The sequence below is a fragment of the Hypanus sabinus genome, chromosome 10 (genome assembly GCF_030144855.1).
Source record: "Hypanus sabinus isolate sHypSab1 chromosome 10, sHypSab1.hap1, whole genome shotgun sequence".
Lineage (NCBI taxonomy): Eukaryota > Metazoa > Chordata > Chondrichthyes > Myliobatiformes > Dasyatidae > Hypanus > Hypanus sabinus.
Genome location: NC_082715.1, coordinates 126,073,140 through 126,188,169, shown reverse-complemented (window position 1 = coordinate 126,188,169; position 115,030 = coordinate 126,073,140). Strand labels below are relative to the sequence as shown.

At 40.5% G+C, this 115,030-nt stretch overlaps 2 protein-coding genes across 4 annotated transcripts; both read right to left on the bottom strand.

Moving 5' to 3' along the window:
• Nucleotides 1–25,692: 25,692 nt before the first annotated feature.
• On the bottom strand, nt 25,693–100,997 carry nphp1 (nephronophthisis 1). Of its 3 annotated transcripts, XM_059982900.1 has the most exons (20): nt 100,865–100,997; nt 96,223–96,281; nt 92,877–92,937; nt 87,590–87,735; nt 85,243–85,429; nt 83,532–83,633; nt 82,220–82,392; nt 79,276–79,324; nt 71,394–71,478; nt 71,037–71,131; nt 69,532–69,660; nt 68,694–68,768; nt 64,107–64,217; nt 62,690–62,772; nt 57,835–57,911; nt 57,663–57,756; nt 53,552–53,664; nt 50,787–50,860; nt 31,965–32,009; nt 25,693–28,687 (listed from the first exon to the last, which is right to left on the bottom strand). In XM_059982900.1, the coding sequence occupies exons 1-20, from the start codon at nt 100,928–100,930 to the stop codon at nt 28,403–28,405; spliced, it is 2,109 nt and encodes a 702-aa protein (XP_059838883.1). In that variant the 5' UTR covers nt 100,931–100,997; the 3' UTR covers nt 25,693–28,402. The 3 variants fall into 3 exon arrangements, with proteins under 3 accessions (XP_059838883.1, XP_059838884.1, XP_059838885.1); XM_059982902.1 differs by lacking the exons at nt 25,693–28,687; nt 31,965–32,009 and adding an exon at nt 48,750–49,046; XM_059982901.1 differs by lacking the exons at nt 57,663–57,756; nt 57,835–57,911.
• Nucleotides 100,998–109,898: 8,901 nt separating this feature from the next.
• LOC132401083 (mitoregulin-like) lies at nt 109,899–112,722 on the bottom strand. The gene is made up of 2 exons (XM_059982896.1): nt 112,509–112,722; nt 109,899–110,502 (listed from the first exon to the last, which is right to left on the bottom strand). Exon 1 carries the CDS (start codon nt 112,684–112,686, stop codon nt 112,516–112,518), a length of 171 nt encoding a protein of 56 aa, XP_059838879.1. The 5' UTR covers nt 112,687–112,722; the 3' UTR covers nt 109,899–110,502; nt 112,509–112,515.
• Nucleotides 112,723–115,030: the final 2,308 nt, after the last annotated feature.

The following is a 115,030-nucleotide window of genomic DNA, read 5'->3' as shown; positions in this document are numbered from 1 at the left end:
CTGTTAAAGTTCTTCAAGGAAGTAGCAAGCAGGATGGACAAAGGAGAGGCAGTGGGTGTCATTTTCAGAAAGCATTTCATAAGGTGCCACACATGAAGCTGCTTGATAAGAGAAGATCCTATGGCATTACAGGAAGGATACTGGCATGGATAGAGGAATGGCTGACAGCCCAGAGGCGGTGAATGGGAATAAAAGGGGCCTTTTCTGGTAGCCTGCCAGTGACTAGTGGTGTTCCTCAGGGGTCAGTACTGGGACCGCTGCTTTTCACAATGTTTGTCAATGATTTGGATAGTGGAGTTGATGGCTTTGTGGCAAAGGTTGTGATGATACAAAAATAAATGCAGGGTTGGAGGTGTCAAGGAAGCAATGCAATTGCAGCAGGACTTAGACAAATTGGAAGAATGGGCAAAAAAGTGGCAGGTGGAATACTGTGTTGGTAGTGTGTTTTGGTAAAAGGAACATTAGATCAGATTAGTATCTAAATGGGGAGAAGGTTTAAACATCAGAGATCCAGACAGACTTAAGAGTCCTTGTGTAAGACTCCCAGAAGATTAATTTACAGGTTGAGTTTGTGGTAAAGAAGACAAATGCAATGCTGGCATTTATTTTGAGGGGAATAGAATATAAATATAATGCTGAGTCTCTAATAAGGCATAATCAGGTGGCACTTGGAATATTGTCAACAGTTCTGGGCCCCATATCTCAGAAAGGATTTGTTGTCATTGGAAAAGGTCCAGAGGAGGTTCAAGAGGATTATTCTGGGAATGAAGAGGTTAACATCTGAGGAGCGTTTGGCAGCTTTGGGCCTGTACTTACTGGAATTTAGATGAATGCATAAGGATCTAACTGAAACCTACTGAATGTTGAAAGGACTAGATTGGGAGGATGTGGAGAGTATGTTTCCTGTGGTGGGGGTATCCAGAACTGGAGGGCACAGCCTCAAAATTGAGGGGTGACCTTTTAAAACAGAGGTGAGGAGGAATTTTTGTTTTCGTCAGAGTAGAGAAATTCTCTGTGAATCTTAAATGTGCTTAAGAATGTTGTTTGAATATAAACATGTATCACTGAAAATCAATTAACTGTGCTTAAACTACTTTGTTAGGAGGAAGTATCTTCTCATTGGTAGGGAGAGGGGCCCCACTGCTCAAATAGCAGATACTGGCAGCTGGCCATGAAGGATAAACAGGGAAATGAACTAACCTTTGAAGATTGGGTAGTTACAGAATAACCTCACTTTAGTGAAGGTACTGGGGCTATTTAAGTCGGATAGGGCTTAAGGTCTTCGTTTGAGTTTAGAACTTCATGGTCATAATGCCATACCATCACACACTCATCCTTTTTTGCTCCAAAGAGAAAAGCTATAGCTCATTCAACCTTTCCTCATAAGACATGCTCTCCAGTACAGCCAGCATTGAGGCAAATCTCTACACCCTCTCTAAACCTTCCCCATCCTTTCATGAAGCAACCAGAATTAACTCAATAGTTCAAGTGTGGTCTAACCAGACTTTTATAGAGCTGCAAAGTAGCCTACAGCTCATTAACTTAATTTCCCCAATCAATGAAGAACAACACACCATATTCCTTCCTAACCACCCCATCACCTTCTACAGCAGCCTTGAGCGATGTATGGACTTGAACCCTAGGTTCTTGTACTGTTCTTTCACAATGCTAAGAATCCTACCATTATCCCTGTACTGTATTCTGCTTTCAAACTCGACCTCCTAAAGTGAATCACTTCAAACTTTTTTGAGTTGAATTCCATTTGCCACTCCTCAACCCAGCTCTGGATCCTATGAATGTCCCGTTGTAATTGATGACAACATTCTACACTATCTACAACACCACCAGCCCTTTTGTGATCTGCAAAATACAAACACACTCATCCACTTTCTCATGTAAGCCATTTACAACATCACAAAAACAGGGGTCCCAGATGAGATCCCTGTGAAACACCACTAGTCACAGACTCCAGGCAGAACACATTCCATTTATTACCACCCTCTGCCTTCTGTGGGCAAGCCAATTCTAAATCCAAGCAGTCCAGTTTCCCTGGATCCTATGCCTCCTGATTTTGTGGATGAACCTTGTCAAATGCCTTACAAAAGTCCATACACACCTATACATCACATCCACTGCTCTACTTTGTTTTGGCATTTCCTCAAAGAAGTCTATGAGGTTCATGAGGTACGAGCTACCCACACAAGGCCATGCTGATTATCCCTAATCAAACTATTCTTCTGCGAATGTTCATAAATCCTGACTCTAAGAAGTCCCTCCATTTGTTTACCCACCACTGATGTAAGACTGGCTGATCTATTATTTCCCAAGATTACCCGTTACCTTTCTTGAACAAAGCAATCACATGTACCACCCTCCAATCTTCTGACACCACTCCTGTGGCCAATGAAGACACACAGATAATTGCCAAAGGCACAGAAATCTCCTCCCTCGCTTTCCATAGTAATTTGGGCCATATTCCATCTGGACTTGGAGATGTAACTATCCCAATGTTTTTCAAAAGTTCCAGCACACTCTTCTTCTTAACCTTGATGTGTTCCAGTGTATTAGTTTGTTCAACACTGACCTCTGTTACGAACCCCGTAACTGGGTTACTTACCAGCAAAGATAGAGACGTCCGTTGAAGTCTGATGATACTATTTAAACAGCATTTATTAGCAAAAATACACAAAAATAATATCAATGCAAATATACAGATAATATATGTAATCAATACTAAACCTAAAAGTGTGGGTATAATAATAATCAGTAAGAAATAAGCTCTGTTGTTGTCTAGGGGATAATGAATTGTCCGAGGGAAATATAAAGTTCGTTGCAGTTCACACAAGCTGGTTGTCACTGTGTTGCAATTGTTGGAGAGAGAGAGAGAGATACAGAAAAACTTGCCGACTTTCCTTTATGATTTCGATCAGTCAGGTGTCTCGTTGTCGTGGCCTTTCAAGTGTGTCCTCTCCTTTAGCTAAACCATTCTTCTGTGATGAGCCCATCACCCAGGCAAGGGAGGATGCACACGAGCTCCCACCAGCTTTCATTATAAAACGCTGTCACTGGATTTCTAGCGTTTCTCCTGGTGCGTCTAAAGGGGTGTTCCCCAGACCCGTCTTTTATCCTCACTCATGGGGTCTCAGATGTCAATTCGGTTGGGATGATGCAATCCCTCAACCAGACCACTCTGGTTGTCCCCTGAGGGGTTTCAATGAATAGTACAGTACTCAATACACAATTCCTTCTCCAAGAGACAATAGCAGTACTCAGAGGTTCCGTTCCACTTTTGTTAGGAGGCATTCCCCCTACCTTGTGTATTCTGCATTGTCTATGGCAACTGCCTTTGCTGTGATCCTGCGTCTCACTCTCTCTCATTTCCTGGGTCTCAGACCCGAAATAATAGCGATCTTGCGATTCTCAAAAAGGAGGGGGCGACTTTGTACCCTTTGGCCCCTCAGATTTGCTCCACATTCGTAACACGTCAGATTCGTGAAGTTCCCTCTCACCAGTGAATACCAAAGAAAAGTATTCATTAAGGACCTCCCCTACCTCCTCTGATTTTCTCTTTTATGCTTGCGCAGTCCTACCTTCACACTGCTCATTCTCCTGTTCTTCACATACATTTAGAGTATTTTGGGTTTTCCTTAATCATACTTGTCAAGATCTTCTTGTGTCCCTTTCTAACCTTCTTTAACTCATTCCTGGCTACCTTATAACTATCAAAACCGTAACCCTGTTTGACCTTTGCTTCCTAAACACAGACTATGCTTTCTTCTATCTCTTCTCTTGTCCACCATGGTCCCTTCACCCTACCATCCGTTCCCTGCCTCAGTAGGAAAAATCTATCCAGAACCCCATGCAAGTGCTCCCTAAACAACCTCCACATCTCTGTCTTACATTTTCCTGAGAACATCAGTTCCCAATTCACTCTCCCAAGTTCCTAATAGCCCTCCCCCAATTAGATACTTTCCCATATAGTCTGCTCCTATCCCTGTCCAAGTCTGTGGTAAAGGTCAGGGAATCGTTAGTGGCTCTGAAATGCTCACTCACTGAGAGATCTGACACCTGACAAAGTTCATTACCTAGTACTAGATCCAACAAGGCCCTTCCTCTAGTCAGTCTGTCCCCATATTGTGTCAGGAATCCTTCCTGGATTTACCTAACAAATTCTTTCCCACCTAACCCTCTCGCACTAAGGAAGTGCCAATTAATATCAGAGAAGTTGAAGTCACCCATAGCAACAACCCTGCTCTTTTTGCAGTTTTCCAAAATCTGTCTACTGATCTGCTCCTCCATGTCCCTGTAACTGGGGGGGGGGCTATAGAATGCTCCCAAAAGAGTGAGTGATTGTTCCCTTTCTGTTTCTGACTACTGTTATGTTTTGTAACTCCAGAATTAATCGAAAGAAAAACACAGGGGCCTGGGATAACTTGCCTACTTCATTTTATCTTTGCGAGGCACTCACATATGATAACATACGTCATTCACATACTTCTTACATATAACCCATAATGAATTATGTAAACAACAAAGAATGCTTAATCAAATAATATTACTCAAATATTACTGAAATTGTTAAATACATTACGCACCTTCCTGCTTGGCTATAAACTCCAGCTCAATATAGAATGCATCTCAACTCAAATATAGAACATATTGCTCTCTAGTCATCTTGCAAACATAGTATTGTAGCGGTGTGCTACATGCAGCGCTAAAATTACGACACGGAGTCGGTAACTGCAGTCGAAGGAAAAAACTTTATTCGAAATCTTCAGCCTCACTTTTGAGCCTCCCTCAACCTGCCCCCCATGGCGCAGAGGCTCCAAAGCTCTGTGCTTGCAAACCCCCGTAGGCTATCTAATTGTGAGTCGGTTCGGATGTGCCAGGAAATGGGTCGCCACATAACCCCCCCCCCAAGAACCGGCGATACACCCCCCAATGTCCACAGTCTGGGCCAGAACCTGCTTGGGAGGTCGGCCTCTGCGCCGAGGTGCCGGAAACTCGGCCGGTTGCGCCAGGTCCACATGGGCCGGTTTGAGGCGGTCCACCGTGAAAACCTCCTCTTTCCCCCCAACGTCCAGCACGAACGTGGACCCGTTGTTCCATAAACGGCCCCTCGTATGGCCGCTGCAGCGGTTGCCGATGCCCACCCCTTCGTACAAACACAAACTTACAGTTCTGTAGGTCTTTGGGTATGCAGGTTGGGTGCCGCCCATGCTGTGAAGTGGGTATGGGGGCCAGGTTACCGAGCTTCTCGCGTAGTCTGCCCAGGACTGCTGCGGGATCTTCCTCTTGCCCCCTTGGGGCTGGTAGGAACTCCCCGGGGACGACCAGGGGCGCGCCGTATACCAACTCGGCCGACGAGGCGTGCAGGTCGTCCTTGGGTGCTGTGCGGATGCCGAGTAGGACCCAGGGAAGCTCGTCCGCCCAGTTGGCTCCTCCCAGGCGGGCCATGAGGGCTGACTTCAGGTGACGGTGGAAACGCTCCACTAGCCCTTTCGACTGTGGGTGGTAGGCAGTGGTGTGGTGCAGCTGAGTCCCCAAAAGGCTGGCCATAGCTGACCACAGGCTGGAGGTGAACTGGGCGCCTCTGTCGGAGGTAATGTGGGCCGGTACACCAAAGCGAGATATCCAGGTGGCGATCAGGGCTCGGGCGCAAGATTCGGAGGTGGTGTCGGTGAGCGGGACTGCCTCTGGCCATCTTGTGAACCGGTCCACGATAGTCAGGAGGTAACGCGCTCCGCGCGACACTGGCAGGGGGCCCACGATATCCACATGAATGTGGTCGAAACGCCGGTGGGCGGGATGGAACTGCTGCGGTGGGGCTTTGGTGTGCCGCTGCACCTTGGCCGTCTGGCAGTGCATGCACGTTTTGGCCCATTCACTGACACGCAGCGCTAAAATTACGACACGGAGTCGGTAACTGCAGTCGAAGGAAAAAACCTTATTCGAAATCTTCAGCCTCACTTTTAAGCCTCCCTCAACCTGCCCCCCATGGCGCAGAGGCTCCAAAGCTCTGTGCTCGCAAACCCCCGTAGGCTATCTAATTGTGAGTCGGTTCGGATGTGCCAGGAAATGGGTCGCCACAGTATAATATATTGTACAACATCCACAGCATTGTAAGTTTTTAATTGTCCCATTCAGGCCTTCAGATTTAATTGCTGTGGAGAACTTTTTACTCTTGTGGGATAACATCTCTCCTGAGAAGGGCGGGGTGGGTAACAGGATCTCTCTGCTTGGCAGGTGAGATTTGTGGCTGTGAAATAATCTCAAGTTCTGGAGCCTCTGTTGTAGTGGTTATAGCTGAATCTGGAAATGCAGGAAGTGGTTCTGACTGTTCTGGACACCGTTCTTCTCTAACAATTGACTCTGCTCTCCTCAACTGACTGATGTGGCGTCTCCAGATGACATGAGATGCAGTCTTCACTGTGTAGGAGAGTGCTCTAGTTCTGTCCTAAACTTTCTATGTACTCACCCCTTGCCAGGACTGCTTGTCCAAGAGTGAAACACCAAACCTCTTTATTTGTCGCAGCTGTTTGTCCTGCATTCTCCTCCTGCAATTGGGTTTGAGGAGGTCCAAGTGTAAGGGCAAGGAACAACCCAGGAACAGTATAACTGGTGAGTTGTCAATTGTGGAGTGCGCTGCACTGCGATCATCAAGGAGGAAATTGGCGAGCTTCCGATTCAGTGTTTGGGTAGTGTGTTCTGCTGACATTGCTTGCCGTGCGTTCTTTAGCCTACAGACAAAACCTATCCAGCAAGTCATTGTAGCTGGGTGACACAGTGCTGATGTAGTGCCAGGGGTGATTGATAAGTTCGTGGCCTAAGGTAGAAGGAGTCAATTTTAGAAAACCTAGCACATTTATTTTTCAACATAGTCCCCTCCTACATTTACACAGTTAGTCCAGCGGTTGTGGAGTGTATGGATCTTGGACCTCCAGAAAGTGTCCACAGATGGCTGATTGATAAGTTTGTAGCCTAAGGTAAAAGGAGATGAGTTATTAACTTCAAACTTTCTGCATAATTACTCAAAGAGTTGAACTGCATGTGCGTGTAATGAGAGCTGTATAACTCATCTCCTTCTACCTCAGGCCACGAAGATTAATCCCAACAAGTACAAGATGAGACAATTTGTGTAGCAAAAACTAATACAAGTCACGAGAAGCAGGAGATTTGTAAAAAGCAGAGCTTCTTGGGATTTTTTGCTCAGTTTCAAATGGATCAGGTAATTAGACAATTGACAAGGGCCAATAAAAAGAATTTAGGATTAAGCAGAGCGGCCAATTGCCAGAACGGACAGGGTTAGCGTGGGAAACTGAGGCTTTGGCTCAAGAGGCTTCAGCAAGAAGAGGGGGAGGCTAGGCTGCGGTTTCCATCAATTTTTAAAATTTTTTATTGCATAGGTAGAGCAACAAGAATGGATCCCAAGACAGATTAGTGTGCTCCTCTTCCATGATGTGGGAAGTTTCGGAGTCAATATTTAATCATTTGATTAAAACTTAAAACATTGATATGTTTTAAAAAGTATGATTGACACTAACATCAATGTAAAAACCATCTGTAAACACACAACTTTCAATAACATATCAGGAAAACAAACCAAGATCTGTGATCCTTTTATTAATGAATCATACTTTTTAAGCTCACAAGCTCAGGTAACATCAGAAGATCTGAGATGCTGGTTAGTAATACTGTCCCTGAATAAATAATTGAACCTGGTGGAGGCTCAACATTACTAGTCTCTGGTGATGCCATGGTACTTGATACCATAACAGCTCCCCCACCACCAACCCCCCACCACCAAGCCCCCCCCCCCACCTCACCCTCAAAAACTTGTAATAAACCTTCATGCTTTGCTATCACTGACAAGGCAGCAACCATGGCCCTGAAAAACAAGCGCAGACCTGCACATGGAACTTGCTGGCGTAGTATCAGTGGGAGGAAAGGAACTGTCAATGTGTCAGATTTAAATCCCAAAGTACTGATGTGGGCTTTCAACACAAAATGGCAACAATTCTTTCCTCTCATAGAAGCTGCTCAACCCACTGAGTCCCTCAAACAGATTGCTTGTTGCTCCTCCTTCCAGCAGCTGTAGTTCCCTTGAGTTTTCATTTAACCAGGACACTCCTCATCTGACTTTTTCACTTGAAAAACTGGTTTTGCTGTTTAATACCTCGCGCTTCCAAAAATGTCACTACTTTGCATTCATTTACTTGTTCCCTCAGTGACTAAATGTAAAATTAAACTTTAAAAACAAGTTCTTTGAAGCTGAATAGCAAAAAGCCAACTCTAACTGCAGGATCGTAAGAACTATCCACTGGTGCACATGGAAAAAGCCAGCTGCACTTAGGCAACTGGTCTGGGCTAATACTGTATTAGTGCACCACCCCATGCATGGCTGCAGTGCTAATGGTTTTTAATAAATGTAACAGAATACTCAAGTGGCAACATGGAGATACGTCTCTACCAAAGGAGGTATAAGGCTCTCCTTCCCTCTGCTAGCCCACAGATCACCCTTGGACAAGGTGTAGGACCTGCTTACCCACACGTCCTCCCCCCACCGCCCCCACCGAATCAGGATCAAGTGAAGCCATGGGAGTCGGTGGTGAACGGTCGTATGACCAGCTGGTGCCTATCATAAGTCCTGGTTATGTGACCACTGATGCCAGGCAGACAAACTCTGAAGAGTACTGATAATGGCTGGGTCACTTGTCTTGTAAAGACACTGTCCAGAAGAAGGCAATGGCAAACCACTTCCGTAGAGAAATTTTCTAAAAACAATCCTGCTCTAAAGATCATGATTGCCCAGGTCACACAGTACAGGGCATAATGATGATGACAATGATGATTAGGATACTACTTAATATTTTGACTATGAATGTAAGACTGAAAAGACATTGCATAGTTTATTCTTGTAAATATTTTTATTATGAGTACAGTTTATTTTAACACAAGGAAGCCAGTCTATATTCCTGTGGTTCTGTCCTTATCCTGCATCTGCGTGTTAATTGCAATGTGAAGTCTTAGACTGACTTGTTCCCAACCTGTTCACACCCAAATATTTACACCACCATAAGCATGCTTAGCAGCCAGGGACCAGTTTGACGGAAACAAGCGAATGATGCTTAACATTCTGGCATGCGATTTCTACATGTACGTGACACTGCACCCTCATTCTGAAGCTTCAAACTGATACCAGATATAACGCTAAGTTAAATTAATCCCCTTCTGCCTGTACATGATCCAAGTCCCTCCATTCCTTGCATGTGCATGTGCCTCCTAAACCTATTTCCACCCCTCCCTCTGGTAGTCCATTCCAGGCATCTACAATTATCTGTGTTAAAAAAAAACTTGCTCTGCATATCCCCTTTAAATTTCCCCTCTCTCACCTTAAATTCAGATCCTTTATACTTGACACTTCTATACTGAGGAAATATGTTCTGACTGTCTAGCCCATACTGCTAAACCTCTTCTGTGCTCTCCCAAGCCTTCATATCCTTCCTGTAATGGAGCAACCAGAACTGCAGAAAACACTCTTAAGTGTATTCTAACCAGTTTCAGGTTGCTGCAACAAGACTTCCTTCCTCTTATACTCAATGAAGACAAGCATGCCATATACTGTCTTTATCACACTACTTACTTGTGTGGCCACTTTTAGTGAACGATGTACTTGGACCCTGAGAAATCTCTGACCGTCAGTGGGCTGCCATTAACTGTACACTTTCCCCTTACATTGGACCTTGCTCACACTTGTTCAGATTAATCTCCATATAGAGGCAGACTTTAATTAATTGATGTGCCTCCTTCTAAGAATGTACAGTTCGTCATTAAAAGTGCTAGAAGTATAGATGCAGCATCAGTGGAAGTCTCATGTTGACAGGTTTTTTGTGTAACTGGAAAAGCTTGGAGACAAGGATGTGCCAGGGAGAGTTGACAAAGAAAAGAGAACAAAAGGTTAGGTCTGTGTGAGGAATGGAAGGCAGAGTATTGAATGATAAAAAGGAAGAGTGCAAGGAAAAAGGAAATGTAATGGGATAAGCAAAATGACTAGAGAAAATACCAATGTCTCTGGCTGCACCAGCTACTCATAAAAAATAGAGCATTTGTTACAATCTGCATGTTGAGTTTAATGGTTAGCCCCAAAGGATATAAACTATCTAATTGGTTAGAGATCTGAAATAAACACAATTGCTGGAAGTAAGCAATGCATTAGGTAGTATCTGGAATAAATTAAACTGTGTGCAGCCTTCTGGCAAATTGTTTTTAGTCTGCAGAATGCTGTAGTCAAACCTCACCATGCCTACTATTCTCTGAGATACAAAAGAAACAATTGAACAAGGACCAGGGGCTTTAGCACTAGGGGCCTAAGCTATGAGTCAAAAATGAACAATATACCTCAGACTAGTAAAAGGATGTTATCTGAGAAGCAAAAGTAATAAGATGGAAAAGGCAAAACTAGAATATTAATTAAACTGTGGGTTAGGATAAAAACATATTTAAACTAATGAGAAGTACACGTTTGAGGACTCTTTTTTTACATAATATGGCTCTACAGATGGAAGAAACTCTCATACAGAGCTACTGAGATGATAAACACTAATAAACTTGAGAAAAGAGTTGAAATAAAAAAAGCGAAAACAGAAAAAAGCTGGAAAGCGAGTTGGACAGTATTTGTGAGAAGAAATTCAGAATTACAAATCTAGGTCAAAGAATATCAGACCACGGAAAGAGAGATTAGTTAAGTTTGGCAAGACTTTCTTCAAGATGAGCAGCAGGGAGTTTAGAGTCACAGAGTTGTACGGCATAGAATTAGACCTCTCGATCTATCAAGTCTATAGCAACCACCATGCTTACTGATACTAATCCCATTTACCCACATTAATTCCATACCCTTCATACCTTGGTCATTCAAGTACCTTCTAAGTGGTTATTTATCTACTTATGACTCTTACAAGTTTATATACCTATCATGAAACCTCTTTATTCCAGGGAAAACAGGCATGGTCTTATTCAATATCTCTTAATAATTCATGCCTTCCATTTGAGTCTTTACTGCACCCTTTCTAGCTTAATCACATCCTTCCTGTAGTGAGGTGACCAAAATGGAACACAATGCTCCAAGTGTTACCTAACCAACATTTTGTACAATACTCCAAATACAGCTTAGTCAATGTTTTGACCCAAGAATTGATATGAAGAATCAAAAATTTGAAAGCAAAAGACATTAAAAATAATTTAAGAATTGGTATGCAAAAAGGAATGGATTGGAAAACCTGGGCCCTTTACGAGCAGCGAAAGCTGAAATAATTATGGAGAGTAATGAAAAGATAGATCGAGCTGATGGCAAGTCAGTGGATTCACTGAGAACATATCAACTAGCTGCAGTGTAGAAGTCAATGTGTTCTAGATTTCCATAGTTGCACACGTCAGGATAGAAGTATGGAATGTGCTGGAGCCCAGTAGAACACATCCACTCTCCTATTCTGCTCTTCAAGGTATGTTCTGGGATTGGCAGTGATGCTTTACTCCCAGATGAGCTCAATTCCTTTTATGAATATTTTGAAAGGGGGAATAAAACAACACCTGTGCAAATCTTGGCAGCATCTGACAACCCTGTGATCTATACCTCGGAGGACAACTAAAGAACATCCATCAAGAAGATTAATCCTTGCAAGGCTTCAGGCCCTGTAGAGCACTGAAAACCTATGTTGACAAACTGGCTGGAGTGTTCAAGGACATCTTCAACCACCCAGAGCTGCAGCTGAAGATTCTCACCTAATTTAAAAGGGTACCAATAAATACAGGTGCCCAAAAAGAGCAGGATGAGCTGCCACAACAACTATCACCTCGTAGCATTCACATCTACGATGATGAAGTGCATTAAGAGTTTGGTCATGGCTACAATTAACTCCTGCCTGGACAAGGACCGAGACTCACTGCAATTTTCCCATCACCACAACATGTCTGCTGAAGATACATCTCATTGGCTTTCCACTCAGCTTTGGGGTACCTAGATAACAGCAAAATATATGTCATTTACCAATTACTGCTCAGTGTTCAACATCATCACCCCCTGACTACTAATCAACAATCTTCAAAATCTGGACATCTGTACCTCCCTTTGCAACTGGGTACTGCAGTCAATGCTAATCAGTAATAAAACTCCCTTTTTGCTGACAACAAACACATTTGCACCTCAAGGGTGGGTGCTTAGCCCACTGTACTACTTCTATACTCATGATTTGTGTACCAGACAAAAGAGATAACTGTGGACTTGAAAGCACAGGTAGAGCATTCTTCATTGCATATCAAAGGTTCTGCTGTGTGTGTTATTATGTGTGCATAATAAAGAACTTCACTTCTCAGTGGGCAACAGGGGTGGTTCACCTGGAATTGGAACCGGAACCTTTGAAGGTGAGCTTGTCGCACGTGCCTTGTCGAACGGTGTTCTGTAATAAATGTTCTTAGCGTAAACCCATGCCCTTTGTCTTCACTAGGAACAAACATAACAATGTGTCAGAAGTCGATGTGAGGCCTAAACACAGAGAGTAAATGAATACCATGTTCGACTGAGAAAGAAACACTAGGCTCTGATGGAGAGAAGCTGCCAGCCAGAGGACATATGGTATCCAGAAGTTCACTGGATTCACCAAGAAATTCAGGTGACAGGCCAAGAATCTCCATCATGGATAAACTCAGTCCTCCCACTCCTATCCAGTTTAGCAGCAATCTAACTGATAATCGGAAACATTTCAAACAGCATTTCAATACATATTTAGCAGCAGGCAGAGCAGGAGGGACTGATGAAAAATTGAAACCATCTATTTTTCTGTATGTAATTAATGAAGATGCTTTGGACATCTGTAACAACTTCCAAATTGATGGAACAGCTAGTAATTGTTATGTCATGCACCGCACTGCTGCTTCGAAATAATGAATTTTGCTGCATATGTCAGTGATAATAAACCTGATTTTGATTCTGTTCTAAGGTCTGCATCTGAAACTTCAGGTTCATGATAGTCATGGCTGATACATTTTGTTTGGCCAATTGGGGGAGGAGGAAAACAGGGTTAATTAAGGGAAGAGAAATAAAATTGTAAATTCAGCTATGGTTTTGTTTACAATAATAGAAAATGAAAGAAACACTCAGCAGGTAAGAGAGCATTTGTGAAAATTTAAACTACTAACATTTTAAGTCTGGGACATAAGCCTTCAAACAAGAGTTATTTTGTTTTCATCCATGTGTACACAGGAGTGGATTGCACCAATATGTGTACAATAAATGGCATTGTATCATTCAGCTTGATGCACACTTCCTACAAGTGCTGTTCCAACAAACACTTGAAGCATAGCTTTCTGTGAGCAATTATCACCACATGAGGCAATACACAAATAACATGATTTAAAAAATAACCCTATCATCGCAGGGATATTTTACAAAACGGACACAATAAATCCTCCATGAATTATGGGAAGACTATCATGAGAACTCAATCAGCTATGAACCAAGGTCATTGTGTAGATCTACTTGTGGAGACCATTGTTAGCAAGAGTATTATAATAATTCCAGTCACTTGATGAATCGTAAGTCTTCAAAAAAGAGATACGTTTTCATCCAAGTGTGTAGTAATCCCATTGAAACAGAAAATTCTTCCTAAGGAAGATAATTTTCCTGACTGGGAGAGAAGAGATTCAGAGGTTTGTAAATCTTTGGTATTCTCTACTCTTAGATGATCAGAGAGAGAAAAAATATATATATTTCCAAGGTACTTTAGTGGTCACAAAATTTTCCAAGCCATGGTTTTCCTACCACTTCCTCTTGGAAGAGATTGGAATAGAGTGCATGTTTCCCCAGTCTAGTGTCAGGCTTGTGAATGATGTGGCCTGCCCATTGTAGTGAATTGAGCACAACTAGTGCCCTAGTGCTGGAAATGTTAGTCTGGGAGAAGATACTGACATTGGTTTGCTTATCCTACACACGCCTCTGCAGAATGTTTGTTGAGATAGCATTAGTGGTATTTTTCCACTGCAAGCCACCTGACTGGGAAATTAGCAACCTGAACTTATCACCAAACCATATAGCAAAATATCAGGGCAGATGATCTAAAGGCATGTCTTGTAACTAGTTGAGGTGGAGAAGCAAGGATGTTAGGACATAGAATTCCAAATGCTAGGGCTTTGAACTGTTGAAACCACTGATGGTGGAGTCATCAAATCCACTAATGACATGTATACCTGGGAATATCTAGGAAGGTGATGTGGCTTCCAGTTTAAGATGGTGCTGGTGAAGCTGAATACTTACTTGTCAGTACCAATCAAAACAAACAAGTAACTAAATACTTTATTTATCACACTTTTTCAGGTAAACAATCACTGCAATCAATAGCCTGTAACTTCCCCTTTCAGAGTTGAACTTTTGAAATGCCTATACAACCTGGCATTTTTGCCGTGTGAACTGAAGTCTCGAAGGTGCAGGATGATGGCAGCATGGTGTGTACAGGCTGAATCAAGGCACTGGGGCCTGGATCTGGGAGTGAGGAATGAGTTAATGTTTGGCCATTGCTAGAGTGAACTTGGAGGTGATTTGATGCAGCAGATTCAAGGAGAGGCCAATTCGAAGCAGTGGGGCCCAGGCACTGGCCTCCAAGCAAGAAATGATCTGAACAATTTAAGTGCTGGGCCAAGTTGAAAATGTCAGGGTTTCAGAGCCAAAGGCAAGTGACAGGCCAGCTCAGCTCAGCTCGATGCTTTATGAGGTTTACTCATCTCTGCGCTGAACTGAGGGTACAGCCTGCAAATAATGAGCTACTGGATCAGCTGCAGTGACAACTGGCTTTGTGGCTGTGAATTCCAGTTGTCAGCTCAATTTTATTTTCTGCACATCAGGTGTCTGATGATCTTCTTATATTTAAATGGGTTCTATTGGGTTTCTTTGTTTTGTGGCTGCCTGTAAGGAAATTAATCTCAAGGTTGTACAGTGGCATGCAAAAATTTGGGCACCCTGGTCAAAATTGCTGTTACTGTTAATAGTTAAGTGTGTAGAAGATGAACTGATCTCCAAAAGTCATAAAGTTAAAGATGAAACATTCTTTTCAACATTTTAAGCAAGATTAGTGTACTATTTTTGCTTTGTACAATTTTAGAGTGAAAAAAAGGAAAGGAGCACCATGCAAAAGTTCGGGCACCCCAAGAGATTTGAACTCTCAGATAACTTATACCAAGGTCCCAGACCTTTAATAGCTTGTTAGGGCTATGGCTTGTTCACAATTATCGTTAGTAAAGGCCAGGTGATGCAAATTTCAAAGCTTTATAAATACCCTGACTCCTCAAACCTTGTCATAGCAATCAGCAGCCATGGGCTCCTCTAAGAAGCTGCCTAGCACTCTGAAAATTAAAATAAATGATGACCACAAAGCAGGAGAAGGCTATAAGAAGATAGCAAAGCGTTTTCAGGTAGCTGTTTCCTCGGTTTGAAATGTAATTTTAAAATGGCAGTTAGTAGGAATGGTGGAGGTCAAGTTGAGGTCTGGAAGACCAAGAAAACTTTTTGAGAGAACTGCTCTTGGATTGCTGGAAAGGCAAATCAAAACCCCCATTTGACTGCAAAAGCCATTCAGGAAGATTTAGCAGACTCTGGAGTGGTGGTGCACTGTTCTACTGTGCAGTGATACCTGCACAAATATGACCTTTATGGAAGAGTCATCAGAAGAAAACCTTCCCTGCATCCTCACCACAAAACTCAGCGTCAGAAGTTTGCAAAGTAACATCTGAACAAGCCTGAAGCATTTTGGAAACAAGTCCTGTGGACTGATGAAGTTAAAATAGAATATTTTGGCTGCAATAAGCAAAGGTATGTTTGGAGAAAAAAGGTGCAGAATTTCATGAGAAGTACACCTCTCCAACTGTTAAGCACGGGGGTGGATCGATCATGCTTTGGGCTTGTGTTGCAGCCAGTGGCACGGGGAACATTTCACTGGTAGAGGGAAGAATGAATTCAATTAAATACCAGCAAATTCTGGAAGCAAACATCACACCATCTGTAAAAAAAAAAATAGCTGAAGATGAAAAGAGGCTGACTTCTACAACAGGATAATGAGCCTAAACACACCTCAAAATCCACACTGGACTACCTCAAGAGGTGCAAGCTGAAGGTTTTGCCATGGCCCTCACAGTCCCCTGACCTAAACATCATTGAAAATCTGTGGATAGACCTCAAAAGAGCAGTGCATGCAAGATGGCCCAAGAATCTCACAGAACTAGAAGCCTTTTGCAAGGAAGAATAGGCAAAAATCCCCCAAACAAGAATTGAAAGACTGAGCTCGCTACCGAAAGTGTTTACAGGCTGTGATACTTGCCAAAGGGGGTGTTACTAAGTACTGACTATGCAGGGTGCCCAAACTTTTGTTTCGGGCCCTTTTCCTTTTTTGTTATTTTGAAACTGTAAAAGATGGAAATAAAAAAGTAATCTTGCTTAAAATATTAAAGAAATGCATCATCTTGACCTGATTTCCAAAAAGCATAAAGTTAATCTTTTACTCACTTTTAATCTTTTAATCTTTACTCGCACAGTAACAGAAATTTTGACCGGGGTGCCCAAACTCTTGCATGCCACTGTAAATAGTATACGGAGTTAGTTAATAAATGTACATTGAAATCTTGAACAAGATTACAGATCTAGGAAAGAAATTTCCAAAATAGATTATTTAGATTTCAAGTTGCAGGAACAGGTTGAAAGATGGAAGTAAGGTAGAAGACATACAATTTATTTACAAGTCAAGTTACTTGTATCAAATTTAGCTTCAATTTTAGGTAAAATATTGTTTGCAGATAGAATAAGGAAGTCTACACTCTGTAACTCAAATTGTGGTCCATCAAATGAGTGTTACACTTTCCTGTTTTTACTTTTTCTAAAAATGTTGATGAATGGGTGTGTGAAAATCCTTTCATTAAATTTGAACACAACCCTTAAAAAATAACAATAGCTTGCATTTAAGTAGCAATTTTAGCTTTAAAGGAGAACTTATGGGGAACTTTGTCAACAAACTGGATCTCATAAATTGTAAATTTGATCTTCTGAGAGTTTAGCAGCCAGTGTAGGTCAGAAACCTATGCAAACATAACACACTGCCAAAAAACAGAAAAGTAGATCAACCCTAGGGTACACAGGGATCTTGTTCCTCAGCTAGTTCAGATTCTTGTACTTCCAGCTTGGGAAAACATTTTTTTATGTCCTAGTTGACAAAGTATTCAATTAAAAAAATATTCAGTGATGTTATGTTTCATAAGCCCATCACCCCTGCCGGGGCATAGGCAACTAACAGCAGCTCACCAGCGTCCTCTGAGATTGATCAGTCCATTGGTTTCCGCTTTCACCACTCAACTTCATGCATTTTCTAGGCGAAGATCCTTCCTCTCCCAGGAATTAAGTCTTTGGAGCTTCTGTTGGTGTTTCTGTAGCAGTGATTTTATGGGATGGGGCTGCTAGCCCCATGCCAACACCCTCTCCTTTTGCAGCTGGGCTTGGGACTGCCCTTGGTGGAATTAAAGTTACGTTTGCTTGCTGATAATATACAGTATATGGCAAACAAATCAGTCAGCTTAGTTATTGGAGCAAAAATATACCATTCTGTATATTAACCGCAGGTGAGTGATTTAATCTCATTTCAGCTTGGAATTCCTTTTGAATGGAATGGTTATTTCTTTTGTGAGAGAGTACAGAACTAGGGATTAATTTTAAAATAAGGGATTCCCCACTTGAGACAAGGATGAGGCATTTGGCTTCCCCAGAGGTTATGAGTATTTGGAACTTTCTCAAAGAGTCAACATCAACCATCAAACACACATTTACACTAATCCTCCACTATTTCCACTTTATTTCCAATACATCACCTCCCCTCAGATTTTACCATTCACCTGCACATTTAGAGCTAATTTACAGTGTCCAATAAACCTATAACCTCCAAGTTTTTGGATTGCAAGAGGAAACCAGAGCATCCAGAAGAAATCCCCAAAATCATGGAGAATATGTTCAACATCACAGAGGTGGCTTTAGGGATGAGGACTGAACCCAAGTATAAAGCAACAACTCCACCATTTGCACCACCGTGCCACTCAGAATTGATAGGGAGTACCTGGTCCCTCCATAGAAGGGTCAATAAACAAAGAGCATGGATTTCAGAAGACTAGGGTTAGAATTTCTTGAAGAATATGTTTGAGCTGAAATGAACTTGAGAGGGCAATGGAAGCAGATTCAACAATAATTTTCTTAAGGGATTTTAATTCATAATGGCAGACAAATAAAAACTACAAGCCTGTGGGGAAGATGAAGAAAAATTGAACCACGAGTAGGTCAAGTGCTCTCTCCAGCCTGATTCACCATTCAGTAAGCTCCCATGACTGATCTGCTTGGTGGCCTAGACATTACTGATCCCACAACCACTCAAAATATCATATTAATATATCCTTACAACAGTAAAGGAGGCATTTTAGCCCATCAAGTCTGTGCCAGATCTCAGAATGATCCCATCAATCTAGTTCCCTAAATTATTTCCCAATAATCTATTCTCTCTCACTTCCCATCAACTCCCTTCTATTTCTTTTACCACCCACCTACACTAAGGGTAATTTACAATGGATAATTAACTGACTAGTGAGCATCTCTTTGAGATATAGGAGGAAATCTCAGTACTGGGTGATGGGAGGGATTAGGACAGTGGATGAATTGTGTGCAGTCTTTACGCAAGGAACACCAGAGGTCAGGATCAAACCAGGATGATGGGGCTAAAATAGCAGTACTACATGCTACCTGTAATTCTTATATCTACTTATCTCAGCTTTGAACAAGATACTGAGATTAATTGGGATTAATTTCTGTATGAGAAATTTATTTAGCTGAAAACTCTATATGAAGGAACCAGCACAAGACTTGTAGCTAAAAAAGTATTCCTATGCTAAAAGATTCTACATCAAAATCCTCATTTGATATTATAAATCTGGGGAGTAAATATTCAAAAGTATAAATGAATTAACATTACACTCAAATGAGCAAGAATCTAGAGCACCCTTATTGTGTCTGTGATTGTGAGTTAAATTTAGTTTAAGCAACAAATCTGAGTTTGTTTCAAGATCTAAGAAACCTCCAGCAACAAATGTCTTTGTTTAATCCAGCTGTATAGAGGAACAACATTTAGATTCACTAAGGCTTCTATTACTAGGAAGATCTATATGTGGTAAAAGCACAGAAGATCCCATTCAGTTTGTATCAGCTATCTGAGAGAGCAATGCAGCAACCCCAGTCTCTGGAAAGCCTGAAGATGTTATTTTCTTTCTGTCACTTCCTCGTGACAGAATCTGCTACCTGCCTTCTGGATGCTAAGCAGTTGCTTCACATTTCAAGAGGGGCAAAACAAGGTCAAGTCAATAAAAGATTGCAATAAAATGTTCCATCATGATTTAAGAAAACAAAAAAAATCATCTGAATAATGACTCCGAATGGAATTATAAATACACAAGTTCCTTCCTTCTTGACATTGCCTTCTTGCTGTAGCACTTTCACACTTTTGATATCTCATCTAAGCTAGGGCAATAAATGTGGCTCCAGTGTGTGTGGGGCACGAAGTATTTTCAAGTGTTGGAGATACAATGGTGCTAATAATTGAATAGATTAACTGAACAAGTATAACAGAACAGAAGACTGAAGGTAAAACATTGTGTCCCAGAGAATGGATGGGATAATCTCAGCATTTTTATGCTTAAATTAGGCCGAGAAATGTTAAATAAAATTGATTTTTTAAAGTTTCTGAGCCAATATAAATGCTGCTTTTTCTTGGGGATGCAAAGAATAGTCTTCACTGTGTGAAAATTCTTTCCTAACTTTTTCAGAATGTGTCCCGCAAACAGTTCCATGTCATATAGATAGTCTCAATTTTTTCTATATATAGTTATTTCTTGACAACAGCCCCAAGGCATCAGTGGTGCCTGCACTAGCTAGTTTCTTTCAATAGCTCTTTCATAAGGATCAGCAGCAATAAAATAACACAGGTGGCTTGTTTTTCTTGTATCACTGAGTTTGAGTTCAACAACCAAATTTAAACCTGTTGAGATTACTTTAACTATGCAAGACATTCCAAACAGCTCACTATAGCTTGACACTCCCACACGTAAACATCATCTCACCTGCCCACTGTACTGCATCTTCAACATTCATCTGTTGTGGAGGAGTAGAGAGAGAGAGAAAAAAGGAGGGAGACAGAGACAAACATGTGGAATGTGCTGAATTAATTTAAAATATTTCCTGACCATATGTGCTTTCTCACTTGCACAATTCTCATCATTGATCATTCTGATAGCCCTGACATAATTTGCATTTTCTTTCCCATGCCCTACTAGAAATAACTTATCTTAATGCATCTTAATGTACTTATCATGCCCTTTGATGTTCTACAGATATTGCTAAACCAATAGGAAATTTTGACAGTTTGCTTTCAAGAAAATTTGACATGGTGTTAACTGTGAACCAGCAGTTAGCACTCAAGCTTCTGAATAGCAAATCTCTGGACTCAAGCCTTTCAGCTTGTGCTCAAAATCTAGGCTGACACTTCAGTATAGTACTGAAGCTCAGTCTCACCAGTATGGCCATTGCCTCGAGCATATCATTGCCATCACATTGCCTATAACTTTCCCCTCAGAACACTTGCTCTCTGAAGCAGAATTTCTTAATGAAATAGGCTTAGAAGACTGCTGGGTATGTGGATGCAAGGTTGGGGATGAGTAATCCTGCCTAACAACATGCATGAAATGTCTAGAAGTATTAAAAAGATCAGCACTAACATTGTGCTTGGATTTGTGGAAAGCCTGAAACAGATCCCTTGCAGCATAGAAACAGCAGCAAATTTTGTTTCAGCATTTGCAGACCCAACCATGATGCAATAATTAATCATGGTGAGCTTCCAATAAAGTAATATCAGTTAATATGGGGCTGCTTTCTGGAAAGCAAATCCGCCTTTCTTCAATCTAAGCCCAGTGTTGAAAGAGGCATTGAGGAATCAGGGCATTTCAGCAATTCATCCTCCAAGGTTGCAGAGGTGCCACTCTCCAGACCAGTGACAGTGGCTCCACAGGGCCAAGTCCATCTAAGGATGACAGAATGCCTGATCTCAGCACTACCATTACACTGGTGCATTATTCAACCAGCTCAGGATGGAGGAGCAACACTTTATATTCCACCTGGGTAGCGTCCAACCTGATGACATGAACATCAATATCTCCAATTTTGGCCTCCCCACTTCACCATTCCCGTTTCTCCCTCTCACCTTTATCTCCTTACTTGCCTATCATCTACCTCTGGTGCTCCTCCCTTTCCCTTTCTTCCTTGGTCTTTTACCCTCTCCTGTCAGATTCCTCCTCCACTCCTTTATCTCTTTCAGCAATCAATTTCCAGTTCTTTACTTCACCCCTCCCCCCTCCCAGATCTACCTAACACAACTACCACCTTGTACTTCTTCCTCCCCTATACCCACCTTCTTACTCGATTTTTCCTCTTTCCTTCCAGTCCTGATGAAGGGTCTCAGCATGAAACATCTCTTTTCCATAGATGCTGCCTTGTCTGCTGTTCTTCCAACATTTCATGGTTATAACACAGACTTCTATTATTTGTGGTGATATGAAGGTGGCTTAAAGTCATTCCGTCTGGATATAGGCCTCCTTAAGGCTGCCCTTCTGAATCATTTGCAAACTTTTTCATGGCAAGCATGCAGCTGGTGCTCTCCTACCCAATTCTCCTTCAGTTTGCCTGGAGTCACTGCTGGGAAACTGAGAGGCAGCAGATCTGGTGAATATGAGCAGTAGACAGATAAATGAGTGATACACAAGAATGTATTTTCAATTATTTGGTTTCATAGTTTGATTAGATGTATTATGTAATTTGGAATCACAACATTCAGATTTTGCATTTAAGTGGACACTGTAATGTTGAGGAAAGATTCTGTAATGAAGAATACTTGCATTTTATTCACTCACAGAAGACAGACATAATTGGCAAAGCCCAATTCCAAATTCTCCTTGAGAAGGTAATAACAAGCCATCTGCTTTTAGAAAATGAGGTTGCAAGAGGTTTTGTTCCACTGCACTTGTTCTTCCAAGTGGTGAATGCCAAAAACCTGGCAGGTGCTAATGGAAAAGTTTCACCGAGTCTCTGCACTGCATTTTAAAGATGGCGCATGCAGCAGGTTGAGATTGTATGGTGGTGGGAGGAAACGTTCAGAGTGCTCGTTGAGCTGCCAATGGATTGTGCTTCTTTGTCCTGAATGATGTTGAACTTCTTGAGCATTGTTAGCGGTGAGCTTATTCAGGCAAGTGGAGAATATTCTATCACACTATAGATAAGATCAAGATGATGAAAAGCTCTGTGGAGTCAGAATTTGTCCCTCACTATAAACAATACCTCTCAAGTGTTTCAGCACAAAACATCAACTCTTTGTTTTCCTCTGATTCCGCTGCTTGACCTCTAACCTCTTGTGTGTGTTACTCAAATTTTCCAGCATCTGCAGAATCTCTTGTTTATGATGTGGTACTCTGTGCTTCTTTATCTGACCAATGCTTGGGGTCAGATAAAACAAGGACAAAGTTTGCTCCAACATGGCAACTGTAATATCCTGGGTTGAGCTGCTGCAAATTTGAGATTATATGCAAATTCTGAATCCCTGTGTTGACCAAGTTCTTCCAGTTGGTAACTTGTTTGCACATGACCAGCACAGAATGATCAAAACTTCTTGATGCTCTGGTATTGGTCCATGGTGTTTGTGGAGACCTTTGTGAGGTGGGTGCTATACATCAGCAATGCCCTGTATACTACTTGCTCCCTTCAACCAAGGAGATGAATTTCGCTTATTAAGATGAACATTGCAGGGTGGAAGGCTTCATTTTTTATTTTATTTTCATCTCTTTCACATGTTGCCCTAGATGCCCATCCCTTATCTCCCTGTCTTACTTGATGCCTGGTAAATTACTCCAAATCCTGCAGCAAAAATAACTGTCGAGCTCCAAGGGCAGCACACGTATTTGCTTTCACCTGCAGCTTGGTATCTACTCAAATCAGTTAGGGATGTCAATAAATGCTGACTACTCTATGCATGAATGAACAAAGCTCATGTATTGTATATGCCACTGATGCACCATCAATAACTCACACTGAGACGTAAGGCGAGATATCGGCTTTTATTGACTGGAAGAAGGAACCAGGAGTGAGTGTCCATCATACAATGTCCTGGAGACTGAGGCCGAGCGTCAGGCCTCAGATCGCCTTTATACAGGGGCCTGTGGGAGGAGCCACAGGAGCATTCAGCAGGGGGCGTGTCCAGACAGGCACATAGTTCACCACATTCACCCCCCCTTTGTTTGAAAGAGTCCCCATGTGGCGAAGTTTCTTACAAGTCAAGTCTATCAGGTGGTCGAATCTGTCGCTGCGATCTATGTAGCACCGGCTGTGATCGCATGGATGCCGACTACATTGGTGATTGCACAGGGGACGGAGGTTGCGCTTGTTCCTGCCCACTAGGCGCTGGTGATCCCACGCATGTGCGAGGCGCCTGGTATAAATGCGTACGAAACGCCCGGTATACAAGTGTCGTGAGGAGTCTGTGTAGGGCCTGGTGAGCACGGTGTCACCTCTGGTGCAGGGTTCATAGTTACAGGAGAGCCTTCAGGGTAGTGGTCTGCTGCACCTGCGGGTGCCAGGTCGCGGATGGAGACCGTGTCCTCCCGCCCATCAGGTAAGACCACGTAAGCATACTGGGGGTTCGCATGTAGGAGGTAAACCCTCTCTACCAGCGGGGAGTATTTATTGCTCCTCACATGTTTCCGGAGCAGCACTGGCCCCAGGGACGTCAGCCAAACTGGTAGGGTGGTCCCAGTGACAGACTTCCTGGGAAAAGAGAATAGGCGTTCGTGAGGGGTGGCATTGGTGGACGTACATAACAGAGAGCGGATAGAGCGCAGTGCCTCAGGGAGGACCTCCTGCCATGGAGAGACCGGCAACCCTTTTGACTTAAGGGCTAAAAGTGTGGCCTTCCACACTGTGGCATTCTCCCGCTCCACCTGGCCATTACCCCGGGGATTATAACTCGTGGACCGACTGGTAGCAATGCCCCTAGCTAGCAAGTAAAGGAGGACCCTCTATTGCTGTGGATATAGCAGGGATACCCGAACAGAGTGAAGAGCTCGTGGAATCGCGACTGGCAGCGGCGTTGGCGAATTCGCTCCCAGGAGCCGGCGGTGACGGGGTCTGAGGTGTCCACGGAACCGGCGGGGAATCGCGCGACTGGACAGCGTAGTGCAGCGCAGCTTCCAGAGCGTTGGCCTTCTCCATCGCCGAGCTTAAGGTAAGGTCGGCATTTTCCAGCAGCCGCTGGCGCATGTACACTGACCTCAGTCCCGTCACAAAAGCGTCTCGCACCAACAGCTCCGCATGCTGTTCTGCCGTGAGCGTCTTGCAGTCACAAGCTCGGACGAGTGTCTGTAGTGCTCGGAGAAACTCAGCGCACGATTCGCCAGGCCGCTGTTGCCGGGTAGCTAAACGATGTCTTGCGTAGGCGGTGTTCACCGGCCGCAGGTACTGTCTTTTGAGGGCGTCCAGTGCCCCATCGTAGGTCGGCAGGTCCCGGATAATGGAGTAAACTTTGGGGGTGACCCTCGAGAGTAGAATTCTGTGCATAACGGCGGGTTCAGTTGCACGAACCTCCTCCAAGTACGATTGGAAGCATGCAAGCCAGTGTTCAAAAGCGAGAGCTGCGTCAGGGTCTTGAGGGTCCAAATCCAACCGATCCGGACGCAAAACGGTTTCCATGTTTTAAAACTTCCAGTCAATAAAATTGATGCACCATCAATAACTCACACTGAGACGTAAGGCGAGATATCGGCTTTTATTGACTGGAAGAAGGAACCAGGAGTGAGTGTCCATCATACAATGTCCTGGAGGGGGCATTCAGCAGGGGGCGTGTCCAGACAGGCACATAGTTCACCACAGCCACACCCTGTACACATGCCCCACACTCCAGGTTAAATGCCTCTAAGTAGGCATTTCCTTCAGAATGCCACAGTTTAAGTTAGAGGATTGGTGCATCCAGACAGACTTCCATGTTTACTTTGTTAAAACTGACTCACATAGGTTTAAAATCCTTAATTTCTGGATAGAGTAAAGCAAAAGAAAACATCCAGTATATAATAGGGAACTCCTTCTAAAAAATGGAACAAAATATATCCCATCATCTTGCTCATATATCCAATGTGCAGTTTGAGTGTCTTACATATCTTGAGCTGAAGTCTGCTATCTTATTTTAATTATCATGGTAATGAGAAAACTGAGGACACTAAAAGCTGGTTTAAGATAGAGTGTGTCCAGCAGAAATTGCATGGTGGATCATGTGACAGCTTTGCTGTAATTGAATTGCCTTTGTGTGTCATTATCCCAACACAATTAAGCAAATAAGGCACACTACAGAAGATTTCACTGGTTCACTCATTGGGTTAATTTCACTCAATGAATCTAAATTTCTTTAGTTTTGGTGTTTCCAAAACTGAGCGCCTTTTTCATCGAGCTCAAAAATTAAATCACAGATATTAATAAGGTACAAAAATTGGAATACTGCACATAATGCTCCACAAAAAATAAAATAAAGTTTGAACAAAATGATGAAAAGATTAGACATCAGACTGTATTATTTTGCTGAGAGACTGGAGTGAAAAACTGGAAAAGGATTAGTTAATTACACTGATAAAATACAACTTGCAGATTCATAGACAAATAATAGTCCACTTTCCACTTCGGGTTTCCAAGCTAAAAAATGTTCTTCCTAGCTATGCAGTACTATGTCACTATACACTATATTAACTCAAATCATTACACAGTTCCTTTGTTTTAAGGATACAAATCATATTTTCTGCCAAATAAGTTAACTTTAATTATAATAATTTTATAACAATCCTTAAAAGACCAGCCCTCACTGATCTAAGTATAGAAAGTATCTTCATAATATGGTTAAAAAAATCAACTGTACAAATATACACTTTTAAGATGAAGTGATTGAAATAATAACTACCATAATTTTTGCACACCCAGTCAATGTAAACTATGGCAGCAAAATTATCTTTTGTGTAAATATAAACACAAGAGTTCTAAAGGCCTCTCTAAACCAAGAAGTATTATCTGAATTTTGTAATAAGATTTCTCCGTACGGTACTGCTCAGTCATACAACATAACTAACTGTATTATTGTGTGCGGTTACAAACCTAAGCCCACGTACAGCAGTAGACTGGCTCCAGTTTTACACAAGCAATCCAATGGCAGTGTAGTTAAATATGCAAAAAAAAACTGCTGTTTTGCCTACATCTACTACAATAGAAGTTCACTGCACACTTCACCCCTGATCAAAACAGTGGGATCTCATTGACTATGTCACTGTCTGATCTAGAGACCGCCATGACGTGAATACACGGACCACAATTGGCACACAGATGACTGCTGGGTGGATCATTGCCTGAGGAGGGTTCATAAGAAATAGACCAAGCCAAGGCTAAAACACAAGACACTGCTTGATACAGCCACCCAACAGCACCTTCAGGCCTTGTTTGGTGAAATCCTCCAACAAGAATATCCAGAGGATATCAAAGAATATCAGGGTGAGCTTAAATCCACAACCCTCGATAGTTGCAAAAACATTATTGGGTCCAGAAAGTATCAGGATTGGTTTGATCATAACAACATGGAAACAGAACAACTTATCTCCAAGAAAAGCCTTTTGTGCCCGCCAGAATGACATCAACAGCAAAGCCAAAAGAAAAGCTTACTCCAGAGCCAAGGCAAATGTCCAGCTGAGGGTGAGGGAGCTAACGATTTCTTGGTGGACTGAGAAAGCCCTGGAAATCCAGTGACTGGCAATCTCTGGTAACCCCAGAGACTTCTTCAGTACCACCAAACTGTCTATGGTCTAAGTAACTTCGGATTAAACCCCCTGTGCTCAGAAGATGGGAAGAATTGCTAAAGGATCAGAAGGATATCGATAATCAATGGAAAAAGCTTCAAGATCTTCTTAACAGCAACAGCACTGCTAACCAGGGGTTACTAACCAAATCCCCTAGAGGCCTGTGAGAGAAGATAGGGGGGGGGGGGGGGGGAGGGGGGAACCTCCCTGTATGAATTACATCCATGATTCCATTAGCAGCCTGAAAAGCCACAAAGCCACTGGTCCTGATGAGATCCCAGCAGAGATCCTTATGAAAGGTGGACCACCAATCCTGCACCACCAACATGCTTTGCTCCTGAAGATCTGGGAAAATGAACAACTGTCCTCAGAGCTCAGGGATTCTATAACAGTGACCATATCCAATCATGGTATTTACAGAGGCATCTCCTTCCTTCAATAACAGGCAAAATGCTTGCATGTATCCTTGTCAACCAACTCCTTCAGCTATTTGGTTTCTGAATCACAATTAGTTTCTCCCCATCTAGAGATACCACAGGTATGATCTTCATAGCACACCAATTACAGGGAAGATGCTGAGCACAAAGGCAACCCTTGTACGTGGCTTTCATATATATATGGCAAAGCCATAGACTGCCAAGTGCTCTGGTGTATACTAACAAGACGTGGCTGACCTGACAAGTACTTACAAATACTGAGGCTATAGCAGGATGACATGTCAGCCACAACTCTCAGCAACTGTGGTGCTGAATCGAAATCCTTCACTTTCAAAACAGTAGTCAGTCAGGGCTGTATCACTGCATCCACCTTACTTGCCATCATTATTGCTGACATCCCTCACCTCAATGGCCAAGACCTACCTCAGTGAAAAGTTTTGGGAAGGTTTATGGCCAAATATCCTGCTAACAATGAACACTGAGCGGCAATGGAAGGTCAGAGAGATCATTCAAAACATAAATCAATAGAATTCTGGATATTACAGAAATCAATGAATATAGGAACAGTGCAGAAAATGGTATTGAAGTAGATCAGGTATGATTTTGAAGAATAGCAAAATAGGTTTTAAGAGCAAATTGTCTAATCCTGCCCATTTCTTATATGAAATGTTCCACTAATAGCTATTGCAGCAGAAGCTTCAAGATAATTTAAAATGAAATGAATCAGGATTTGAAAAGTACAAAAGGATACAGGAAAAATGACCATCATACAGTACCTGCTGAAATACCAACACAGATCTGAGAGGGGGGAAAAACTCTACAAAACTTTGACAACTTACAATCATGCATTAAGGCACTATCAGTAAGCTTACAAGAATAATCTAACAGAACAATCTTTGGTTATTTTCAGTCCCTTTCTCCCAAACAATTATTGAATGTTTTTATGACCACCTTTAAATAATACTATTCTCATTTTATAGTTGGCCTCATGGCTCTGTCGATGAAGTAGATTTTTGAGTCACTCCCAAGAAATCATAGCTTATTTCTGAAATATCAAAAACATGATAGGTATGCTCTGGAGAAAGTAGACTGTAAAGTGAGCCATTTTTCTCTTGGGTTTGCTGTAAAAAGTTAGCAATGTCCTTCCACCGGCTAACTTCAACTTCCTCGTCAGCCCATTTGTTTGCTGGGAGAGTTGAAGAACGAAGAAGCGGGTATACACTATCATGATACACTTGGACAAATAAATTCCTCATAAATTCTTCATCTCTCTGTAAAGAACAGAAATAAAGAGTGAGCTACTTTGGCTATGATAAGGAATTTTTAACATTCATTTAAACAACAATTTTTTGACAACTTAGTTATCAAAGTATGTAAAGTATTAAAAGCATTTTAAAATCCTATCCCAATTTTACCACATCCTGTAGCAAGTGTGACTTTGTTCAAAACAAACCTTTAACTGCTTTATCTTGTTAATACAAAATAAACAAATTGTTAGCATCTAATACTGATGAGTTTGGGGAACATATGAAAATAATCTAAGTAAACAGTAAGATTGCACTTATCCTTTCCTGTCTGCACACTTTTCTAGTTCTTAGCACCACATTGGCGGCAGTGCTACACTAGTGATATGTCAACGGAGTTTATATCTTTTCTTTAAAGCTAAAAAATGTACCTGTGGGGGAAATAGATTCACAGCAGCAGACAAGTTTAAACAGGATAGCATATTTTAATACTAAAATGGATTTTGTGCACTTAAACATCTATGGAATGTATTGTAGCACCGATGTTATCATATCAAAAAATGAGAAACAATAGTTAGATACGTGATTTAGAGGTTGCCTCCCTGTTAACAATTTGCACATTGTGGAGCCAAACCAGTTTTAGAAACTTATAGTAATTGTAAACAGCATATCCTTTTATGATAAATGTCTCTTAATTCTTACCAAAGAAGTAAATTACAAAACATACAAAATGTCATCAGAACAATGTGCTCAAAGCTTCTTTATTGAAGTACAACAACCTCACTGTCTGCTTGAGGTCTCTGACCAGTGACCACTCAAAGTGAGGAAGCAGTATTCAGGCTGTTATTGAGAACTTTGGGGTCATGCATTCTGAATATTATGAAGTTCTACTTAAGTGAGAGAAGGAACATGCCATCTTGCAAACTACACATCCACTTGTCCATTGGCCACTGCCCACATGATAGTGAAAGATTCTGCAGATCCTACAATGGCCTCATCAGCCACTTCAGAACCCCCTAAAGTGGAGCAAAAGGAAATTATCCTTTACTCAAGGGAGTGTCTAGGAAGACCTATGTAGTACTATTTTAGTATAGCATAGAGTTGAGGTGACTGAACCAAAGAGAGCTGAGAAAAATATTTATTTCAAGTCTGGAAGGGTGGTTGACAAAAAAAGTGTAATTGTATTTAGAATTAGTATTTACTATGTTGGTGGGCTTTCCTATAAGGCTGTGGTCAGTGTCCTGCACAGTGGAAGTTGTCACTATGTCTTCAATCCGGAGCAATTTGGTTTGCATTGTATAATTGTTTAATCAATAATAAATACAGTTTGCTAAGAACATGGCTTATGGCATAATCTAGGCACACAAACCCAAAATGTAATAATCGCTATTTTGTCACTGGAAATGCATTGGGAGATTATTGGCAGGCTTTGCTCCAACTAACAGAAAAATCACAATAAAACTCCAGTTGCTGGAACACTGAAATAAGATCAATCAGCAGATCAAATAGCATCTGTAGAGAGACACAGAGTTAACATTTCAGGTCAATGTCTCTTCAACAATTCTGCAGTGATTACATCTTGAGAAATTATACATGCAGCATTCTATCCAGTATGGACCAACCCTGATATCTTATTTGAATCAATCAGTAGAAGTGCCGCATTGTAGTACGGCAAAATGACTTCTAGCACCCATAGACCAAATGCCAGTTTTTCAGACACCTCTTCAAATCTCTCTCTCTGGATTCTGATCTCTTGGTAAAATGTCTTTAGCCACATTCCTAAGTTGAGCTTGCAGCCTAATTGGCTATTGTATATTAAGTTTGAAGATTGAGAAAGATGTGGAAAGATACTGAGCATCGACTTAGAAGTTACTAGGAAAAAGGACTCATCTAATTGCTGAGCAAGCTGACATAGAATCAATAGGCTGAATGACCTACCTCTCAGTTGTAAGGAAAATATGTAAAAAATGAAAATACGGTCCCACCACTGACTGTCATGCCGTTGTACCCCAGTCACTGATTCATAGCCTTTCAGTCACTGATCCTCCATCCACAGCCTTCTGCTTCATAGCCCCTTAACCATGTAACACCAGCTTCCACTTTCTCAGCAAAACCCACAGTTGGAACTGTCCAGGTATACCCACTGCTTCAGCTTGCTCTTCCCCCACTGACTCCAATTCTTGTTGCCTTGTCACCATTATTTTGTTCCTGGGACAGCCTTTTGTACTTAATTCCAAACATCTATGTTGGACTTCTTTGGCCTCAACCAGCTCACCTTCACCTCTGGCATGCAATTTCTCAACACGTCCACTCCACAGATGGATAGTCAGAGAGTCCAAACTATTTCCACTCCATCAACTATCAGGCTGAAACTGTTCTTACGTGGAGTATCAGCTCTACTCAACTTGTTCCAGATCAAAGGAATGGAAACTTGGATGAGTATACTTTGAATCTGTAGCTTCATTGGATATATGGAGCTTCCTTGGTTTTCAGTCCAACTCAGCCCTTCACCCTCAACTCCTTTTCTTATATATTTATGATTGTATTGGGGCTGTTTCCTCTGCTCATAAACAACTGAAAAATTATTACCTTCACTGCAAATTTTTAGACTGCTCTTACTTTCAAAGGGTCCCTTTTTTCTGTATTTTTCTGTCTCCATCTCAGAGGACATGTTCGTGACCATTATCCATTAGAAGCACAAAGATTCCCACTATTAACTTGATAATAATTCTTCTCACCCGACATCCTACAGGGATTCCTTCCCATTCTGCCTCTTCTGGATGTTTACACATTCTCACTTTGGTTGAAGGTTTCAGTCACTGCTCTGACTTAAATTTCACAGCTTGCATATCCCCTTTTGTTTGTTTTCTCTCCTTTATTAACCTACTAACCAGCAAATATTGAGATTAGCTGGGAAATATAGGCATCACTCTACAGATGTTCCATTTATCCTATTGATTGTCTCTACAACAGTGAAAACTAATTTGATTTCCTCAGCAGGGAACTGATTTTGGACCAGCAGATCCAAAACAATGGTTAGAGAAAAATAACCATTTTGTGTTTTCAAAAGTACAGTTCTTTCAGAATCTATAGACAAATTTGTTTTATTGTCTTTTCAGTTATTTTGGTACATCTTCCTTTTGAATGCTATTATTGAATAATTTTATACTTCTACAAAACAATCCAACAGGAACTAGCAATCTTTCAAGAGCCTGTTATTCTCTTTAAATTAACAGTACCGTTCAATATCATTAACTTACAAGCAAATCAGACTAAAATAAATAAAACTAAACATAAAACTTACCTTCTCAGATCGTTTCACAGTTAATTCCTTCTCAGACCACACACTCTGTCAAATGGAAAACATCAGTATCAGTGAGAGGGATTTCTATTCCCAGTTACACAGATAATACCTCAATTTAAAATACAAGTTAGAGTCAAGATGTTTGAGGCAGCGTGGTAGCGTAGAAGTTAGCACAACCAGTGACCCGGGTTCAATTCCCACCACTGCCTGTAAGGAGTTTGTACATTCTGCTTGTGATCATGTGGGTTTCCTCAGAGTGCTGTAGTTTCCTCCCACAGTCCAAAGGCGAACTGGTTGGAAGATTAATTGGTCATTATAAATTTTCCCATGGTCAGGCTAGGCCTGGGGAATGCAGGGCAGTGCAGTTCGAAGGAGTGGAAGGGCCTATTCTGCACTGCACGTCAATCAATCAATAAACGATGTTCAAATTTTGAAATGTAGCTTGGAATATATATAATTATTTTGTCTCATCTCTTAATCTGCATAGTTCCACTGAGTTACTTCAGGTGTTTCTCAAGCTGAGCTTCTAGCTAAAATGAATCAGAATCTACAGTGCACATAGCTTGATAAAGACAAGCAATCAGTGCTGGCAACATGACTCACAGGTCAAAGTTACAACAAAGGATGCCAAAGCAGTTTAGAAGACAGCAAACAAATAGATAGGTTTTAAGCCAATGGCATCTTAGACTCTTTATGTTTGAACAATGCCCAAATAAAATCCAAACAAAACTGAGCCTTTGATCTGAAGGCACTCACACCATTAATACATCACAACACTGACACAGCCCTATACACCTGCATTTCTGTAATATTTTTCACCTCCCTTGTAGGATGTCCCAAACTGGTTTTCAGTCAATGAAGTAGTTTGAAGGAGAATTACTAGTGCAATTTAGCAAGCAAAGCAAATTTTTTAAAAATACAGTTTCTTTAATCCTTGATGTACAGCATACATGTTCAGGTCTGAATAGTTCCTTTGGCCTCAACACAGTCTGCTACTGTTTTATTTTGTTGCTCACTAAAATGCCCCGGCCGTAAGTTTGCCAACAATTCCAGGATATACCAGATCAGTCCCAACTCTTAAAAGCATACCAAAAGTGCTACCTGGCACAGGCAAGTGGTAGGCAGCGCATCATCTCATTCAATCATCTCACCCCAAAGGCTCGAGATGTAGTTGTACGAATGAGCAAGTGTGTTACTATACTGTAAGCTCTTAACTTTCATGGGGCACACATTCAAGAATAGAATATGAATCCTGTACAGTCAAGTTAATATGGTTTACATTATCTACATGTATAAAGTTAAATGACAATAATGTAAATAGAAACTGAGACGTTTCTTCGAACCAGGATGTAAAGCACATTAGTACATGTAATACACGATAACTTATGAAGATAAGGGTAAAATTTACAGATGAATCATACATATATAACAAAGTAAAGTGCATAAACATTAAATATCACAGGTTACAGAACAGAGTAACTAGTGACATTTCAAATACAATGGGGCCAGGAGTTCAGAAGCCTAATGGCCTGGGAGAAGAAACTGCTTTCTCATTCTAACTGTTCTTGTTTTTAATGTATCGTAGTCTCCTGCCTGACTGTATAAAGTCAAAGAGGATGCTGGATGGATGGGTGGGATCCTTAATAATACTAAGGGCCCCACATATGCATCACTTCTGATGAATGTTCCCAATGGATGGTAGGGAGACCCCTATGATCCTCTCAGCTGCTCTCACAGTCTTTGTAAGAACTTCTAGTCCGATGCTTGGCTGCTCCCGTACCAGATGGAGATGCAACTTGTCAGGACACTCTCAACGGTGCTCCTGTAAAGCACAGTTAAGATTGGGGGTGGGGGAGGTGGTGGGAGAGCCTTGCTTGCCTAATGCTTCTTAGGAATTGGAGGCATTGCTGTGCCTTCTTGTTCAGGGAAGTGATCTTAAGGGACTAGGTGTGGTCATCTGTGATATAAACTCCCAGGAACTTGGTGCACTTAACTCTCTCTACGGAGCCATGTATTCACAGATGGGGATGGTTCATCTGCACCTTCCTGAAGTCCATAATGATCTCCTTTGTCTTCTCCATATTCAGGCTTAGGTTGTTCTTCTCACACCAATCCACCAGCCGCTCCACTTCCTCTCTATACTCTGTCTTATCATTGTTCCTGATAAGGCCAATCACTATTCTGTCATCCACAAACTTTATGACACAGTTTGAGCTGGATCCTGCGACACAGTCATACATCATTAGTGTAAAAAGCATCAGGCTGAGCACACAGCCTTAGGGAACACCAGTGCTCAGCATAATTGGACGAGAAACATTGCTGCTCACACGGACTGACTGTGGCCTTACTGTTAAGACCAGTATCCAATTGCAGAGGGTGTTATTGAGACCCAGCAAGGACAGTTTCCCCCATCAGTTTCTGAGATAAGATGGTGTTGAATGGCGAACAAGTCTATTAACAACAGTCTGGCATCTAAGACCCTATTTTCCAGGTGGGACAGAAGAGAGTGGTGGGCAGAGGCTACTGCATTGTCAGTGATCGACTTGAGTAGTAAGCCAACAGGGAAATGTCCAATGTAGCCAGAAGAAAGGCTTTAATGTGCTCCATGACCAGCCGCTCAAGGTATTTCATAATGGTTAATGTTAATGCCACCGGACAATAGTCATTTAGGCAGCTTACTGTTGCCTTCTTTGGATCCATAAGGACTCCTTGAAACATTATGTTGGTAATCTAACCATGAAAAGGGCCACATTAGACCTTGTGTTGTGAAATGAGCCTGGCTAGGTGATCAGAGATTCAATAGGAAAGCATTTGGAGAACAGTAACGGTAACTCCTTAAGTTTTCTGATAGTTATGGATAAGGATAAGCCTGGAGCTTGGGGGAAGAGTGCTAAATTGCAGAAAAGCTAATCACAACAGTATTAGGCAGGAGCTGGGGTGAATAGGTTGGGAACAGCTATTACTAGATAAGACCATATCTGACTGGTTGGAGTGTTTTAAAGGCCAGGCGGTCAGAAATTAAGACTAACGTGTTCCCATGAGGAAATCAGACAAGGATGGCAAGGTTCAGGATGATGACAGATTTTGTAAATTTAATCAACAAGTAAACTGAAGCATATGCAAGGTCTAGGAAGCCCTTGAGGATTATGAAGGAATCGGGGGGAAAAAACTTAAATAGGGAATTAGGGGACTAAAATAGGCCATGAAATAAATGCTCTTGCCGAGTAGCATTATGACGAATCCCAAAGAATTTCATACATACATTAAAAACAAGAGGGTAACTAAAGAGAGAATAACTAGGGGAGCATAAAATCAATTTTAAAGCGAAATAGGGAATTTATGCCTGGAGCCAGAGGAAGTAGACAAGTTACTAAATGAAAAAATCAATGTTCACCAAGGAGAAGGACATGAGGGATAGTGAGATCAGAGAGGGGTATGTTGATGTCCTAGGGATGTTGATATCAAGAAGGAGATAATTCTACTATCATAAAGAACATTGAAGATGGTTAAGCTCTTAGTGCTTGATGAAGTCTATTCTAGGTTCTTAAAGGGGCAAGAGAGGAGATTTCTGGTGTCTTGACAAAGATTCTTGTATCCCTCTTTGGATACAGTCAATTTCCCAGAGGACTGAAGATTAGCCAATGATGTTCCTATGATAAAAGAGATAAAATAGTTCAGAGAACTATATCAGTAGTGGGAAAATCATTGGAGAAAATTCTTAGAGATCAACTTCACACACATCTGGAAAAGCATGGATTTGCACAGAGCAGATATCTTTTGAATTTTTTTTATGGAGGTGATAAAGAAGTTTGTGGAAGGTAGGTCAGTTGAAATTGTCCATATGAACTTTAATAAAGCATTTTACAAGGCCCCTCATGGTAGGCTGAACTAGAAGATTAAGACACATAGAATTCATGGAGCCTTAATAGATTAGCTTGGCCATTGAAGGCAGGGGCTAGCAATGGAAGACTGTTACTCTGACTGAAGGTCTGTGTAGAATTATGAATAATGAGGAAAGTTGTCAAAGGATATACTAAGATACAGATCTGTTAGAAACATAGACAGAGAATTGGTAGATGAAGTTTAATTCAAACAAGTGTGAAGTATTGCACCTTTGGAGGTCAAACATAAGTGAAAAGTTTACAGTAAATGGCAAGAGCCTTCAGAACATTGATATACAATGGGATTTTGTGGTTCAAGTTTATAGCTCCCTGAAAGTTGTTACCAATGTAGACAACATGTTAAAGCAGTCATATAGTATTCTTGCCTTTAATGGTTGGGCCATTAAGTATAAATGTTGGGAAGTCATGTTACAGCTGTGTAAAACCTTGGTTGGGCCACATGTGGAACATTAAATGCAGTTTGGGTCGCCACATTACAGGAAGGATGTGAAGACTTTGGAAAAGGTGCAGAAGAGATTCATCAGGGTGTTGCTTGGGATAGAGATTGTTAATTATATGGAAAGATTGGACCACCTTGGTCTTTTTTCTCCAGAGTTTCAGAGGCTGAGGGGTGACCGGATAGAAGTATACAATTTATGAGAGGCACAGACAGGGTAGAGCCAGGGAAATTTTCCCAAGATGGATAGGTCAATTACTAGAGGACATAGCTTTAAGGGAGGGGGAGGAAGAGTTTAAATGAGATTTACGAGACAAGTTTTTTTTTCCCATGAGTGGGGACGGTGCCTGGAAGCCACTGCCAGGAAAGTTGATGGAAAGATACAATAGCAACCTATAAGAGACACGTAGGCAGGTATGTAATTAAGATGAACAGGCAGAGAATGGACGGAGGTGGACTATTTGCAGGCAAATAGAATTGGTTTAAATTGGCATGATCAGCACAGATGTTGCTGAAGAGTGTGTTCTTGTGCTGTATTATTCTAGTAGTCTAATAATTACTATGTCAGTTTGCCTCAGTTCGATGTGAATTTCCAAGTATTAGTGGATAGGGTCACATTTGTAGTACCGTGTGCTCTTCTGGTCACCACATTACAAAAAAGACGTGGAGGTTCTGGAGAGGATGCAAAAAGATTCACATAGTTTTCTTTGGAACTTTGGAGGCTGAGGGGTAACCTGATAGAAATAATGTTAAGTTATGAGAGACATAGATTGGGTAGATAATCAGAGAACATCCTTGGACTGTGTTGGTAGTTGATGCAAATAACACATTTCACTGGATGCTTCAATGTACATGTATGAAATAAATTGAATTTTATCTCTTACTGTAACTCATGTGCAGGCAGATGGGATTAGTTTAAGTTGGCATCATGATCAGCACAAATGAAGAGCCTGTTCCATTTGTACTCTAGTATGTCCAATGTTTGTGTTGCATTTGCTTCCTAAATGTTGTTCGCTGCTTCAGTGGTAGTCACTTAGCTATCAGCTGTCAAATGCCATTTATAGATTTGTTGATGACACAGCATTGTTGACAGAATTTGAGATGGTGACGAGAAGGTGTATAAGAGTGAGATCAGCAGGTTGAGTGATGACATAGCAACAACCTTGCACTCAACATCAGCAAGACCAAAGAACAGATGGTGGATTTCAGAAAGGGTAAGGCGAGGGAACGTACATCAGTCATAAAGAAATAAGAAGTGGAAAGAGTGAGCAATTTCAAGTTCTTGGGTGTCAACATCTCTGAGGATCTATCCAGGGCCCAACATATTGATAAAGTTACAAAGAAGGCATGACCATGGCTATATTTCATTTGGAGTCTGAGGAGATTTGGTATGTCACCAAAGACAATTGCACATTTCTACAGGTATACTGCGGAGAGCATTCTAACTGGCTGCATCACCATATTGTACGGGCAGGCTACTGTGCAGGATTGAAAGAACCTGCAGAAAGCTGTGAATTCAGTCAGCTTCAGCATGGGCACTAGCATCCATAACATCCACGACATCTTCAAGAAGCGATAACTCAAATGGGAAGCATCCATTATTAAGGACCCCCATCAAGCAGGATATGCCCTTTTTTCAATGCTACCATCAGAAAGGAGGTACAGGAATCCTATCTAAATGTGCATTGTGCAATTTATAGTAATTTGCAATAAATAGTATGTCACTATAACATAGAAATAGTGTCAGCATGAATTAATCAGTCTGATGGCCTGGTAGAAGAAACTGTCCTGGAGCCTGTTGGTCCTGGCTTATAAGCTGCAGTACCATTTTCCTGGATGGTGGCAGCTGGAACAGTTTGTGGTTGGGGTGACTTGGGTCCCCAATGATCCTTCAGGCCCTTCTTATACACCCATCTTTGTAAGTGTCCTGAATAGTGTGAGGTTCACATCTACAGACATGCTGGGCTGTCCGCACCACTCTCTGCAGAGTCCTGTGTTTGAGGAAGGTACAGTTCCCATAACAGGCAGTGATGCAGCCGTTCAGGATGCTCTCAATTGCGCCCCTCTAAAAGGTTCTTGGGATTTGGGGGCCCATTCCAAACTTCAACCCCCTGAGGTGAAACAGGCGCTGTTGTACTTTCTTCACCATGCAAACGGTATGTACAGACCACATGAGATCCTCGGTGATGTGAATGCCAAGGAACTTAAAGCTGTTCACCCTCTCGACCCCAAATCCTCAGAGATGTCAATAGGGGTTAGCCTATCTACATTCCTACTTAGTCCACAACCAGATCCTTTGTTTTTGCAACATTGAAGGAGAGGTTGTTTTAATACCACTGTGCCAGGCTGATGGCTTCTTCTATGTAGGCTGCCTCGTTATTATCTGAGATTAGACGCCCGAAGACACACACTCAATGATTTAGGAACAGCTTCTTCTTCTCTGCCATCAGATATTTGAATGGCGATTGAACCCATGCACACTACCTCGCTACTTTTCTAATTTAACTAAATATATATTTACTGTAATTCACAGTTGTGATTATGTATTGCATTGTACTGCTGCCACAAAAACAACACATTTCATAACATATGCTAGTGATATTAAACCTGACTTGGATTCTTCTGATTCTGGTAAGAAACAGCAGAAACCAGTCAAACTCTTCCCTGTTAGGATGCAGTAAATCAAAAGCATACTCTGGTTGCTTTGATATAGTGAACTTTACAAGTCATTCATTGAACTGCCATTATTGATAGAAATGCCAGGTAAAAGATCATTTAGAGTGGAGTAACTACATAACATTCCAGAAAATGATGGATCATTAATTAATCTGAGATTAATTTAAGAGATTGCTCTAAATGAAATTTTTTGATTACATGCATTTGTCTCTCAAAGGCATCTGGACAATTTATTTTGCCTAATTGCAAGGGTACACTGTAGATATCCCTTTTTAAAATAGCCTGTTTATTTAATCTTAAGAAGAAAGAGAACCATAGGTAAACAACATAGATTAGTTAAAGTGCATGGTTTTCATTTTCTACATCAGGCCCTTCAGCTCATCTAGTCCATGCTCAAACCATTTAAACTGCTACTCCAATTGACCTCAACTGGGACCGTAGCTCTCCATATCCCTACTATCCATGTACCTATCCAAACTCCTCTTAAAAGTTTGAAATGAGCTCGCATGGACCACTTGTGCTGGCAGCTCATTCCACATTCTCACGAGCCTCTGAGTGAAGAAGTTTTCCCTCATATTCCCTTGAAACTTCTCAGCCTTCATCCTTAACCCATGACCCTTTGATTGTAGTCCCAGCCAACCTCAGTGGAAAAAGCCTGCCTGCATTTATCCTATCTATAACCCTCATAATTTTGTATACCTCTATCAACTCTCCTCTCAGTCTTCTACATTCTAAAGAATTACAGTCCTAACCTATTCTATCTTCCCTTATAGCTCAGCTCCTCCAGACCCAGCAATATCCTTGTAAACACTCTCTGCACTCTTTCAACCTTGTTTACATCTTTCCTGTAGATAGGTGATCAAAACTGCACACAATTAAACCTCACCAACATCTTACACAACTTCAACATAACATTCCACCTCCTGTACACAATACATTGATTTATGAAGAACAATGTGCTAAGTTTTCTTTATGACCCGATCTACCTGTGATGCCACTTACAACAAATTATGGACCTGTATACCCAGATCCCTCTGTTCTACCACACCCCTCAGTGCCCTACCACTCACTGTATAGGTGATGATAAAGGTGTCAAGTTAAGAGGAACAGGCAGGAAATTCTGTGGATGCGAAAGAGACACAAAAAGGCTAAGTTGTCTCCCAGGTGTCAGGGTCAGGGACACCTCAGATCAGGTCCAAAGCATTCTAAAAGGGGAGGTGAGCAGCCAGAAAGTGTGGTACATATTGATACCAACAACATAGGGAGGTAAACGGCTGGGGTCCTGAAAGAATATAGTGAGCTAGGTAGAAAGCTAAAAAGCAAAAATCTCTGGATTGTTGCCTATTCCATGTTCCAGTGAGTGTAAGAATAGGATAATTTGGCAGATGAGTAACTTAACTGAGGAACTGGTGCAGGGGGAAGAGTTTCAGATTTCTGGATCATTGGAATCTCTTCTGAAGAATGTATCACCTGTACAAAAAGGACAGGGTATACGTGAACCTCAGGGTGACCAATACCCTCGCGGGTGGATTTGTTAGAACTGCTGGGTAGGGGGGGGGTGTTTAATACTAGTTTGGCAGGGGGGTGGGAACCAAAATAATAGATAGAAGATGGAGCAGTTAGTATCTAGGCAGATGTAGCTTGTAGAAAATTTGTGAGGAAGGATAAGCAGTTAATAGGGCAAAATTTTAGTAGGTGGGATGGGCTGAAGTGTGTCTATTTTAATGCAATTATTAGGAACAAGGATGATGAATTTAGAGCATGAGTCAGTACATGGAACTATGATATTGTGGCCATTATGGAGACTTGGCTGTCACAAGGGCAGGAATAGCTACTAGATGTTCTGGCGTTCAGATGTTTCAAAAGGGAACACGGAGGGAGGTGAAAGAGGTGGGAAACTGTCATTGCTAATTAAGATAGTGTCTCATCTGCAGAAATGGAGGACATTGTGGAGGGATTATCTACTGGGTCAGTGGGGGTGGAAATCAAGATACTGGAAGGGAACAAACACATACTGGGAGTAGTCAATAGAATGCCCAATAACAATAGAGACACTGAGGAACAGATCAGGAGGCAGGTTTTAGAAAGATGCAAAAATAACAGATAACGTAACAAATAATATTGATTGGCACCTCCTTAGTGCAAAAAGCTTGCGTGGGGCCGAATTTGTTAGTTGTATTCCAAAAGGATTTCTGACATTATGTAAACAGACCAACTAGAGAAGCCATATTGCATTTGTGTGAGGTAATGAAACAGGTCAGAAGTCAGATCTCTCAGATAGAGAGCATTTCAGTGACTGTGACCACAACTCCCTGACCTTTACTATAGCCTTAAAGAAGAATAGGAGCAGACAGTAAGAGAAAGTATTTAATTAAGGAATGCAAATTATAATTCTATTAGACAGAAACTCAGGAGCATAAATTGGGAACAGACATATTCGGGAAAATGCACACAGAAAAGTGGAGGTTGTTGAGGGAGCACTTCCTGGGGTTTCTGGATAGGTTTGTTCCATTGAGGCAAGGAAAAGATGGAGAGTGAAGAAACCATGGTTTACTAGAGATGTGGTACACCTAGTCAAGAGGAAGGAAGAAACTTATTTAGGGTTTGGGAAGCAAGGATCAGACAGGGCTCTAGAGGTACAGAGTACCCAGGAAGCAGAGCTAGAAGGGAGCAATGGAAGACTATGGCGAGTAGAATTAAGGAAAACCCCAAGCTGTTCTACACATATTTGAAGGGCAGGAGGATGGCCAGAGTGAGGGTAGGACCTACCAGGGTTAGTAGCCATATCCCTAGAGTCAGTGCAGGTAGGGGAAATCCTTAATGAATACTTCACTTCAGTATTACCAGTGAGAAGACCTTGATGATTGTGAGGACAGTGTAAAATAAGCTGCTGTGCTGAAACATTGTAGTTAGGAACGTTTGAAAAATATTAAGATAGATAAGTCCCTGGGGCTGGACAGGATGTACCCAGGTTCCTATGAGAAGTGAAGGATGAGAGTACTTAGCCCTAGCTGATGATCTTTGCATCCTCACTGGCCACAGGGAGTAATACCAGATGATTACAGGGTGGCAAATTACATTCCCTTTTTAAGAAAAGGGAATAGCAAAAACCCAAGGAATTCTAAACCAACAAGTGTTACATCAGCAGTGGGCAAATTATTAGAGAGGATTCTTAGAGGCAGGATTTGTGAGTATCTGGTTAAACATAGTCTGATTAGTGATAGTCAGCATGGCTTTGTGACAGGCAGGTCATGCCTCACGAACCTGACTGAATTCTTTGAGGATGTGACAAAGCACATTGATAAAGGTAAAGAACTGGATGTAGTGTAAATAGATTTTAGTAAGATATTTGATAAGGCTCACTATGGTAGGCTTATTCAGAAAGTCAAGAAGCGTAGGATCCAAGGAAACCTGGATACAGAATTGATTCCTCTACAGAAGGCAGAGGGTGGTAGTAGATGAAGTATATTCTGCCTGGAGATCAGTGTACCAATGGTGCTCTGCATGGATCTGTATTGGCCCATATGGTCCTGACGAAGGGTCTCGGCCCAAAACATCAACAGCACTTCTCCCTATAGATGCTGCCTAGCCTGCTGTGTTCTACCAGCGTTTTGTGTGTGTTGGTGCTACCCCTGTTCTTTGTGATTACTATGAATGGCTTGCATAACGAAGAGGAAGAGTGGGTTAGTAGGTTTACAGATGACACAAAGCTTGATGGATTTGTGGATAGTGTGGAGGGTTGTTGTAGTTGCAATGGGAATTGACAGGGTGCAGAGCCAGCCTGAGAAGTGGCAAATGCAGTTCAACCTGGAAAAGAGTGAGGTGATTCATTGTAGAAGGTCAAATTTGAAGGCATGATACAGGGTTAATGCAAAGATTGTCAGCATTGTGGAGTAATAGAGGGATCTTGGGGCCCTCTCAAAGATCTCTCAAAGATGCCGCACAAGTTGATAGGTGTGTTGGCTTTTATTAGTTGGGGACTGAGTTTAAGAGCCTCAAGATAACTTTACAGTTCTATAAAGCCTTGAACACACTTGGAATATTGTGTTCAATTCTGATCGCCTTATTATAGGAAGGATTTGGAAGCTTTGGAGAGGGTGTAGTGGAGATTTACCAGGATGCTGCTGAACTATAAAGCAGAAAGGTATGAGACGTGAATTAGCTAAGATAGACTGGCAAATGACACTTAAAGGGTTGACGGTGGATATGCAATGGCAAGCATTTAAAGATCGCATGGATGAACTACAACAATTGTTCATCCCAGTTTGGCAAAAGAATAAACCAGGGAAGGTAGTGCAACCATGGCTGACAAGAGAAATTAGGGATAGTATCAAGTCCAAAGAAGAAACATATAAATTAGCCAGAAAAAGCGGCACACCTGAGGACTGGGAGAAATTCAGAGTCCAGCAGAGGAGGACAAAGGGCTTAATTAGGAAAGGGAAAAAAGATTATGAGAGAAAACTGGCAGGGAACATAAAAACTGACTGTAAAAGCTATTATAGATATGTGAAAAGAAAAAGATTAGTCAAGACAAATGTAGGTCCCTTACAGTCAGAAACAGGTGAATTGATCATAGGGAACAAGACATGGCAGACCAATTGAATAACTACTTTGGTTCTGTCTTCACTAAGGAGGACATAAATAATCTTTCGGAAATAGTAGGGGACCGAGGGTCTAGTGAGATGGAGGAACTGAGGGAAATACATGTTAGTAGGGAAGTGGTGTTAGGTAAATTGAAGTGATTAAAGGCAGATAAATCCCCAGGGCCAGATGGTCTGCATCCCAGAGTGCTTAAGGAAGTAGCCCAAGAAATAGTGGATGCATTAGTGATAATTTTTCAAAACTCCTTAGATCCTGGATTAGTTCCTGAGGATTGGAGGGTGGCTAATGTAACCCCACTTTTTTAAAACTAGGAGAGGGAGAGAAAAACTAGGGAATTATAGACCGGTTAGTCTGACATCAGTGGTGGGGAAAATGCTAGAGTCAGTTATCAAAGGTGTGATAACAGCACATTTGGAAAGCGGTGAAATCATTGGACAAAGTTAGCATGGATTTGTGAAAGGAAAATCATGTCTGATGAATCTTATAGAATTATAGAACCTTATAGAATTTTTTGAATTAGTAGAGTGGATAGGGGAGAGCCAGTGGATGTGGTATATTTAGATTTTCAAAAGGCTTTTGACAAGGTCCCACACAGGAGATTAGTGTGCAAACTTTAAAGCACACAGTATTGGGGGTATGGTATTGATGTGGATAGAGAATTGGTTGGCAGACAGGAAGCAAAGAGTGGGAGTAAACAGGACCTTCAGAATGGCAGGTAGTGACTAGTGGGGTACCGCAAGGCTCAGTGTTGGGACCCCAGTTGTTTACAATATATATTAATGATTTAGATGAGGGAATTAAATGCAGCATCTCCAAGTTTGCGGATGACACGAAGCTGGGCGGCAGTGTTAACTGTGAGGAGGATGCTAAGAGGATGCAGGGTGACTTGGATAGGTTAGGTGAGTGGGCAAATTCATGGCAGATGCAATTTAATGTGGATAAATGTGAAGTTATCCACTTTGGTTGCAAGAACAGGAAAACAGATTATTATCTGAATGGTGGCCGATTAGGAAAAGGGGAGGCGCAACGAGACCTGGGTGTCATTGTACACCAGTCATTGAAGGTGGGCATGCAGGTACAGCAGGCGGTGAAAAAGGTAAATGGTATGTTGGCATTCATAGCAAAAGGATTTGAGTACAGGAGCAGGGAGGTTCTACTGCAGTTGTACAAGGCCTTGGTGAGATCACACCTAGAATATTGTGTGCAGTTTTGGTCCCCTAATCTGAGGAAAGACATTCTTGCCATAGAGGGAGTACAGAGAAGGTTCACCAGATTGATTCCTGGGATGGCAGGACTTTCATATGAAGAAAGACTAGATCGACTAGGCTTATACTCACTGGAATTTAGAAGATTGAGAGGGGATCTTATTGAAACGTATAAAATTCTAAAGGGATTGGACAGGCTAGATCGGGAGTCGGCAACCTGCGGCTCCCGAGCCATTTGTGGCTCTTTCACCTCTGTGCTGCGGCTCCCTGTGGCTTTGGGAAATAATTGGTCAGTATTTAAGTAAAATGTATTTTATGTTAGTTTGTTAGCTTTTGAAATGTAATTATGGTGATCTTGTACAACCTAAGTGTAGCGACACATTTCCTGCCACATCCGAAACGGCTCACAATTAGCCAGCATTCCGGCTAAGGGAGATAGCCTACGGGGGTTTGTGAGTACGAGTCTTTTGCAGCATCTGCGTCCATGGGGGCTGGGTTGAGGGAGGCTTAAAAGCAAGGCTGTTTAGTTCGAATAAAGCTATCTTTGACTGCAGTTTACTGACACCGCTACAACGTGTTTTTTATCGCTGGCTGTCCAGACGGAAGGTGCTGAAACGCTTTGTCGCGTGTCTGGAAGAAGTGAAAACTTTCCTGGGCAGCAAAGGGCTCACCTTTCCTGAGCTGGAACAGCCAGAGTGGCTGGAAAAGCTACACTTCATGGTAGACATGACAGCGCACCTGAACACGCTGAACACAGCTCTTCAGGGGAAAGGACGTACAGCCCTGCACATGTTGGAGGATGTTTTGGCATTCGAGCGCAAGTTGACAGTGCTTGCCAGAGATTTACAGAAAGGCACTTTGTCTCACTTCCCCAATTTGAGAGAGTTCAAACAAGGTCACGACATGATAATTTCGGAGTATTTACATTCTGCAATCATCGCAATGCAAACATCGTTTGGGAAACGCTTCTGTGAGTTCAGAGAGGAAAAAAACACATTATCCTTCCCGGTCACTCCCTTAAGCATCGATCCATTCCTACTGAATACGACTGCATTAGCAGGTGTGAGTCAACCTGATCTTGAGATGGAACTGGCCGACATAGCCGACAAAGACATATGGGTGTCCAAGTTTAGACGCTTGACAGCAGACCTTGAAGATGTTGCCCGTCAGAAGGCCGTTCTTGCTCAGAAACACAAATGGAGTGATATTGAAAACCTCACAGATGACAGCTTGCGATCCTGTGTAAAGATGAAGGTGACATCATACAGCCCTGATGTGCAGACGCTGTGCGCTGAGGTCCAGGAGCAGAAATCCCATTAACCAAGTATGATAAATATTTTAATTGCCTATTATTTTACTTATATTCATATTTTTTCATTGTTCAGTGAAATAGTCCTTTCATTTTTCAGGATGACAGCTGGCTGACGTTATTTTTGGTTTGCTGCTGGCGGAAAATTTAAGTTCGGCGTTTTTCATAAATACAAGAAGGACTCAAATAGACATTGAATATTTTACTTAAAAGTAACTTTCAACCCAACGTCTTTTTTTCGGAGTTCAAAATGTTTTTGTTGCATGCAGAAATGTAATTTCGTTTTCTCTGCAGGAGTTCATCAATTTCATAAATGCAACACATTATAGTTTGTTTATACATAGCATAAAGGCAAAAAAAAACGTTGTATGCAGTGTTATTTCATTTTAAATGTCAAACGGGTTTTGCGGCTCCCAGTGTTTTCTTTTCTGTGGGAAACGGGTCCAAGTGGCTCTTTCAGTGGTAAAGGTTGCTGACCCCTGGGCTAGATGCAGGAAGATTGGTTCTGATGTTGGGGAAGTCCAGAATGAAGGGTCACAGTTTAAAGATAAAGGGGAAGCCTTTTAGGACCGAGATGAGGAAGAACTTCTTCACACAGAGAGTGGTGAATCTGTGGAATTCTGTGCCACAGGAAACAGTTGAGGCCGGTTCATTAGCTATATTTAAGAGGAAGCTAGATATGGCCCTTGTGGCTAAAGGGATCGGGGGTATGGAGAGAAAGCAGGTACAGGGTTCTGAGTTGGATGATCAGCCATGATCATACTGAATGGCAGTGAAGGCTCAAAGAGCTGAATGGCCTACTCCTGCACCTATTTTCTATGTTTCTATCTTACAAAGATAGGATGAGCGAGCTAAGGCTTTCTCTTTGGAGAGAAGGAGAATAAAAAGTGACAATAGAAGTGTACAAAATGATGAGGCATAAATTGAATGGCTAGCTAAAGACTTTTTCCCCAGAGTGGAAATGGCTACAACAAGGGGGATAATTTTAATTTGAATGGAAACATATAAGAGGACATCAGAGGTCATTCTTTACACAGAAAGTGGTGGGTGCTTGAATGCCTTGCCAGGGGCTGTGGTAGAGGTAGATACATTAGGGGCATTTAAGAAATTCTTACATAGACACAGGGTTAATTAAAAAAAATGGTGGGTTATATAGGACAGAAGGATTACCTACATCTTAGCAAACATGAGGAAATCTGCAGATGCTGGAAATTCAAACAACACACACAAAATGCAGGTGGAATACAGCAGGCCAGGCAGCAGTCAAAAGGCCTGAACTGTGCTGTAATATTCTATTATCTATGAAAAGGGTCGTTGGCACTTCTCTTGGGATAGAAGTTTGAATACAAAGAGGAGAAACACAGTATGATATTACGTCTCTAGAGTCAGCAGCAAACCAGAAACCTATAGATGCAAAATTATTCTGTACCTGGGAGATATCTGTGGCTAGCATAAAGCAATGGATTACCAGAATAAGCAACATCAATTCATTGGTGATTGGTAGGAACTGGAGAGGGAAATTCTCCAACAGCTGAGTGACCAGATTAGAGTTGTCCAAAAGGACAGGGTTTGCTCTTAGGTCAAGAGGACCACAGGTGTATAATTAACTAATGATTTCTGGGTCTGAAGGAGGAGCCAGTGGAAGCACTGGACCCTGTGTTCAGGATTAGGTGGCAACCTTGTGAGCAAAAGTTGAGTTCCAAATTTCAGAGCAGCCATGCTGGATGTCAGATTATGTGTGTGAATTTTATTGATTGAGATGTTCTCAGCATCAAAGAAGTTTAAACTTCTCAATGTCAATGTGAACAGTCTGTTCTGATCAGACTACTAAATTATGAATCAACTGAGTGGGAGAAAGCGAAGTAAAAAAATGGGCATAATACTCACATACAGCTGTATATTCATTCCTTTTACAAAGCAGCAACTAGAGAGCATATCTAGTAGAGATTAATGAATTGAGAAAAGGAAGTATTTGCTGAATTTATGGTATGACTTCAGGCACTATGCAAACTTCACAAGAGATCAATTGACATTGAAGTGAACTCCTTCAAGTAAATAAATAATGTCTCCATTGAATGTCTCAAAGGGAATGCTTGATAATTCCCCAGTAAAAATGCACTTCCTAAATAAAAAAAAGAGTACTACTAATATATTTAACACATTCCCAAGCACTAGAGAAATGTATCATCAGGAAAAAATTCACAAAGTATTAGATGGAAACAAGCATCAGGAGTGGCTTCCCACAGTGGTAAATATTCATGACAAAAGCAAACTGAATTCTTATACAGATGTGAGTAAAAGATAACATTTTTGTCAAATTCCTTCTGTGACAGGAAACCAGTGAAGTAGGGAATGAAGTAGTGCTGATTACTTGAAGTATTTATTCCCTTGAAATAAAAAACGTTTTTAATTCCACCCACCACCCCATTATCAATGGGATTTTTCTTTAAATGAACAATTCAAAGGAGAGAAATAAATATAGCTGGACTTTTGTTTAGACTCAAAGTAAACAGAACTAGAACCTCAGTATCTTATTCAGGTTTATTGTCACTGACATAGGTTGTGAATTTTTTTTGTTTTCTGGCATTAGTACGGTGCAAGCATAATAAATTACTAAAAGTTAATTTTTAAAATTAACAAATAAATAGTGCAAAAGAGAAATAAAGAGGTAGTGTTCATGAACTTTTCAGAAATCTAATAGCATAGGAGAAGAAACTGATGCTGAAATGTTGAATGAGAGTCTTCAGGCTTCTGTACTTTATCCCTGTGGTAGAGGGCATGTCCCAGATGGTGAAGGTTCTCAATAATGAATGCCACCTCCTTTTGAAGATGTCCTCAATGGTGGGGAGGCTGTGACCGTGATGGAGCTGGCTTTCAGTACCCTGGCAGATACATCATCAGAACTTGACGCCTTGCCAGGTTCACCCTTGAATGATGTTCTGACATCAGCCTCTGAAACATTGATCAGAGTCATCACATACTGTGGATATTCACACAAAAGTTGTTATATTCTCCCTTTCAAAGCATGCTTAAAAGGCGTTCAGCAAAGTTGCATTTTTACTCTCACAATAGTCCTCTGTAGATTCTACACAGACTTCTTGTGGGGTTCTGGCTCACCAATCTTAAATTTCACAGATCTAGCCCTCACCAGAATGTGAATCTCCTAATTTATCCATGGCTTCCGGTTCGGATACATTCAGTATGTTCTTGAAGGCACACGCTCGTCCACGCAGATCACAATGAAATGGGTGGCAACAGTGGCATTTTCATTCAGATCCGAAGATGAATCACTGAATATGATGCAGTCTACCAATTCAAAGTAGTCTTGTAGGCGCTCTTCTGCCTTCTGTGACCATACATATCATCATCAGTGGTGCTGCAATCCTCAATCTTAGCCTATATGCTGGGAACAGAAGTACAGCCAGGTGACTGGACTCGCCAAAATGTAGGTATGGGATGGCATGGTAAGCATTCTTGATGGCAATGTAAAAGTGATCAAGTAAGGTGGCTCCTCTGGTATCAATGATGTGGTAGTTGAAGTCCTCCACGATGATCAAGAAGGCATTAGCGTGTGCTGTATTTTGGCTGCTGATCATGGTACTCAGCTCCTCCAGTACCTCTCTGATATTGGCGAGAGCTGGAATGTACACTATAACCAAGATGATGGTGGAGCACTCCCTTGGCAGATAGAACGGACTACACTTGCCAGATATTCCAGGTTGGGGAAGAAGGACTGAGACAGGACTGCCAAATCTGTGCATCATGATGATGTAATCACGAAGCAAACACTTCCACCACTGCCTTTGTCTGACACCGCTGTCTGATCCATGCAGCAGAAGGTGAAACCCTTGGCATTTCCTTAATCTGCAATGATGATCTATTTTGTTTCGGCAACAACTTTAGAAAGGGCCATGATAACTACTAATGATCAAAAGGGTCTTCGACCTGAAATGTCAGTTGCTTCTCCCCCACTCCCCTCCAACAGATGAAACCTGAGCATTTTACAGCATTTTCATTTGCTTGTGCACTAAGTGGAAGTCCCTGGGGTCATCAAAATGCAAAACACCACTGGTCTGTTTCTATCCTAATTCTCAAGAGCCTATATAAAAAGGGATGCACTTGAATTTAAAAATAAGTTCAAATATAACTTAATACCTTGCATTTCCAATGCACTACTAATGTATTTAACACATTCCCAAGCATAGGGAAATGGATCACCAGGCTACAGTAAAGCTATGATAGATCAGTACCATTACAGCCTTGGTATTGCTGGACTGGTAGGATTGCCAGACTGTTGGATATTAGTCTGACTAATACACCAACACACTTTTAATTCTCTTTTTGAGGAAACAATTTGTACATGGTTAACTTTGCTCTAAACAATGGAAAGACCTCCTAAACAGAGACACTGCAGGTAGGAACAGTTGAATGCATTGAAACCCTAACAGAAGCCCAGTAAAATTTGCTGACAGAAGAACTATGAACTCTGTAATGGTGAAAATAAACTCCTTGGAAGTCGATGAGGACAAGGATAATGCTGGAACATAGTTTAGGGAACCTATGTAAACTGGAGCATGAAACAATAGGGAATAAGCTGGTCTTGAAGTAACAAAAGAATGAATAAATATTCAACTGGTAGCTTGGTAATTTTTTGCCAATAAAAATTGTGCAAAATCTCAACAGAAGACTTACCCTTAAAGCATCTACAATATCAGTTTGCTCCACAAGTTCTGAAAACGTTGCCAACACTGGGTTACAGATGAGGTCTATAATGCAAATAAACAATAAAAATCAATGTCAATATGTGCATTTTATTCTAACATTTCTTTAAATTACACTTTAATCTTAATTTTTTAAAAAAACCATTTAACACCTTTTCATTCCACAATCATAGGCAAAGCATTAAGTAGCGCTAGCTTACATTTTTAAACTGATAGCACCTATGGCATTCGTGACAGCCTGAGGTGGTACGCGACCACAATAATTGAGGGGTTTTCTCAGCCAACCAGGCTCCTCCCTTTCCAGTTGCAGAATAACCCTGTACTTTGGTAACATTTCACATCTCCTTGTGCAATGCAAATTTAGACAAAGATTAGACAAACTGTCCAAAAATTAGACAAGCTGTCTCAAAATCAGACTTTTGATCTACTGATGAAAGTCACATCATTGATGCAGTTACTGAGATAATCAAAACAAATTTATTAAAAAAGCAGTTGGGAGCTATTATTGTGAAGGGAGTATGCATTACATAAAAACTTACTGGGATAATATTCGGTTACACTACTACTAACCCTAGTACAGCAGAGAAAACCTGTACAGTTAATATTATGAACAGTTTCAGTAAATAAAACATTCCTGTGGTTAGCACTTCATGATGGGAGCTGAATGAAGTGGGTTCATTCATGTAAAATTGTTAGCAAGAGAGTGAGCAATATGGTCAAAAGGGAGCATAGTAGTGTACTGGTTAACACAGCATTATGACAGTTCGGGGAATTCCAGAGTTGGGAGTTCAATTCCGGCACCATTCCTTAAGGAGAATCAGAAGGTCCTTCTCATGGAATACACAGGATTTCCCCCAGATGCTCCTGTTTCCACCCACAGTCCAAAGGCGTACCAGTGAATTAGTCAATGTAAATTGTCCAGCGATTAGGTTAGGGTTAATCAGATATGTAGGGCTGCTAACGCGGTGTGGCTCAAAAGGCCAGAAGGACCTAATCACGCAGTTTCGCTAAATAAAATAACATTTCTTTCCATGCAGAACAATTAAGACAAAAGTCATTACATTATTTTAAAAAGAGACATAGGAATATTTGATAACACAGAGTGGGCTCTGAGATCGGTTTTAGATTCCTGTTTAAAGCACTTTTTATAATACTGTTTACATTGTAAATTCATGCTGGTATTTATGTATTTAGGCACATTTTATTCCATATCGGCACTTTAACCTCTAACTTTGTTTTATACATATAATTCTTTATTCTTTATAATTGTCTACCTAATAAAGTATCTACTGAGTGCATGCTTGTAGTCTTCTGCTGCTGTAGCCTATCCACTTCAAGGTTTGACATGTTATACGTTCAGATATGCTCCTGTTTACTCGAGTTACTGTCGCCTTACTACTCTCATTAATAAGGCATTTTCGCTCACAAACTGCTGTTCATTGGATTTTTTTTTGTTTTTCACAACATTCTCTGTAATCTCTAGAGCAGGGGTTCCCTACCTGTCACAGTCAAAGTCACTTAGATTAAGGACGCCATGGTAGTGTAGTGGTTAACGTGAAGCTATTACAGCTCAGGATGTCGGAATTCAATCCCGGCATCCTCTTTAAGGAGTTTCTATGTCTTCCCCATGGAATGTGTGTGCTTCCTACAGATGCTCCAGTTTCGTCCCACAGTCCAAAAGACGTAAGTTAGTTGGCCATGGTAAACTGTCCCATGATTAGGCTAGGGTTAAAATAGGTAGGTTGCCAGCAGCACAACTCAAAGGGCTGGAAGGGCCTTTTCTACACTGTATCTCTAAATAAAATACCATCAAACACATTTCTTCCCCATTGTGATGTTTGGGCTGAGCAATAACTGAATCTCTTAACCATGTTGGCATGTTTTATGCCTTGAGTTGCTGCCACATGGTGTACCTAGCAAAGTGGCCATCGAGTGTGTATGGCACACAAGTTGATCCTTGATTCTGTTATAAAGATCTATGAAAAAAGCTTGTAGAACAACAATAATAATAATAATCCATTGACACCATTACAGTTCTATGATAGCATATTAGTTTGTTTTAAACATTGTTGTAATTTTGCCACAGATTCTATCCATTGATAAGCTGTGTTTCACCCTGGCATGTCAAATTTCTGAAACAACAGTATGTGGCAGAACTAGTTCTCCCTCAGTAAATTATACGGCAAACAGTGATAAAATACCAACCTAGTGATCCGATAGTGTTAAGAAAACTTCCTGATCATGAACACCAATTACATCTTCTGTATTATCTCTTACTACCACCCAACCCTTCCTCTCAATTGCTCAGGTGTCAGCTTTCTTCCATTAGTTTACTAAATAGCTATGATTTAGAAGTTTACCTCAGGGATGAATGAGGGCAAGATTAAGCACAACTATCCTTTGTTTACAGAGACACATTTCAGGTGAAGGAGCACTGGGAAATAACCAACAGCAGGGAATCAGGACAATTCTCCATGTCCCTAATGCACAGCCACTTGAGCCCATTGTCACACTCATAGTTCTCTATGGGTGAGATTAGCTAACAGCACCAACCAGTGGTTTATCCTAGCATGATACCATTTCAGCCACTCACTCACTGCATAGATTCAATCAGCATCACTGAATCTAACATAAAGTGCTTTTAGAAATACATTTAAGTCCAAGCAAGTCCTAGTCTACTAACACAGTATCTTTCAGAATTGGATATAATGGAGGCTTTTGCCTTAGCATTCTCACCAGCACTTTGCATATTAATTCTGTCTTTAAGAAGTGCTTCTGCAAGTAATTGTCGATAAAAGGCCAATAAGTGGACGTAGCACTTGGGACCAACCAGTGTTTCTGGAAGCAAGCTGCAAATAAAGGAAGCAATTATTTAATTGGAGCCAGCCACCAAGAACAGAATTTTAATTGTCATGCCATAGCTGTAGGCTAAAGACCTTTACAGCTGCACAATTCAAACAGAAAATCCTTTTTTTTAGGAGAGGTGATAGAAGCAAATACAATAGCAATGTTTAAGTAGCATTCAGACAGGCACATGAAGAGGCAGGGAATTGATGGAAAAGTATCTCATACTAGCAGACATGTAGTTTAAAACTGGTATCTTGGTCAGCACAAACATTATGCTAAAGGCTAGGAGATGTGATATTATGTTGAAGTTGTATAAGACATTGGTGAGGTCTAATTTGGAGTATTGTCTACAGTTTTGGTCACCTACCCTCAGGAAAGATGTAAATAAGGTTGAAAGAGTGCAGAGAAAATTTACAAGGATCTTGCCAGGTCTGGAAGATCTGAGTTATAAGAAAAAATGAAATAGGTTAGGACTTTATTTCTTGGAACATAGAAGACTGAGAGGACATTTGATAGAGATATACAAAATTATTTGAGGTATAGATAAGGTAAATGCAAGCAGACTTTTTCCATTGAGGTTGGGTGAGACTACAACCAGAGGTCTTGGGTAAGGGTGTAATGTGAGAAGTTTAAGGAGAACTTGAAAGGAAACTTCTTCACTCAGAGGATCATGAAAATGAATGAACTGCCAGGACAAGTAGTACATGCAAGCTCGATTTCAATGTTTCAAAGAAGCTTGGATAGTAGGGCTATAGTCCCAGTGCAGGTTGATTGGTGTAGGCAGCTTAAATGGTTTGGCACAGACTAGATGGGCCAAAAGGCCTGTTTCTGTGCTGTGCTGTTCCTATGACTCTATGAGGGCCTGTTCTTGTGCCATTCTGTTCCATGTTCTAAACTGCTAGAAACGCTCAGTAGCTCAGGCATCATCTGTGGAAAGACAAACAAACTTAACATTTCAAGTTGAATTGTTTACATGACACTTCTGTTCCGAAAGGTTTTCAGCCTGAAAATGTTAACTCCGTATATTCTTTTGTCATGTCTGCATCTTCCCAGCTCTGGATTAAATCCTATTTGCCATTTTTGTGACAACTGACTAAAAGAGCTAGATTATCCTAAAATATATAGCTTTCCTCCTCGATATCAATCAGACAAACAGACAGACAGACATACTTTATTGATCCCGAGGGAAATTGGGTTTCGTTACAGTTGCACCAAGAATAGTGTAGAAATATAGCAATATAAAACCATAAATAATTAAATAATAAGTAATTTATGCCAAGTGGAAGTAAGTCCAGGACCAGCCTACTGGCTCAGGGTGTCTTGACGCTCCAAGGGAGGAGTTGTAAAGTTTGATGGCCACAGGTAGGAATGACTTCCTATGACACTCAGTGTTGCATCTCGGTGGAATGAGTCTCTGGCTGAATGTACTCCTGTGCCTAACCAGTACATTATGGAGTGGATGGGAGACATTGTCCAAGATGGCATGCAACTTGGACAGCATCCTCTTTTCAGACACCACTGTCAGAGAGTCCAGTTCCACCCCCACAACATCACTGGCCTTACGAATGAGTTTGTTGATTCTGTTGGTGTCTGCTACCCTCAGCCTGCTGCCCTCGCACACAACAAAATCAAGCAGCTGAATTTTACTTGCCCTACATATTTCTTTATTATTGTCTCTAAGTCTCAATCACTTAATATATACAAGAGGCAAGGAACCAATTATGGGGATTTGGAGAATCATATTGCTGACATCTTTCCTGTCACAATATACTCTGTGAATGATTACCCTTTGACCCCTACTACTAGATTAATTTTTACCATACTTTTTTTGGGCTCATAATTTTTTGATCAGCTTGGTATGTGGGGCCTAATCAAAACCCATGCTGAAATCTATGCAGACTGCATCAAACATGCTGCTCTCATCAATCCTCCTCGTTACCGATTATTTTTAGGATGCAGCCTTCCCTTAACAAATCCATATGGATTGCCCTGATGAATGAATCTTTAAAAATTAAGATTTTTAGGTCCCTTAGAAGCGATTACAATAACTTTCACACAAACAACATTATGCTAACTTGCCAGTAATTTCATCCTTGTCATTGAATATAGACCCAATCTTCTTAATGCAACCATTTCATCCCAGGAATCAACCAAGAGATGCTTCCCTTTAACTGCCTCAAATGCAAATACTGAATATCCTCCTTTTACTAAAGAGACAAACTATATGCAACATTCCACAGATAGTTACATCATGTTGTCAATTGCAGCAAGTCTATTTCCCTCTTGTATTCCATTCCTTGCAACTTTCCATTTGCCTTCTTAATTACTAGCTGTATCTCATTACTCCTGTGAATCATGTATGAGGACATCCAGAACACCCATGCCACAGTATTTTCTGTTTTACTACACTTCCTACTAGAATGGATAAAGTCACGTTATATTTCATCTACTAAATTTTTGTGTACTCTGTTTATTTACATTCCTATGTAAACTATTTGTGTCCTCCCGCAACACTTCATTTCTTCATGCTTACATTCACGAAGGTTGTAGATAGTTGAGGTCCTAACACTAATCACTGTTGCAGATCTGTTAAGGATCTATTCATCCCAACTCAGTATTTTCTGTTAGAAAACCATTCTTTATCCATTCCAAGATATCACCCACCACCTGATGAGCATTTACCATGTGCCATAACGTTTTATATTTCATTTAATGAAAATCCCTTTAAAATACTCAAATACACTAGATCTACTGATTCCACTTCATTTATCCTGCTGACTATATTTTCAAACAACAGCAAGAGGATTAAGTGGAAATATAAGAGACTGCAGATGCTGTAATGTAGCCTGGCTGGGACCAAAGACAAGACCACAATACTAAACTAGAAGCCTTGCATTTTTATACAAGTTTGTTAAGCATAAATCCCTGACAGAAAACTATTCTGATTTTGTAAATTACAAAGACAGCAGAGAAACAGAATCTTCTGCTCACCAAGTCAACCTAAATCATCAAGCATTCATTTACTCTAATCCTACATTAATCTCATTTTATTTATTTACCCTACATTCTTATCAACTCCCTAGATTCTACCACTCACCTCCAAACTTGGGTCAATTTACAGTGGCAGTTAACCAACCAACTTGCAAATCTTTGGGATACGGGAGAAAACTAAAATAGAAATCCATGCAATCACAGGGAGAACATGCAAACTCCACAGACAGCAATGAGGTCAGGAACATGCCAGTGTCGACAGTGGATTCGAACTCCTTCCCCAGTAATGAATGCTGGGCTAAGTAGTTCATAGATTTCCTGTCTTCTTCCATGAATAGAGCTGATACATTTGTAGGCTTCCAATCTGCATTGGAACTTTCTATAATCTAGGAAGTTTTACAAGATCACAATGTATACTTCTTTTAGTTACCTAGCTACTTTAGCTACTTCTTTTAGTTACCTAGAATGCAGGCCTTGAAGAACTTGATAGTCTTCATTCTAATTAGACTCATAACTTAGCAATGTTAATAATTGTTCTAAGCTCCTCTCTTTTGTGCCTTTATTTCCAAATATTATTGGGATACTTTTTAGTATCTTCTACTATGAAGACAGATCAAAGCCTGTATCCTGATTATTAATTCCCCAGTCTCACCTTCTACTGTTGCCTTGGTTCCTCACTTCCTTTTTTTTTAAAAAACACTTTCAGTATTTCTTAAAATTCTGACCTTTATACTCAATTAAAATAGAGCTAATTATTCACAGCAAATAGCATTGCTCATTAGTGCACCTTGCTCTGGCCATGTACATCTGGTGTAGTAAATATACTTACTATGCCTGGCCAGATAAGGATGTCTTGCGTAGGGATTATGGGTTACGGGTAAAAGGCAGGAGAATGGGGTTAAAATAAATCAGCCACAATTGAAAGGCAAAACAGACCTGATGGCATAATTATGCTCCCATAGCTTATGGTTTCATGAAACACGAAATGTCAGAGTTTAGAAATACCTACTTCAGGCTATGTCTCATTTGACCAGATGGTGCCTTCAGCTTCACTAGGAGTTTAGGTTGCTTCCTGGATGCAATAATCTGTTCAAAAAAGTTAGCTAAAATATCAAGTAAAACAAGATTAGGACATAGGTGAAGGAATCATAAATATCTGTGTATAAATAGATATACCCTACCTCTTCTAGAGAGCACTGGATCCACTTCCAAGCCTTTTTCATAAGGTGTTCCACCATTTAATACAATTTCATAGGTCCTATATTTCATTTTTTTTTAAATGGAACAATACATATATAAATATTTTGGGGACACAAAAAAATACAATTCTAGCTATTAAACTTGTAAAAATATTATTTACCAGAACACAAGATATTCATACACTGTATCTTATAAACCAAGATACTCTGTGGTAAAACAGATAAGAATTGAACAAAAAAAAAAGCAGAAATGATTAACTTTTTGGCTTTGGTATTGCTTTTGGTTTATTATTGTCACATATAGTGAAAAGCATGCCTTACATATTGTTCAAATCATTGAACAATGCAGTGAGATAGAACAGATCAATCAACAATGGAAACTAAATCATCAAAGATAGAGAAAGTGCAAGTAAACAATGAAGTGCATGATCATAATGAGGTAGATAGTCAGGTCAAAAGTCAATCTTATACAACAGATCCATTTGAGAGACTGATAACAGTGGAATAGAAGCTGCCCTTAAGCCTGGTGGTGCATGCTTTCAGGCTTTTGTATCTTCTGCCTGATGGAAGTGAGGAGAAAAAGAGAATGTCAGGGTGGATGGAGTCTCAGATGATGATAGCTATTTACTGAGACACTGAGATTATTGCAGGAAATTATTGAGGGACTAGTAGGAAAGTGAATAACTCACATTCAAGTCTGCTCCATCATTCCATCATGTCTTTGTCACCCTGACTAACCAAGAACCTATCAACCTCTGCTTTAATATATATGCAATGACTTGGCCTCCACAGCCACCTGTGGCAATAAATTCCAGATTCACCACCCTCCGGTTAAAGAAATTCCTTCTCATCTCTGTTCTAAATGGACATCCCTCTATCCTGAGGATCCCTCTCAACATCCATTCTGTCTAGACCTTTCAATATTCATAGATTTCAATAAGATTCTGCACCCCACCCCCACCATTCTTCTAAACTCTAGCGAGCACAAGCCCAGAGCCATCAACTGTTCCTTTTCATTCCCAGAATCATTCTCATGAACATCCTCTGGACCCTCTCCAATGCCAGCACATATTCTCTCAGATAAAAGGCTCACAATACTCCAAGTGTGGTCTGACCAATGCCTTATAAAGCCTCAGCATCATATCCTTGCTCTTATATTCTAGTCCTCTTGAAATGAACACTAACAATGCATTTGTCTTACCACTGACTCAACCTGCAAGTTAATTTTAGGGAATCCTGCAGCACAGGGACTCCCAAGATCCTTTGTATCTCAGTTTTTTGTATTTTCTCCCCACTTAGAAAATAGTCTACACTGTAGTGTTCTCGCTCGGGTGTAAGAGAACGCCAAACTAAACACCGAGGTAAACCACAGTCAATGAAAACAGGATCACAGTAAGATTAATCATTTACTGTTCACTCTTCCTCATTAACGTATGGTGAAAACTGTTGATAAAACAATACAACACAAGATTTGTACAGTATTTGTTTCCTTCTTGATATCACATTTACATCGTAAATACTTGCAAAAGTAAAACTACAACAACTACATTACATTAAAGTGCAGCATATAGTCAGAATCTACCTACGCCATTGACTGCTTTAAATACACTTCAACACAAACTATCCGCAATTCTTTAACTAATGAAAACATAAACCTTATCAACCGTCATTACTTTTAACAAAATCAGCATTAACATTTTAATTCAACATATCGATTATCTTATGAACTTACGGCGTTGCTTCACTATGTTTCTAGTGCGTAGAAAGACAACTTTTCTCGCGCTGATCCTGCACATGTGAGCCCCCTCCTTCCCGTTTCTCCAAACCGGTATTTTCCCACAAGACGCGGTGAAACCGGGAGTGACGTCATCGCATGCCACAATGTATCACAGACAACGAATTTACTTTAAACAATCCTAACTTTAACTAAAAAATACTAACAAACGACTTACTAAAGCGAAAATATTATAAACTAAATAAATGCCATAAAGGCAACACATACACCTTTATTCCTCCTATCAAATTGCATGACATACACTTCCCTATATTCTATCTGCCACTCCTTTGCACATTCTCCAAATATGTCCCAAGTCCTTCTGCAGACCTCTTGCTTCCTCAACACTACCTACCTCTCCACCTTTTTGTATCATCAGCAAATTTGGCCACAAAGCCACCAATTCTGTCATCCAAATCATTGACAGATAATGTAAAATGAAGCAATCTCAGTACCAACCCCTGTGTAACACTACTAGTCACTGGCAGCCAACCAGAATAGACTCCCTTTATTTCGATTCTTTGCCTCCTGCCAATCTTCTATCCATACTAGGATCTTTCCTGTAATTCTATGGGTTCTTAGCTTGTTAAGGAGCCCTATGTGTGGCACCTTGCCAAATTGTTCTAATACCTCTTAAGGTAATTTGCTATCAGACTTTGTTTCATAATAGTCCCATGATGTTCCTTTGTGTAGTTCACTGCATCACAGACACTAAATATACACAAACTGCTTTAGTTGTTATTTTAGCCTACATATCTTTCTGCCTCTTGGATCAGCACAACCTCTATGCCACATCTCAACTCAAAGAGGATAGAAATCTCTTTATTCCTCCTAAATCCTTACCCTAGCACCCCATGCCAAGATAGCTTAACTCTCCAAAACAGCACTAGTTAACTTGACAGTGAGGTCATTCCTCCCGGTCCTGTTCAAGAACAACCTGCCTGACTTTGATAGGTTCTACCTTCCCTAGAACTGGTCCCATTGCTGCAAGAACCTTTCCAATCACACATCTTCTACCTTCCTATTTTTGTATTCAATAGCAATATACCATTAAAAATAATCTGCAATAGTTTTGATGTCCTCTTCCTTCAGGACCTCAAATCTTTCTCCATCAGTTGGCGTGCAGCTGACCCAGTATTTCATTGCCCATTCCTAGTTGCCCTTGAGAAAGTGATGATGAGATGCCTCCTTGAACTACTGAAGTCCTTAAGGTGTGGCTATGCTGTCAGAGAAAATTAACACCCTCTGCCTGTTCACCACCTTCACCCCCAGAACATCCTGGACCCTTTCACAAGGGACAGAACATAGCATTATGGAATCATGCTTGAGACCACAGACTAACTGCTGCTCACCTAACCACAGAATCCACTAATGCTATCCTCTCTCCTCCTTCCCTAACACTAATTGTTTCAAGCCCTCTAGTGTGCTAAAGTCCCCACAGAAATCTTTTTCCACACTTGTATTGAGAACAGCACACTTGATAGAGTAAGATGTCCTTCGGGGTCTCCTGAACTATCTGCAAGCTCTTTTGTGTCTGTCAGATGGTGACTTGGTATCAGTTTTACCATTTAGTAAAACATTTTATCCATTAAGCCTTCAGTTTGGGAGATGAAAGTAAGTGTTATCAGTAGTTGCTCCAAATCCAAAATCCTGAATTTCAGATCCTAGAGTTCTTGCAATCAGACAGAACAGAAACAGGCCCTCATTACCAAGTCTACTCATTACCATGCTGAGGGTAGCAGACACCAACAGAATCAACAAACTCATTTGTAAGGCCAGTGATGTTGTGGGGGTGGAGCTGGACTCTCTGACAGTGGTGTCTGTAAAGAGGATGCTGCCCATGTTGCATGCCATCTTGGACAATGACTCCCATCCACTCCATAATGTACTGGTTAGGCACAGGAGTACATTCAGCCAGAGACTAATTCCACCGAGATGTAACACTGAGTGTCATAGGAAGTCATTCCTGCCTGTGACCATCAAACTTTACAACTCCTCCCTCTGAGTGTCAGACACCCTGACCCAATAGGCTGGTCCTGGACTTATTTCCACTAGGCATGATTAATTTATTATTAATTATCTATGGTTTTATATTGCTATATTTCTTCACTATTCTTGGTTGGTGCGGCTGTAACGAAACCCAATTTCCCTTGGGATTAATAAAGCATGTCTGTCTGTCTGTCTATGCCAAGCTTTATGTATTCACTTACACTAATCCAACACCAATTCCACTTGCATTCTACCACAAGATAACTACCACTCACCTACACACTAGAGGAAAGTTCACCAGGGTCAAATGAACAACCAATCCCACAACTTTGGGAGGAATGCAGATCACCTAAAGAAAGCCCATAAAGTCATAGGGCAAATGTGCAGTCTCCACACTGACACACCAGAGGTCAGTACTGAACTATGATCACTGGATCTGTAAAGCAATGGCTCAACTAACAGTATTACTTCCCCCTTTGGTGGTTATTCAACAGCTTCCACGTGCCATAGGATATGTTCTTCACAGGTTTGTGGTGTCCTGCTATTACTACAGCTATTAAGTTATCTCACTTAGCAGAAATACAAAAGCACACAGCTGCCACTCAGATACCAGGCAGGCAACAACTTGCCTTCCAGTTTGATAAATCTTTAGCTTTTTCTTAAATGATGATGTTAATCGTGCTCTCTTACTCCAGCTCTTCATTCTCGTGGTTTTCTCTTTTGTCTCAAGCTAATTCTTACTGTTCAAATCCCTTACTGTACTAAATTCCCTGTTCACCAGCCTCTCTAATTTGGTAATCTGCAATTTATGTAGTAACTGTACTTGGAGAATTGGACTTTATTTGGCTGTGCAGCTTAGTAACAGTGAAATCTAGTAGCAGTGTTCATTGGCAGTGTGTTGAATTAGGAGGAAATAAGACAGCTTTCATATCTTGGAAGCATGGGGCTCATGTATGTGAAATGTTGTTAAGGAACAGCAGAATATTGTTAAGGAACCAAAACTGTAACAATTACGCACAAGATTGCTACTTGCTTTCAGTTTTCTGAGTTGATACTTAACAAAACTTCTTTTACCTGTGAGGAACAGCAGTGCCATCAGCCGTAAAGAGTGGCAAAAAAGCCCAGCCACAGCTTAATTCCCCTTGATGACCAGTTGACTAGAAATGTAAAAAGATTTCAAAAGAATGAGAGAAATTTTCATGTTAATTTAGCTTATGTATTCAGGTGTGATCATAGTAAGTAATTGTTACACTGTACTTTATAAACCCAAAGAAACGAAGGGAAGTAGAGGCCCAGTGAATCCAAAAGGGAAACAAGTAACTCCTGTTATTTCAACTGAGAGGAAGGACAGGCATACTTTAAGTATGGATAGACAGTTGGGGACCAGCTGTGCCCAAGGGGGCATGAGCAGAGCTTGGTGAGTAGGATTAAGGAAACCCCAAGGTGAAGAACAGAAGGATGACTACAGTGAAGGTAAGACTCATCAAGGATCCAAGAGGAAACATGCTGGAAGTGAGAGGAGGTAGGGAAGGTCCCTTATAAATACTTTGCCTCAGTATTTATCAGAGATACCTTGACATTTGTGGGGACAGCATAAAGCTGGCTGATATGCCAGAACGTATCAATTTTGAGAAAGAGGATGTGCTGGAACTTCTTAAAACATTAAGATAGTTAAGACCCCAGGGCTGGATGGGATACATCTTATGTTACTACTGGAAGCGAGGGAAAATATTGCTGCACCTTTGGAGATGACTTTTGCCTCCTCACTGGATGCATATAGTGTGTTGACCTTCATTAGTCTAGAGATTGAGTTCAAGAGCTGTGAAATAATGTTGCAGCTCTATAAATCCCTAATTTAAATATTGTTAAAATATTAAAAACCATGGTTGCCTCATTATAGGCAAGATTTGGAAGCTTCAGAGAGGGCGCAGAGCAAATTTACCAGGATGCTGCCTGGAATAGAGAGCAAGTCTTACAAGGATAGACTGAGCAAGCTGGTGTTTTTCTCTTTGAAGTGAAGGAGGATGAGAGGTGACTTGTTAGCGGTATACAAGATAAGTTAGTGGACAGCCAGTGACCTTTCCCCATGGCAGAAAAGGCTAATGCAAGGGTCATAATTTTATGGTGACTGAAGGAAAACACAGGGATGTCAGAAATAAGTTTTTTTTTATTCAGAGAGAGGTAGATGCAGGGGTGGTGGTAGAGGTGGTACATTAGGAACACTATTAGATAGGTAGGTGGGTGAAAATAAAATGGAGGGTAGGGTTAGATTGATCTTAGATAGGGTATAAGGTTGGCACAACAGCTTGGGCCAAAGGGCCTGTACTGTTCCATTTATCTGATGTAATATTCCATTTATCTAGATCAGTCATTTAGCAGATATCTACTGCATTTTATAATACATATCTAAATGAGTAAATATTTATTTTTACTTTGTAAAGTAATTGCTTTGGAGTTGCAATTATTTGTAAATTGTAATTAGACAACTTACAATATAAATATAGGAAATGCCCACTTCAAATAGAATACCAATATCAGGAGACTGTGAATTTGACCTCACAAAACATTCACCATCCAACAGGCTGGGAAGTATACCTGTAACCTGTAACATCACAGAAAAAAAATATCCATTAAACTCTTCTGGTGCAATGAGTATGAATCAAAAATACCTGTGGAAGAACAAAAGATATCAAATGTAGTGACCTGCTTTTACAGTCAGCTTTAAACAAGATAAGCTTTATAGTCCAAAGATAAGACTTTATAATCAGAGACAAGCATGGTTGTCTATCACTGCACTTGCTTTGGAAATATAACCAAGTTTTAACTTCATAGTGAATATAGCACAAGAAAGAATCTGAATATGTTTAATGCATTTCATATTCAAAAGCCTGCAGGGAGAACCACAGGCAAATTGTTAAAAACAGGTGACATAACTCGAAATGAAGGCTTGAAACACAGACTGTAATTTTATGTGAGATTATTACTTCTCATCATCAACAATACAATGTAATATTCTAATTATTCCCATGAAAAACATCAAAGAACATGGCCCTTGTGAAAATTTTGCATAAGGGAACGTTTACAAATGCTGTATAATTTTTTCATCCTTCAGGACATGGATATCTACATATTATTCACAAATTATGTAGAATTTGCATTCAAGAATGCAAGTTGCATATTCATCAATTACAATGAACATCCCAACATCAGTTGTGAATACTTTTATCCCTGTTCTGCAGCACATTCGTGAAGGTGACAGAAAACATACAGTAAACCTAATGGTTTCTATAAACACTACTGAGATCTATACTGAAAGGTATTGCAAATATCAAATATTGACTGGGTTTTTCATCTTAGAACAATGACAAAAGAAACAATTTATGGGTTTTGTTTCTTGATTTGAAGTACTGAGTTGGCTTCAGTGAAAAGCAGCAACTGGTACACCATCACCGTAATTCATTTCCACTATTTGCATTCTATTATTAAAAGTATTTTGTTGTAATATCAAATAACCACATAACACTAAACCTAAACAAGTGGGATAACCACACATACCAGATCACCAATCCCCATCAGGAAAAATTGTGTCAAAAGTTTTGTTTTTAATTATCAGAAGCTAAATCACTATTTGAGACAACTGGTGTACCTAGGTTTTTGGTGGCGAAGTTAGGCAATGAAATGCAATCACATTCACAAATTCAGTTGGTGATTTGTCTGTGATATTCTACAGGTAACTTGAAAGACATATTTAAGAGACAAATAGAAATTGTCGGAATGGTGAACATGCATGGGATATTGTGAATCAGAACATAGTGGATCATATGGCTGACTGTACTTGGGGAGGAAAAACAAGCTTCTGATATATGAAAGATTTTAGTAATTTACAGGCAATTTCCTTCCCACATGTTTTTTCACACATTTCCATAAGACAGTCAAAACATTTCTTTGAACAAATTTTGGTCACATTTTAAGATCACCTTCCCTGATTCAGGATTCAATTTTTATTTGATCATATTCTAGTGTAATGCCTTGGAACAGCAACCTTAAGATGCTGGCAATACTTTACTTTGAAGCTCTTTTCTAAATTAAGCCAATAAAGAAAAATCAGTAAATAATGAATAACGTTGCAAAACTTCTGGGAACATTACCCAATTATACTTATTCTGTTATCTATTGCAATAATTGATTTAAATGATTTACATGATAGCTTTTAGAAATTAGGCTCCATGCTGCAACGCTGTTAACAATTGAGAAATCAAGCTGAGCGAAAATTTATTCAATACAAAATATCTGTTACTGGATCTGAATACTGGAAAAGTAAGAATTGTCAATTATGTAGCATATCAAAAATTTAAACCATATCACAGAATGAAACATTTCAAGAAAGTACTGACAGCTGAAAATGCTGATCTTTTGGCACTACTTAATGCCAACAAACTTTGCCCCCAAATACCTTGAGCATCCACAACATGAGAAATGTCAGCCTGAAGATGCACTTCAAAATACACAAACACAAAGCAGGTGCTGAAACAAACCCAGAAAAATTGGAAATACTCCATTAAGTAGTTCCTGTGCATATCATTAGAACCAGGAAGATTCACCCTGTTATCCTCTCCACAGTAACTGCCTACAACAGCATCTTCACCAATTCCTCTTTTTACTAACATCATTTAGTATAGCTGTAGTGCAGAACAGCTCCTAACCTTCATTATGCCACAAATGATGGAATTTTCACAAGCTAAACAGCAAAAATTATTTCAGGAAGTTCAGAAAGTAAATGATTCCTTAGCGAGCTATTTCCTCATATTTGCTGAAATCAATTTTACAGAGAAACAATACATAAATATGTCATTTCATCCACATACTAGTGTTTGTCCTCTACATATTGTAATCCTAACATCTTATGTCTAACTTTATCTGTTATTATTTATTTACTTAGAGGTACAGCGTGGAATAGACTCATTCTGCCCTTCAAGCTGCGCTGCCAGCAACTCATGATGTGACCCTGCCCCAATCATGGGAAAAGTTACAATGACCAATTAACCTACTAACCAGTACGTCTTTGGACCATGGGAGGAAACCAAAGCATCTGGAGCAAACACACATGTTCACAGTGAGGATGTACTCCTTACAGAGAACACTAGAATTAAACTCCAAACTCTGATGCCCTGAGCTATAACAGCATCACGCTAGCCACTACCATGGTGCTTAGTTGTTTATCAATCTTTGTTTATTTATAATTCTCATAAATTCTATTGCAATTTCTTATTTTCCTGTAAATGCCTGCACAAAAATGAATCTCAAGATAGTATATGGTGACACATATGGTTGCAAGAAAAAGTTTGTAAATTCTTTACAACTACCTAGTGTTCTGCATTAACTACTCATAAAATTTGGTCTGATCTTCATCTAACTCACAATAATTGAAAAACTCAATCTGCAAACAAGTAACAAACAATTGTACTTTTTATGTCTTTATTGAATAAATAGTTTAATCATTCACAATCCAGGCTGGAAAAATTATGTGAACTCTTGTATTTAATAACTGGTAGAACCTCCTATAGCAGCAATAACCTCCACCAAATGGTTCTTGTAGCTGCTGATCAGACTTGCACAACGGCGAGGAAAATTTCAGACCATTCTTCCATACAAAACTGATTTGTTTCCTCAAATTTCTGGGGTACCTTGCACGAACAGCCCTCTTCAGGTCATGCCACAGCATCTCAAATGGGTTAAGATCTGGACTCTGACTTGACCATTCCAAAACACAAATTTTCTTCATTTTAAACCGTTCTGTTGTTGATTTACTCTTGTCTTTTGGATCATTATCTTGTTGCATTATCCAACGTCTATTAAGCATCAGTTGACAGACAGCTACCCTGACATTCTCTTGTAAAATACAATTTTGAACGCATTGTTGCCTCAATGATTGCAAGCTGTCCTGGTCCTGAAGCAGCAAAGCAGCCCCAAATCATGATTCTCCTTCCACCATGCTTCACAGTTGAGATGAGGTTTTGGTGTTGGTGTGCAATAACCTTTCTCCTCCAAACAGCAAAGTGTATTTCTGCCAGAAAGTTCAGTATTTGTCTCTTCTGTCCACAGAGCATTGTCCCAGAAGCATTGTGCAACATCCAGGTTGTCTTTTGCAAACCTGAGTCGTGCAGCAATGCTTTTTTTTTTGGAGAGCAATGGTTTCCTCTGTGGTGTCCATCCATGAACGCCATTCTTGTTCAGTGTTGTTCTTATGGTCAATACATGAACAGAGACTCTAGCAAGTTCTAAAGATTTCTGCAGGTCTTTTGCTGTTCCCCTGGAGTTCTTTTTGACCTCCTTCAGCATTGCACGTTGTGCTCTTGGTGTGATCTTTGCAGGGCGCACACTCCTAGGGAGAGTAGCAACACTACGGAATTTCCTCCATTTGTAGACAACTTCTCTTACTGTGAACACTCAAGTCTTTAGAAATGCTTTTGTAGCCTTTTCCAACTTCATGCCTCTCTCTAATTTTTCTCCTAAGGCCCTCAGAAAGTTGTTTTGATTGAGGCATGGCACACATAAACAGATCTTTCTTAAGAAGAATAGGCCTGGTCAGTAACCTGACTTTGTGTACCCTTTTTTTATAGGGTACAACACCTCTACAACCCCCACTTCCAATCTCATCTCATTGTTGGAACACCTAATTCCAAATAGCTTTAATAGAAGGCATTATCCCAAAGGTTCACATACTTTTTGAACCTAGACATTGTTTAAATGGTGTACTCAATATTGACAAAACGTACAAAAAGTGTGTGTGTTATTAGTTTGAGAAGATTGTGTTTGTCTATTATTGTGACTTAGGTCAGACTACATTTTATGAGTAATTAATTTGAAAATCCAAGTAATTGCAAAGGGTTCACAAACCTTTTCTTGCAACGGTACATACTTTGATAATAGTTTGTCCCCATATACTTTTAATCTGCTTTTCTTTTAAAAGTAAATCCAACCCATTCTTTAATTGATTGCCTCTGCTTTATCATTAACTCATACTGTATTTCACAGCATCACACCCCTGTTAAAAACAAGTCAGGAAAGGTAAACCTACTCTTGGAGAAAAGGTCCATGTTTTGGGACTCTTTGGTTGCCAAGTTGCTCTGATGGTATGTATATTACTGACAATCTGAAATACAGACACAATGCAATTAAATAAGGACTAATTATGGAGTATACACTTAAAAAAAGCTTTACTTTCCTCATTAAGCATGATAAGCTATGCACACGTTTGCCACTAAGTTGTGCAAATCCCCTGCTATTACTTTACACATCTGTAAAGAACTTGTCAATGAAGCCCTTCTGGTCCAGATCACTGAGGCCCTGCATGGCACAACAGACTTGCACAATAAAAGCAAATGAAGTGAATTGGCAACACAATGCTCCATCCACAATTCAGAGGGAGCAACACCATACAGCGGTTTTGCCAAACTTAGAAGCTTTTTTAAAGCTTTCATTTTCCCCTTTTATTTATAAGCATAGAATAACTGTGACAATGTAACTGTAGAAAACATACTCTCAGCATTGGACAACTGAATATTATTCAATTTTGATGTTAAACCAGAATAAACATAATCAAGATCAGGAAAAGTGTGCCATTTATAAAATTTACATAAGTATGCCTGAGATTTGCTTGGTTTCACACCCGCATCCAATGTCATCACTATTCACATAACCTACGTTTTTGATTGTGCCAATATAAATGGAGCTCAAAACTCAATTGCTTAATGGGATTAGCCCAAGGCATAAAAAAAGGCTAGGAACCCCTGGTCTAAAACTTTCATATCTATGTACCTATCCAAGTGTCTTTCAAATGTTGTTAATGTACCTACCTCAACCCTTTTGATTCTAAACTCTAACAAAACTGAAGTACTTGTCAGTACGTGACTTACCTTTAAACCATCAAAGAGACAGCAGCGAACGTGTCTGCTTAGCACCTGGACACCCGACACTGGCAATGGAATCATTTTACAGCTCCATAGTGTAAACAATAGTTCTATGTGCGTCTTCTTTGGGCGAACCTGTCAAGGTTGAATGAAATGAGAATCTCGTACAGACATTTAATGTTAATGCTCATTTATCTACCAAACACTAAAGCAGATGCCAAAAATTTAAAACAAGAACAGTTAGGACTATACTCAGCAGTTCTGGTAGGATTTGTGAACAGAGGAATATAATCCTTTACAGTCTTGACTTGTTCTCATGAAATGCGGATGAAGAATGAAATATTAATACTAGATTACCAAACTTCAACAAAGTATATGATATCCTAGTGTAAAGAGGGTTTCTTCTTTTTGTTAACTAGCAGGAATGCTAATTTACTGATAACAAGAATGGTATTCCTTTGTAAACCAAATGGGGATTAATGTTCTTTCTTCTGAGTCTGTAAGCTTTTGTTGACGGGCTTTTGGGCAGATCGGCGCAAGGGGGTCGAGAGAGAGGACGCAATGCTCTAAGCTGGGTGAGGATCGGACCCCAAAGGGGGGTCCGAGGCCGGGAGATTCTCCGGGGGGGGAGCGGGAAATGAAGCTAGATGTGCTTGGTTGACCACTCGGAGGGTCCTGAGCTGTTTGGAGAGTCGAGGAGTTCGGAGGGTCCTGAGCTGCGAGTCGAGGAGTTCGGAGGGGAGCGAATGGTGGCCAGAAGACTTCAGTAATTGAGCTCCAACGGCTGTGCACGAAGTGGTTTGGACTTTGATAAGTTTGGCGCCTTTTCTTTAATTTTCTCTTCATATATACTGTATCGTTATTAATCACTTAGTTATAGTAACCTTTATAAATTGTACTCATTTAATCGCATATGGTGTACTGTCTGTTTTTGGGCGAGGCGGGGACATCACACAGCACCCACACCAGCTGATTACCCAGTTTGGCGGGGCCGAAGGGTGCTCCCCCTAGACGAAACGAGCTGAGCGAGCCTGAGGCGAGCCAGGGAGTTACACTTGTGACATTGCATCAGAGTTGAGCATAATTCCAGCTGAATGCAGGGTAAAAATATCTTAAGGGCTTCAGCTAATCCCAGTTTATTGAACATCCACAGACACTTTAATAAAAAGAACACCACCAAACAGAGGACACATGAAACAAATCCCTAAGACTTGTCTAATTGCAACTACACCTTCCATTTGTACTCTGTATTGGACAAATAATTCTGCAACGCATGGAGAATTTTTATGAAGAATGATGACATACTGCAACTGTATACTGAATGTATTTAAATAAACAGAACTAAAACTGTTAGAGCTCAAAACTAAATTGGATATGTGTTTAAAATTATATGGGAAGAGGGTAGGTGCTTGTAAGACTACCATTTATTTGTCAATAACCAAATAATCTTTCCCGGCATTATAACTTGAATGTCGAGTCAGGTCCTACGAATGAATGATAAATATACTTACACCACCATGTGATTGGTCCCAATGAAGGTCTTTAAAGTACAATTTGGATTGTGTCAATGTAGGCTGCAGGAAGTAACTCATGTGGAATTTGTTTCCTATAGGATAAAATACATAATGAGGCTATTTGTATACTAATACTCCCACTATTCCCCAAAAAGTTTCTCACAATAATTCTAAACCTTCTCAAAAATACCGTCCATATTTCATTGCAAAGTTGGAGTTACTACTGCACTCTCATCACAAAACCATGAGTTCGCATTAGAATTCATTTAAAAGCAAACATTAAGTAGATTGAAGTTAATGAATTAGTTAATATTTAAGTAATATGAATAATTAGTTAATTTCAAACAAGATTACCTTCTGTTAACAGCTGTGAAAGAGTAGATGCTCTGAAACCTTCTGGAATGGCTCCCTTTTCCACTAACATATCAACAGCAGTAATCTGATTAAGTAAAAGTTTTGAAGTTAAATCTAACAATAGAAGCCATAATGAACAATTGAATGGGGTGACAGGAGTGACTGTTTTTTTCAAGAGTTATTGTTCCAGTAAGCAGGAACTGAGTTTAATATCTATTCCTAAAGCTGTGTCATATTTAATAATACAAGACCCCAAGTACTACTACAACATGTAACATTTGTATGGCACCAAAGAAATGGGAAACAATGCCAATTGGGTAGGGTCAGGTTGAGATTATGCGGGCAGTGGGCGAATCAGCCCTCTTGTGCTTTTTGATCTCGTCACTTGAGATTCAGTTTCACGCGACCCTGCCACTTTGATCTGGCCCATGCCTTCATTAACCAGGTCCAGCACTTGCCTTTGTTGAATCTTGCCCCTCTTGACATAGGATATCCGGTTTGTGGGGGTTTATCAAGGGTTAATCGAGTTGTGCTTAGGGTTTGTGGGGGTGTGTGCCCCTTTTGGACTTTAGGATTAGGTTTGAGTGTAGGGCTGGTGGATGTATATGTTTGGCTGGGAGAGGTTAGGCTGCAGAGTTTTGAATATGAGCTACTATGGCGGCTAGGCTTGTATAGGGAAGTCAGGTTAATCTGGTCCATACCTTTCATTATCGTGGTCTGACCCCACTTGGTTCAACGAACCAGGTGTGCACTGGGACACATCGTCAGTAATGCACCCTCGAATCATCAGGTGTTTCGGGCCTTTTATCACTATACACCCTCCCCGAAGTGGCCCAACCAAAGCTGATCAGACTTGGCTTGTGTATTTCCCATGGACCAGATAATGAAAGGGTTAGGGTTAGGGTGCGAGTATGCAGGCAGTGGGCAAAAAAACCCTCCAGTCTTTGTGGATCTCGTATTGGAGATGCCTATCACTTCACCCTGTCACTTTGTTTTTTGGCCCAAGTTGTCATCATCTAGGTCCCCAACTTGCCTTTATTGAGATCTTCCTCCTTGTTAACCTCCATTCTGGAGTTTAAGTTAAATTGGTGGAGTTATTATTTATGGATAGTGCTTTGGATTTGGGGCTTTTTTTTTGTGACTGGGTGCTGTGATCTGGGGGTTGTGCAGCAGCTCATTGAAGGGTGTTTTTTGCGGGAGTTGACCAGCCGGGGTATAGAGTTACGTAATGGGGGTTGAGGATTCCCAGCAAAGGAAGGTGGGGCAGGGTGGCAAATGGCATTGCGGGGGGGGGGGGGGGGGGGGGAAGGTTGTTCCTTTTCAGTGGGGGGGGAGTACTGGACTGGGAGCCTAACTGCTGGTGATCTTGGGTGAATTTGGCTCCTTGATGGCATGGGTTTATGGGGGTGTGTAGCTTGGTTGGAGAAGTTAGGTTTAGGGATAGGGTAAAGGACTGTTAAGTAAGCCTTTTTGTATGGTGTGGATTGGGTTATTTGGGGTGCTGTCTGGTTTAGTTAGGGTTAAGGTTAGGTTGAGAGTATGTGGGCAGTGGGCGAATCAGCCCTCTTGTGCTTTTTGATCTCATCACTTGACATTCAGTTTCATGCAACCCTGCCACTTTGATCTGGCCCACGCCTCCACTGACCAGGTCCAACACTTGCTTTTGTTGAATCTTGCCCCTCCTGACATAGGACATCGGGTTTGTGGGTGTTTAGCAAGGGTTAATCGGGGTGTGCTTAGGGTTTGTGCGGCTGAAGCCAAGGTTAATCAGGAAGTGCCTAGCCCTTATTTAACCTGTCTCAGTGCAGTGCACTTTATGACACGGCGGTGGAGCTCTAAATCTGCAGTGTGTCTGTTCACGAAAATAGTCACGATCACGATTGAAAATAAAGTGGAAATAATAAAGCGATCAGAAATAGGTGAACTGCCATCGGTCATTGTATAAGCATTAGGCTACATCGGTCAACAATTGGAACAATTTTAAAGGATAAGTTGAGAAAGACCCTGCCCCAATGAAAGCTACAATTATTACTAAGCAACGCAGTGGTTTAATTATTGGGTTTTGGGGTTTTGAGTTTTTGATCTTCCACATCAACCCGGCATGGTGGACAGCGCACTCGAAAGCGGTCTGTCACTGGTTTGAATTCGGGAACTTCCGCTCCTGAGCCCGGCGCCGAAACATACATTCTCAAGTGTTTTAAATGCATAGTAAGGTAAAATATATACTATGCACTAAGACAAACATTTGACTAACTGACACTAAATAATACCAGATATACCTATTCTGACTTAATTAGTAAGAGAACTCCCGATTTCTTTCAATCCTGATCCACGATAAGGATCAAGAGAGAATAACATGATAAGGAGAAGTTGATTCACCACAGTTGTTCCCTAAACGATTGTTTAGGGAATAATGACAAGAAAAAAAGGTCTGTACATGCTCGAACAACAAGTGCTGGAAGAGCACTTCTGGGTTTTCTCGATTGACAGTTGGCTGAATTCGCAGATGCAGAACTCACGGATGAGGGCCGACTGTATTAGTTTCTCAATAAATTAGTGACTAACATACTGTTAGAAAATTTGTATTATATTTAGACCGAAAAGCACAATTACACAGATCTTTGCACCAAAATCAGGTTGAAATTCTTCTAAATAACAGCATTAAGAAAAAATCATAGTCATATGAGTGCTAACTTCTTTGCCTGTCCCACTAAATCATAATTAATAAACACTTACATGGCAGCAAGTTGCACTATTGTGGTAGGAAATGTCCCAAGTCTAATATTGTCAACCATGACTCAGCATTCTAGCGTGTGATCAAGTTTGAGTTCCAGCCCAACTTGACACTTTTGTAGAAACTCTGTGGCAAGGGACTACTGATCGTTTGAAAGCACCTTCTTTCAGCTGAGGCATTAAACTGAAAGCTTCAGCACTTTCATGTGGATGCAAAACATACCCCACAAAACCTTATAAAAACAGAGCAAACACTGCCCAGAATTTGCTTAAGGTTGTTTAGCATCATTTCCAGTACACAAGTGAAAAGGAGAATGAAATAACTGTTACTCCACATCCAATAAAAAACACAAGCTAAAGAACACAATAATACAACAAAAACAAGAAATAGAAATACATAAGATAGCTTATATACATAGATTTATTGTATGCCCATAAAGTGATGCTAGACACAGGAGTGTATACATAAGGTGACTGACAGGAAATGGTAAATTAATGTGGTGGGTTATTAAGTGGAGATGTTGATCAGCCTTACTGAGGAAAGTAACTGGTTTTTGAGTCTGGTGGCCCTGGCATGGATGCTATGTGACCTCCTCCCTGATGGGAGTGGGACAAACAGTCCATGAGCATTGTGGGTGGGATCATTAACATATTACAAAATATATTTATATTAAAAATATATATTCATATATTTAAAATGATAAATTGCACATTACCAGATTGTTCCTAGTGGCAGCTCACTGTGTGCAAATTGGCAGCAACATGTTCTGCAGTAAACATAGGGGACACAACTGCTATACAAGGATAGGTACAAGGAGCTTAGAAAAATACAGAGCTATGGGTAACCCTATTAATTTCTAAGGTAGGGACATGTTCAGCACAACTTTGTGGGTTGAAGGGTCTGTATTGTGCTGTAGGTTTTCTATGTTTCTATAAATACAACTCTTTAAAGTATATATCTAATATCCAGCCAGAACACAAGATTAGAAATGTAGGAATAAATTTCTAAAAAGTGTTCTTAATTTAACTGTGGTGAATCAACTTAATTTCCTTTCTTATCATGTTATTCTCTCTTGAGTGAGCTACCCGTTCAGTTGCTCACTCAAACTAAGGCATTTAAATTGCATTTCTCGTTCTAGTGCACCATTAGCTCCCCCTGCTGGAAACACTAGCCATAACAGCAATTAAACCAACATATAGCCCATCAAACCCCATTGAGTATCAGAGCTTAAACACAAAGGTCACTTGGAAAAGAAATTGGAAAATTCACTAGGTCACTATAGAGAAAAAGAGTAGGGACAGCAAATAAAATTTGTGGGTGCACCAAGGTCTAGAGGAACATTGCTTCATTTGATTGTATATATGTTTAGCCAGATGACAATAAACTTGAATTTCACATCTTTCCTGCAGGGAGGTGACCAAAACTGTGCACAATACTCCAAATTGGGCCTCACTAATGTATTATACAACTCAACATAACAGCCCAACTTCTGCAGTAAATACTTTGATTTATGAAGGTGAATACGACAAAAGCTTTCTTTACAACCCTGTCCACCTGTGACACCACTTTCAGGTATTATAAATCTATATTCCTAGATCCCACTGTTCTTCAGCACTCCTCAGTGCCCTACCACTCATCACACAAGACTTAGAACATAGAACAGTACAGCACATTACAGGCCCTTCGGCCCACAATGTTGTGCCGACCCTCAAACCCTGCCTCCCATATAACCGCCCCACCTTACAATTCCTCCATATACCTACCTAGTAATCTCTTACCCTGGTTTGTCCTCCCAAATTGCAACGCCTTGCACTTGTCTGCATTAAATTCTATCTGCCATTTTCAGCCATTTTTCTAGCTGATCCAGATCCAAATGTAAGTTTTGATAGCTTTCCTCGCTGTCCAGTACACCCTCAATCTTAGGTAACCCACAGATTTGCTGATCCAGTTTACCATATTATCATCCAAATCATTGATACAAAATAACAAGCAACAATCAGCCTAGCACTGATCACTGTAGTACATCAGTAATCACAGGCTTTCAGTCAGAGAAACAACTATATACTACCTACCTCTGGCTTCTCCCAAAAGCCAATATCATACCCAATTTACATCCTCATCCCAAATGCCAAACGACTGAATCTTCTTGACCAGCCCCTGTGTGGGACATTGTCAAGGCCTTGCTAAAATCCATGTAGACCCATGGTCTTTCCTTCATCAACTTTCCTGGAAACTTCCTCCAAAACTCTAAGATTTCTTAAACATGACCTACCTTGCACCAAGTGAGGTTGGTTAACTTTACAACAGCAGTACAATGAAATACATGATAAATTTAAAAAAATTTAAAACACTGAACTACATGAAGTCTATATATGTCTATTAAATAGTTAAAATAAGTAGTGAAAAAAATATTCCGCTAAGCAATCCAATATTTCCTTGGGAACTGCGAAGCACTTAAATTAACTTCAACAAATCTTCTCATGTCAGCTTTGTACCAACTAGGCAGTGATCATCAGAATGCCTTTGACAAGGAGCTGCACATGAAGCTACTAAACAAGCTAAGAGCGCATGGAATTACAGGAAAGAGACTAGCATAGACAGAAAACTGGCAGGAGGCAAAGAGCAGAAATAAAGAGGCCCTTTTTTGATCGTGACTCGTAGTATTCTGCAGAAGTCGATGTTGGGACCGCTTCTTTTAATGTCATATGTTAATGATCTTGATGGCTTTGATGGCACAAGTTTGTGGATGATACAAAGATTGGTGGGGGGGGGGGGGGCAAGCAGTGTTGAGGAAGCAGGAAGCCTACAGAAGGACTTGGACAGTCTAGGAGAATGGGCAAGGAAGAGCAGATGGAACTACAGTGCAAAAGAGAGCATTTTGGTAAAAGGAATAAAGACAAACTATTTTCCAAATGGTGAGCAAATTCAGAAATCAGATGTGCAAAGGGACTTGAGAATCCTTGTGCAGGACTCTCTAAAGATTAAGTTGCAGATTGTGCCAGTGCAAGGAAAGCAAAGGCAATGTTAGCATTCATTTCAGGAAGTCTAGAATATCAGAGCAAGCAAGAATGCTGAAGCTTTGAAAAGCATTGGTCAGACCACACTTGGAGTACAGTGAGCACTTTTAGGTCTCTTACCTAAGAAATTTAATGGCTCTGGATCTGTGCTCTTTTTTTTAAAAACAGAGATACAGCACAGAATAAGCCTCTCCAGCCTTTCCAGCCGTGCCACGCAGCAATCCCTCAATTTAATCCTAGCCTAGCCTTATTTATAATGTCCAACTAACCAATATATTTTTGGACTGTGAGAGGAAACCCATGCAGTCACAAGGAGAACATACAAACTCCTTACAGGCAGCAGCGGCAATTAAAATTAGCTTACTGGTACTGTAAGGAGTCATACTAACCACTACACTACTGTGCTACCCTATTCTGAAGTTAGAAGAATGAGGGGGAATTTCACTGAAAGGTTTAGACAGAGTGGAGGCCAAGAGGATGTTTCCATTAGTGGAGGAGTATAGGGCCGACAGACAGCCTCAGAAAAGAAGCATGCTCCTGTATAATGCAGGAGTTCCTTTAGCCAGAGAGTGGTGAATCAGTGTAATTCACAGCCACAGAGAGCTTTGAAGGCCAAGTCAGTAAGTATATTTAAAGTGGAGGTTGATAAGTTCTTAATTAGTATCAGCGTCAAAGATTATGAAGAGAAGGTAGGAATATGAGGTTGAGAAGAATAAAAAAATCAGCCCTGATTAAATGTTGGAGCAAACTTAATGAACCAAATGGCCTAATTCTGCTGCTATGTCTTATGAAGTCATGCATAGAACCAACATCTTCAAACTATGAATAGCATCACGTAGGGGTACCAGAACAAGTTCCACCCACAGAAATACAACGGGTGATTGATAAGTTCGTGGCCCAAGGTAGGAGTCAATTTTAGAAAACCTAGCACATTTACACAGTCCAGCGGTCATGGAGCATACAGATCTTGGACCTCCAGAAAGTGGCCTCAGATGAGTGATTGATAAGTTTGTGGCCTAAGGTAAAAGGAGATGAGTTATACAGTTCAACTCTGAGTGTTTATGCAGAAAGTTTGAAGTTAACAACTCATCTCCTACCTCCAGCCACAAACTTATCAATCACCCCTGCTGTGGACACTTTCTGGAGGTCCAAGATCCGTATACTCCACAACCGCTGGACTGAGTGTGTAAATGTAGGAGGGGACCATGTTGAAAAATAAATGTGCTAGGTTTTCTAAAATTGACTCCTTCTACCTTAGGCCACAAACTTATCAATCACCCGTCGTACTTACCTAGCCAGTAAAGCAACAGTTCAGGCTTAATCTAGTACCTGGTAAACCTTATACCTGTTCTCTAAATTAAGGGAGTTCATCTGCAAGAAATGAAAGAACCAATGAGAAGAAGAAAAGCCTGATCACTTCACCTTCCTAATCTATCCATTGCTATTGTATCTATCTTACTGACCAATGTACAACCCTTGTGAAGACTCAGGACACTCAGCATTCAAACAAAATTGTGTTGTACAGCATCACTACTCAATTAATAGTAAAGATGCACAGGAGTTCCACAATTAACAACTTAACCATCAGTTCACTCATTCTCAGTTTAGAATCTGGTGGAATGGCTCAATGACTGGTCTGAACACAGCTTTGATCCAAACAAAGACAAAAGACCTGAATCCCAGTGTAGACATCAAGGCAGCATTTTACAACCAGAAGCCCAAAGGAATTTCAATAAGACAGGCCAACATAAATCACGGACAAATTGTTCACCGGTAGAATCACACCCAGCACAGTCGCAGTTGTTTATCTGAGCAGGGACTCAAGGGAAATAACTTCAGCTACCTCAATCCAATCTTCCTTCCTTCAGGTTAGAAGCAGTGATGATATCTGACAATTGCAAATATTTAGATTCTTTAGGACTTAGCAGATGCATTGTGATAAATTGCAAGACAAATGCTTGCAATGGACAGGTGACAACTTTCCACTCTCAGCTGTTTTGTCTGGTTAAGTGTTTGTCCAAAAGTATAAAGATGTCTGCTATGTAAAACTAAATTTGCTCGTGTACAAACCACCAATGCAGAAGTTTGCCAACACACCAGAAAAGGATAAATAATTATAAAATCTGCTTACCTCTGAAACAGCTTTTTTGGCAGCTAACTTGTGTGATCGTGATTCCTCACTATAAAAATAACAATGCTGTTAATATCTTTAGCAACATAATTTATAAGTACATGTAAACTTACTTATACATACAGCAAAATATACTGTGGATGATCAAAACATTGTAATTGTTGACTGATTATGGTACTTGAAAATTCCAGTATTGCACAATCAAGGGAATAATCAAAATCTGTAGCCTGTACAAGCATACACTAAAGTGGCACAACAAGTAATACTGTGAATTTATCCCAGGACAAGCAGAGTACAAGTCTTGCACTTTTCATGATATACTGTCCCGCTTGGTGGCGCAATAATATCAGTGCCGGACTCTGGAGCGAAGGTTCCCGAGTTCCAATCTAAGTTGGGTTGAGCGTCAAACTAGCAACTCAACCTTGGAAAAAAACAAGAATAGCTTGCTACAGAAACACCGTCAAAAGATGGTGCCCCGATAACTCCACTGCCAAGTTAAGAGCTATTCTTCTTCTTCTTCATGATATACAGTATGCACTCAAGAAATCCCTATTTTTCCTATTAAGAGGCCTGCACACAAGCTGAAACTAACTTAAACTAATTAATGCCATTTCTTCATCTCTGATGAGAAGCCATTACAGGATCCAGCCACCAATGGAAGTAATATTGGGAAACTGCTTAAAGAAATGACAACATAGACACAGGACAACATAAACTTGCTTTTGGGTTAAGAGATGCTCTGAATGACTGGAAAATTTGCAGTTGAATCTATGAGCATTAGGCTTTAACAGACATATTATTAAGATCAAGTCTTGTGAAAGGAAAGAAAGTTTGACTAGTTCCTACTGTCTATTCCAGTGACCATATTATACCAATGCTGGACTGCAATGCAAGTTCAGGATGCTTAATGGTGATTGCAATCTTACATTCCAAATAAAGATTAGCTTTATGTGTCATATGTATATTGAAACATCGAAACGCACACTGAAATGTGTCATTTGTGTCAAAAACCAACATAATCCAAGGCTGTGCTGGAGGTAGTCCCCAAATGTCGCAATAATTCCAGCCTGGCATACCCACAATTTACCAACCCTGACACATATGTCTTTTTGGATCATGGAAGGAAACCAGAGCACCCAGAGGAAACCCATGCAGTCACAGGGAGAACGTACAAACTCCTTATAGAAATCTTACACAATCTTACAGCTGGTGCTGTAAAGCATTATGCTTACGACTATGCTACCATGTCACCTTCAACTTCAGCGTCTTTGTAGCTACATTCATATATTACCCTTTGGAGCTGTAAAAAGCTTCTTTTGAATCAATGTCTGAAGAAACAGCTTTGTGAACTAATATATATCACAGGAGTATGTGCATACAGTGAGATGCCTAGAGATCATTGTTGTTTAATTGTTGGTTCAAGTGTTTTTTTATTTTTTTTAAAAACACAATATGGGTTTTATTGACTGAGCTAGCATTGATTGTTCAATCACACCTGCTTGAATTGCTGCAGTTCATCCGGTACACATCAATGGACACAGAATTCCAGGATTTCCATTCAACTACAAAGAGTTATTACATGCGTTGATAATCCCAGGCACATGTTACCCACGTCTGTCTTAGTGCTAAAGGTCATAGATTTGAGAGATACAGATTATCCAACGGTATCCTGCTGCAATAACAACCCAATACCACAAAATCTGAGCGAGTGGCATTTGGTCCTTAAGTGGGGATTCTGGGATACAAGGCATGTACTGAAAGCAGAGAGTGTTTCCCTTCTTTCTCTTCCTGCTTGATTTTGCTTTATATACCAGACAGTGCAGAATGCAGAAGACTACAAAGTGCACCATCCTGACTGGATAGTAATGTAGGAACCCAATAAGTAGTTTGGATAATAATTTGAATACTGAGGATGCAGAGAGTAAATTTCAGTTCACGCCCTGTGGCCCCAAAAGGTTGTGATTCTACTCTCCTACACAACCACACAATCAGACAGGAATGATGAGCTAAGAATAGAGAACACCACCTTTATCTGGCATGGTGATTGAAATCCATCATTACAGCAATTAATGAATCACATGACTTTCTAAGCACAGAAAGTCAAAGGACAGACATTACCTACAGGGAGCAATACCCAACATACTTGATGAGTAGTTGACATGTTGAACTTTGATACTTCCGTCAATCGGGGCCGACCATGGATATTTCATACTAGCTGTCGTACACAAGCCAGGGCAGTACAATACAGAGAGGAAGCTGCTGCCCATCCAACAGGCTGCTCCCCTCCACAGAGCTGATGAATCCAAAGAATCTGCAGAGACTGATACAGATTGGCACCAGCAGCATCGCAGGAGTTGCCAGTCAGTGTTAACAAAACGTAGGGACTCTAGCTCCCTATCTTTCCTTGGGGTTCACTACTGAAGCCTTCCCTACGAGTGGGTGTAGCCACAAGGCAGCGGAAGTTTGAGATCAGAGGTTTCCTTCTCCTAGATGAGCTGCCAACCACGGCTGACAAGCCCCATCTGCCTGAAGTGACTGGTTTTAAAGTGCCAGTAACCAGCCTTTGCCCCTTCTCCTGTCAGAAGAACCAGTTCCACTGGACTTAGTAGCTAAGCCACATGTGGAAGCCAGACGTTGAACTTGGTTGTCAGAGGCTATTTGAGATGCACACCAGGTATGGAGCTTATCCCTACTATTTCCCCCCCCCCCCCCACCCCCGGGGTTCCCGAACTATTTTACACCATAGACACTTACCATTAACCGAGAGGTTTGTGGGCCCCAGGTTAGAAACCCCTGCCCTACAATATGTGATCACTTTCCCTTCTCATCTATTTCTCCTCATTTCCCATAGGTACGTTTTGGTTTATTATAGCAGTCCAAACCCAAAATATCATATGTTTAAAAGAAGGAAGTGAACAATCTAGCACGGTATTATGTATGATACCTCTGTACTTCATGTACTTTTCTTTTCATGTATTGTCCTTTAGCTTCGTCTTCCTCCTCATCTTCATCTTCTTCCTCATCTTCATCTTCTTCCTCCTCTTCATCATCTTCATCTTCACCTTCCTCATCATCTTCAATATTATCCAGTGCTCCCTGACTCTGTTTGCTATATACCTATAATGCAGTTTGTGTATGTACAAATTAAAATAAAACTATATTTGATCAAGTGCAATTTGAATCTGAACATAGTAATTGAAACAATGAAATAATATTAAAAAAATGTCTATGTACTAGTCAGAAATGCACCAAATGAAATTAATAGGTAAAGTGCTGGAAAGATGCCTGCCAAGTTACAAGAATGGATGCTACTCATTAAGCCTGTGCTCTCTTTACGGGAGATTACACCAGCTACAGTGGAACTATAACCTTGCACAAAAACTGCAGCATGGAACAGGCCTTGCCCTCTTTATATGAACAAAGGACATTTTTACTATAGCCATTGCTACAAAGGAAATCAGCTCAATAGCATCTTGAGGTTGGACAAAGGTGGTGTGGAAAAAAGGAGCAATGTGAGGTAGTAAGGATCAGACAGTGAGGCAGTGGTGGGGAGAGAGGAAAAATATTAACAGATTGGGGAAGGAAAACAGGAAATATGGGATGGCGAAAGATGGTCAGGACATGCACCAAATCTTGCTTCTATTACTATGCATACACATGGAAAAACCTGATCAAAAAATCTACGCAGGTACATTATGTGCCCAAAGCAGCTGATGGTATTTAGCAATTAATTATATGTTAGGTGAAATTAATTTATTTTGAATCATAATCTTTGTATCATGTAACACAATATCTAACCCAAATAATGCACTCATTTATCCATTTCCCACATGCTGTGTTATTTGTTTCACAGTTTGTGCATGGTACAAGCTTGATTGCTGATCCTACGCACTATATAGAATCCATTCTGATCCAAAATTTAGAGAAGATATGAATGTGGTTTTTCCTGCTCTAATCAATGCTAAAAATGCTATGACCAAACTCACAGAATAGCATGATAATAATCACCCATCTGTAGATATGGAAGAGTCGCATCTTTTGCATTAATGGCGCAGAATGGCTATCACATTGCCTTAAGTAAGTGTCACTGCATTCTGAAATGTTAATGCTAATATGTGAAACTCTTTGCAGCTTATTGTCAACTGTATTACTACAAGAAGTTCTTGTCCATTGGATAGTATAAAAAAGTTTCTTTTGAGTGTTAGAACTCTAGAAATGGTAGCTACTGCACAAAATTAGCTATAAAAAAACCTGACCTGTAAATAAGTTTTGGGAACTACGCCTTCCTTTCCTTCAGCATTAACTCCAAGCCACCATCCATCAGGATTCTGATTAAGGATCCTTATAACCTCGCCTTTCTGCAGCATTAGAACAAATCAATAATATAATTAAACCAAACACCAAGCAAATACCTTAAATAGCTTAAGAATAATTTTCAGTCAATATAAGTTTCAATGCAAAAAAATTATTATCTCCTTAGGGACTTGAAAACTGCATTGGCTCTGCAGTAGAAATAAAGTGCATGAGGAAAAGGTGATCCAGTAAAAGACAATGAAACATGCACCAAAAAGGATCTAGCACTTTCCGGCATGTATGACAGATAAGCTCTTTGGAGCATCTAGCTGGGTACAGGTATCAATTTTAACCAACTTTTCAATGACAAACTCGGCCATCTTCACCAGGGATGATGCCTGGACACATCTAGTCCGGAGCTATATATGCCCCCATCATCCGTCCATCCTGATTGGTTGAGGATTAACCAATCAGGTTTCCACTGTGCCACTTTGTTTACAATCAAATTCCAGTTCTTACTTAGAGCAAGACCTTCGTCTTTGTTAAAATTCTTTTCCTCTAATATTACTACAATGGCTTCTTTCACCAGGTGGTCCCAAAAGCCACTGGTATGGCACAGTAGTTTTGTGCCATCAAAGTCAATCCTATGGCCATTGCAAATGCAATGCTCTGATACAGCTCCTATGTTCCATGATGCAGGTTTCCACTGTGCACCTTATCTGACTGATATACGCTGCTCCACACTTACAGGGAATCCTGTAAACACCAGCCTCCCCGAGTCTCATGGTTTCTGGAAGGATCACCAGGATCCTGAAAAAAATTGCAGATTAACACCATACACAAGCATAAGGAAGCTCAAATCCCAACTTATGCAGGTCAAAGATGACCTGGGACTCAGGTCGGCTAGTGTTTACAGGATTCCCTATGAATGCCAAGAAGCTTTTAATGGCACACGGTGAAAACCCGTATCAAGGAGCATGGGAGGTGCATTTGTTTGGGTAATCCAGAGAAATTGGCAGCAGCAGAATACCCTATGCACAATGGCCATAAGATTGAGTTCAGCGACACCAAACTACTGTGCTGTGCCAATGGCTTTTGGGACCACCTGGTGAAGGAAGCCACTGAAATAAAACTAGAGGAAAAGAATTTTTTTTAAAAAACACAAAGGTCTCGCTTTAAGTAAGAACTGGAATTTGATTGTAAAAATGTGGGACAACAGAAACCTGATTATGTGAGGTCTAACCATTCAGGAGGGACGGACAACAGGGGTAGATATACCACTGGACTAGAGATGCCCAGGCATCATCCCTGATGAAGATGTCAGAGTTTGTCATCGAAACATCAGTTAAAATCGATAACTATACCCAGCTGAAATTATTGAGAAAAGTTTATTCAACATGTACCAAGTCCATTTAGCTATCGAGGCATACAGAAGCGTCTTTTGAGATTCACAATCATAGTAAGCTTATGAAACAGAAGACACACATCATCTCCATATCTTTGTCCATAGCACTATAAGTCATAGCTCTTCAAGCTCACATTCAAGTACTTTGCATTCTAACACGCTTTGGGCATACCGGCAGTGTTGAACTGTGAAGTATATTTGATACATATTTTACTCAAAATATTGGAGTATTTTTCTCTTTTGTTATAATCAATACACAAAAAAAATACCTTAAAAGACAGATCATGTTCTTCCTGAGCTTGAAAGTCACTGATGGTAATAAATAGATCACCGGCATATTGATTATCATCAGATTCCACGTCTTCATCATTATCACTTTCATCTTCTTCTGCATCTTCATCCTCTTCATCACTCTTATTTCTCTGCTTTGCTGCAGTGGCCCTGCCCATTGTGTTCCTACCAAAAGTGAATTAGTTATGTTATTTCTACAGGCTCAGAACTGCAAATTAAGCTCCAGATACCATGTTGCCTTCACTTTATTAAGGCTGGAAAAAAAAGCAAATCAAAAATGGGCAAAAAATTCACATTTGATTTATGGTCTCGAGAAGACTTCCCCTTACAAATAGTTCTTGGTTGACCCAAAGAGCTTTTTAAATACTTGCATCATAATTCACTTCTTATCTTGAACTCTGCTATAATCAGAATTGATCTCCAGCAAACAGCACAGGATCCAACAATGCAATATTACACATCCATTTTAAGCTAAAGAATTAACCTACTTCACATCATCTATGCCTCAATAATTTCAATTCCCAGGATGAAAACTCCAAGTCTTTACAGATTTTCCTTGAAGTTTAAACTTCTGACTCCACTGGCTCCATCAGTCTCTACTTAAAACATTCTGACACAAAATATCTAGACTGTTCGATATCAACTTCTGACACGATCCGGCACAAAAACTGGCAAAATAAAGCATAATACAGTACAGGTGAGTGAATATGGAACTGAATTCTTTAGCTTTCATTCTAAAATTTATCCATTTTCAATCATTTAAGTTTTTTGAACAGCTTGCTCCTTATAAAATACAGCCCAGGGATTTATATCCCATTTTCAATTTATCTTCCAAGGAAACATTTGTCATCTGCCACAGTGAGCCATCAAAATAAGTCTATCATTAACCTCTTAAACATTATTCATGTCCACTGAGGTTCAGTTATCTCATCAGGTAAAAACCCTTGCTTTTTTGGTGGTAAATATGCAAGTCAAAATGGAATAACAAAATAACATCACAATCACTAAAGAAAAACAACATCAGTTTTGGAACAAACACGAAGAAATCTGCAGATGCTGGAAATTCAAACAACACACACAAAATGCTGGTGGAACACAGCAGGCCAGGCAACATCTATAAGGAGAAGCATTGTCGACATTTTGGGCAGAGACCCTTCGTCAGGACTAACTGAAAGGAAAGATAGTAAGAGATTTGAAAGTAGTGGGGGGAGGGTGAAATGCGAAATGATAGGAGAAGACCGGAGGGGGTGGGATGAAGCTAAGAGCTGGAAAGGTGATTGGCAAAAGTGATACAGAGCTGGAGAAGGGAAAGGATCATGGGACGAGAGGCCTCGGGAGAAAGAAAGGGGGGGAAAGCACCAGAGGGAGATGAAGAACAGGCAGGGTAATGGGCAGAGAGAGAGAGAAAAAAACTAAATATGTCAGGGATGGGGTAAGAAGGGGAGGAGGGGCATTAACGGAAGTTAGAGAAGTCAATGTTCATGCCATCAGGTTGGAGGCTACCCAGCCGGTATATAAGGTGTTGTTCCTCAGTTTTGGAAACCCATCATCCAATTTACATTTCCTCCATCTTGCCTCCCCCCTGGTAATTTAATCCATGTATATCAACTTTGTGCTGGGATTGAGAAAGGAAATGTTACCAGGGAGGAAGTGGGAATTTGGTAGGAAGTCACAAATAAAAAACACAGAAGAAGCAAACTATAATAAAATGAGATACAGCCAGACCTTTATGAATTAACATGTATAGATTAAATGGTATGCGTTGATTTAATTGTACATCCTGGTCAACCCAGATCAATTGCTTTGGGTAGGAAAAGATTCAGCTATCCAAAAGTTTACTTCAATACAACCCTACTCCTACAAATCTACTCCTCAGCTTTTTTTTTCCAGTCCTGCTGAAGGGTCTCAGCCCAGAACTTCAACTGTACTCTTTTCCATAGATGCTGCCTGGCCTGGAGAGTTCCTCCAGCATTTTGTGTGTGCAATTTCCAGCATCTGCAGATTTTCTCTTGTTCTCTGTACAACCCACACACTTCTATTAAAATGCATCAGGTAATCTCAATCTTAAGAAAATTACTGAACCCTCAACATTCCTGAGAATACTTATACATCTTCCAGGTATTAATCATCTATTGAATGAAAATTCATTTATGTTGATCCAGAGCCACCTTTTACCATTCAGTCACTTTATACTTCAGTCACAGTTAGCTCACCCATTCCAATAAAAATACTACATATAGTGATACAAAAATCTCCCTCATACATTGCCTGACCAACAGAATTAGGAGTTAAAAGGCTTTTCCATTCAGTTTAGCAGTCCCTTACTTGGCAGCTTCATCCATTTTCTGCTTAAGACTCTCCTTTTCTAGTCTCCGAGCAATTTCTCGAAGCAATTCTGACATGCCTGTCAGTCGCCTCTCCTCGGTTCGTTTCCGCTGATCATAATTATTTACATGAGTTAGTTCATTTGCCTGAAGAAAAAGACACAGTCCTTGTGAGAACACGTCTAGAGAGCACAAGAAGGTTTGCAGTTTTGTATTTAAGTGTGGAAGCTAGGTATGAGTTTTAGCTTAGTAATAGTACTTCAGACTAAATTTACTCCCTGTTCACCCTCGCAGGTGGGCAACAAAGATAAATGCTCAATTTGAACATAACAAGGAAGTTTACCCCATTTATCCTCAAATATTGCTGCAACAGCTTAGCTCATTATTAATTACTTTATGTAAATTGCAAACCAATTACACTTTGAAAGGTTATTTTCATTATATCAACGATTCAAGATTCTTACACTTAATATGAAAGAATATATAAATTATACAACCTTGAATTTTGTCTGCTTACAGGCAACCAAAAAGCAAGTAATTCGAAAGAACCCTATTTTAAAAAAGGACCAACACCCAATGTGCAAAGAAAGAGGGAAAGAAACACAAATCATGCAAACAAAAAAGTGACTAACAACATTACAAACCAAATTGAGTCCTTAGATCCGAATTCCCGGAGGAACACCAAAACCTTGGTCATATTGGCGGGACAAATCACCGCAAAGCTCGCAGATGTGAAGCGCAGCAGCCAGGAAGTCTCACAGCATCAGTGTGAAATCGACCCAAGCCTCACCTCCAGTTTCGACACCATGCCCTTCCAGTTATCTGGGCTGGCGTTTAACTATCCAAACAGCAGATCATGCCTAACATTAGGAACGGGGTCCCACCACAGCGGCAAACTCTGGGCCATGATCAGGCATGGGCAAACTACGGCCCATTAAGCTTTTTAATCCGGCCCACAGAACTTGATGAAATTATACTAATAAACCTTGTTAACGTTTTTTCCCCGCAATTGGGGCGTTTTCCCAATAGATGACGCACTCTATATACATTGACCTTTGTTGAGGTGCAGCGTATTACTCCACATTTGCGCTTTACTCTTTGTTCGGCTCGACCTATTTGTGTGAACAGGCATTCAGCGTCATGAACATCAACAAAGCCAGCCACAGATCCAAGTTAACTGACCAACACCTCAGATCCATCCTGAGAATCGCCACAACAAAACTAAATCCAGACTTTGATGCGCTGGCTAAAAAGGGAGACCAACAACACTGTTCCCACTGAAATTAAAAATAAGTTTCTTCGTTGTGTTATGTAAAAAATGCATTTGAAAATATTTTTTTCATAAACCTTACATGTTACATGTCATTTCTGTTAAGTGATGGACATGAGTAGTGCGCAGGTGCACATACGTTCTCAAAATAAAAAATGCGCTCCAGATCAAATAACGCGCTCTGCATACTGGCGCGCTGTCACTGTTCTGTCATTGTGCTGGTCGTTGTTGAGTTTTGGCACAGGGGACAATTGAATAAGAAGGAGCAAGACAAGTAGACCTGCATCTCCAACCGTTTTTGAAATAAAGACAGTCAGGAGGAGAGTGATGATGATAATATCTTGAAGGATAACAGAATTTTCAGTGCTTTAAAATAATAACTGTTACTATTAAAAAAAGCTGTATTTTATTCATTTAATTTTCAGTGTTTTAAAAGTCATTTCAATAAATAGCTAAATACCATGGAACTTCAAAGACAGATATTTTGTTGTAATGCATTTGTTCATTTTCAATTGAAATTAAAGCACATGTTTTCTACATATCCCATGATATTTTATTTTCTCTTATGAGGTGTATTACCAAAACACTCTGTCCATCTGCTCCTGGTCCGGCCCCCCTGTCAAATTTTAGAACCCTTTGTGGCCCACAAGTCAAAGTTTCCCCACCCCTGGCCTAGATTATGCCGTCAGTGATTCCTTCTGGGCCCAGACAACACCGCCCACCCCAAAGCCATTCTCGACCTCTCCGAATTAGCTGGGCGCTTAGAGTGATTCAACCTTGCACTTGGTTTAGCTGGACAAGCAATGAAACTCCTCTGTTTCGACTCCTCCTCTCACTCCAATTCCATTTGTGTCGATCTTGCAATGCACCAGCACACTCATCCTTCAAAATCGCATTGTCTTCGCTTGCCTCTTGTTTGCAGAGATAGTTTACCACAATTTACTTCAGAAAATATGCTATTACTAATACTTTAGTTGAATCTCTTGCCTTTCGAACTATCAGTAAGCTGTTGCTTGCCTTTAGTAGCACCACCTTAAACCTAAGAGTCTCTCTACATTTATAAACTATATACATTGAGTTTACACAATATAGCTCAGCTACTTTTAATCTCTGGAAGTTATTATATAAATCCTTTGCTTCTATAGTATATTTTTTATTCTGCTTTCCTATCCTTCAGGATCAAGGATAGTCATAGAATCACGTGACACAGAAACAGGCACTTCGGCCCACAATGCCTATGCTGATCATCAAGTACCCGTTGGTACTAATCGCATTAACTAGCACTCGATTTGCAGCCTTTTATGGCTTATGATTCAGGTAATGGTCTAGATACTTCATTATTGTGAGAGTACCTGCCACCATCATTAACTCAAGACAGTGCATCCCAGTTTCCAACCAACTTCATCACATCTCCATCTAGTTGTAACTTACCCTACACCTACACCTCTTTGTTTAGACACCTTAGCTTTGGGGTAAATGTCCCTCCTATCTATGGCTCTTATATTTTCATATACCTCTATCAGCCCCAACCCTTTAGCCTCCTCCACTACAAAGAAAACAAAACCAGTCTTTCCAGTCTAATAACTGAAATACTTCATCCCAGGAATTGCACCTCCGCCTTTTCCAATGCAATCACATCTTCCCTATAGTGTGGCATCCTGAACTGTACACAGTAACCAGCCACTGTACAGTGTACTCCAACTGTAGTTAAACCATACAAGAAGAATAAACTGATTTTTTTCTCCATTCCCACCATCTTTTGTCTGGCTGCATCACAGCCTAGCAAAAACACCAATGCCCTTTTACAGAAAATCCTACATAATGTAGTGGATATGGCCCATCATGGGTAAGGACCTCCTAACCACTAAGCATATCTACATGAAACACTATTGCAGGGAAGAATCAACATGGACCACCACCAACCAGAACATGCTCTCCTTTTGCTGCTGCCATCAGGAAGAGGTACAAGAGCCTCAGGACTCACACCACCAGGTTTAGGAACAGTTACCATCCCTTAACCATCAGGCTCTTGAACCAAAGGGAATAACTTCACTTGCTCCAGTGAAATGTTCCCACAGCCCAAAGATGCACTTTCAAGGTTTCATCATCTCATGTTCTCAATATTTATTGGTTATTTATTTATAATTATTTCTTCTTTTTGTATTTGCACAGTTTGTTGTCTTCTGCAATCTGGTTGAATGCCCTAGTTAAGCAGTAATTCATTAATTCTGTTAAATAGTTATTCTTCTATAGATTTATCTTGAGTATATTTGGAAGAATATAAATCTCAGGGTTGTATATGAGGACATGTATGTATTTTGATAATAAAATTTACTTCAAACTTTTCTGTGCTGCTTAAGTTCAGTCTCTAGAACGCGTGCCTTTACAAACTTCACTCATAAAAGTAAGTAAAACCGGGGGATGTCACGTGATAACGTAGGATTGAGACGTGGAAATCCAGCTCTCCCGTAAAACCAGTAAAATAATGTTTAAGTGAAGAAAAGTCAGTAAATTTTTTTTTAATTACTTATAAGCTACTCAGGATTGTCTTAAGATATGTCTCCTAAACAGAAGCAGAAGAAAACTACTACTTTGAAGACAACACAAGCTGGAAAAGACTCAAAGCCAGCCGCCATCAAAGAGCCTCGGGCTCAAGTGCATTTTACCTCCGGCAATACAGAACAGGAAATTGCAGCAACATCAACCATCTCCAAAAAAAAAGTCATGTTTTAAAATTCAACCTTTTTGGACAAATTTAAGAGTTTTATTGGAACAAATTATTGGAACACAACTTCCACATAATCCAACATTATTTTTACTAGGCGATATTGAAGGGATAAAACCGAAATCCAAACTGAATAAATATCAGAAAGAATTCATAAAAATTGCATTGGCAGTAGCCAAGAAGGCTACTGCAGTTACTTGGAAATCGGATTCATACTTAAGTATAGATCGTTGGAAGAATGAAATTTTCAGCTGCATTCCACTTGAAAAAATTACTTATAATTTAAGAGATAAATATGAAATATTTCTGAAAATTTGGCGCCCTTATTTACAAAAGATAGGATTAACTATATAGGTGCTCCGAAGATAAAATTATTGGTTATTTGGGGAAAGAAATAAATATATATACTAAAGTTATTACAAACTCCATGGAACATGCGGGGATCTTCCGATATCCAGGCACTCTTTCTTTCTTTCTTTTTTCTTCTCTCTTTTTTTTCTCTTTCTACAGGGATATGTTAGGGGGGAGGGGTTAAGCAGAGGGGGGGAAGGGTTGATAATTTTTTTTTCCTTTTGTAACTATTTGAAAATTCAATTAAAAAAATTTATTTAAAAAAAAGTAAGTAAAACCAAGAGGTTCTACAAAATACTTAAAACCAAGCAGTAAGGTACAACATAACTTAGTTGCTCCAGCAAGTAATAAAGCAATATTAGTTCATCACCACCATGCTCCAATCCCAACTGCATGCTCTTAAGAAACACCATTTCAAAAAAGAAAAGAAAATTTACTGTGAAATGTAATTGTGTGCAATAAGTATCATCTAGAGTTACGCAGAGAAACCTGAGAAACAGAAGGGTAAGAAAATTGTTCTTGAAAAAAAATATCAATTGAGACGCTAATTCCACTGTTACTGCGTTTTATATATTGAAAATACATTCCTCTTTCAAGACATTTAATTCAAATTAATTATCTAAATTCGGGAGTGATTTGCCCAGAAACTGTGAAATGTGCAATAAAATTAGTAATATTATATACTAAATTAATTGAGAAAGAGAAATTAGTTTAATTGAAATGCAGGATTTTCACTGGAAATGTTGTTTTCCTTGGAGTGAAGGAGGCTGGTAGAGGGGAGAGCTAATGGATATATGCAACAATTATGAGGGATATGGACAAGGCAGATAGCAAAAAAAACTCCTGCCTCATTGCAGAAGTGTCTAAACAAAATCTGAAAACTGGAAAATAAATGACAAAAAGTGAAAGAAATGATTGTCAACAACTTAAATTTAAATTTACCTTCTTTAACTTGTGCAGAGTGTCCAAAGTTTCATCAACAGATTGCTTTAATTGAAGACAACTATGTAAAAGTCAAAATGTCCGTTAAAATCAATTAATATGTACAAAAACATGAAAACCCATTAAGATGACAACGTTAAGCACACATAAACATATTTGTATGATGTTTATCGCAGTTTCACCAAAATGTTGAACCTGGCATGCTTTGTAATAACCTTACAATGTACATCACCAAAACGAATGAATAGAGAGGAGCCAGAGTGCAACAAGAGATCACTAAGAATAAGTGGTTTTACTTTATAGAAATAAACAGTTATTGAATTAAACTGTCTTTAAATTCTGGCTTTTTTCTCTCAACGGTGCTGAAAAAAAAATTAAAGTGTATATTACTAAATAAAAACCAAGATGGATAGACAAATTAGAAATAAATGTGCAAACTTTTGTAATAGTGGATTTTCATCTCAACAGGTATGTGTAAAATAGTGCTGCAGCAGTAAAGGGATTGTTATGAAATATATGCAGTCCCAAAATTACATAAGGATTCTGTTCCTGAGGCAAGCTGATTTCTCCATAAGTCAGATTCATCCATTTCTTCTAGCTACCCGTAGCGTATGGCCTTACATACGCTTGCTGTAATTCTTTCACTTCAGTTAACATTCACCCTAACACCACTCATAATTAAACTAATGGAATATATACTGTATAACATAAAATATTTTATTATTACTATCTGGTAAAATACTGTAACAATGTTGTATATGGGACTTAATTTCCATAAGTCAGATCAAATGCAACCTGGGGAGCATATGCATGCAGTAATTTTAAAAAACAGTAAGCTGTGGCCCAGCAAAGGAATAAAGGAAAATAATAAGATGGTATGAAAAGACATTAGGCCTGTTATACCCACTTGACAATCTATTTGATCATCATAGTTTTCCATCCAGTAGCAAGTATTAAGAAATGGAATAAACCCATGCAATGATTTTATTTACAAAGACCATTTGCCTCCTTAAAAAACTAGATGGCATGAAGAAACTTGGGAAAGTACTATGAGAGACCGCTTAATGGAATAGTGAAAAACTTTAAATGTACAAGTCTATTTAAAGGTTCTTTAAGGCTGTTTTAGCCAGGGGTGGTAGTGGGGATAAGTGCAAATCCAGCTCCTGGCTTTCATGTGTGGCTTAACTACTAAGCCCGGCACAACCAGTTCTACTGACAGTCACTTCAGGCAGATGGGCCTCGTCAGCTGTGGTTGTCAGATCATCAAGGAGAAGGAAAACTGTGATCTCAAACCTCCACTGCCTTTCAACTATACATAATCATGGGAAAGGCTATGAGGGTAAGCACCCAGGAAAAATGCTGGAGTCCCTAAGGTAGTCATACATTGAGCTCAACGCTGACTAGCAACGGTTGCAATGCCGCTGGTGCCAAACTGTATCGGCTTCTGCCTTTACTTTGAACTCATCAGCTGCGTGGAGAGAGGGAGACTAACTCATGGGAAACAGTTATGTTCTATGAAATTTAGCACAACTGGAAGGAAAGCTGCAATCAACAGAACTTAACAGGAGGAAGGGAAACTTCCTCACTCAAGGCTTGAGATTACAAGGTGGAGAGGATCAGATTCTGATTGTCATTTACTGAGGCAAACACACCCATTAACTGTTGCTTTTTTCTACTGGAGCTCACTTACTAAGGAAATATGTCGTGCGATATAAAAGTAAATGGCTTAAATTATGCAAAGCAAATTACAAATTAGCAAAACTTACACTATTTTCACAGATCTTCAACAATTCTGACATATATTCAATAGAAAGGGTGCAAGAGGGAAGATAGACAGTTGATAGAGAAGGGACATGCTCAGACTGATGGTTTGAGATGTATCTATTTTGATGAAAGGAGGATTACAAACAAAGCGGATGAACTTACAGCAAGGATCAATACTTGGAGCTATGATGTTGTGGCCATTACAGAGACCTGGATAGCTCAGGAGTAGGAATGGTTGATTCGAGTGCCAGGCTTTAGATGTTTCAGAAAGGACAGGGATGGCGGCAAAAGAGGTTGGGGTGTGGCACTGATCAAGGATAGTATCAAGGAGGAAGATGTGGAGGGATTGTCTACGGGGTCTCTGTAGGTGGAAGTTAGGAACAGGATGAGGTCAATAACTCTACTGGGTGTTTTTTTTATGGACAACCCAATAGTAACAGGGACATTGAGGAGCAGATAGGGAGACAGATTCTGAAAAGGTGTGATAATAACAGGGTTGTTGTGGTGGGAGATTTTAATTTCGTCAGGACTCGGTCTCAGCCCGAAACATTGACTGCTCACTTCCACGGATGCTGCCCGACCTGCTGAGTTCCTCCAGCTTGCTTGTACATGTTGATTTGACCACAGCATCTGCAGTGTACTTTGTGTTCCCACTTGGAGTATTGTGCTCAGTTCTGGTCGCCTCACTACAGGAAGGATGTGGAAACCATAGAAAGGGTGCAGAGGAGATTTACAAGGATGTTGCCTGGATTGGGGAGCATGCCTTATGAGAATAGGTTGAGTGAACTTGGCTTTTTCTCCTTGGAGCGACGGAGGATGAGAGGTGACCTGATAGAGGTGTATAAGATGATGAGTGGCATTGATCATGTGGATAGTCAGAGGCTTTTTCCCAGGGTTGAAATGACTAACATGGGAGGGCACAGTTTTAAGGTGCTTGGAAGTAGGTACAGAGGAGATGTCAGGGGTAAGTTTTTTTTACGCAGAGAGTGGTGAGTGCGTGGATGGGTTGCTGGCAATGGTGGTGGAGGCGAATACAACAGGGTCTTTTAAGAGATTCCCGGACAGGTACATGAAGCTCAGAAAAATAGAGGGCTATGGGTAACCCTAGGTAATTTCTAAGGCAAGGACACGTTCGGCACAGCTTTGTGGGCCGAAAGGCCTGTATTGTGCTGTAGGTTTTCTATGTTAGAAAGCAGTGAGATTTTAAGATAATTTCTTATTTAATTGCTTATTTACTGAATCTGTTAAGAAAGAAGCAAATAGCAATATCCTGGTTGTGGGAACATGACAATGGAGCAGTAGATAAATAACGAACAAGGGGACAACAAAACTGTGCAGAGATACAGATAAATGAAGAAAGTTATCATCAACAGCACAATTAACCACATTTTGTACAGCAAGCTTTTATGACAGTAGGTAATTTTGAATGCTTTCTGCCTTGTAATATAAAAATACATCAGGAACTGTACTTCACTACTTCAACGCATATAGAATAATATTTTTTTCCACAATGGCACAGTGCTTAAAGTTGACATTCAAGTTTTGTTATAAAAGCAAATACTAAAACAACCAAAGAACTTACCTCTGATAAGCTTCCTCTCTTTGTTCAGGACGTTTAATGTTCTTTAGTAAGGCATCAACCTTAATGGAATATGGAAATATAATTTGTATGTGTACACCTTAGAATGACAGTATTATAGCACAGGTGGAGGCATTTGAGTATGTATTCTGACTCTTTAAGGACCAATCCATCCCTTTGCTCTTTCCCCATGGTCCAACTGCCACAACAAGTCAACAGCAGCCTGGCTCATCATTCTGCTCTGGACTACCTATAAGACAGCAACTCGTAGGTCAGACTGCTGTTAATCAAATACAGCTTGAGGTTCAACTCAATCATCCCATCCAAACTTATTATCAAGTTTCAATACCTGGGCCTCCATAACCCCCTCTGCAACTGGATACTCAGATTTCTCAAGGGCCAACCTCAATCAGTGAGGACTTATGACATCTCCTCTTCTCTGACGATCAACATAGGTGCACCTCAAGACTGCATGTTTACCCTCCTTCTCTACTATCTATACATACCTGTCTAAGCATAGCTTCAATGCCATCATCAAATTCACAGATGATACTACTATAGTTTGATGAATCATTGATGGTAAAGATGATGGTACTTCCCAAAGCGAGGTAAGTCACCTGGCTCGCTCAACATTAATAAAACTACAGAGCTGATTGTTGACTTTAGGAAGGGGAGGAGGGCAAACATGTGCCAGTTTACATTGGGGGATTGGCGGTGGAAAGATTCAGCAGCTTTAAATCGTTGGGTGTTATCGTATCAGATGACCTGTCCAACTATTCTAATATATCTTATATTCACTCTCTCGAGGACCTTCATATATTTCCTCTGACTGGTGTTTAGTAAAGATTCAGCAGAATTTCCCTACTTTTGTATTCTTTCCCTCTATTTAGAAAGTCCAGGATACCATGCTTCAATAGCCATTTCCTTAATAAAGTCCACTGCTCTCAAACACATACTTCCTCCATCATGACAATACTTAACTGCAATATTTTGCCTGCATTGTTCCTCTGAAACCTTTCTTCAAAATTATGAGACTACACACCTTTCTCTGCCATTATTTTTCCACCGAGTAAGCAATATGAATTCTTTTGCAATTTATTACAAACTTCTTCAGTATTTTGAAATACAGTGGATTTCAGTTAATTGGGCCATAGGTTAATCAGAGCAGCCTCTTATTTATGACAAGTCTTAAAAAACAAAAACTAATCAAGAAAATAGCTGGGATTCCCTTTGTTTATTTGGGACAGGAGACTGTTGCCGAACAGATTCTAACTAGTGTCAGTCGTGTGTAGTTGTGTGACCATTAGATACGACACCATGCTTAGAGCAAACAGTTGCATGTGTTTGTGTTCAAAAAGCAAGTTAGGAACTAAGAAGAAGCTGAAGGTGAAGGCACATTACAATGAAAATGAAGATTTGGAGGATGCAATCATTGAAAGCATTGCATGAAGGCAGCCCATTATCTACACTTGGTATCTGTGCCAATTTTGTTCATTTACCACCTTATGCCTTAATGATAATAAGGAATACAGGGGCATCTTCTACATGCTGCCTTAGCTGAGGCTCGGACCAGTGACCTTCAGATCACTGGACCAATGCCTTATCCACTAGGCCATGCACCAACACGGATATGGAGGACTCCATGGATATGTGGAGAAAAGGCCGTGAGTAATGCCTGGCCAGCGTAGACTCCTTTCCTGGATAATACCTTTTCATTTCATTAACTGTTCATGGAGGGTCAGGGATCTAGTAGAGTGCACACAAGTAGTTAGTTTGTGAACCCACATGCTTTTTAGTTGAGACAGTAACAGTTACTTGTCGGTAAATATAGATTATCTGTGCCTCGCAGATCATTATTACAAGGGGTGATTCTTATAACAATACACTAGGTGAATTCCTCTGCTAATAACTACTAGGAACTAATACAGTTTTATAGTACTGTAGTAGTATTGGTGGTGGTCTAATTTGTTCTGTATTTCATTAAATTGTTCTATATTACATAATTGTACTCAGTTAAGTGGTACTTTGTCTTTTTTTTAATATCTTTTAAACTATTCCTCTGAAAATTTGGCTAATAGAGGGAGCCACTTAATTGGGCCAAAATGTACTAGTCCCAATATGTTTGAATTCACCGGAATCCACCGAATTATGCATGTTTTGTGAATGATATGGATAATCATGAAAGGTGACAACAATGGAACTAATTAACACAAAAAGGATAGTGATGAATTTTCTAAAATATTTACACAGGTTTATTTGCTGTTTATTGTTCCTCAGTATGCAGCATCACTAATCATTGGAGAAGGCAGTGCAAACAACTGCTGTTACCAACATTCAGTTGCACATTTCGCTGTTTAGCCATTACTACACTGATAGAAAGGAAAAGCACATTACATAGAGCTCTTTTATCTGTACCACTAATTCCTGCCTGATGCAACAACAACAAAAATTCCTGGAGGAACACAGTGGGTCAGGTAGCAGCATCTGTATATAGATTTTTATCCTTTATGTATGTTAGATGCTGATCACCAATGCTATTCCTTTTTAAAGAAAATTACCTTCAGACAACTTTTGGGGTGGCACAATAACATAGGGGTTAGCACAACACTTTACAGTACCAGTGACCCGGGTTCAATTCCTGCCACTGCTTGTAAGGAGATTGTATGTTCTCCTTGTGACCGTGTGGGTTTCCTCCGGGTGCTCTGGTTAAAGGAAACCATACAAAGACATACCAGTTGATAGGCTAATTGGTCATTGTCAACTGTCCCATGACGAGTCTAGAATTAAATGGGGGCTGCTGGTAGCATGGCTCAAAGGGCCAAAAGGGCCTTCTCTGCACCATAGCTCAATAAATAAATAATAAAAGACATTTTCTTAGACTTTTCTAAAGGTCTAGGTAATTCCTTTGCTTGCCCTGTATTTTGTTTTTGCAATAGAGGTGCACCAATAGAGGTGCAAAAATACAAGTTATTGTTGCTATTTGAAACACAAATTATTGAAGAGAGAAAAAACACAAGATTACACAACATAATGGAAGGATTGATGCTAGGATCCTTGCTGGTTGTTATATATATTAATAAACTAGATATAAAACACAGGAGATATGATTAGTAAGCTTGCACAAAACACAAAAAGTTCCAGAATGAGAGTGGTAGATGAAGAAATAGCAAATAGAATTTAATCCTGAAAAAGGAGTAATGCGTTTCGGGAAGGCTAATAAGAAAAGGATAAACAATTGAATGTTAGGATCCTATTGAGTACTGGAGTTGGGATGTTATGTTGAAGTGGTGAGGCCTAATTTGGAGTATTGTGTGCACCTTTGGTCACCCACCTACAGATAAGATATAAATAAGACAGAGAGTCCAGTTAAAATTTACAAGAGTGCTGCCAAGTCTGGAGGATGTGAGTTATAAGGAAAGATTGAATAGGTTAGAAGTTTATTCCCTTGAAATTAGAAGACTGAGGGGAAATTTAACAGAGGTTTGGAAAATTATGAGGGATATAGCAAGGGTAAATGCAAGCAGGCTTTTTCCACTGAGGTTGGGTGAGGCTACAACTAAATGTCATGGGTTAAGGGGTGAAACTTCTTCACTCAGAGGGAGGCCAGAGGGTGGTATGAGTTGCCAGGGCAAGTGATGGATGCAAATTTGATTTCAACTTTCAAAAGAAACTTGGATAGGTACATAGACGGGAGGACTGCAGTTTGGGTGCAAGTCAATTGGACTAGGCCGTTTCAATGGTTTGGTGCAGATTGGATGGATGGGCCTAAGGACCTGTTTCTGTGACTATATCAAGTACTGAAGAACATGGGGACATGTCCAAAGATTTCTGACAGCAGCATCATAAATAAAGTGGATAAATCATAAATAAGATCATAAATAAGGGATACTCACTCCCATTTGCTTTGTTCAAGTAGAAAGATTATCATACAACATTAAGTAACATTAGCAACACAAACAAAATGCTGGAGGAACTCAGCAGGTCAGACAGCATCAATGGAAATGTATAACCAGTCAACTCATCAGACTGAGACTCTTCTTCAGGACAGTGCTTCTCTCTCTCGTATTTTGAATATAAATATTAAGTAGGCCACAAGCAAGTATGATTATACTGATAAAGGTGCAGAGGAGATGTCGCCTGGGATTGATCATTTCAGCTGCAAGGAGATAGTACAAGAGTTGGCTTTGTTTTCCATGGAGCAGAGGTGGGGGAGAGGGGGGAACCTGAGTGAAGAATACAATATAAAATATGCTTAGGCAGAACCAGAGACTCTTACAACACTTACTAAGTGTCTGGATGAAGACTTGAAACGCCATCCTATAAAAGGGAATGCGCCAATGCTGGAAAATTAGATTGGTGTAAGTGACCAGTGTCAGTGGACAGCAGAACCATCACCATCACCCCTACCTTTTTACTCGGGTCCACTCGCTCATTCAGTTTTAGCGAAGTTCTATTTAAGGTCACGAAACAAAATGAAGCGGGTGATGTTTCACAAAGGGGACAAATCTGAATCAGGGACAAGATTCGCTGCGGCAGCGTGCCCCTGTCGGACAGACGGTGACCACGGCGCCTAGCCCCTATCATGGTGGGGCAGCGTTCCCCACCCCACCCTTACCCTCCTGCCCAGGCTCACGGAAGCCGGTACCTGGCCCTGCAGGTTGTTGGCGGTCACCTGCACCAGCCGCAACGACCCTTTCCGCAGGGAAGCCATCACACATCAATCCCGATTCCGAGGCCTCCGCCGCCGTGTACTGGGAAAGTCGCCTCACGGCGTCACCATGGCAGCTGCGTCCAGCCAATGACGTAACTGCGTACGGGCCGACGTGTCGGAGCAAACCCCAGGTGGAGGAGTACTTGGGGCTTATTTAGTAAACTTTTATTGAGGAATAAAATTAAAGACATTTCATTTAAAATTATACATGGATATTACCCAGCCAATGTTTATTTGACAAGGTTTAATTCTGATATTGAAATTAACTGTTCTTTTTGTGGTTTATATCCAGAGGATTTATTTCATCTGTTTCTGGATTGTGAATGTGTTTAAACATTTTGGGTTGATGTTTGTCAATTTATAGATCAATAGATTAATGTGGATTTTACTTTTTCTTTTGAAAATATTTCACTTGGGTTTACAAATAATACCAAATTTCATAGGGATCATTTCTTTATTAAAAATCTTTTGTTAATTTACAGCAAATTTCATATCCATTAATGCAAATATAGCAATAAGAAACCTTCATTTATATTTTTACGTCAAACTTCAAACTATATATTAATACTCTGAAAACTTCCCATAACTAGTAAACTGTAAAGACTACAAATTTGTCAATGTTTCGGATTATTTGTTTTTGTTTTGTGACTCCTTTTAGATATACAGTAGTTCTTGCTGTCCAATAGTATTTAGAGTGGATTTTCTTTTTTATTTGTATATTTAAAGTTAATAGTTATAGATTTGTTGCTGCTATGTGTGATTCCCTGGCTTTGTTAGCATATGTTCAATGTTTTTGTTTGTGTTCAATAAAAATTTAATTTTTTTTAAAAAGTATAAGGCGCGCAGTGTACTTGCAGATTTGGGATGATCCACGGTTTAGCTGTTATCCGTCATTCCCCTTTCCCACTAACTGCAGGCAAATCATCGTCATCTTTAATTGCAACGCGATAATTTCGTTAAGTGTACTTCTTCAGCCCTTCGGAAGGGTCTCGACTGTCCATTTCCCTCCAGAGATGCTGCCTAAGTTCCTCCAACGTTTAATGTATTTCATCTGAGTTTTCATATTGCTGGCCATTTTAATTCTCCATCCCACTCTTACCGATCTATCTGTGGTCTCCAGCACTGTTTTCAACAAGGCCTAAATCAAACTCGAGGAACAGCACCTCATCTTTCATCTTAACGCATTGCAGCCTTCTTGACCATGTGCAATTGCCCGACTTCAGTTAACTCACTTTCAATGAGTATCATAACTTTTTTAAGTCATCCATCTGTAATGTTGGCTCAGCTTTTATTGTTCCATTAGTGCAGCGACTTCCCCAGTACAGGGTGGCGGAGGCCTTGGTATTTCAAATTTTACACTCTTTTTGTCTTTATTTTCACTCTCCAAGCACAACTAACGCCCAGCCCACAGCAACCCTGGCATCACCCCCATCACAGACATTATCTTCCACCTATGCATCTTTAGCTACCTTCTCTTCAAATTAAAACAAATTCTATTTCTATTCTTCCTGGTTCTGACCAAGCGTCTTCAGAATCAGATTTAATATAACCGGCATATGTTGTGAAATTTGTTAACTTTAAGGCAGCAGTATAATGAAATACATGATATGGAGGAGCTACATGTCTATTAAAAAGTTAAAATAAGTAGTGCAAAAAAAATAGTAGTAGGGTGGTGTTCATGGGTTCAGTGTCCATTCAGAAATTGGATGGCAGAAGCTGTTCCTGTGTGCCTTCAGGCTTCTGTACCTCCTTCCCAAAAGTAACAGTGTGAAGAGAGCATCCTGGGTGCTCCTGAATGATGGAAACCTGGAATCTTAGCTCTACTTTTTCTACAGGTGCTGCCTGACCTGCTGAGTTTTCTCCCTACAATTTCATTCTTGGTTTGCCAAAATCCAAAAGTAGGTCACGAAAGCAAATAGAAACAAAACTTGGCATGATAAAATCTGAGAATAGTAGTAAGACTTCAGGCAGACACAGACAAGTTGAGAGAATGGGCATATATGTGGCAGATGAAATTTAGTTGTGAGGGAATGCGAAGTTACATTATTGAAAAAAAGAATGAGAAGACTCTAAATGAATGGACAGAATTCTAAAAGGAGTATAAAATATCTGGGGTGTTCCTGTGTAGCTTGTTGAAAGTGCCAGGAAAAATTAAGAAAGGGGTTAAGGAGGCATAAATCGTAAAGAGGTCACCAGGATCCATCTAGAAAACTGTGTCCAGTTCCATGTGCCAAACTTAAAGAAGCAAGCGAAAGCATTGAAGATATTTACTGAAATAATGCCTGGGATGAGAGTGGACAGGTGGCAGGGATGGCAACCTAAAATGAAACAGTAAACCTACAGCACAATACAGGCCCTTCAGCCCACAATGCTGTGCCAAACATGTACTTCCGTTAGAAATTACCTAGGGTTACCCATAGCCCTCTATTTTTCTAAACTCGCTGGCGGCCAATTCCACACACTTACCCCTGACATCTCCTCAGTACCTACTTACAAAATGGTGGCGTATAATTACTGTATTTTCCAATAAAAAAAATACCTTACCAATGAACATTGGAACTAAGGTTATTACAAGATGTATTCACCCAGAAATCATTGAAAATTATTTCTTTGGAAGGAATTATAAATATTAGGTTAAGTGAGAAACATATTTAATGGTTTAATTTTTTTTGGAAGTTCAATCAAGCACTCCTAAATACACACTCCCAGCTGTATGCTAAATATGAAATATTAGGTGAGATATCAGGGGCGTTCTTAAGGTACAAGAAACAAGTTAACGAGGTAACCCCAATGAATACCAATCTACGTTAGAAGCATCACTGATACTATTTGCCAGAGCGACAACCAAATCCCATAACACCACCCTCCCCCACGTGAAGACAAGGTCTTCTTTCTTTCTATGCCATCGGAAATATTGTCGAGGTCACTACTGATTAAAGGCCAAAAGAGTTTCATGGAGCTCAGAAAGCCATTCTATGTGCCTGTACTTTCCACTCGAATGAGAAAAAAAAGATTGACAGTCCTTCTACATACTGTATGGGGCACTGGAGATTTGTCATCAGCTTCGAACCACCCTTTCAGACAAATATTCAAGATTCTAAATGGTAGTTAGTTTCTTTTTTTTTTGGCACCCTCAAAATCCTTCTGACATTTTCAACAGGGCACAACATTCAGAAGATTAAGAAAAGCATCTGAGGAGAAATATCACTGCTTTTTTTAGCTTCCACAGGTAATTGAAATTCATGCCTACTATTCACCTCTATTCACTCTAACATGCAGCAAGTATAGTGCAAGTAGGAGTTGCAATAACTACAACCAAATACACAGTCAGACATTATATAGAATAGCAAAAGTTCAGATGCTGATCAAAAAATCACAAGAAGTATTGGAGAAATTAATATAGAAAGAATGGTTAAACTAACGTCAAGTGCAAGTCCTTTCTTAAAAGAAGCTTCGAAGCTGTGTATTCAAAATGCTGTTTCTTTCATGTGCAGATTAATCTGATGCACATAATACAAATACCTGTAGGCCAGGGGTCGGCAACCCGCGGCTCCGGAGCCGCATGCGCCTCTTTCATCTCTGTGCTGCGGCTCCCCGTGGTTTGTTAGTTTTTGAAATGTAATTCGAAATTTGAAGATTATGGTGATCTTGTACAATCTAAAAACGTTGTGGAGACCCCATTTCCTGGCACATCCGAACCGGCTCACAATTAGCTACCGTTCCGGCTAAGGGAGATAGCCTACGGGGGTTTGTGAGAATGTGTCTTTTGGAGCATCCGCGCCCAAGGGGACAGGTTGAGGGAGGCTTTAAAGCAAGGCTGTTTAGTTCGAATAAAGTTACCTTTGACTGCAGTGTCTTTATTTTAGCGCTGCGTGTAGCACACCGCTACAACGTGTTTTTTTATCGCTATTAATATACATCGCCACTGCCAATGCCTGACACCCGCCAGTGCGCGCTTTCTTTTAATTCTTCGATCCAAGGTAGGATAACTATGGAGTAACCTTCAACCCAACGTCTTTTTTTCGGAGTTCAAAATGTTTTTGTTGCATGCAGAAATGTAATTTCGTTTTCTCTGCAGGATTTCATCAATTTCATAAATGCAACACATTATAGTTTGTTTATACATAGCATAAAGGCAAAAAAAAACGTTGTATGCAGTGTTATTTCATTTTAAATGTCAAACGGGTTTTGTGGCTCCCAGTGTTTTCTTTTCTGTGGGAAATGGGTCCATATTGGCTCTTTCAGTGGTAAACGTTGCCGACCCCTGCTGTAGGCAAACAACAAGTGCACAGTCCATGACAACAAAATCCAACGCTTTATTAGCACAGTTCTTGTACTGATGGAATGGTATGCTTGAAGTCAGTTGTTGAAAGGCGTTTCCTAGTCATCCACACAGCACATTTGTGCAGTGAAAGTCCTGAGGTTTTGGAAAAGAATGCACAGCTGAGAGAAAAAAAAATTACTTGGTGTGTTTGCAATGATAAATGAAAAACATACACATCACTGTAACTGAATACGATTCAAATAGTAACAATCAGCAGGAAAAAGACAAAAATATTTTATAGTTTATAATTCCAAGTCTTAACGTGGCTGGAGTTTTGTTCGCAGTACCTCCACAAATAGATTTGTGGCATCATACATCGCATCTCCCCAGTGCTGCTATTTGCCCCTTGATGGAGCTATCCAGTTCAATCTTATTTTCCATTCTCCCTGCCCCATGTTTTGTATTTTTCATTGGTTAATCTAATTCTCTTGTTACGTCCGTAGTCCCCTCCTTTGTGAGAATTGCAAGATCACTGTTGGGTTGGGTCAAGGGGTCCAGGAAATGAGAGAGAGAGACGTGCAAAATGCCTCGTTTCCCCGGCAATGTAAAGCTATGGAACATGGCCATTGTCTTCGGAAGACCAAGTTGTATATTGAGTACTGTACTATTCATTGAAGCCCCTCAGGGGATGACCAGAGTGGGCTGGTTGAGGGATTGCATCATCCCAACCTGATTGACATCTGAGACCCCATGAGTAAGGATAAAAGAAGGTCTGGGAAACAACCCCTTCAGACACACCAGAAGAAGTGCTAGCACTCCCGTGACAACGGGAGGCCATTTGAAGAAGGCCACGTTCATTTCCGTTGCCTCAGACTGGTGGCGTTTAACACGGAAAATGACTTTTAGCTAACAACGGGGAAACCAACTCCCCGACTCAGCGGATTGGCACCCTAAAGACTGGGCAAGTTTAAACCGTCTCTCTCGTAAACCCAAAACGCTGCAGCTTGAATGAACTGAAAGTGACTTTTGTATTTCCATCGGGCAATACATTATCCCCTAGACAACGAAAGAGCTATTTCTTCTTGATTCTTATTATACCCACGCTTTTAGATTTAGTATTGACAACGTATATTATCTGTATGTTTGCATTAATCTTATTTTTGTGCCCCTTTATCAATAAATACTTTTAAAAATAGTACCATCAGACTTCAATGGACCCCTCTATCTTTGCTGGTAAGTGACCCAGTTACGGGGTTTCGCAACACTCTTAAATACTGTGACAGATTCATCTTTCAGTGAAACTACCCAGCTGGCACTCTTGACCAACTCCTAATCACACTGTGTTGTCTTTAAGGCATTTGTTTAGTTTATTATATTTTCGCTTTAGTAATTCGTTTGTAATCGTTTTCTAGTCAAAGTTAAAGTTGTTGAAAGTAAATTCGTTGTCTGTGATATATCGCGGCCATGCAATGATGTCACATCCAGTTTCGGCGCGTCCTGTGGGAAAATACCGGTTTGGAGAATCGGGAAGGAAGGGGCTCACATGTGCAGGATCAGCGCAAGAAAAGTTTTCTTTCTACGCACTAGAAACATCAGTGAAACAACGCCATAAGTTCATGAGATAATCGATATGTTGAATTAAAAATGTTTTAATTCAACATATCGATTCTCCTGCTATTAGGAAGAGATGTTCTCCAGGTGCACAAGGTTAGGCAGCAGGTCAATGGACCACACGACGCCCCCTTTGCCCAACGCCTGGATCTGGGCTGGGTGGTGATAGGAGAGGTGTGCCTTGGCAATGTACACAAACCGACAGTTAACACACTCAAGACCAATGTGCTAGAGAGTGGCCGCCATTCAATTTTTCAACCCTGCATAAGTTTCATGTGTATCAAGGAAGCACGACAAGGCTTTAACAAATGTAAAGTAACCAACAAAACGCTGGGACAGTCAGTCTTTGCTCAAACTGAGCATGATAATAAACTTGCTCCATCAGCACAAGACGCCATTTTCTTAAAAATAATGGACACCAAGGTCTTCAGAGATGAAGCAAATAATTGGGTCGCCCCACTACCTTTCAGAGAACCATGCCAGCGCTTGCCAAACAACAAAGAGCAGGCAGTCAAGCAGTTCACGTCCTTGCAAAAAACCCTGAAAAGGAAACCTGAGATGCAGCAACAATACATAGCATTTATGGAGAAGATCTTCGCTAATGGACATGCTGAAGTAGCACCGCCACTGAGAGAAGGCGAGGAGTGCTGGTACCTCCCAACGTTTGGGGTTTACCACCCACAAAAGCCCAATCAGATCAGGGTGGTCTTTGTCTCCAGTGCTCAGTGCGCTGGTATCTCCCTTAATGATGTGCTTCTGACAGGCCCCGACCTTAACAATACCCTTCTCGGGGTCCTGATGCACTTCCGGAAGGAGAAGGTCACGATCTTAGCGGACATCCAGCAGATGTTCCATTGCTTCTTAGTACAGGAGGACCATCGCAATTTCCTCCGTTTCTTATGGCATAAATATAACTTACCTCGCACTGTGGACGAATTAGCCCAGGCAAAGGACGTCATCTTTAAAGCAACTCAAAGAGCAGCTTTTGCAGGGGAGTTTTTGGCTCTCCAAGCTAATAAACCAATACCAAAGGACAGCCCTTTGAGGAAATTCAACCTTATCCTGAAGAACGATATCATTTGCATTGGAGGCCGGTTAATACACTCCCACCTTCCAGCTGCAGAAAAGAGCCCAGTAATCCTGCTCAAAGACAGCCATGTGTCCTTACTGCTCACTCACCATCACCATGAACAGGTAAGACATCAGGGCCATCACCTGACGGAAGGAGCAATAAGAGCAGCAGGACTGTGGATCTTGGGAGGTAAAACACTGATCAATTCAGTACTCCACAAATGTGTAACCTGCAGGAAACTGCGAGGCAAGTTGGAAGCTCAACGTATGGTGGACCTCTCACCAGAACACCTTAAAGCCTGTCCTCCTTTTACATATGTGGGGCTCGATGTATTTGGTCCGTGGACTATCACCACTAGACGCACCAGAGGAGGACAAGCAGAGAGCAAGTGGTGGGCAATCATGTTCAACTGCATGAGTTCAAGAGCGGTACATATTGAGGTCATCGAATCTTTGGATACATCCAGCTGCATTAACGCTCTCAGGCGCTTCTTTGCGCTAAGAGGCCCTGCAAAACAGTTAAGCTCTGATTGCGGCACGAACTTTGTTGGAGCATCCAAGGAGCTGGGGATGGACAAAATGGTGCAAAGGTACCTCAGTCAGCAGGGATGCAACTGGGAGTTTAACACACCACATGCCTCTCACATGGGAGCAGATGATTGGTATCGCCAGAAGAATTCTTGATTCAATGTTTCTGCAGCAACGCACCCAACTGACCAACGAGGTACTGTGCATATGAATGGCAGAGGTCATAGCCATTATAAATGCACAACCACTCCTACCTGTTTCTTCTGACCCAGAAAACCCCTTCATACTCTCGCCATCAATGCTCCTTACACAGAAGGCAGGAGCTCCCCCTCCACCTGGGGACTTCTCTGATAAGGATTTGTACACAAAGCTATGGAGACAGGTTCAGGCTCTTGCAAATCTGTTCTGATCTCGTTGGAGACATGAATATCTACCTTTGTTGCAACACAGACAAAAGTGGACAGAACCCCGCAGGAATCTTCAAGTTGGAGATTTAGTCCTGCTCAGGGACAAGCAAATTGCCCACAACTGCTGGCCAATGGCCAGAATCACTGCCACATTCCCTAGTAGGGATGGACATGTCAGGAAGGTTGAGTTGAAAACTTCTGACCAAGGTGATGTGAAAACTTACCAAAGGCCAGTTGCAGAAGTCATTCTACTTCTACCTAAGGACTGATTTAGAGACTGAAGTTTTGTATTATGTTCATTGTGACCTTACGAAGGTCAGGCGGGGAGCGTGTTGCCTTTAAGGCATTTGTTTAGTTTATTATATTTTCGCTTTAGTAATTCATTTGTAATCGTTTTCTAGTCAAAGTTAAAGTTTAAAGTAAATTCATTGTCTGTGATATATCGCGGCATGCGATGACGTCACACCCGGTTTCACTGCGTCCTGTGGGAAAATACCAGTTTGTTGAAACGGGAAGAAGGGGTCTTATGTGTGGGCAGGATCAGTGTGAGAAAAGTTTTCTTTCTATGCACTAGAAACATCAGAGAAGCAACGCCTTAAGTTCATGAGATAATTGATATGTTGAATTAAAAATGTTAACGCTGATTCTGTTAAAAGTAATGACGGTTGATAAGTTTATGTTTTTTGTTATTTAAAGAGTTGCGGATAGTTTGTGTTGATGTATTTAAAACCAGTCGATGGCGTAGGGAGATTCTGACTGTATGTTGCACTTTAATGTAATATAGTTGTAGTTTTACTTTTGCAAGTATTTATGATGTAAATGTGATGTCAAGAAGGAAACAAATACTGTATATATTTTGTATTGTTTTATCAACAGTTTTCACCATACGTTAATGTGGAAGAGTGAACAGTAAACGGTTAATCTTACTGGAGACTGGTGACCAGCCTCAGTGACTGGTTTATGCTTGGTGTTTAGTTCAGAGTTCTTTTACACCTGTGCGAGAACACTACACACACACTATACTATGTAAGTTATTCCTGTTATAAACACATTAACCTAAGGTTTATTTACTGTCCTAATTGTTTAAGTTTGCAAAGTACATCACCAAAAAAAAATTAAAGTATCTAGCAGCCCAGCTCAAAACTAGGACCGTTTTCCCCCCACGAAGACAAAAAAAAAACTAGTATAAATAAAACTCCAGAAGCGAATTCCCTTTAAACCATTCCATTGTTTGTCCCCAAATCACAAGCATAGGTAAATTTAAATTCAGTCTGTGCAGATGATTTTTAACACAAAGTTTGAGAACATCTATTAGACTTTTTCAGCCAGACATGTTAGATTTTTTTTGAAACAGGTGATTTGTTCATTTGATAGAAATTCTGTTTAAGAGTGAAAAATATTCTAGGAACTCAGGGTATTTGTCACCCAAAAATACAGACATTAACTTTTTTAAAAAAAAATCTTACTTAAAATCTATACATGATTTAAATCAGTTCATATTTTGCACATAAAAATCAAGGCTTTAGAGCAGCATTTCAGTTCCTGTGTACCACGTAAAGGAGCTGAAGCAATAGCTTTCTGCAAATATGAAAATGTACTTTGCATGGTTGTTTTGCAAAGTTGATTATTTCAGTTTCCTCACAGCCATTGTCAACGTTCCAGGAACTTCTCTGTGAATATGGGTTATTTCCCTAAAGAAAAAATGACAACAGTACAAATTATAATCAAGTAATATATTAGATATAAAAAAACATACCAACTCAATCTTAATATTTTTGAACTCAGAAACAATAAAGCTTATGTCTGTGGCCTCCTCTTGTGCCACCCTCAGGGTCGGAGAACACATAATATATACTGTTTGATGGCATAATTATCGATTTCTCCCTCTGATTAAAAAAAACTCCTGCCCCCCCCCCCTTCTTCGATTCACCATTCCAGCCTCTTCCCTCTTATCTGTCTATCACCTCCCCTGGTGCCCCTTCTCCTTCCCTTTGTCCTATGGCCCACTCTTCTCTCCTACCATATTCCATCCTCTCCTGCCTTTTACCTTTCCCAACCACCTGACTTCACCCATCCTCCTCCTCCCCCACCTTTTAATTCTGGTGTCTTCTCCCTTCCTTTCTAGTCCTGAAAAAGGGTCTCGGCGCAAAATGTCAACTGTTTTGTTCATTTCCATTGATGCTGCCTGACTTGCTGAGTTCGTCCAGCATTTTGTGTGTGAAGTCTTTGAATTTCTTGCATTGCAGACTTTCTCGTGTTTATAAAGCTTCACTGCTATTTGCAATGTGTTACATGAATACGAAATCTGTCGCATTAATCCATTGCCGAACTGGAAACAGTTCAATATGAAATGCAATAAATGCCAACAGTTACAGCCAACAGCAAAATGAACCCTTACCACAGAAAATGTTTCAAATATACCAAATACTGGAAACTTATCTTCATTAGTTGGTAAATAAATTATAAGAGCAGGGAAGTTACAGTACATCTTTTTGAAACACTGGAGAGTCATGTGCAGTACAGTATAATCATTGCACTATAGGAAAGAGGTGATTGCACCAAACAGGATGCAGAGGAGATTCACCTGGATGTTGCCTGGCATGGAGCATTTCACCTATGAAAAGACAATTGATACGTTTGGTTTGTTTTCCTTGGAATAGAGGAAACCGGGGAGGACTTGATGGAGGTATGCTAAATTATGAGGTGCACAAGATAGAGGGGAAAATATTTAAAGGGGACCTGGGGAGCAGGTTTTTCCCACAAAGTGCCAGAGGAAGTGGACAAGGTGGGTGCGATTCCAACATTTAAAAGACATTTGGATAAGTATCTGGAAAGGAACAGTGTAGAGGGATTTGGGTCAAATGCAGGCAAATTGGACGGGCTCGGGGAGGCACATTGGTCAGCATAAATGATTTGGGCCCAAAGGCCTGTTTCCATGCTGTATAACAGTATGTAGTAGAACAGATTGCCACAGTGGATGTATCTAAAATTAGAGGGCATAGGTTTAAGGATAGGAGGTTTAGAGGGTACTTCAAATTTTTTCCCACGGGGGGGGGAGGGGGATGAGAATCTGAAATGCACTGCCTTAGATTGGTGGTGACAGAGACACTCATAACATTCCAAGAGTTTCTAGAAAAACGCATCAACTACCAACATGTGGGCAGCTACTGACCAAGAGATGGTAAATGGGATTATTAAAGGTGGGTACTCAATGATCAGCATAGAATTGGTTGGTCAAAGAACAAGTTACTGCGCTTTATGACATGAGGAAAAACTTTTTGACTCAGCAAGTGGCAAAGCATTTAAATTTTCCACCCCGAAGATTTATACTCAATCACAGAGTTCGCTCAGACCTGGGGTGGATAGAGGGAATTAATGGATTATGAAGATAATATTCGGAGACCACTGCCGAGATAACATCTCTCATCATGATCTTGATGAGTGGCACAGCAGGGTCAAGAGACAAAGTGGCCTACCACTAATTCTTACCAACTGACAAAATAGCTTCTTTTCAGTAGTTGCAAGCCTGCTTGCCAGACGGTAAATATAACTATGGCAGGGTTTTAATGTTAACTGTAGAAATCGAGTCCCTACGATGAATTACAGACCGTCACAGGATAGGGAGAGCCTGTGAACACAAATATAAAGCTGCTCTCATGAAACAGAAACCCCCCGCTGAGCACTGAGTTTCGTCAACCTTCCTCTCAAGCCAAGTCCAGCTTCTTCTGTGTCTCGATCAGCTTCGACTGCAGCCGCTTCTTCCTCCAGTCGAGGAATCGCCTCCTCAAGATGTTAGCCTGCCAGCCAACGATGAACCCCGAGGTGAAGGACAAGACGACCGCCAGCTGCAACGTCCTGTCCGACACTTCCGCCATCTTCCGCCCGGGAACGCTCCAACTGCGCAGGCGCCACCGAGCCCCCCCCCCCCCCCCCAGCGCAAAAGTTCTCGCTTTCGCTGTTCCCCCGAAAGCGCAGCAAAAAGCTCTCGTGATCGCGAAAATACAAGCCTGGTTGATCGTTTCCGGACATGCAGCACAACACTTCATTGGCTTGCTTATTTCCTGAATCGAATTTGACGAAGAAAAAGTTACACGTAACTTTATTCAAAGTCTGTACACTCAGTGGCCACTTTATTAGGTACATCTGTGCACTTGTTCGTTAATGCAAATATCCGATCGGCTTATCATGTGGCGCCAACTCAATGCATAAAGGCATGAAAACATGGTCGAGAGGTTCGGTTGTTGTTCAGACCAAACAGCAGAATAGGGTGATAACCGTGACTTTGACCATGTTGTTGCCGGGGATGGTTTGAGTATGTCAGAAACAGCTGACCTCCTGGGATTTGCACGCACAACGGTCTCCAGAGTTTACGGAGGATGGTGCCAAAAAAAAACAACCACCAGTGAGTGGGAGTTCTGTGGGCAAAAATGCCTTGTTAATGAGAGAGATCAGAGGAGAATGGCCAGACTAGTTCAAACTGACTGAAAGGTGACAGTAACTCGAATAATCATGTATTGGAACAGTGGTGTGCAGAAGAGCACCTCTGAACGCACAAGATGTAAAACCTTGACCTGGGTTGTCTGCAGCAGCAGAACACCACGATCATACAGAAATACACTCAGTGGGCTCTTTACTCGGTACGGGAGGCCCAGATGACGTGGCCACTGAGTATACTTAGTGGTTGTTACTTTTTCTTATTTCCCAAACCATGAATGTTTCAATTAAATTGCTAATTAAAAAGAAATCAATGGTGAGATGTACAATTCAATTCCACCTTGACATTGAGATTAATATCTTGGCTAGGCATTAGTGTATTTAGCCTTGATTTATCTGCACAGTGTCCATTAGTTCCTCAACTAAAATATTCTCTCTTAATTCTGATCAGAGGTTTTCCAGGCAGGACTCTCCGTAGGAGAACCGACCTGGCAAGGTTACCTTAACCCAGGGCAGGCCCTCTTCTCACTGTTACCATCAGGTAGAAGCCTGCAGGCATAAACTCAGCGATTCAGGAACAGCCTCTTCCCCTCTGCCACCCGATTCCTAAATGGACATTGAACCCGTGAACATTACCTCACTTTTTAAATATATATTTCCATTTTTTGCATGATTTTTAATCTATTCAATATACATACACTGTAATTGATTTACTTTATTTTTTTTTGTTATGTTTTGCATTGAACTGCTGCTGCTAAGTTAACAAAATTTCACGACGTGTGCCGGTGATAATAAACTGGATTTTGATTCTGATGTAGGTGGACAAACTTGGAATGCTTTCTTTGGAAAGGCAGAGGCTGAGCGGAGATCTGATAGAGGTCTATAAGATTATGAGAGGCATCGACAGAGTACACAGGGAGTACACATTTCCCAGGCTGAAATGTTTAATACTAGAGGGCATGCATTGAAGTAGAGAGGCGGTAGGTTCAAAGGTGATGTGAAGGATAAGTTTTTTTACGTACAGAGTGGCGGATATTCGGACTGCAGTGCCTGGTATGGTGATAGAGGCAAGTACGTTAGACACTTTTAAGAGACACTGAGATAGGCTATGAATGTGAGGAAGATGGTGGGACATGGACATTGTGTTGGGAGATGGGATTAGTTTCTTGGTGTTTTTTGATCTACTTTTTAGCTGGTCTGGTTTAACATTGTGGACCGAAGGACCTGTTCCTGGGCTGTACTGTTCTATGCTCTAACATTTAGTCCACTTACAGTATGTCAATGATTCTGCGATTGAATGGCTTGTCATTGGAAGAGCATTTGATGGCTCTGGGCCTGTATTCACTGGAATTCAGAAAAATGAGGGTTGACCTCATTGAAACCTCTCGAACATTGAAAGGCCGCAATAGAGGTGATGTGTAGGGGGTGTTTCCTAAGATGGGAGAGTCTAATACCAGAGAACACAGCATCAGAATAGAGGGGCATTTTTAAAACAGAGATAAGGAAGAATTTCTTTAGCCAGAGAGTGGTGAATCTGTGGAGTCTGTTGCCACAGACCAATTTTCTATGCACATTTAAGGAAGAGGTTGATAGATTCTTAATTGGTCAGGGAATGAAGGGATATTGTATATCGTCTCTCACTATTGTTCTGCTCTCATCTTTAATTAAGAGTGCTTACCCCACCTCCCTTACCATCCTGCCTATCCTTCCGTATCACCTGATATCCTTGGATATTTAATTCCCAATCTTGTCCAACCTGCAACCACATCTCTGTAATGGCCTCTA

Excerpts from the sequence above, each read along its gene's own strand:
- LOC132401083 (XM_059982896.1), bottom strand. The coding sequence starts at position 112,686 with ATGGCGGAAGTGTCGGACAGGACGTTGCAGCTGGCGGTCGTCTTGTCC.
- nphp1 (XM_059982900.1), bottom strand. The coding sequence starts at position 100,930 with ATGGCTTCCCTGCGGAAAGGGTCGTTGCGGCTGGTGCAGGTGACCGCC. Across the intron at positions 96,282-100,864 it reads CCAACAACCTGCAGGGCCAG|GTTGATGCCTTACTAAAGAA; the intron begins GTACCGGCTTCC and ends TATTCCATTAAG. Across the intron at positions 69,661-71,036 it reads GGGACCAATCACATGGTGGT|GTTCGCCCAAAGAAGACGCA; the intron begins GTAAGTATATTT and ends CAACCTTGACAG.